General features: G+C 46.4%; 1 protein-coding gene across 1 annotated transcript; it reads right to left on the bottom strand.

Annotated features, from left to right (window-relative positions):
* Positions 1–5,444: 5,444 nt before the first annotated feature.
* reln (reelin) lies at positions 5,445–115,452 on the bottom strand (the record flags this gene model as incomplete). Its single annotated transcript, XM_080842738.1, has 64 exons — positions 5,445–5,735; positions 9,828–9,926; positions 10,386–10,583; positions 11,033–11,252; positions 11,647–11,804; positions 12,001–12,162; positions 12,325–12,398; positions 12,502–12,677; positions 13,418–13,660; positions 13,775–13,881; positions 14,081–14,256; positions 14,402–14,579; positions 15,021–15,235; positions 15,386–15,540; positions 15,871–16,118; positions 17,500–17,693; positions 17,871–18,048; positions 18,202–18,342; positions 18,849–19,017; positions 19,254–19,503; positions 19,980–20,238; positions 21,009–21,159; positions 21,934–22,157; positions 22,657–22,883; positions 23,006–23,108; positions 23,208–23,376; positions 23,775–23,957; positions 24,139–24,223; positions 24,507–24,684; positions 24,868–25,008; positions 25,130–25,403; positions 26,317–26,511; positions 26,837–26,995; positions 27,606–27,682; positions 27,978–28,185; positions 28,385–28,542; positions 28,855–29,090; positions 29,401–29,607; positions 29,879–30,050; positions 30,344–30,549; positions 30,957–31,143; positions 31,417–31,554; positions 32,316–32,428; positions 33,501–33,693; positions 34,058–34,294; positions 34,603–34,764; positions 36,696–36,929; positions 37,167–37,233; positions 37,426–37,535; positions 37,730–37,858; positions 40,148–40,356; positions 40,694–40,809; positions 40,986–41,137; positions 42,802–42,941; positions 43,440–43,680; positions 44,412–44,508; positions 46,483–46,534; positions 47,541–47,637; positions 47,755–47,833; positions 47,979–48,011; positions 57,443–57,513; positions 68,650–68,785; positions 91,186–91,293; positions 115,209–115,452. 64 exons carry the CDS (start codon positions 115,450–115,452, stop codon positions 5,639–5,641), a joined length of 10,395 nt encoding a protein of 3,464 aa, XP_080698864.1. The 3' UTR covers positions 5,445–5,638.
* Positions 115,453–119,095: the final 3,643 nt, after the last annotated feature.

Below are 119,095 nucleotides of genomic sequence, written 5' to 3'. Positions count from 1 at the left end.
TGTGTTAAAGTGACCTCAAGCCAAACACAACTGATATGTGGCAATGGCCTTTTGAGTTCGAGTCCAGGTGTATTTTCAATACACTATTGTTCACTACATGTGAACAATACATCAGGTTAAAACACATGCTTTTTAAACAACACTGCAGACATCAAGCTTATTTTCTTACATTTTCTTTTCTTTTTATTTCCCTGTAGGCTTGTCGCATGAGAAGGAAAAGGAGGTAAGAATAATAACATTCACAAAGTCTCTTCTCGCTAGAGATTAAATCAGCACCTGCTTAACAGGTTAACATATTAACATATAAATATTTCTGTCAAAGGTAGAATAACAGAGCACAGAGCCATGTCTATGTTACTAACATCATTGTGTAAAATGAAATGTGGATAAATCTCTTATCACCTTTGTACGTTGCACAGCTGGTGATATTATAGAGCAGATGTATTTCAGCGGGTTAACAGAATCTGTTTTTTTTAGGCTTGATGAACTGAGACATGAACTTGTCCCCGTGTATGAGTATGACCCAGGGGAACAGGAAAGAATTGAGGAGGAGGAGTGGGATGATGATATGGATGAGGAAGAACAGCTAACAGTGAGTACAAAGACTAAATGCCTTTTAATTAACTGACTATAAGGATCAAAAGGCTTTAGGGAATGTTAGAACAAACCCAATGTAATGAATTACATCTTTTTGTCAACTTAATGTGAACAGCTCTGTTGGTTTGCCGTTGTGTTGCAGGAGCCACTCTGTAAGAACAGCGTTGGCCTAAGAGGAAAACTGTCCTTCAAACAGGAGTGATGGCAAACTGCAGAGCACAGGTAGAGGGCTGCTGCTGTAGTGGCCTCACCTCACCTGCTCAGCAGAAACAGACTGGGGGAGAAGAGCAGTGAAAGTGAATCTATTTGTGTCGTGTTCATCTAGAGTCACTAGAGGGCGCTCTGGTTGTTATCATCAAATTTTCTTTTTGGGAAACCGCATCGTAGAGAAAACATCACAATGCTTTACATTTGCTGCACTATTTGTTGTTTACTTAATTTGCGTAAATACAGTATAAATGCATTTTTACACGTTTTTGTCTCATGTTCTTTTTCTACAGCAGACCCAGTGGGGTGTCAAAGTAGCTCTCAATCTTAACAGAGATTTAGATATTAAAACTGATTACAGCTGCCATTTAAACACATAGTAGAGATTAATCTTTGGCTACAGGAACAGCTTGAATATTACATCAATATTACATACTAGTCTCCATAACAAAACCATGATGTTATCAGACCAAATAAACATGAAGGTATTTTTGGTCTTAACTACGGTAACAGCTTCCAAAGGCTTAAAAAGCAGAAAAAGCAGAACAAAGTCGTGCAGCTGAGAATCATTATACTGCCTCTGACTTGTAATTTGCATTCATCCAATCAAATAAGGGAATCAGTCCTGTGTGCATTTATTTCATTAGAACAACAACACCAATGTGGTTCTTATTTATGTGAGGTTAGACCAACACCACAGCAAGCCATGACGACGCAAAGGTGAGCAACTCTGGACTGACTTTGTATTCAGTGGAAACCTTCAGTTCTTGAAACTAAATCGAAAACCTTAGCAGTCACACCCCAAGACTTTTTGAATATCAGCTCAGTGGCCCCTGAAACTTGAACAGCTCAGTTTAATTTCTTCAAATCGGTCATACACATCATACACCTGTTTTGTTTATCTGTCTAGGTCCATCCCCAAGCTCCTTCACAGGGCAGCACTGTGCCTCTTTTGGTCTGTTACGTTCTCCTGGTTGGCTTCTGGGGTCCTGGTGTGTAACTACAGCCCTCTGATGTACAAACGAACGGCCTCAATCAACATCACCACCGAGTGCCTTTCTACCCAGCGCTGCTTCTCAGGCAAGGGGTATTATGGCCCTCTCCATATGTTCTCCTCGCAGGGCTGTGTGGCAGCGCACCTCTGCGGCTCGTTCGAAATTCGACAGCACCGTCTTATTATCAGTGTTAACCTCACCTACACCTGTTGCTGTCGAGACCGCTGCAATGAGCCCCCTATGCCTGAGAGTGCACTCGGGAGGCTGCTGGGCCTGGGCCCAGAGGCAACCACCAACATCACCACCCCAGACCCTCTGGATCTCTGTCCTGAAAACTCCACCTCTCTGGCTTTAGATGGTGTTTAAGATGGTGGTCTGGACGGTTTTATACATGTGGCATTGTATGGGAAAGTGGGCATTTACCACTGTCATCTTTCCCATGTCCAGAAAAGACTGGAAAAGGATGGAATAATAATCAAGTCAAATGTGTGTGTGAGAAAAAGAGTAATTGTAAGTGGGGAATACAATACAGGTATGTGATTCTCTGCATCATGGGAACTGGAGAGAGCATCAGGCATGCGACTCTCTTAGGCTCTCCCAACATGTTTAGCAGCCCGCAACTATTAATCCTGCTAATAAAAATAATGATTGAATCTAATTGTGCTCTAAGTGGCTTTCTTCAAAGGAAGTGAGTGTGTAATGAATCCTCTGGTGCAGTTCTTTGATATTGGTCTTTGGCAGCTGAACACACCTCCAAATCAATTGCAAGTTACCTGCAGCTGCACCCAATTAGAGCCTAATCTCAGCACCTGTGTAATTAATAGGTGGTCTTGGGCAGAGGTTCATTGCTCATAAAGTGGTGACCTCAGATACCCTCTGTTGTGGATTGGACTATGTTCAGGTAAGAACGTCGCTGCTATTTTGTTGTCATTTGAATGGTTTCAGCATCTGACTATTAGACACTCCGTCTTCTTCAGTGGTCAAGGTTAAATTCAACAGACGGTTTTACAAAAGTATTTTTTATTTTTATTTACGTTTGTGGAAAAAATGAGTGCCCACATCCAAACAGGTGTGAGCATCTCTGTGTTTGGATCTAAATTTCATTTAGCCTTTCTGGGTGTTCTGCTGCTTTTGCCCATCCCACTGCAATGTGCAAATGTGGTGTGCTTTTACTGCCCAATGATGCCCACCGTAAGCAAGTGCCAGCCTGTCCTGTCTATATGCCCTCTGGGGAAGATCTGCACCAAAGGAAATGGCCGATATGGGGACGACTTTGCCTACTTCAACAAAGGCTGCGTCTGGGAAAAAGACTGCCACCTGACGCAGTACCGAACCTTCCTCTACCATAATGTGAGCATCACCAACTCATGCTGTGACTGGAACTTTTGCAATGCTGGCTGGTGTCCCACAGCCTCCTGGCACCTCCTGGGGTTGATGGTGGGTGTTGTGGCATTACTGAGCAACTGGTGGCTCTAACAAAGGCCATGGCAAAGGTTGTTGCATGCAAAGTGATCTCTTTGAACAGTGATGATGTATTGTTACTTTGGATTATCTGGACTACAGTTTAAAGGGGGGCGACACAAATGGACAGAATGCTTGCAGGACAAGTTTAAACTGCATGCTCTTATATAAACAGATGTGATATATTTAGCCTGATCCAAGTCTAAAAACACAGTATGGGGCTAAGCAGGCCAGCCAACTAACTGTGCCTCATCAGCAAACACACATGTTGTTTTTATGGTGTTTATTTCTATTGTTAAGATATTTTTTATTCGATTACACACAGTATTGTGTGCATGGATTAATTAAAGGTGTCATCTGCTCAGTTTAACCCTCCTATTATATTTGGGGTCAATTTTTCAATGTTTAATGTCTCTAAATGAATGATTGACATAATTAGTTTTGCTTCATTTAATGACTTCCTTATTTGAATGGGGACAACTGGGTAAACACAAAAATGAACATGTGTTCTCAATGTCCTGTACACATGCGGTACGCATAGGTGTTCTTTTAATTGTATACATTTATAAGAAATATCAACTTTTTTCATCACATTGTTCCTATTCCTGATAACAGAAATAGTTTTTTATTCAAAAGGTTATAGATAACAACAATATGTACTTAGAAATAATTTGAAGCCATAAAACACCAGAAGGATATCTTTTTCCATTCCATTAATCAGTGAGCTTTTATGGTATGGCATAGTCGCGTAACATGTATTCTGGATGTATAAGATTATTTTATTTAAAAGGCTATTTAGGTAGTCAACAAACAAACAAACCTAAAGTACCTGACACACAAACTTGAGTACAATATTTTTATGATAATGTTTAGGAGGTTTAAATTGCTGGGTTCAAATTGACCCCAAGGATAAAAGATGTTCGTAAATTTGAAGGTAATAGGAGGGTTAACGTTCATTAACACACTGACTGCCATTTCCTGCTCTGACAGACAGACAAAAAACATCAGGCAGATGTTTGGAGGTTTGGACAGTTCTTTATTTCCCTTTTAATAAGGCGGCTGGGTCTTCCCATGGTGGATATACATATATATACAGGAGATTGCTATACTGGAGCTACACTGGGAGGAGAGGGTCCATGTTACACAGACTTCAAAAAACAACACTGACAGGGCAATCCTCACCTCCAGGTATCAGAACTTAACAGAGAGGGGTGGGGTGGGGTGAAAGGAGAAGGGGAGGAGGGGGAGGGAGAAGGGGAGCGGGGGGGAGGTAACATCACAAGAGAAGAGGAGTGGGGACGGGTGGGGAAGGGCGTGGGGGCTCAATGCAGTCTGAGAGTCTGACTCGACTGCCTAATAACTTAACACTAGAAAAAAACAGACAGATTTCACACACAGTGCATCTTAAATAGGTTACATGGAGAACCATTTACCATAAATATCTGTATTTTGGGAACCAACATATATAAAAATAATAAAAACCAACAAAAAAAAAATCATTGATCAGTCTTTTTATTTTTGAGTTTTTTCTTTTTCTTCTCCCCCCTGTCCCCACCCACCCCCCCCGTATTTCATTCTTTCCCTCTTTCTGCTCCCGAGGTCGTCTTTCCCTCGGCCCTCATTTGTCCATCCCGAATAAACGAGAGAAAGTAAACAAACCCCAAAAGTATCAGAATTAGTATAAAATTAACGAACGAATGAACGCAACACCACAGTCAACTCATCACAAAAAAGAATCCACAGACACACAGAACAGCAAGAACACAGTACTCTTTATAGCATCTTCATCACTGCTATCCTTTTTCAACACTGTCAAAACTCTGCCTTTGTCTTCCGCCTTCACTTCCTCAGGGCACTGGTTCAGACTGGGGGAGACGTCTTCTCCAGCTCAGTCAAAACTCCATGGCCACAGCTCTCACATCTTCTTCGTCATAACTTTAATCATCATCATCATCATCATCATCATCAGTGATTTCATAGAACTTCACAGTGTGTTAGGAGGAAGGGTGAGAGGGGAGAGCCAGGGGATAGGGGGTAGTATCACAACTTGAATAGGGAAAATAAAAATATCAACAGCAACAATCAATAAAAAACAAACTCGAGAGTCCATGAACAAGGTAAACAAAATGGCCACTTCTGTTGTTGCTCTTCTCCTTCCTGTGAGCCTCCTTTAGAAGGCTTTGATTGGCTGCAGCTGAAAACGGATTGGATGGCCCATGTGTCTGTCAAAGAGAGGGTGGGATGGTCTAAGGCTGACTGGAATCCACTGGTGGGTGGGATTCGACAGGGCGTAGTTGCTATGTCAACAGGGAAAGGATGTGGTGTGCAGGTTTATGTGTGATTGGCAGGTCAGAACCTTGCTTTTTGACCTATTCGGTTTAGGCTCGCTGTCTCAGTGCCCGCCTCTTCCTGTTGTAGTAATGACGGAGTCCGGTCTGTCTGGCATAGTTCATCATGTAATTTTGTTTGCGGGTGCTGGCGGGAGAGAGAAAGAGGGTGAGAGGGAGAGAGGAGGAGAGGAAATGAGACATGGTTACCAATCTGGATTAACACACACTCTCTCGTTCACTCACAGACATCCACTCTACTCTACACACAAAGCTAACTAGTAATCTAAGACACCCATGCTAGCAGCCATAAGGCCATTTTTAACCCAAACCTCAAACACTCACATCATCTGATTATATTGGAATCTGACTTCAATTCAATCTGTTGACATAGTTCCAAACAGGTAGATCATGTTGTACATTTGCCTTTTATGACTTGAGCTGTTAGGAAATGGCTCATCTTCTTATATCTGTTATTAAAGTGCCCCTGTGTGTCAATAGAGCTCATTTTGTGTGCTACATGTTGAAGCAAACAGCAAGCAAGCAGAACGACACACATAACACAAAACACAAAGACACTGGACAGCCTTGTGATCTCAGAGGCTTTTTCTTTTGTTTTATCCTGAACTCTGATTTTGGTCTCTGAGTGTTTGAGGTCAGAGTTCACCGAAAAGCCATCACTCAGGGGTAAGAATAGGGGACAAATACAAATAAAACAGAACAGACTAAAAATAAAGAAGACGTTGCGCTTGTAACAGAAAAGACACCAGGAGCAAAAAGGGTAACGAAACAGTAGAACAAGACAAAAAATGGTGAGATTCGCTCTTGCTTAGCCTGTCATTGCCTCTTCCATCCAACAGGGCGGAGCCAGTGAGCCAGGTGTGCAGCCAGGGCAGGCACGTGGGCCTCTGCAAAGCGGGTGGGAAGGGTGGGGTGGGGGTTGGGGTGGAGGACACAAATGGCGGGGACATGGAGGTGTTTTGGGGGAGGGGGGGGGGGGAGGGGAGCTGGTGGGGGAAGGACTGGCCAAGTTGGGTGTTTCTGCCCATTTTAGTTGTTGTCTTCTCCCCTTGGAAGGAGAGGACAATGGCAAACTCTCCGCCCAAACTCCACCATGACGCTCAAAGAGGCCATGGATCTCATTGGGCGATAGTGTTGGCTAGGGAGGTGAACATCAGCGGGGAGACTGAAGCCATGCATGGGTTCCTGGGGATGTTGGATGCTTGCGCTCTACAGATGACTGATGGGGCACTAAAGTGAACGGATGGTGGGTAACACAGCTTTCAGTCACATGGCCACCATGTTTTACAGGCCAGTGGACGCTCTTCAGGAAGTTGGACAAAGATCTGTGTTCTCTCACTATGGTGATGTGACGGCTAGACATGGGGAAATGGGCATGGACCCACACATTCAGAGACATCTAGCCATGACTGAGCTTAGTCTTTGGTGTGTAAGTGTCTGAACAGCAGCTTTTCCTTGCCTTGCTACAAAAGCTGTCTCTGTCAAGGATCTCAATGCATTAAGAAGATGATTGGCAATTACGATACTATTACATCCTTAGCTATTACTGTTATCTGCTTTTCTTCACAAACAAATCAGTTAATAATTACAATGACAAAAGACTTTCTACACCAACCAAGTCAACACATAAATAATCACAACCACAGTGACATAAAACTGAAAGCAAACACTGATAGGAAACTCCACATAAATAAAGCACAAACAGAGACCAGGGTGCCATTGAAACATGTATGAATCTTGTGCTGTACGGACATCCTCTCGATACTGTGAGCAGAACTTAACCTTTAGTGTGTTATGTTGAGGTTAAGTCTGTCCACTGGGTATTCCAACAAAGCAATCATAAAAAAACAACTTATCTATTGCAAGACTGTAGTCTTAATGCTAGATTTACAGAGAGGTTCACTTGACACTGTATAATTAATTCCGCTGCATTTTGCAGCAATTCTTGCTGAGGAAGTCATAGAATAGACTCTATTTGTCATTGTGCATTAGATACACAACGAAATTGGTTTATATTGTCTCTTCAGATTCTTTCCGAAGCAGCAACAACAACAAAAGCTGCTCGCCTTAGTCATCTTTTTTTGAGATTAGAAAAACGTACTTGTACAGATTACTGGAGGCTAACAAAAATGAATCAAAATGACATAAACTCTGGACATATTTCACCCCCTGCCCCACCCCACCCCCCGGCACTCACTTATAGCTTTTTTTAGTTGCAAGGAGTGAACACTTGACATATTTTCTTATGAATCATCTCTGGCGCAGTGCGACACCCCTAGCCACACTGGACACCATGGACTTCCCTTGAGTCTACCCTGGCCCTACAAGCTGCTATGCCATCTGGAGACTCTAGACTCTGCGTAGGGGTGCAAGAGAGGTGGGTCTGGAGGGGCAGATGATGATGATGATGTGGTGGTGGTGATGAAGGAGGTGGAGGACTGGTCTGGGACAGGTGTGGAGGAGGAGGAGGGGGGTTGGGAGGGGAGGGGGCTGCATTCCGGGATGAGGCGGAGCACTTACCTGACTCTACAGCCATGCCAGAGGGAGCAGAATACAGAAGAGAGCAAAGGTTAGAGCGCGAGAGGGGAGGGGCAGGAGGGGACTGCTGGCTCGCAGAAAGGTCTGGGGGGGCAAGAACCCCGGCCTGGGGAGGCTGGGGTGCGAAGGGAGGAGAGCAGAAGAAGTAAAGTCAGAGAGAAAGAAAGAAAGAGAGAAGAAGAAAAAAGGATAAAGAGGTATAAAGAGAGAAGGAGAAGAAACAGAGCAACAGAGAGAAAGAAATGGGGAGCAGGAGATGGTATTTGGAAGACATGTAAAGCGAGAGGTTGAGTGGACGAAAGAGAGGAGAGAAATGGGAGAACATTGGTGGCAGAGTGAAAATGAAAGTGACCATTAAACAAACAGACAGACAGATGGTGAGAAACAAACACATTTGCGACAGAAAGAGTGAATAGAGCCAAAGGATCCATTTGCAGAGAGAGAGAGAGAGAGAGAGAGAGAGAGAGAGAGAGAGAGAGATGAGACAAAGAGACACAACATGAGATCAGAGGAGAGAGGACCATTTCAGCAGGGACAGACAGAGGATGTAGGACAAGAGAAGTGCAGGGTGATGAATAACAGGAAGGATATTAATGAGGAGCCATGAGAGTTGGCCAAAGAGCATGAGGGCGAAGGGCAGAGGCGCATGAGGAGAAGCAGGAGGAGGAGGAGGAGGAAGACGGGGTGCCATTCGGGCAGACAGGTTAGTGTGTTAGCGTTATGTGGGCAGGGCCAGGCAAGTGAAACCAAAACAAGAAGGTTGAAGAGGAGAGGAGAGGAGAGGAGAGGAGAGGAGTGAGAGGGAGAGAGGAGGAGTGATGGACAGAACACAGATCAAAGAGAGCAGAGTGAGGATCTGGAACATGGTTGGTGTCTAGCTGACACTGTTAGAACAACGGGAGGAGAGGGGGGAGAGTGGGAAGGGAAGTGTGTGTGTGTGGTGGGGGAGGAGGCAGGACAGGGACTGTGCTCTTTTTGTTTGTGTGTGGGTTTGTGAAACATGGTCAAAAGGGTTACTGTGTGCAGATAACATAAAGGAGCTTGCAGTTCTTGAGACTCCAAGTTTAGCAAAACCCTTAAATACTGTCCATGAAAACATCAAAAACCTGAAAACCTGACTAGAAGTGATGCACTAATTAATAACTCTGAAATGACAATGCAATTCATCGCAGCTGTATATTTTTGAAGAGCGTTAGCAGCATTTCATAGAGGCAAAAGCTTACTCTCCTATTCCAAGTATCTGAATGCTCTAATTTGCACTACTTTGAACACCGTAGTCTCCTAATACTTCTCACACACAGTTATTCTTCCTGTTAGTGAAGAGTAACACTTAACATAGATGAACTGAGGACAATCACACAAAACATACAATTGAGCGTTGAATTGATTTGACTTTGATTGATGATTTTGAATGCGAATGTAACTATCTGTAGATAGATGTTGAAGACCTGAAGAACTGTGAGCATGTCTGTGTAAAAGTGTTTTGTGTGAGGAGGTGTTCATAGATAAGTATACACTTCATGTTCTGTCCTGTATGTTTATTGTTTGTATGTATTTTGGACAGACATTTCTTGGAGTAATGGGGAACCCTGATGAGCAGTCAGACCAGTCGTACTGTACTGTACTGTGCTGTAGGCTGGTCATTTGGTTGGTCATTGGTTGTGCTGGGGAAGGTACTCACAGGACGACTTCCACATGGTCCAGCGCCCACTGGTCATGCTCTGCTCCGTCGTGTCGGGGCTGCCACCACCGCAGCTGCACCCCTTTCACACGCGCCTCTCTGCAGCACAGACAGACAGACAGACAGGGAGACAGACAGGGGGACAGACAGACAGGCAGAGAGAGAGAGAGAGAGAGAGAGAGAGATAGGATGAAAGAAAGAGACAGGATGATATAAAGGAGTGTGAATCACAGTGAATGTGTCAGTAAGAGGATTGAGAATGAAAGAGAGAAAGACAGACAGCCAGACCAAGGAGTAAACGACTGTAGACCATGTTATGGCAAAACGTTTAAATTGTATCTCTTGGTTCAAAAGTAGCTGATCCATTTACTAGACATCCTCCTTTACATGACCCACAATATGGGGTACTGTGTGTACATTTCCTGAACATAAACAGGTCTTTTAAACCTGTAGTTATCAGTCTGAGTGTGGCATTATAAAGGCAACCTTCTGGGGAAAAAATATTAAACACAGAGCCGTAGTTATAGTTATAGTGTCTGTGTCTGTGTCGTCACTCACAGAGGGATGTTGTAGGACACTCTCTGGGCCTTGATGAAGTCTTTGGGCTGGTGCTGGGCGATGACGTGCCAGCTGACCCCATTGTTGACGCTGTACTGCAGAAGCACGGCCCGGTCCACCGTGTCCTCCTGCTCCAGCGCCGTGTTGCAGCTATCCGTCTGAGACACGCTGCCAATCTGCAGCACGAACATGATCTTACTGCAGGACGGGCACACAGGGGGAAGGATACAGAGAGAGAGAGAGAGAATGAGAGAAGAAAGGAAGGAGGGAGAGAGCAGAGAGGAGAAATGGAGGAGGGGAGAGAGATGTAGGAAGGGGGAAAGAGAGACCAGGACAGGAAGAAGAAATGAGTTGGTGAAACATGGGGAGAAGGAAATGAATTAGTTTATAGATTTACACCATTTACTCCAAAGTTTGACAAATCTGAATTGAACTGCATCTCATTCACAGCTACTTTGAGCTCATTTCCCCAAACGGAGTCGATGCGCTTAACAAACCTAATCAGTGGGTGACACCACAAAGCATTTGACCCATCACAAAAAGCCACTCCCTCAGTGCACTAAAAACAGATCTACGACAGGAAACACTGTCCCAAATGAACCATCTTCTCCTCTCTAGTCTCGCCCTCTGCTGGTGGCACGTGGTACCTGGCTCTGGTGAGATCCAGGGGCTTGGTGACGGCCTGCCTCATCTTGCAGCCGTTGAAGTAGAGGGAGTCCCCGTGGGCGTGAGGGGAGAGCTGGCCGCAGCCGCTGCCCACACCCCCGCCCTGGATGCGGCTCCAGCTCTCCTGGGACACCGTACCCGACTCGAAGTTGTCCTTCACCGAGCTGGGCAGGTCAGTGCTGGAGAGGGAGCAGTCGTCACCTGAGGAGGGTGCAGAGAGAGAGAGAGACAGAGAGAGAGAGAGAGAGAGAGAGAGAGAGAGAGACAGAGAGAGCGCGAGGGAGAAAGAGAGAGAGGAACAGAAGTGAATGATGTTTTTTATCGAAATAGGAGGGATGGGAGGGAATATTAAAGGGATTATATGAGCTCAGACAGCCAAAAATGGCTGTTGTCATCTTTTTATGTCATTCAGATGCTGTAATTCGTTTACATCAGCTAGCATCAACACAGAAATACCAAGCATTTCACATGGTTAACATTGATGGTAGATGAGTGTGAAACTGTCACTTCAGTAACGTTAGCGTAGCATGTGGACATGTGCTGTAGCCTATGGGTGATCCTCAGTTGGGCAAACAGTGCAGGGTGAGCTGCCCACCATGATGGTCTTCGTCACAGATGCACACAGCTCCAGTGGTGCAGTACCCATGCCCGCTGCAGAGGCTCGGGCACGCCTCGCCAATGTAGACGTGGTCCACACCCCAGCCATGCCTCTCGCCGGCGCCCTCCTTCTGGATCCAACGGAACTCCGTGGCTCTGTGAGGGGAAGAACCAGGAAGCAGCTCATATGGTTGGCATCATGGGAAAACAAATGACACTGGCAACATATTATGTCAACACATTATGTCACGAAGAGAGCAAGACACTGAAACTGAGAGATAGAGAGAGAGAAAGAAAGAGAGAGAGAGAAAGAAAGAGAAAGAGAGAGAGATGAAGTAAAGTGAGACATTACCCAGAGGATACATGGTCAGGGAGCTGGACAGTGACTCTGGTCCATACAGAGCTGTTGACTGGGCTGTAGATGGTGGCCTCATGGAACTGGAAGGGGGAGCAGCCCACGTTGTTAACAGAGGAGGGGAGGCATGCGGATTGTACCAACTGCCATGAGTCAGACCTGGGTCCACAGAGAGAGAGGGAATAGGCCAAACACACTGAGTGAGGCAAGGTATAACAGGGTACAATATATTTTCAGTTTGATTTCATTTCCCACACAAAAACACACATGAACACAACACAGCACAACACAACACGCGCATGCATTCACATGCACACCAACCTGGCATCCTTTCTGTATTGTAAAAGAACTGAATGGTGGTCTTCACATGTGTCTGCTTCACAGCCCACCACAATCTACAAAAAGGCAAAGACAAGTTTAAAATAGACTGTTACTACTGGTTTCTTACAGCCTTAAACAAATGGATTTCTTCAAACAACAAGCCAACTGGTAAAAGACCTTGAACTGCAGAATGTAGCCTGGCTGGACGATGAGCTCCCGAGTGGCCAGGATGTTGTGGGTTCCATCCTGGTTTTTGTTGGGCCAGTACAGATGGAAGGAGGGGTTGCCGCAGAAACCGGCAGTACGGACGGCATTGGGATAGAAACTCCAGCTCTCCTCATGAGAAATTCCCTCTGAAGGGAGGAACAACAGACAGAGAGAGATGCTCAGAGAGATTATATATAGAGAGAGAGATGTTCACAGAGATTATGGAGTGAGAGAGATGGAGAGAGACATACAATTGAAGAACATTTTTACATCGTACATTTAGAGGGAACCTCCACATCATCTGGTCACTTGTGCAGTGCACTTGTTTTGCACATTTTGAAAATGCTTTTGCTCTACAAAACATCTAGGTATCTATTCAGTGTGTAAGTCATGACCTGTAAATGGTTTAAACCAGTTATCATTATGTGTCATCAGTTTCAGTGATATTGTGTTTTTGGTATGGTACAGGTTGGCATTTTTTAAATGTTTGCTAAATTAAGTGATTTTCTTTTCTCCCTCAGGTTTACCTAAAGAGAGGCACACCTAGGAAACCTGGCAAACAAAGCAGCACAACAACCAAAGAACCTGAGCAGCCAACACAAAGCAGATCAGGACATGTTCCCCACTTCACCCTGCTCTTCCCCCTCACCATGGCTCCCATGAAGTATCCCTGCCAGTGATGTAATTATTTACACATTTACTACAAACATGTCCATGTCCTCCCTAAACTGAAATGTAAAGGAAGGGATCATTGGCACAGAAGTACTCTTCTTTTTCCTGGACCAGGAATTACCATGCAAAACCATTACCATGCAAAACTATGTTTTAATATCAAAAAAGTTCTGGTGCAAATGACATCATATAAAGGACATATATAGAACATTACCATCATCAAATGTGTCCAACAGAGTGCTGGGATTGATGTCAGAGCCTCCCACCAGGATGTTGTCCAAGGCCCATTGGGCGCGTTCCAGACTGGGCGTGGCCAGGCCTGAGGAGACGGTGAAGGGTTGCCACCAGCGCAAGCGAGTAGCGTTGGTAAGCGCCCCCTCTGGCAGCACGATGTAATCCCTCCGCACTGACACGTACTTCAGATAGTCCATCTCATGCAACAGGGTCCAGGACACGCCTGGCGAGCAGAAGGAGAGAAAAATGATAGATAGAAACAATTGTCAACTGTTTACTGGCGTCTCTTAAAAGGTATTAATGTGTTTTTAATGTAAACGTTTTAAGAGGGGCCCACCTCCGTCAATGGAGTAGTCCAGCAGCACCCCTTCTCTGCGACAGGTGGGCCGGTGACACATGGTCATGTTGTCCTCACTGCCAATCCTGGCCCAGTATTCCACAAACCTGCCAAGCACCAACATGACATCATGCTCAACCACATGGCATCTGAGATGCTGGTTACTACACAGAGAAGTAAACAACGTGACAAAAGACTACAATATCTGTAAACCAATCCTTCTGGCAGACTTCATTATAGTAATGTGGTGTGTTAAATAAAACAAAATAATTTGAACCAAATTGCATTTAGAGGAGGGTGACTGACTTGGATCCACGGAGATCCAGGTCCGCTGTGACAGCCTGCCTGGCATCAGCTCCACTGAAGTATAGCGCCGTGCCCTCTACCAGCACCCCACAGTCTGTGCAAGGCCGCCCGCCCTCAAGGACCTGCCACTGGGACCCGTGGGTCCCCTCCCAGTCAAAGCGCTCTTTCAGAGAGGCCTAGATAGAAGAAGAGTAGAGTAGAGAAAAACAGAAGAAGATAAGAGAAGAAGAGAAAAGGATGACAGAAGATAAGACAGACTGTTGCTGATCACTGAAGATGACCGATGATCTCTGCGACTGGTGCATGGTGAGTGCTGGGTACCTTGAGGGGTGCGCTGGCATAGCAGTTGGGCCCAGTGAAGCCGGGATCACACAGGCAGCGCTGGTCCAAGCAGTCCCCGTGACCCCCACAGTGGCTCTCACACGCTGGCCCGATGTAGAAGTTCTCCAGGGCCCACTGCATGTCTGAGTGCTGCTGGAAGAAGCGGAAACGCACCGACCTGTACACACACACACACACACACACACACACTTTATCATCATCATCATCATCATCATCATCAAAACAACATACATTTACAGGACCATTTCCCAAACATTTTATGCTTAAATTACATTTTGTCTACTGTGGGCTGTTTGCCTTGATTGTTTTCTTTCTGACAGTACTTTTGTTCTTCAGGTTTTCGCCATAGCACTATGTGCTCAATACTGTATATCCCGAGTGAATCACACCTTGCAACACGAGTCCAGAGCAATAACACACTAGTGCTTGTCTTCATGGGTGTCAACACTGTTCTGGTAAATACACTTGGTGGCTTCACTAGCTTCAAACATAAGAGCTCTGTGCTTGTGTTCAGCTGCTCCACTGGGCCACTCCACATGTACTGCTCATGCAGTGTCAGTGTGATCCCGTCACAACCCATCTCAGAGGGGCCACTCACGTGTCGGCCAGGTTGTCGGGTAGATGGTACACGGCCCGCTTCCAGCCGTCGGCAGGAAAGAAGACGGAGGGCTGGGACACCTGGCCACCGCACCGAGGGTCGGCTGGCAGGCACTGAGGCACCAGGTACTTCCAGGTGACGCCGAAGTCTACCGAGTACTGGACGTGGACCTGCCTCTCGGCGTGTCTCTCGGGCAGCGAGCAGCCGACGGCAATCTGCAGACACACATACACATACACAAACTGTTGGCATAGGCTGGGAGGACTTTCAACTAGTAAAGCATAAAGACAATCTGACACGGTTTATTTGTCTCCATACAGCATACAGAGCAGAGCTGCATGGAGGTGATAAGGATGGAAAGTAACCTTGAACTGCATGACCCAGCCTCTCTCAGGCATGATGTCGTGTGTGATGGCGTACACCTCTCTGCCGTCCACATTACCACACGCCATGACCCCATCAGGAGAGTTGCAGAAGCGCTCCACTGCACAGTCCTCTGAGAAGAGCCAATGATCACCCACTGTGTGACAGCAAGAGAGAGAGGGAGAGAGGGAAGGGAGATGAGCTGTGTCACGTGTTTCAGACTAAAGACACTGTACTTACCCTGCCTGATAGTTTGCTAATAAAGATAATTTGTCATTTAAATAGACAGGAGCCTTCAGGCAAGCTTAAGAGCGGTTTCGTGAAGTGAGCACCATAGCAGCTCATGGCTTAAGGCTGTACCAGTTCTTTAAATGGCAGGTTTGGCCACAAAATAATGTTGTATACAAACTACTCTTTATCTACCTAATCATTTTTGAAATAATGTTTGTATAATAAAGAGGAGGAGAAAGATAGGGCATGGACTTACCTATGCTGGCTTCGATCTCTTCTGTGGGACTTCGGCTGGATGGCGTCCCATCGGCTGGTGCCCTCTCGTGGTTGGGCAGGGCCACGCCGCCGAAGGTGTCTGAGATGTGGGCACGGGAGTCGGAGCCGGAGATCAGCACATTGTCCAGGGCCCAGTCCCCGTGGTCGGCACCGTCATGCTGCGGCTGCCACCAGCGCACGCGCACACCCTCCTGCCGTGCAGCAGGGGGCAGCAGCACGTTCACAAAGCTGCCAGTGGAGAGGAGATACACACCGTCAGCAGCTAAACAGTACAACAACATTAGAAGTGTTGATACTGTGAGTATTTCCTAGGGGTGGGAATCTCTTGGCACCTAACAATTCGATTCGAAATCGATTCAGAGGTCAACCATTCGATTTTAAATCGATTATCGATTATCGATTTTAAATCGATTCTGTAAATAAAAATAAAAACTTTTTTTTTTTTTTTTTTTAACACCACCATTTTATGTTGAAATGCTGCTGCATCGACTATTGCATTGCTCATAGAAAATCTAAATTGTGACCATTACATTTTTTTTCTCTAATAAAGCAAATAGAGAAGGTAATTCATCTGTTGATTTTCTTTAATTATCAAACACAAAGTAGGAAGTGATTTTAGACTCTGAGTTGCAAACTCAAATAATTCAATAGTCGAAATGTATCGATAATCGTTTTATCGGTTTCAAATTGATAATCGATAATCAATCGATAATTGCATTTCAACATAAAATGGATGTGTAAAAAAAACGATTATCAATTCTAAACCGATAAAACGATTATCAATCCATTTCGACTTTTAAAACATTCGAGTTTGCTACTCAGAGTCTTTGCTACACTTCCTACTTTGTGTTTGATAATTAAAGAAAATCAACAGATGAATTACCTTCTCTATTTTTTATTAGAGAAAAAGCTTTTCCTTGTCACAATTTTGGCTTTCTATGAACAATCCAATAATCGATGCAGCTTGCATTTCAACATAAAATGGATGTGTAAAAAAAAATCGATTATGAACTCCTCTGAATCGAGAGAGAATGGTTTTAGAGAGAATCGATTAAAATCGAATAATCGTTTTTTTCCCCCACCCCTAGTATTTCCCAAACTGATCTTGGTGTAGTGACCATATATAGCTAAGAAATCAGAGGATGGAGATGCTGGTTACTGACATGACAATTAAAGGGGATACTTTTGCCGCTGATACATTTATAATGGCCTGGATGATTCATTCCTTCTTTACTTAAGCAGTGCACTGTGCGGATTGCAAAATGGAGAAATGCATGACTGATAAATCCATACATGAATATATAAATATATTAATTTAACCTTTGCTTCAGTTAGCATATTATTCATAATTTAATGTTGAACATATGTGTGATCTAAATTCCCCTCATAATCCCACAAGATGTGCAGCAAGAGAATTTCATGCTCATCCATATCCACGCCTTCTATGGGCAGGTTTACCTGGAAGGTGTATGAGCTAATCCGACCAATTTAAGGTGTGTCTTAAGCCATATAAAGAGAATTGTGGGAGTGGACATTAAGGGTGTTCATGTGCACAAATGTATAAACAAAATGGGTTTCTTGTCTTAGAGGTGATCTGATTGGTCCTTACCCAGGCTTGCTGTAATGGTCATAGAAGATCTCCACCAGCAGGCTCCAGGTGATGCCTGCGTTCAAGCTGAACTCCAGCAGCACGCCATGGTTACGGTTGCTAGGCGGGATCATGCACCCGTACATGAAGTAGAACTGGATGAACTCAGCGTTCGTCAGGTTCAGATCCACCGTCACCAGCTGCCGTGTGCAGCTCTGTACACACACAAAAAAAGATTACCTGAGAGATCAAAGCCAAGGTTTGGCAAAGGTTACGACACATTTTGTCTCCATAGACGACACAAACATGTTGCAGAAGCCAAGCAGCCATTACTAAATAATACTCCACATTCTGAGTGACTACAGAAGACAAAGAGAGCTGCCGCTTATTACCCCGCTGAAGTGCAGCGCAGCTCCTGATGCCACGGCTCCACACACGCTGCTCAGCTTGCCCCCCGTCACCAGGTGCCAGTGGGTGAGGGCGGGGGCACGACTGAAGCTGTCCTTCAGCTGTGTGGGCAGCTGCACCAGAGATTCATCACAGTACTCACCCGCCCACTCTGGGTCACACCTGCAGGGGGGGCAAACGGAGATGAATCAGGTCATTAACACTTAAATATGTTATCGACACGTCCAAAGTAATAGTGTAACAACCACAGTTTGGATATCATAACTGTCTCTTAAAACATGTGAGAGGGCGGACAGGACAGAAGGGGTCCCTCACACGCAGGAGCTCTGTTTGCAGCGTCCGTGGCCAGAGCACATGTCGGGGCAGCCGTCTCCGATGTAGAGGTTGTCCAGGGCCCAGGTCTGCTGCTTGTCGAAAGGAGCCTCCTGGAACCAGCGGAAGCGTGTGGCTGGGGACCTGAACCAGACAGAAAGGTCACATGCAAAAGGCTGTCTTACGGTATGAAGTATGAGTGTGTAAATATATAAAAAAATATACATTCAAAAGGCCCATTTGTGATGTCAAAGACCCAGTCATGGTCAATATCTTCAATCCAATATCATGGTCCATTACTATCCAAGTATTTAAATCAAGTTTAATTCTATCAAATCTTGAAAGCAAATAAAGAGCGCTTAATGAAGAGCTCCAGCTAATGAGTGTGCAGTGTGAATGGCAGTATTCACTGGCATGAATGAATATTTGTATCTGAGAGACTGTAGAGACTGGAGTTGTACAGATGCTTGATTGTGAGGGAGTCTGTGTGTGTTTCTGTGCCCATGCCTTTGTATGTATGTGTGTGTGTGTGTGTGTGTGTGTGTGTGTGTGTGTGTGTGTGTGTGTGTGTGTGTGTGTGTGTGTGTGTGTGGCTGTGTGTGTGTGTGTGTGTGTGTGTGTGTGTGTGTGTGTGTGTGTATGTCTTGTACCTGGCATAGGAGGGGATGGGGATAGTCACTCTGCCCCACTTGTTGTAGGTGTCTGACACCAGCACTCTCTGCAGGGTGTAGGAGGAGCAGTCTGGACTGGTGGGCAGGCAGTCACGCACCAGAGGCTGCCATGACAGACCCAGGTCCAGGGAGTACTCCAGCTCAATTGCTACAAAGACACACACACACACATAAATACATCAACAGTCATTAAATTCCTTCTTTGTCTTGACTTAAAAAAAACTAAATTATTGTCAGTAATGTAAACAATTTCAATCTAAATGAAAATAATTTCATTCTATTCTATTATATGCTCCTCATGAATGTGCATTCTGATGCTAAAGAACAAAGCTGAGTGTGATATGATGTTGTGGTGGGCTGTTAGAATGAGACTGAGATGCTCACAGTAGCAGGAGTTGGTGACTGAGCAGGATGCGGAGAAGTCGAACTGGATGAAGGCGTCCTGGCCCACGCTGATGTCTGTGGTGACGCCGTAGCGCGTGTTGGACTTCTCGATGAAGGCGAAGGCCTCGCCGTCCGAGCCACACACGGGCATACGGGTGCCACCGGGGTGCAGCAACCATGAGCGCCCATCTGTGGAGGAGAAGTCATCCTCCAGAGGTCCCCAGCCACTGGCACTGCCACCCACCACCACCTAGACACACACACACACACACACACACACACACACACACACACACACACACACAACACAGGTTTAATATAATGCCTCACATCATGTAAATATTGAACCAACCTTTGTCTGACCTTGAGCTAATCTGTGGGGATTACTTCAAATAATGCCCTATTGCTAGATACACAAGTATGTGTTTACTGTTTACCTAATGCTCTGGGGATTATATGAAAGCAAACAAACATACACAAACACAACTGGCAAATAACACAAGTAACCCGCTGTCTGGCTAAAAATATGCCAGCGCATATGAATCCCTCACAGGGAATGAGATACATTATACGTCCTCAAAGACTGGGAGTTAAGCAAAAACACTAGTGGATTAGGCAGATATAATGGATTTTGGTCGCATACAATAAAGGAGACGAAAAATAACCCTTCGAGAACAAAATCATACAATCCAAATTAGCCAGTAGCAGGCAGGGCTGTCGTCTTACCTTGTCGATGACCCAGGGGCTGTGGAAGTGACCATTCTCAGACGGCTGCCACCAGCGCAGGCGTGTGGCCTGAGTGCGGGACCTGAGTGGGATCTCCAGGGCCACCAGGTGCGCCTGGTTGCTGCTGTTGCTGTAGAGGAACTCCTGCATCAGGGTCCAGATCATGCCGCCGTCCACGGAGAACTGCAGCAGCACGGGCTGAGAGCGCGGGTCTGGGGACGTCTTTCCACAGCCCAGCCTCAGGAAGAACTGCACAAACCTGCACAGCAGAGGGAGGGAGGGGGATTCATCAGAAAACAACATGCTGCTGAGTGCACATGTCAAGTCAAGTCTTTTATTGTCAGGTACACAGAACAACAGAGTTGGACTGGGCACTGAAATTCTTAGGACAGGACACCATACCACACTACCATAACATGACAAGACATAACATATAACATATAAACATATAAGTACTCCAACATGATATAACATAACTTAACAATAAGTACTGAATATTAGATAAAAAATATGAAAAGACATAGTAGTGACCTACTAGATAAACAATAAATATACAATATAGATACACATACTAAACATAAATACACATACTAAACAGATACTAAACAGATAAACATACCTACATGATATTTTTAGCTATACTGAACATATTTAAACATAATAACCTGGACACAGAGACAAAGACACTTCAAGTGTGTGGGTGGTGCAATATTGCAAATGTAGTGCAAACAGCAGTGAAGGAGTAAAGTGGCATGTGGGAGTGAAAGATGGTGTACATGTGTGTGTTTATGTTAAAGCAGCCCATATATATATATTTGAATGAGTGTGTATGTGGAAAAGAATCAGGAAATATGCCTATGAGAGAGAGGGGGTGTATTGTGTATAGATGACAGGATGGGTGCGGAAGTGATTGAATTGAGTCTATAAGTGATAACCCCACGAGGGCATCAATGTGTGTGTGTGTGTGTGTGTGTGTGTGTGTGTGTGTCTGTCTGTGTGTGTGTCTGTGTGCGTGTGTGTATTGAGCACCTTGCGTTGGACAGGTCCAGGTCTGACGTGACCAGCATGCGCAGGCCGTCCTCACTGAAGAAGAGGTGGTTTCCACTGGTCATGATGCCACACTTCCTAGAGGGCTTCCCTCCACTCAGCAATGAGAAGCGCTCGGCAGGCAAAACTCCTCCTGTTGATGCACATGCACACACACACGCACACGCACACGCACACGCACACGCACACGCACACAAAAGCACCAAAGGTAAATCAAACTAAAATAAACTCCTGTAACACCTACAATTAAGTGTAATATTTGAAGTATGTGTACCAGTAAAAACTACAACAAAGTTATGTATGCATAGGGAAACTTTGATAGATTTTAATATGAACAAAAGAGACCGAGTGATTACGTAATAACTAAGCCATCGAACAGCATAGGGCAGCAATCGCATTGCACACACTCCACAGGCCTGGGACATGAAGTAGTCAGGCATGTCTTTGCTGCATCCATTCACTGTGTCTGAAGTGTGTCAGGGCTATGTCTCAGGAGGCACAGTGGCTTTGCAAGCAGCAAAAGCAAAGGGTGCTGCTATTTCAGCCCAGGCCTGCATCACAAACACCACAGCACCACTGGTTCATGCCTCCTTTCACCACAGCACCACTGGTTCATGCCCACTCTCACCACAGCACCACTGGTTCATGCCCACTCTCACCACAGCACCACTGGTTCATGCCTCCTTTCACCACAGCACCACTGGTTCATGCCCACTCTCACCACAGCACCACTGGTTCATGCCTCCTTTCACCACAGCACCACTGGTTCATGCCCACTCTCACCACAGCACCACTGGTTCATGCCCACTCTCACCACAGCACCACTGGTTCATGCCCACTCTCACCACAGCACCACTCAGTAAACACATACTCCCGTGGCGTTTTTGTGAGCAGCTGCGCGTTGTACCTTCGAAGTCCTCCTTCAGGAAGTCGGGGTTGGGCGTCTCGGGCTCGGAGCAGTCGGCCCCGGAGTAGCCCGGGTCGCACTCACAGTGGGTTCCCCCGATGCACGCCCCGTGCTTGTTGCACATGTCCTGGCACTGCGGCCCAATGTACACGTTGTCAAGTGCCCAAGTTGGAGGGGTCATGCCACTCGAGTAGAAGCCCTGGTACCAGCGGAACCGCACTGACCTGGGGAACAGAGTGGGGCGAGATGAAACATGGACTGCAATCAGACGTGTGGGCCGCATTTCACAGACTTAGTGCACTTGGAGTAGAGAACAAATTAGTATATGTACTCAAAAGATACAAAAGTAAACCTGCATCTAATATAGAAATATGGCCAAAAAGGTTTCCTTATTTGAGATCACCATTATCTAAAGTGACTTATAGGACTACATATGCATACATATGCGTATGCATATATTATATATGCATATATTACATATGTATTTAACCCGTGTGGGGCCTCTATTACAATTATTAGGCTAACAATATAATTATCCTGTGTTCCTTATTTGATATCACCCTTATCAAAAGTGACTTATAAAACATATCACATATATGCATATACAACCCGTGTGTGGGGCCTCTATTCCAATTATTAAGGGAAATGTTTGATGGGCAAGGAATGGTTTGAAAATGCTTCTTGAAAAATCCTGTTTCACCCGACAGATATGGCATTACTCACCCACAGAGGCGCAGTTTGCCAAAGTGGATGACCTCCCTCCTCCAGCCCTGCGTGGTGCCAGGGTAGTAGACGCTGGCGGGGTGCAGCTCGGTGGAGCAGAGGGAGCTGGGGTGGGGGCCGCCCGCACACAGGGGCACCAGCAGGTGCCAGGTGGCACCAAAGTCCCGGGAGAACTCCAGATGCACCGGGTTGGAGGAGGAGCTGTCCGCCGTGCAGCCCACGTTAATCTGAGAGAGAGGGAGGGAGAGAGAGAGAGGGAGGGGGTGAGAGATGAATCTCATTTTATTATGTGAGATGGGAGAAAATGTTGCAATAAACTTCAGGACTGAAGCATGTGTGTCTATGGTACCTCAAACTGTATGATTGTGTTCTCGTTGACATCTATGTCCCTGGTGGTGATGGAGTGCTCGCCAAGCTCACTGGACAAAAACACCATGACCGAGTCGTCCTGCCTGTACATACAAACATACACAAACACACGGAAAACATAAGAATACTACTACCAATTACTAGCAGCAGTCCCTCTCCCTCAAACCTGAAAGTGCACTCACAAGCTCCCCTTCTGGTAGGGGCAGTAGAGTCCAGTGTTGCCCCCTGGGTAGAAGAGCCAGTTGTACTCCTGAGGCCCGCCCTCAAAGCTCTCCGATAGGACAGGTGGGTTATTGAGGGAGCTGCCATCAATGATGAGATCATCGATCACCCACACCTCTTCCTTTTTACCTGCCGAAGACAAAACACACACAGGGATAACATAGTACTTAAGATAGAAACTTCTAGAACATAAGGGACTGTAAGAGCCTGTGACAAACCCAGGGTTATGAGCTTCACTGGATGAACCTGTAAGATTGGGTGAAATGTATCTTATATTTTGATCTTTTTACAATTTGCATTGACAGAAACCTGTACTTCCCCAGACAATTCAATGACAAATGAGATGATCTTTTAAAAATAACCTGAAATAAATAACAAACTCCAAATAAACTCTACACAATTTTCAAGCACATCATGTACATCATATTGTAGGTACAATCCCTCTGAGAATAGATGACTTGCCTGTATTAGAGTAATCCCAACCCATAGCTGTGTGCCATATGGACGTGCTGTGTGTGTGAACTCACCACTGTTGTAGGGCTGCCAGAAGCGGAAGCGTGTGGCGTTGGTCTGGGCACTGGCAGGCAGGGGCAGGTGCAGGAAGAGTGTGTCCGTGGAGGTGGGGAAGAAGAACTCATCCAGCAGTAGCCAGCTGATGCCCCCGTTCACAGAGTACTGCAGCAGGACAGAGTGGGAGCGCTCCGGCACGCCTGGACACACACACACACACACACACACACACACACACACACACACACACACACACACACACGTAAACACACACACATGCATGGAAACACACAAGGGAAAACACAAATATTTGTGCCATTTGTGACAAATTATTTCACCCAATTTAGTGTTCCATTGGCGCTAAGAATGAGATGTAGTTACCCTTGGTGATGAACTTGAACGAGAACTGGATATAGAGTGTACTGGTGCAGTCCAGATCTCGTGACACCAGCATCCGTAGACCATCCTGTGACCCAGGAAAGAATCACACCAGGAACAGGATGAACATTATTTTAGTAGAAATACAGGAGCACACTTCATAAAGTATCAACATGTCCAAACAATATGAAAAGCTCTTCAGCCAGAAACAATAGGCAGTGTAGGTCACTATAGACCTTTTAAAAAGACCATACTACAAATAATAAGTGATAATAATTAGTTTAATTTGTTGCGTTTCTGCCTCCTCACGTTCATTCACACAGTAATTCTCCCAGGTGGATTATGGGATGTGTGATGTAGTGGGCGCTCACCCCTTTGAAGATGAGGGCGGTGCCAGACTTGAGTGGCTCCCCGCTCAGCGTGCCCCTCTCTGCCCCGTACACCTCGGGCCACTGCTCCGGCTGCAGGTTCTCATTGAAGTCGTCCTTCAGCAGCGAGGGCAGTGGAGCCAGGGGCACGCAGTGGGCACCGCCATAACCCCTGTCACAGCTGAGAAAGACAGAAAGATGGAGAGATAAAGAAAGAAAGGCAGAGAGAGACAGACAAAGAGGGAGGGAGGGAGGAAGGAAGGGAAGAAGAAGGTGAGGTCATCTCCGGTTTCATGATCATACGCCTGTAAGTGTGCCCCTCGGCACATGTAGTGTCATAGAGAGCAGAGAGGGCGGCACTCACACACAGTGTCCGTTATCACACAGGCCGTGTCCGGAGCACATCCAGGGGCAACCGGGCGCCAGCAGCACGTTATCCAGAGCCCAGCCATCCGCCCCAGGGGTGAAGTGGGGCTGGATCCAACGGAACCTCGTCCTCGGAGAGCTGGAGTGGCAGACACACAGTTAAATTACACTGGCTGAGGAGGAAACACCAAAGCCTGACGCAAACAAATGCCACACACACACACACACACACACACACACACACACACACAGAAACGTACTTGGCAGCGCTGGGTAGGTAGACAGTGACCCTCCGCCAGCGGGCGTACTGAGGGGCGCTGTACACAGAGCTCTGGGTGTAGCTGGAGCAGCCGATGGCGGGCGGCACACACTCCGGCGTCAGCAGGGTCCAGTGGCGGCCGCAGTCGGTGGAGAACTCCAGACGCACGCCGTGGGCTGGGCTCACCGCCTTGCTGCAGCCCATGCTCAGGTCAAACTGCAGGAAGGACGAGCCGGATACCTCATAGTCCCAGCTCTCCGCATAACGGGGTTTCTCTGAGGAGAAGAGACAGCATCATCACCATCATCATCATCATCATCATCGTGATCTTCATCACCTTGACATTAGCAGCAGCATCACTGATTTATTATTTATGACTTCTCTTTAAAGTGCTGATAAATACTGAAAGAGCGTGAACATTAATTCATCATAAGCCAAATACCATACTGTAATGAGAGGTATGCAGCAAGATGGGCCTAATGATGTGAAAACAGTTTACTTCAAACGACTAGGAAAGAAAATCTTGCCACTTGCCACAATTTTTAATACAGTTTAATTACTCAAGATTAAACATTTCTCTCCGGTCCTTGGCATATCACAAGAAACTCTAAAAAAAGCAAATATTAAATCCGATATCTTGCTGATAAATCCAATCCAAAATGAAGGTGGTGTTAAAATGTTAGAGGGGGCTCCTTCTGATTGATGTGACTTCAGTAAACATCAGAAGATCCACTGCTTAGCGGCCTCACCCCCTGTCTGGGAACTGGGGGGGGGTTATGTATTTATGGATGCTGTCCCAAATTGCACTCGCTGGGCCAGAGTAATTGATGATCCCTAATATAATGTAATATTTGCACAAAATAAAACTCCACACAGCTTGATCCTAAAATGAATAACAACGCAGGCGCTAAATTAAATTTGCACCCATTAATTATTCACAACCTGCAGCCATGGATGCCAAAGGAGAAGATTAAATTGGGTCTCCATCTTTCTCGTCCAGGCCATTAATTGTAATAAAATATAAAACATTTAAGCCATTCCAGTCCCACAGCTATATTAGATCAGTGTAATGCAGTGGGAACAAGGTGTGAGAGTGTGAGTGTTTATGTATGTGTGTGTGTGGGGGGGGGCATCAGGCCATACCGGGTGACTGTGAGAGGGAGATATGAAGAGGTGATGTGGGCTTACTGTCGCTGGTCTCAGAGTTGAAGGAGAGGGCCGTATCCAGGGACAGGCAGTCCATGGCCACCTCGCCCCCTTGCACGCGGTACCAGTTGTGTCTGAGGGGCGACGTGCCGTCAAACTTGTCGTGGAAGCCCGTCCTGCTGCTGTCGTTCATCCCGATCAGGACGTCGTCCAGAGCCCACTGGGCTGAGTGCTTTCCTGGAGGGAGAGATGGAGGCTAAAATGTCATGGACTCCAGGGTGGATTCAAATGAATCTCATAATCTCTGACCAGATCACAAAATAGCAGATATAAAGAACTCATTATCCATTATCTTATAAACTGAAACAGGAGTTTGAGAAACAGCCGAAGTGCAGAATCAAAGTGCCCATGAAGATTAAAAACAACAAATTAGGGTTTGATCCCCTGGACTGAAATTGCACTAATAATTTCCATCCGTGGCACAAAACTTAGGATGTGTTCCACAGGAGTTTTCCCCCATAGTACATGAGGCACAGCCATGGTAGTCTAAATCAAATCTCACCCTGCTGAGGTTGCCACCAGCGGAAGGCGGTGTAGGGGGTCTTGGCGGCGGGGGGCAGCTCGATGGTCACCACCTGGGGCTCCAGGAAGGAGCTGAAGTCCAGCTCCCGCAGGGATTGCCACTGAATGCCGTTATTGGTGGAGAACTGGACGATCACCCCTGCAGAGCAAAAACAACCAAAGCATGACATCAACCTAGCGCCTCAAAAACGGTCACAAAATGCTTGCAACAAGGAAGAAGAAAGTAATTAAGTAGTTAACACAACATGGCACAGAAAAGACAGAGGATGTCCTTGCAGTGGTGGCCATTACACTGCTGGCATTTGAGGATCTGAGTTTCAAAAATAAATCCTCATCTCTCCCAGAGTCTCTGGTGCTACTGATAAGACTCTCTGTCTCAGACTGGTTGATCAGGGACGCACTGTCAGAGCAAAACAGGCATGAGAGAAAAAGAAGCCCAGGTCTTTTTCATGTCTGACTTCAATAGAACATGCAAAGAGTTGGCCCTGTTACACAGCCTTGAGGGCCGATCAAACAACACACCACAGGATGAATGGAGAGAGGAGACCAGCGGTGAGCTCCATTACCCAGTTCTGCTGTTGTCTTGAAAACTGCAGTAGCCTCAGAGCGCCACTAGGAGGCAGAAGAGGACCCTAGTATGGAGTCTGGACCTTGACGTCCATTAACAAGTGCATTTATAAAAAGTGGGCTTTTTGAAATCAACTGGTGTGGAATTTCAGCTGGACCAACAACATGATGAAACAAAGTACCTTCATTACGAGAGCGAGGGCGAGTGCAGGTGGCTCCGAGGCTCTTTGACCCGATGCGGATGTAGAACTGAACCAGCCTAAAACGTGGGGGAAAACAACACAAGGTTATAGAAATCTGCCGCATCTAAGACTAGATCAACTACTTCAGGGTAAGAGCCTCCAACAAAACAAAAGGCACCATGAGTTGTGTCTTGACAGAATAGTCTGAGAACTACCTTCACTGGCATTTCTGAGGAGCTAAACTAATTTCTTTATTATGAACACACTGCAACTTCCATTGTTTTCAGGCATACTAGCTTAGACCTGTGATACCAGTCTGGTCATGGGCGCTGATGAGCCAGAGTGCTGTTGCAGGCCGGTGTGGGCACTGACCGTGTGTTGGTGGTGTCCAGGGGGGCGGTGCGGGCCTCCCTCCTTCCGGAGCTGCTGAAGTAGAGTCCCTTGCCCTCGCCGATGGAGCCACAGCCGCTGCCAACCTGCCCTCCGCTCAGGCTCTGCCACAGCGGACTCAGCTTCTCCTCGAAGCCCTCTGCCAGCTCCGTCGGGCTGGGCACGGCTGGGACACAGCTGTCCTGCTCCACTGTAGAACACACACACACACACACACACCACACACACAGACACACACACACAAACACACACACACACACACACAATTAAATGTTCAGCAAGCTTGACAAAACATGACCTGCACCTCTCTGTCTTTGAATCCATGTTTCAGCCATCTACATCGTTGTTCTTGTGGCTCTTCTATTAGTTTGGTCGTTTTGTTCTCTTACCTGTGTATCCCATGTCACAGAAGCAGACCCCAGAGATGCAGTCTCCATGGCCCCCACAGTGGTTGGGGCAGGGCTCAGAGATGTACACGCCATCCAGAGCAAAGGCTGGGGCGTCACGATGCACACTGCTCTCTTGGAACCAGCGGAACCGTGTTTTACTGAGGGGCAGAGAGAAAGAGGATGATAGACAGATGTCTTAGCAAAGGTGGTGTTGCTAACTTTGAAATCAACTACATGTTATTAGCTTACTGTTGGCATTCATACAATTTTTGTCATAATTTGAGATGGCACTCAAACGTTCTGTTAGAACTTTATTATTAGTATATTAATCATTTTTATATATATTATACATTATATTTATCTAAGTTTAAGAATGAGACACAAATCTGGGGGCATCAGATTTTGAACATGTACTCGTGATCATGTCACTCTTATTCATGTGTGCATTCCTACATGGGATTGGGTGTTACCTGGCGGCCACGTTGCGGGGGATGACCACAGTGACTCTGTTCCAGCGCTCGTAGTCCCCGGTGTTGTAGATGGTGGGCTCCCGGAGCTCCCGTGAGCTCCCCTCGCAGCCCCCCACCCCAGGGGAGCCTGGGTAACAGCCCTCGCGCACCAGGGCCCAGGTGCGCCCGGCATCATGGGAGTACTGCAGCAACACGGGGGCCGAGGTGCTGAACTGGGCCTCACAGCCAATGTTCAACTGTGAGAGAGAGATAGAGGAGAGACAAAGAGAGAGAGAGAGAGAGAGAGAGAAAGAAAGTGGGAGACAGTGAGAATTGACTTGTGAGCAGACATGGTGAGAGATAACGGTAATTACTAGTATCTGGTTTGTTTTATTGTTTTATTGTTCATCCCAGAAATGTGCACTTTAAAGACAATACAAAAGGCCGACAACATCATCTATCAAATTGAAATAAATAAAGATAAATACAGTTACTATGGTGGAGACTTCATAGTAACTCATTGCCATTGCCACATCCGAGAGACCGTGAGCTCTATTTTCTAGGCACCTTAAACTGTAGGGTGTATCCAGGACGCAGGGCCAGGTCTCGGGTCACAGCCACCCTGTCTCCGTCCGAGCGGCCGAACACCATGGCGGAGGGTGTGGGCGCGCAGAAGCTGCCGTTGTGGTCCTTCTCCATGCCCTCGTTGCCCAGCATCAGCCACACGCTCATCTGGTTGAGTGGGTAGTCAAACGCCGGCTTCTCATAGAAGTTCTGGAGAGGAGGAAGAGGAGATCAAGGGGAGATTAGGCCTCCTCTGAGGTCAAAGGTCACTGCTGTCAATACATGACACTAGATAGAGTTCAGGCCAAAATCACTTTTGTCGATACATGATATGGCTCAGTCCAAAGAGCACTCCTGTTTAAGCGTTGAAGGTTTCAACATCATGTATGGACAGAGGAGACCCTCTGGAGTTTCGAGTCTGTCGGTGATAACTGCATCACGGTTGCTCCTAGTGATGATCAGCTGACTGGTGGGCTCTCACCTGAGGGAGGGTGGGGTTGGCCATGGGGATGATGTGCTTCTCTCTCTCAGACAGGATGATGATGTCGTCGATGGACCACTGGTCGTAGCCATCGCCTGAGTGGAGCGGTTGCCACCAGCGGAAGCGTGTGCAGGGGGTCTTGGCAGCCAGGGGCAGCTCATAGTGGACAAACCTGCGGTGAGTGAAAGACAATAAAACCCAATAAAAACCTAGTTGTTGATGACACTGATTCAAATGAAACCTGCTTCCAACCTCCTTAACAGCAGCAATATTGGTGTGGTTATATTTCTAATAAAAGCACTTTGCCTTTGCGAATCACCTAAACCACTCCCACAGCTCACAGGCAGGGAGGAAACATTTGTCTAATCAGCTTCTCTATGCCAGGCCACTGTGATAAGACTTCTACATGCGACATTCCTCTTTTGTTGTGTTGTGTTCATAAAGTGGACATAGCTCTCTTCTAACCTGGGCTTGGTGAAGTCGGTGAAGTACATCTCAGCTATGAGGCCCCAGCTGATGCCGCCATCATTGCTGTACTGCAGTAGGACTCCTTCCTCACGGCTGTCCGCCTGGTTGCACTCCATCCAGTCCCCGCCCACACGCAGGTAGAACTGCACAAACTCCGCCCACTCTGTGTCCAAATCCCAGCTCACCAGCTGTCTCAATCCAGCCTGTGGCAGAAAACAAGGGGAAGACATGGGTATGTGTGGAGGAATGCACACACTCTCAAACACACACACACACACACACACACACACACACACACACACACACACACACACACACACACACACACACACACACACACACACACACACACACACACACACACACACACACACACACACACACACACACACACACAAACAGAAGAATTCCACAGTAGAAATCCCTAACTCAATCTCTCGCTTTCCAAACTATGCTTTTTTGTTATATTAATCTTTCATGAGTACACAACAAATTTCAGTTTTAAAGCTTTCAACAAACTTGGTTATCCAACTCAAAATAAACTCTGTTCGGACACTTATAAAACACGTGGCTTCTAAAACCCCCATCTACGGAAAGAGAGTGGCTGTACCTTGCTGAAGTACAGAGAGGAGCCGGAGGACACCACTCCGCACCCCTCGTCTGGGGTCACCACCTCTCCACCAATCACCTCCTGCCATGTGGAGAGTGTGGTGTCCTGGGACTCGAAGTCTGAGAGGACGCTGGAGGAGAGCTGGGTGGCAGGCTGGCAGTCGGCACCAGAGAAGCCCTCATCACACCTAAAAAAAAGAGAAGAGGGGTTGGATGTTTATTATTTTTATAATATTTTTATGTTTATGGAATGAATAAACACATTTAAGTCCAACTGCAGGGGCTTACAGTGGGTTTCAAAATCTTCATTTCATATGGCAGTCTTGTGTAAACCCAGTACAACCTTTTCTAGAGCAGTATTGTTTTGTAAGGTAAGTGTGTGTGTGTGTGTGTGTGTGTGTGTGTGTGTGTGTGTGTGTGTGTGTGTGAATGAGGGCCGCTGCCCATGTGTTTGCCCTCACCGGCAGTGTCCGTGGTCGCACCAGCCGTGCCCGTGGCACATCTGTGGGCACTGCTGCCCGATGTAGATGTCATCCAGCGCCCACTCGTCCTGCTCACTGTAGTAGTTCTGAATCCAACGGAACCGCGTGGCACTGGACCTGGAAAAAACCCAGTCAAAACAGGGCATCATCAGACAACAGGCAGACACCAGCTCAGAGATCAATGAGGAGATTACAGGGAGAGACTGATCATCGCTGGCATTTCAGTAACTGGGAACCAAATCAGTGAGAATGTTATTCCCAATGCAGACAGGAATATGAGGAAGAATAAAAATGCACTGAGGAGCGAATGGTAGCCACAATGTCAGCCTACGCCTGCTCCTAAACCAAGCTCTGACCTATGTTCCTGTTGAGATCAGGTACTGCCATATGAATCAGAGTAATAGTAAAGGCTAAATATCTCTCTGCTGATGGAATATGACACTCTTTTCACCCCCTCCCCCCATCTCAATATTTTGGTACATGCCTGTGCATCTGTGAGAGTGATAAATGGGAGAGATATGGCACGCGCCACCACGTTTATGAGGGGTGTTAGGGAGGTCAGTTTGACGACGTGGTGACCTGCAGCGTGATTGCGTGATGACCTCCACCCCCTTTCTTTAATCAGAGAGGTGTGGAGAGGCATCTTTAGTACTGATTTACAAGGCTGACCCCGTGACCTTTTATCAAGGAAGAGAATTATGTTAGGACACCTTTATTTACAAAGTGGAGATGTACAGCGAGGGGTTATTGGGGGCAATATTTGCTACTGGTCTTGAGAAGAAACCATGTGTGTGTGTGTGTGTGTGTGTGTGTGTGTGTGTGTGTGTGTGTGTGTGTGTGTGTGTGTGTGTGTGTGTGTGTGTGTGTCTCTCACTCACCATGTTTTGTGGGGCAGAGGCAGGGTGATTCTCCTCCAGTTGCTGAACTCAGAGGGATGGTAGATGCTGGGCGCCGTGTACTCTGAGCAGCTGGGCATCCCTGGCAGACAGGCCTGCACCACAATCACCAACCACCACCACCACACAGTTAACACTCCACAACCACAACCACAGCCACTACCCAGAGAGCAGTGCCGAATCCACCACAACAGAAGCAGTCACAGCCAGTTGGTACAGTCAAATTGGTACAGTCAAGACAAGCTTTAAGAGTAAACCCATTTTTGGGGGCTTCCAGCAGAGACGCTGACATTTCCTGATGAATTAAATCAGGACAGAAAGCCATGTACGGCGGCCGACACCAGAGAGGCTGGCTGAGTAATTTCCCGTTGAATGGAAATGAAGCCGAGGCAGCTGAATGAATAATCAGAGAAAAAGCTGTCAGCAGCCCAGCAGCTTAGTCAACACAATTTCTGACACGGCTATCTGCTAACACGCTAATTCCTCTAACTGTCGCATATTAAGGGCAGGCTGTGCGCGAGGGATTATGAATGGAATGAAATGATCAATATTTATGATTAGGAATAAATCACACCCTCTTGCTACAATTAGCATATGATTTAATATAGATTCTCATCAAAATAGCAGAATAGTACAAAGACAGGGGGGGATAATGTTTGTCATTAAACATTATACAATTCAATATGACAAGCGTGAAGAAATTAACCTGCATTAAATATCAGTAAAAGTATGGTGTAAATATCATGCTATAATTGTATAAATGAAAAAAAGCTTTGAAAGGCTGAGGATTTTACAAGATTGAAACTAATTTCTGAAGGCTTGCATGTTTTGATAGGCTGGAAAAAAATGATAATCTCTGTAAACATTATTTTGTATTTGACATTTCCTTCTTCAGAACTGCAGCACCCATTTTCAGACTTTCAAATGTGTCACTGTTCTCCTGGTGTATTTAATTTGTGTCCCAGGTTTGAAACCTTGTAAATGGTGATCTGAAAACGGTTTTACATAACTGAACAAAGCTTTGAAACAGTTGCCATAACACAAGCGAGCCATGTAATATGAATAAAAAAAAAAACAGCAGTATCAGCATAAAAGTACATAACCTCATGCAGATTTTCTAATGCAATTAAACAAGGAACTGAAAACAAAGGTAGGTTGCAATCTTACCTCTTTGACCAGGTGCCATGTGAGGCCGTGGTTGGTGGAGAACTCCAGGCGCACCTGCGTGTCGATGTGGGGCGAGGGCTCTCGGCCGCAGCCCATGACCAGGGAGAACTGCAGCGTGTAGGACGCCCCGATCTGCATGGACTGGGTCTCCACGTAGCGGATGCTGGAGCCGGGGCTGGGCTCTCCAGAGAAACTGCAGAGGATTACAATGCTAATGATACTATGCTAATCATGCCACTCTAACCACACCGTGGCCGAGTCCAACTGATTTTGCCAGAAATAACCATCAGACTGCTTCTGTTTCGTGAAATTACGATTGTGTGAAAATAAGAAAGGGATTTTTCATAAAAGAATAGGTGACTATGTGGTCCAGCCATCAGTTAAGAGTACTATTGGTCGGTGTTATATGCCTATGTTCAAAACATAAATCGGTCCTTCCTTAAAATATGTAATGTTTGGTGGAACCGTTGGTAGAACAATACAGGTGTTTTTACATCCTGAGTGTTTTTCCTTGGATTTTCAGGTTGTTTACGCTATCAAAGTAGTCTGAACCATACCTGAGGGTCCAGTCGTGCTCGCAGTAGGGCTGCACGTGGCCCAGGAAGAAGCCCAGGCTCTGGGTGACATCCAGCACGTTACTGAAGTCCAGGCTGATGGTGTTGAAAAGCACAGAGGTCATCGTGATCTCGTCCAATGCCCACACATCCTGCCCGCGCCCCGAGTGGTACGGCTGCCACCAGCGGAACTGCACACCGAACTTACGGGCGCCAGGGGGAAGCTCCACAGAGACGATCCTGAGAGACAAACCATGAGACCTGAAGTGCCTAAAATACTCCGAGTTCGTTAGGTCAATTGAAGAAACTCGCACAGAACTATTTCTAAGACCATAGCTACTTATTAGTAAAGGACAGCTCTACATTAGCATGTACATGTCTTTACTGGAGCTTTTATCCTCAAAGAGTCACCTTCTTCTTCTCCCCCTGGTTCACTAACCTACTGACCTAAAAAGCTCCACTGCTCTTCAGCTTCTTTATGGTCAGACAGACAGACAGCTAGAGTGTTGGATGAGAGCTGTGTATTAGATGAGTGTGGGAGTCAGTACCTGGGCTCGTGAAAGCCCTGGTAGGCGTAGTGCTGCAGTAAGGTCCAGGTGATGCCGTTGTCGGAGGAGAAATGGAGCAACACGCCCTCACCAGGCTTGTCTGGAGCAGGACAGGAGCTCAGTGTGCTGCGACTGCCCAGCCTCAATGTGAACTGGAGATACCTGCGGCATGGGGAGGGGAAGAGAAAGAGAGAGAGAGAGAGAGGGAGGAGAGAAGAGAGGGAGAGAAAGTGGAAGGAGGGAGTGAGGGATGGGAGAGTGACACAAAGAGTTTGGGAAGGAAGAGAAGAGATGATGAATGGTTAGTCAATTTAAACAGAGAACATTCACGGATATACGGAGAATAGAGAGGAAAAAATAACCTATAGTATCCAATAGAACTGAGTGCACCCCTGTGAAAAATCACTTAAATGTCCAATGTATATGTGTATAATGTATATAATATGAGAAATGGTCACACACTTCGATACTGTCAAAGTGTGATTAAAATGTGTATGTACTGTAATTCAATGTGTGCATGTGTGTGTGTTTTCTTGTGTATGTGTGTTTGTGTGAGTATGTGCTTGCATGTCTGTCTGTATATGTGCTGTGCCATGGCCGTCTCATATATGACTCGTGATTGGTGACGATAAAAGGAGATGGAAGGACATCATAGACACGCCGTTATCCTCCCTCTGCCCTCTGCCTGGGCTCACCTCCCTCAGGTTCACTGCCCTTGACAGCATGGCTTAATTAGTCTCTCTCTCTCTCTCCATCTCTCCTGCTCAGTTTGTCTCTCCCTCTCCATCTCTCTCTCTCTCTCTCTCTCCACCAGGTGTTCATTCAATCAGGAGAGGACGCTCACTTAAAATATGGCCATCAGATGGCACACAGGGTGCAGCAACAGGCATCATCGGTCAATCAACAGAGAAGCCATCTCATCACACCTCTCTTTCTCTTCCATCTCTCTCTCTCTCTCTTTGTACATCCATCATCTCTTCATCTCTCCTCTCATCAGCAGCCCTCCCCACCATCAACATCCATCAGCCCCCTCCGGGATGGAGGGACAGAGAGAGAGAGAGAGAGGGAGAGAGAATGATAGAGAGAAGGACAGCGAGATGACAAAAAGGAGATGAGTGTCTGCAGCACGACTGGATGCAGTCAGCACTAGAGCCTCCTACTGAGCTCAGAGAGTTCTGGTGACGGCTGAGATTCACTGTGGCTTCCCACACACACACACACACACACACACACACACACACACACACACACACACACACACACACACACACACACACACACACACACACACACACAGCCATACACTAAGTGAACTACTGACTAATGTGCATGCAAAAAAAAAAAGATCTTAATAATATAAATCAAAATATAATATCTTAATAATATACTAAAGTTTATGTACTGTCTATAAATAATTATATTAATAAATATAATTATACTTTTATATTTCATTATATTAGCTCCAAACTATTGCCTTTCCCCCTGATACATCCTGAGTCACACCGATTAGGGGGCCCTTATGGACCAGCCCTCTATGTTGTATGCTACGTTGTTATGGGATCGTCAGGATACGCAGGGCCCTAGGCTGAAGCCTGCTCTGTCTCTATGGTCTATCCAGCCTGGGCCGAGGATGTTAGAGAGTTCTCTGGTTACTCTCTTCGCTGTGTCTGCCAACAGATGCCAAGAGAGGTTTTGGGGGTGTGGGAGAGTGACTGAAACATCATAATTCAGTTTTATAGTCAGACTTATATGGAGTCTTATTTTACCAGCAACATGAAAATGCCTCCCACGCACCGCACTCTCTATTGCTAGAGTGGAGTGCTTCACCAAGGCCAGTTCGTCTTTTCTTTCTCTCCATGTTTCTCTTCTCTCTTCACATCTGTTTATGTCTCCATGTCTCCTTTTCTGGCGGCATCTACCCAATTCTTCTATTTCACTCCCACTTTTTCACTCGCTCTCCATGTTTACCCCAATCTCTGCCTTATCTAATCTCCCCTTAATGCATTTTGTTTTGTTTTAACATCTACCACCGCACTCTCATCACCCCTCTCTGTCTCTCTCTCTGGCTCTCATCACTTTAAGCGTGTCTTCACCTGGCCTGAGAGCTGTCCAGAGGGGTCGTGACCAGGTGTCTCCTGCTGTCACGGTTGAAAACCAGGGCCTTGCCACTGGCCAGCACGCCGCAGCCAAAGCTGACCTCGGCCCCGCGCAGCGATGAGAAGCTGTGGTAGGAGGAGAGGCGCGGGCTGGAGAAACCCTCCGACAGGAACGCCGGGAACGTCTGAGACGCCAGCTCACACGCCGGCCCACTGAAACCAGGATCACACCTATGGGTGGAGGAAAAGTGGGAAGGGAGAAAGAGAAAAGAGGTGATGAGGGAGAGGGTTAGAGACAGAATGAAAAACATTTGGAGAGAGCAGATGGTGAGAGTGGGTTAGGCCTTTGATTAATGTCCATTATAGTGGTAGAATCAAAATGTGAAAAGATGGATGTTTTGTGCTTCTGTATTGAAGACAGTGAGCATTAGAGAGGTGGCAGGGAGAGTGAGGTTGTTTTGTACTCACTTGCAGCCGGTGCGAGAGCAGTGTCCTCTCCCAGAGCAGAACCGCAGACAGGTTGGTCCAATGTATACTGGAACACAGACAAACAGCAGGTGAGAACATTCATTCAGTTTGCTAGTTCGGTAACGCTTCAGGACGACGTGGCTAAGATACTTCAGAGGATTTCAGACGAGGAAGGTAAAATGGGCACGTTGGTGTGTAAACGTATTGCTTTGAATCACGAGTCACATGAAGAGCACTGAGAAGGTCTCTCGCTGCTCACCGTTGTCTATGGCCCACATGTTGGCAGGTCCAGTGCCCGTCTGGCGCCAGCGGAAGCGAGTGCTCTCAGTCAGAGCCGCATTGGGCAGAGGGATGGAGATCCTCGTCCACCTATACGAACACACATAGCAATGAGGCAAGGCAGAGAAGCACAGGCGAACACTTGACTCTGTGAGGTATATGGTGTTGGTGAAAATTAAACAAACACACACACACACACACAATCACACACACCACATGCACACATACAGTATGTTCAACACACACACACACAAACATACACACACAGACACCCACACACTGACCCGCTGTAGTTCTCAGAGGAGTAGGTTGTGCTGTGGGGAAGGTGAGGCCCAGCACACAGCTCAGGCAGGCACTCAGTGTGGAGGAGGGACCAGGAACGCCCGTGATTGGTGGAGAACTCCAGATTGACACTGCCACACAGAAGTACACACGACGATCACTGGGCCAGCTAAGACAATAAACACTACAGGGCTAGTCTATGGACATTTCTAAGTACAGAGAGCAGACACATCCTCTGTCATTGGTGCTCATAACTCTCCCTGTTGCACAGACTTAGAGGATGTTGCATCAGGCAGCAGGGCAGTGCTTGAGAATGCCAATCTTCGGGGGATTTTTCTGTTTTATGTATGGGCAACCCGGAGGGCTCCACCAATCAAAACACTTGAGACGAGACGGTTGGAGGAGACGCAACTCCAGCGCCGCTAAAGGCACGTAGACCTTTAAAGAAGTCTTGTGCTCTTGGCAATAAAGATGAGGCACTCCCTTCAAAAAACGGAAAAAAGAAACTGTAGAAAGAAACACTCCCATTTTATTCCCAGACTGAACCCAATATTTCAATATAGTGTTAACAATTCTCATGATTATCGTTATAGTTACTACAGTTACGAGTCACACCCTAGTGGAAAGGGGAGAACTTGAAATGGTGCCTTAGCATTAAGCTCTCAGCAACAGGGAAGATCACACATATGCTTTAAGTGGTATATTCATTTAATGAGTATGAGCATGCTCTTTCCCCAAACCCTTCATCACTTCTCTACTTAAATAGTGCCACAGTAATAGCTAAACTTGGCACAGGATTAGGAGAGTGAGCTCAAATGGTGTGCTAAACAGTGACAGAGAGAGAGAGAGAGAGAGAGAGAGAGAGAGAGAGAGAGAGAGAGAAGCAGAGAGCATTCTCAGCAAATACAAAATATTCTGCTGTACAATGTTGCCTGACTTGATGTTGTGCAGTGACAGAGACAGAGGGCCTGATTTACTAACAGGATTGCGCCCATTTTCTGGCGTAAAATAGCGGTCGTAACGAAAAACGGTATTTACTAAGCTGGCGCAGCGCATATTAACGCCTGTGGGTGTGAACAGGGGAGGTAACTTGGAGGTGGGTGGTAACGTAGGCGTGAGGCGCAATTTACATGGGTGGAGACAAGGTAAGTGCGCCTAATGATGTCATGCGTGGTATTTACTAAACTGCCTGTGGAGCGCACGTCTCCAATTTGCAGGCTAATTCTCCGCCTCATGAAAGCACGTCTTAACCAAGCGCAATTTCATTGAGTCTGAAAACGTTGATATGGCAGCAGTGATAAGAGAAAGGCGAAGAAAGAAGACAGAGACAGCGCACAGAAATAATTTTTTCAACTCGCATAACACATTTTCAGTTAAATGAACCACAAATCATTAGACGGTACAGGTTAACCAGCCACGCAATACTTAAATTACTGAACCAGATCAGAAATGACATCTAACCCTCCAACCGGAGATCACATTCCATTCAATCAGTTGGTAAACATTGCAAATATTGGCACCGAATCATTTCAAACAGTTATAGTATCAGCAGTTGATGTATCTCAGCCTTCACAAATATTCACGCAGGTACTATGGCGCACTGGTCAATACATTTCCCCACTGCCTCAGCCGAAATTTTAGACATCAAACAGGACTTTTTTTGAAATCGCAAACTTTCCGAACATAATATGAACCATTGATTGCACCCACGTCCATATATATTGTAGTGAACCCATGTCCCTTGTAGAAATTATTAATCTCGCCATGTACACATCTATATTCATTATAATAGACAGTTTATGCATTAATGCCACCAATAGCATATTCTTTATAATCGTGTTCTTTTTAACATCTTGCTGTAGGTGATGGCGGGCAGAACAACATTATAGCAGCGCACACATTGAATCAGGTTCAGTGATTGAGCGAACGTGAACCAATATATCAATCTCCACTTGCTGTAGCTTCATTTTCTCTTCCTAAATAAATACCACGGAAAATGCGGAAAAACACCGTGCGTTAATGTGCGAACGCAGTTTAAGCAGCGGTCGCAATGTTAGTAAATCAGGCCCTATATAGGGCGGAGTAAACACAGATTGCCCAGCGCGATCTGGTTTGATAAATACCAACTAAAATGCGCTAAAACACCGTGCGTTAATTTGCGAACGCAGATTAAGAAGCGCTCGCATATTAGTAAATCAGGCCCAGAGAGTGTGAGAGAGAGAGAGAGAGAGAGAGAGAGAGAGAGAGAGGGAGAAAGAGAGGCATGGAGAGAGAGGCAGAGAGAGAGAGGCAGAGAGAGAGGCAGAGAGAGGCAGAGAGAGAGCATTTCCAGGCTAAGTAAATATTGAACTTGACAGGTCGAATAAGAGCCGAGTCAAGTTTGAGGAAGAGAAACAGTTAGAGAGAGGGGAACTGGGCACCTGTTGGCAGGCTGGTATGAGCCGCAGCCGAGGTTGATGGAGAACTGGGCCACATGTGTGTGGGCACCGGGGAGGACGGGCAGCAGTTGTAGGAAGTCTATTGCCCAGACGTGGCGCCCGGCTCCACCGTGAGAGCGTTGCTCCATACAGAACTGAGTCACAGGAGTCTGGAGCTCAGTCGGCAACGCCACCGACACCACGGCCGGAGACTGGGAGAGAGGAGAGAATGGAATAGAGAGAAAAACAGGAAAGAGAGGAAAGAGGAATGTATAGATTGGTTAACATTACTTTTATAGTCACACTGTGTTGATCAAGTTATCTAGCAAAATATGGTTTATCTAGATTCAGATACACTGATGCTTGAAAATTGTCTTGATAAGTTCTAACTTTGCAAATATAATTTGGCAATTACATTTATTTAGCTATTGTCCATATTTGACATTGTACTGTAATTCTGTATCAAACATTTGTGGAGGTCTGAGCTGTGTAGTGATTAGCTGATGAGACGTGCTGTGTGTGGAGAAGCATGTGGACCAAGGGCCCTACCCTGTAGGCTGAGTAAGGCAGCGTGTCCAGGAGCACGTGGTCCCTGCGCCCTTCAGAGCGTCCAAACAGGATGACGTTATTCTCATGGGACTCTCCTGGGTCACACTCCCCACCTCCTGAGAAAGACACACACACACACACACACACACACACACACACACACACACACACACACACACACACACACACACACACACAATCAGCCAGCTGGGAGCACTGTCATCACAGTACTGAATGAAAAAAAGAGCCTTGTGAAGCCGTTAGTCTTGTAATGGACTCTGCGGTGTGTTACCCATGGTGAAGTGGAAGCGCAGGTTGCCGTAGGAGGTGGTGTCCAGGTAGGGGGTGCACACCTTCCTCAGGCCCTCCTTCTGGAACACCAGGGCCGAGCCGGACTCTACCTCCCCACACTGGGTCCCGTACATGGCCCCCTCAATGTCCCACCTGAGGCAGGGGGAGGGGTGGGGGACAAAGTAAGCTTCAGCAGCAACTTACTGTATGGACAATCCCACAGACCACATTATTCAGTGTTCACTGTTTTGCGTTGTGTAAAGGTAATTACTTCCTGCAGTAATGATGAAGTCATAAACAAGACAGTAATTGCATGGGTTACATAGAACTATCAACGAGTCACTCTGCTGGTTTTGCAGTAATGAGGATGGGAAACGGGGAAATGTTTCTGTACATTCAGTAATCATTAAACCTTATACCTGTCAAAAGAAGCTCACACTTGCAAAATATCTCTCCCTCTCGCTCTCTCTCTCTCTTTCCCTCTGCACACACTTTCCAGAGCAAAAACATTTCACACTGGGGAGAGTGTGAAGTCTCCATCTAGCAGGTACACAGGCTGTTGGGGAGGCAGAGCCAGGCAGCGGAGAGAGACAGAGAGAGAGAGAGAGAGAGAGAGAGAGAGAGAGAGAGAGAGAGAGAGAGAGAGAGAGAGAGAGAGAGAGAGAGAGAGAAGTGAGAGCGAGAGAGAGAGAGGCTGGGTGGCCCTCCTGCTGCCGGCACATGACAGATGTAATACTCCCCCTCAGCGCAGCACATGCTAAACACACTCCCACACTGTGGCCTCATTAAACACACACCACTACCCCCTCTGACTCTCTCCCTCGCTCACTTGCTCTCTTTTTCTCTCTCCATGAATTTCACCTGAGAGCTGAACAGTTCGCCAGTGGACACACTAACCAGTGCTAATAAGCTGAAGCTGTCTAAAGGTTTATATGCAATTACACTTTAGCACAATGTCCGGGAAAGTGAGTTGACTTTCTGTGGAAAGAGACTTTTAAATGTGAAAATGTGTGTGTCTGTGTGTTTGTATGAGAGAGAGAGAGAGAGAGAGAGAGAGAGAGAGAGAGAGAGACAGAGAGAGAGAGAGGAGGAAGAGGAGGAACAGCAACACCAGCTTGTCCAGGGCTCCATTCATTATCCCATATACTGACACATAATGATCTGATTGGCCACTAATGGCCTTTTCATCTGTCCCATGTCTTCATGCACCTCCCTCTCTCTCTCTCTCTCTCTCTTGCTCTCTGACTGACTGTCTGGTGATAATGACTACTGGCAGCGCAGCACAATGTATACTTTAAAAATACTAAAATATGGAAAGGAGGTGGGAAAAAAATGTAAATGTGTCATTATTCAGATGGAGGCAAATTTCAAAATAATATAACTCTAAGCTGTCTTCCCATCTCTCAAACCCTCGCCCCTCTCTCTCTCTCTCTCCCTCTCCTCTCTCTCTTCCTCTCTGACGTGTCCCAGCCTCTTCTGCTGTTGTTCCCTCTGCGCAGCAGATGGTGTCACCTCTTTAGACAGGTAGGAGCTCTGTCAGTCCTCCACAGGAGGAGTCACACTCAATCGCGTGCGCACCACCTGACATATGACACATCACCCCTGACCGTGGCGTCTTCTGCTCCCAGTCTCCCCACACACACGCTCTCGTCCAATCAGCTCTCTCTGCGTCCAGCCCAGCTCTTCAGGACATGGGTATGGCTTGCACAACCACTCACCCATGAACAGACGTGCACACACACACCTCTCCCCCTCTAAACGCAAACACACACACACACACACACACACAAACACACATTTTTCATCTCTTCACTCACCCACTGGGTGGGTTCTCAAAGTCCTCCTCCCAGTAGCTGCGTCCCTCCTCCCGGTGCAGGTCGATGTCCCGCGTGGAGGCGAAGCTGTGGCCCTCGCCCCCATGGAAGTACATGGCGTTCTTCTCTGACTGGCAGGCATGCTAACCAACAAGCAAAGAGAAAAAGACTGGTTAAGGATGTGTTAATGGGATTTCAATTATTTTAAAAAATCAATGTTTTTAAGCACGTGTTTGTGAGTTCTAATATGGGCCATAGTATAATAACAGTTATAGAATTGTTGAATTTGCGACATTTTGAGGTATGCTTTTATAGGCAACTACTTTTGGTATCATATTCAAACTAATTTTGATGGCTCATGGTCATGTGAAGGTCGGATTAATACACCTGTCATTCCCACCAGCCTTCCAGGCTTTGCAGTACGTAGTTTTGTGGGCCGGGATGAAACGGAACACCCAGCGAAAGCGTCAGGAAAGCTTTCACAGACTGCTTCAACGGTGGAGATTTGTTATTTAAATTTGTGATTAAAAGAAGAATATGGCATATGGTTGCGACCTCTTACGTAACGTTCTGTTCACTTTCCTTGCTCAAAGTCTACATTAAATATCAAAGTAAAACACAGTTTTCATTTGTCAGCATACCTTCACAGTGGCACCAGGGAAGAAGAGCCAGTTGGCGGTGTCAGGGGGATCCAGTGCATCCTCCAGCAGGTTGGGCCTCTGGGCGGCGTTGATCAGCAGCACGTTGTCCAGTCCCCAGCAGGACTCATAGCCATCGGGGCTGCTGCTCGGCTCCTGGGCCCAGCGCACGCGCACCCCCTCTCCTTTGGAGCCCAGCGGCATAGGCAGCAGGTGCACCACCGTGCTGCTGTTAGACGGGGCCCTGAGGGATGGAGGAAGAGAGAGAGAGAGAGAGAAAGAGAGAGAGAGAGAGAGAGAAAGTAAATTAGTGAGTGAGTGAGTGTGTGGATGAGTTAATGAATGAGGGCGTTCTAAGCTGAATGAATCTGGAAGGTCTTATCTTCTTCCATTAAGAGAATGGGAAAATAACGGAAGAGAAATGAGCCAAAGAAAGCGTGAATGCAAACAAAGGTTTAACAATAGCAATTCTTAAAAAAATGAAATAGGAGATTTTGATAGAGGCTTGTGTGGAAAATAGAAAGCGAGGGAGCATGCTCTTGGTAGTAAGCATACTTTATACAATGGGTAGCTGCAGATGGGAAAGATAACCAATAGCCCCATAGTACCAGGAGACTGAGGTATCAGGGTACATTAAGTGTGGAGGAACTAGGTGTGTTTTTGCTATCCAAGGTAGAAAAAAATCAGTGTAATCCTCAGACTGCAAACCTAGGCTTACACAAAAGCTAAACACAACGCTTACGCCACGTTATGAAATTAGGCCTCGTCTAGCATGTAAACAGACAAACTAAAGGAGCTCTTGAGCAACAGAGACGGAAATGAGAAATCAGGGGGAGGCGGTTTGTTACTGACAGATGGGGGGATTAGGAATGGAAGTCTGTGTGAGGAGGATAAGAGATGGAAGGAGAGAGAGGGAAAGGGAGAGAGAGAAAGAGAGAGAGAGAAAGAGAGGAGAGAGAGAGAGAAGAGAAGGACCTGATCTTCTCCAGAGTGATCCAGTCATCTGAGCTGTTCAGGCTGTAGGAGACGATGATGCTGGGGTCAGAGTAGCTGAAGCGACAGGAGCCGGAGCCTAAATAAAGAGATAAACACACATACACACACACACGCACACACACACGCACACAAAGACAGAGAATTGGTGGAACAGATTAATATGCTTACATATTTGTATGAGCGTATCTGTGTTTGCACGCTTACATAAGCAACTGCGTACATGTTCTCTGTATTTTGGGTGTGCATGGGTGTGGGTTTGTGTGCTCGCATGCAAGTCGGCCGGACACGGAGCAGACTTAACACACTCATTCCTCATGACTCGACAGCTCTGAGTATTAGCGTCAGCGCGCTAAGCCCCGCGGAGAGGAGGCAGCAGAGAAGAAAACGTAGCCGCCGCCGATGCAAAACAACGTGTCAGCTTTTTCAGCATCAATTCAATTTCCTCACTTGAGGCTGCCAGTGATCCACGGCTGCCCCCGGGGCCTCCCGACACTGAGCCCAGCTCGCGCCAGGCCCACATAAATGATGTCTAAACAGTGTCATGAAGGAGCCGGGCGAAGAGAAATATCTGTGTGTGTGTGTGTGTGTGTGTGTGTGTGTGTGTGTGTGCGCGTGTGTGCATGTGTGTGAGAGAGAGAGATCGGCTTATGGTCTGTATAGAGCTAAAGCAAGGAAAAAGGATGAGCAAAATGCTGATCCATGCTTTAACAGGGACCACCCCTACTTTAGATCTGCTGCAAGGCCAGAGAGAGGTGGAGAGAGGTGGAAAGAGAGAGACAGAGAGATAGGTGAAGAGAGAGACAGAGAGGTGGAGATAGGAGATGTGCCCTCCAGCAGAGATGAGTCGAGAGGTGGGAGGTCAGAGGGGACTAATGCAGACGTGTGCTATCGTGCTCCAACAGGGCTACGCTGTGGCAGCTCCAGATAACCTCTCTCTGCTCTCATGCAGTATGTATGAGGCAGATGCGCCTCCTCATCTCTGCATGGTGTCTCAAGAGGGCAGACTGAGAGAGAATCCTGCTGGGTCTGATGACCACACACAAGCATTTACAACAGTGGTCACTGTGAATGTACGCGCAAACAGAATTCAGTGCTAAAAATGCCTTTTTGCTGAGAGTATATGCCTATGTGTGCACTTGTGTGGGAGTTTGTATGTGTTGGTGCATATGTGTGTGTGCGAGTATGTGTGTGTGTGTGTGTGTGTGTGTGTGTGTGTGTGTGTGTGTGTGTGTGTGTTGCTGTTGCATGCAAGTATGTAGGTATGAGGAGACCACAGCAGAAAAAAAGAGGGAGGAACTGTACAGTGCACATAATGGACATGAAATATAAATTACTTATAAAACCTTGCTTGGTTCTCCTGGGTGGCTTTCCAGGGTCTCTTTAAATCATGCATTAGAAGAGAGAGACAGAGCGGAGTATCTGTCTCAGCAGCACCTGCTACTGACACTTTACTGAGCTAACATAACTTTACTGTGATGAGCCACTCAGATATTACACTGTAAGTAGAAGTGTAGTGTAACTCGTTAAGAAAGATCTCGTTAAGAGAGTCTTCACCTAGATCATGTCCATTAAACACACAGCATGAAATGACATGGTGTCTAACTGGCGTTTGGCATTTACTTAAGTTGTGAGTTGAGTCCTCGCTCAGAGAACAATTTTGTAATCTCTGTAACAAATCAGTTGTACTGTAAAGGCCAACGCGTCATGGAATGCACCTAATGTTCTGAAACACCCGTTAACGGTGCTACCGTCAAAACGGTGAAAACAAGTCAGTATTTATATAGTTTGAAGCATTGCAATAGAATAAGCGATCACAGGTGCATCAGGGCATGTGATACCTTAACTGCTAGAATGCAAAGATGATTAGCTAAACATTCCAAAACTGTGTAATTAGCTTTAACCATTGTAATTTCACCAACATGTTTCAGCAACACCTGTGATTATCAACTCTATGTGGTGTCCACAGGAACAAAGGGGCTGTGCTAAGTAGTCTAAACCTTGACGTTACGTCAGCCGTTGAGGCTGTTATGCTCGTTGTGCTGCTACTCACCAAGCGCAAACTGCAGGACTGAGGCCGTGCTGGTGTTGAGAGGCACGCTGGTCTGGAGAGGGAGACAGAGAAGAGTGAGGTAACAGAGCCGGTGTGTGTGTGTGTGTGTGTGTGTGTGTGTGTGTGTGTGTTAGGGTGTGTGACTTAGCGCTTAATGTGGGGGTAGACTGCTGTTTGCGCCTCGCGTGTGCTAATGTGGTAAACTGAGATAATGCCAAACAGCTGCATCAAAAGGTTGGCATCAGAGCAAAGACTCACGAGAGTAAACACAATTTTGTGTTTCATCGCATGGATATGTTGTATGCGCGCGCGCGGGCGTGTGTGTGTGTGTGTGTGTGTGTGTGTGTGTGTGTGTGTGTGTGTGTGTGAGAGAGAGCGCATGTGTTGTTGGCAATTCTCTTAGGGATCAGAGTAATGGATAAATTCCATTATGATTAAGTGTGCAGAGTGTGTTTTAAGCATGATTTTCCTCAAAAGCAGATTTCCATCAGCAAGAATAACTACCAGGACCTACACTGACTTAACTCCATATAAAAATCCAAATCTGGTCATTTACAGAGAGCTACAAGTATAACATTGCCACCTTAAATACTGATTTAAATGTGACATTGTAGCTGGTCCAAACATTGGTTTAAATGTAACCATTACAAGTGGTTAGGATTCCTAATGTTTGCCCTCAGTTGTCTAAATGCATTTAAAATTCTGCATGTTCCACTTAACGCTGTAAATGTTCTGTGAGACCATGTAAATAATTGCTAGGCAAATGCCAGGGCTGGATAAGCCAGGCTGGTCTTGCAGGCAGAGGCTGTGGTGAGTCTGTGGTTTTGGGGAGTGGTGTGAGATGCTGCCGCTGTGAGTCACTGAAGTCTCTCTGTTTGTGGTGCGTCTGTGGTTACACTGCGTTACAGCTGACATCTACTGGGACTATGATTTGCAGTGCAGTTAAAACAGGACTGTGTGTGTGTGTGTGTGTGTGTGTGTGTGTGTGTGTGTGTGTGTGTGTGTGTCTGTGGCTGTGTCTGTGTGTGTGTGTGAGTGTGCGCGTTTGTGTGTTTTACCAGATCTCTCTGTCCGAATGGTTCACAGAAGGTGACCATTCTTCCATGCATGAGAACGCCACACTGCTCGCCAACCTCACAGTTACTGCACTCAGACCTGAGGGAGAAAGCGGCAGAGAAACACATTTAGAATGCTTTTTCATGTATTTTTTCGTCTTTCATGTCTGTGTGCCTGTCTTTCCCTGCAGGTGTTCAACATAATAAGTCTACCTACCAGATGCTGAAGTCGAGCTCTGCCTGCAAGTTGGAGTCAAAATCATCACGGAGCACAGCATGGCTTCCATGGACCTCAGCTACATGGTCCCCAATGAGAACAGTATACAAGGTATTTGTTAAGGTATCAGTGTCAAGGTATTTGACATGCATGCATACGCGTGTAGCCCATGCAACATTTAAGACATTTCTGAACAAGAGAAGTGTTCTCAGATCAGTACTCACCTAAACTAGGTCTCACAGGAGTTTCTGTGGGAGCTGAAACACATATGGGAAAACCATTACTATTTTGTGCGTTGGAGGGGTTAATATACTATAGTTTAAACAGAGCAATATGGTGACCCCTTACAACCTTTCTAAAATTAGGATGGAGACAGACTGTGCTGGACAATGTGACGTGTGAATATATCAGCTGCTTCAAGGGCAGAGAGTTTTTTTTTATTTTTTCCTTTGGCCATCTCGGGTCAGAGGACTGAACTTATTTCCCAGAAGCTTGGGCCTCCCACGGCCATCCTGTAGATAGTGGAGCGGCGTGATGTGGGTGTCTGGTATTAATTCCTCTCTCCAAAAGCGGGGCCGTGATTAATGTCTCCCTGCCAATTAACCGCTGTCCTCCCCAACGGCTTACACAACCCAAAACACTCTGTCGTACACACACACACACACACACACACACACACACACACACACACACACACACACAGGCCCTGGCTCTTCTCTGCACACACAACCTACCCCCCCTCATCCCTCCAGCCCACCACTGATCTACCCAGAGGAGAGGAGGATGCAGAGAGATGAGACTAGAGCAGCTTAGACACTCTGTGAACATTAACGTTACTTCCCTAGTGGCTGCTTCTTTCAAAGTATTAACTGCAGGGTTCCCACGGGTCATGGAATTTCTGGAATATCATGGAATTTCATAAAAGTTTTTCCAGACCTGGAAAGTCATGGAATTTTACCATTTTGCATGCACAGTCCTGGAATATCATGGAATTTTCGTAAGAGTTGTGTAGAAGCAAAACTCGTGTGCATTTTGTTGCTTTACTTTTTAGTTTTTGTGTACAATTTTGTTTCATACGTGATCCTACAACACTTCACCAGGGACGGTTTGGTTTTGCGCTATAAAATGTGCAACATTCTAGAATGCAAGGTCTTCGTTCAAGCCCAGTGAAGTCTGGCAGGCAGTGGCACTGGCTCGTCGCCAGCGTCAGCGTCAAAAATGCCTGGCAAATGCAGGTTCCAAGAAAGTTGGCTGGAAAATGAAGAATTCAACGGCTGGCTATCGCGAATTGACGACCACAGAGCTAAATGTAGCGTTTGTAAAACAGTCATATTTCTGTCAAATATGGGAGAACACGCGTTGCGAAGCCATGCGACTAGCAAAAAACATGCCTCACGGTTGCGGACGGTGAGATCGACCTTGTCACAGCCTAGCATAACAGCGATGCTAGTTCAACCATCCACAAGAAGCGAGCCTCAGCCTGATGCTGCTCCCACCCCCTGCTCCAGCGATATTGGCACCACCATACGACCCGAAATGGTTTTAATTGTTTTTATTTACCTTGCGCTTACAGGGCTTTCAGCCAAGAAGGGTGGTTGTTTTTGACATTTACAGTTAAGTTTGACAGATCTGGTTGTGTAAAGCTTCGTATAGACAAAGAACAGCTCTAGGGGTGAATATAATCTTCAGTTTTAACACTTTTAAAAACTTTTTAACATTTCTTTTTACGGAAGTGGTCATGGAAATTCAGTTTTTTGGGTCTGGAAAGTCATGGAAAATCATGGAATTTTATATTTGACTTTTTTGTGGGAACCCTGTTACTGTCACAACAGCATGGTCTAGTGATGTGGGAAATAGTCTTGACACCCTATCAGACTGAATGAAGAACTTTTACTGCTTTGCTACCTAACCCCTTTTCTCATTGTCTTCTGATCGCTAATAAGCTTTGAGCTAACAGGTGAATTTTATCTGGGGCACATATTGGTTATCTACACATGAATGAGGTCGTCTTCTTTCCTCTATATGTGGTTTGACTTCTGGTACTGGGATTGGGAGGCTTCGCAAAAGTGGGTGAATATTTCCATAAAAAAGAAAGGGGATAATCTCTCGGTGTAATCTATATTCTTAATCAAAAGTGCACTCACCAACTCTGATTAGGTGAATCTCATATAAAGAATCACCTAATTCTCAACTTTGGACTGAGAGAGGGAAGCTGAAAGGAGGGGGAAAGACAGAACCTTCAGGTGCTTCACGAAAGCTGCAGTGCTCAGACACTGTACTCAGCCCAGAGTGAGAGGATTTGCAGAAATGGGCTCAGTCCATCGTAACATTGTCTCTTCTTTCATTGAACTCCAGCTCGCCTCCTTCCTCTGCCATTTTCTCAGCAATGAGTGTCTTTTAGGTGAAAATTACCATTTAGTCAGTGACAGATTTTTTAAAACGCTGACGGTAAAAGTTTGAGGTTTAACACAGCATTTGGACAAAACAGGGGAATTGGGGTAGTATTGGATGACCAGTCACGCGAAGAGGAGGGAGTATCGAGAGCAAATACAAACACAAAACACACAGCGAGCTCTTCGGGGAAGTAATTTGGAGCTTCGGCAGAGCCCATTAAAGGCAGATCAAAGGACTTCTCTCCACCGTAATCCACACTCGGCCGACGATGCAGAGCTTGTTTGAGGGGTCCGTCAATCAGGCCTGACTCTCATTGCTACCCATTACAGCCTGTTAGAAAGCACCCGCTGTGATGAAGCACTATACCACGCCAGTGTGTATGGATACAGCGCGCCTTGAAAACAGCAATAACTGCTACAGATACTGAGAATGCTGAGTGCATACTAATCTTGCTCTCTCTCTCTCTCTCCCTCTTTATCTCTCTCTTTCCTTCTCTTTCTCTCACTTGTCTACACTTGGACTCCCAGTTTACAAACAAGTCAGCCTTCATTACAGCCTATCCAGCTAGCTATCCTTCCACTGTCCAAATCTCTGCTCCACTCGCTCCCAGAAGATCGGCCCGTTCTCTAGACAGCGCACGCAAGCCAGAAAGTTCACTAATCCTCCCCCCCCCCCTCCAAAAATCCCCCACTACTACTTCTCGTCACCAAGTCTTCATTTCCCCTCTCCCCTTCTCTCCCCTTTCTTGTATTTCTCAAGCTCCCTCACTGCCTGCCCCCCCAAACCCAATTGCATGTAGAGAGCAGACAGTAGCCCTCATTTCGGGGCTGGCTTAATCCCCTCTCACTTTCCTAAAGACTTCAATTACGGCCTCCTCTATTAGCGGCTCATCTGCGCTAATGCCTGTATCTCCCAGGCCAGGGCTTACACCGGCTGCGCCGCTTTCTCCTTCTCTCCCTCTTAAACACCCCCATCAGCACCACCTCAACTCTCCCTTCTCCCCTGCTACAAGACAGTGTAGTGTGGTGGCAGTCTGCACCAATCAGACCCATGGGGGGGGGGGGGTGTTTGTAAAAGCTTTGACAGACTCACCAACATCCCAGCACAAAGAAGCCAGGGCACACAAGTCTGCCCTCCTATTCCCCTCCACCCCGTCCGATCTTCCCTTCTAATCTCAGTATGCGACCGCAATTTGGCAGCTTTGTATGAGCTCTCCCTCTTCCTCTTGGTGTTCTCTTCTTTCAAGGCCTTCCTCTCATCCCTTGCTTCCGCATATTTAGCCCTGAAGCCTGTGTTTGTGTGAGGACTGAAGTAAAGCCGCAGAGTGTAACTGAGTGGAGTCATTGTTGAGTCGGTGAGTACATTTTGTGTTGTTTTCCTCATGCTGTCCTTTTGCTTGAGGACTAAGAGGCTCGTCAAAGTAACAGAATTTGAGACCAGAACTGGAATGCCGAAGCAGCTACAGTTAGATTTCAGCCTGGTGGAGATTAGGATCATTGTGAGGAAAAAATCTGAATGGGTGGGACTCTCACTGGCATCACCCAACTGTCTCCTAAAGTGTTTCCTGGGCTGTTGTCAGTGCCAAGTGAGTCTAGTCTGAACAACTAGAGCAACACCCTATCAGGAGGAGGTATGCTCTCTGTGGCCCAGGGGTATCCATCCCTGCAGGCACCAGTCTGGTGCAGGTGCTCAAGCCCATATCAGAGACCAACCTAGCCCCGCTAAGAGAGACTTCAAGGTTCCCTCAGTGATGAGGGACGAGTGGGCTGTCAAAATGCCCTTTCCCCACCCTCCCTCCTCCTCCTTCTCTACTTCCTCCTGATCATCCTCCTCTCCTTCCTTCAGCGCTCGTCCCTCGGGAAGCATGGCCTCCAGTGAGTTATATGTGACTTTTAATAATCCATCTGTGCGGAGAGGGGGGTCCGGGCGGCCCATAAAGGTCTGATTTATGGAGTGGCTGGAAATTACAGGCTCTGGCGGAGCCACCACTCTGCCCCGCCTGTCACCAGGGGGCCCGACGGGTCGTGATGGACTGCCCGAGCCCTTGGACACCGCCACCACTGCCACTGCTGCTGCCAACCAGCTACTATCTCCACCTCCTCAACCCCTGACCGTGCCTATTTGGCTAATACATGCCCAGCCGCTGTTAGCTTCTTAGGCTGGCAGTGCAACTCTCTCCCCCCTTGAGAGTGTTTTTCCTCCCCATTTCCCATGCCAAGATGCCCAAGGATTAATCTGGACTGTTACTGAAAGTGAAAATGAAGTAGAAGCTGCCTGGGCTTCGTTTATCATTCCATACCATCAGTGGCGTCGTAGGGGGGGGATAAAGGGGACTGAGTTACCAGGGCCCAATGTGGGGGAGGGCCCTTGAGGAGTGTGGAATTTTATTTTTCCTTTAAATATTAATATCATTTAAAGGTCCAAATTTTCTTGCTAACTAATATAATTTTAATGTTTTGGGTAAATAAATTGGTTGAATGATGGATTGAATTGTGTGTCCTAGTCTACATATAATGTCTGGAGACCCTCACCCCCCCCGGCTCACGCACAAAATGGTTTAGTCCGCCTTCAGTGGGCTTTTTACCTATAGGCGCATTTGACGAATGTTAACGTTCATTCGGCTGAGGCGACGGTGCGCATTGAAGATGTCCAAGAACGTTAAATCCGGGTTTCAGAAAAGAAAAGAAAGGCAGGCAAGAGAGAGAAAAAGAGACGCGGGAAAGCAACTACTAACAGACTTCTTTCCTAAGAAAGGTGAGCCCGAATGTGAAAGCAAACACCCTACATTAAATGAACTCATGATGTGGTAATAAAACGAATCAATACCACCGCGATTGTCATTGCTAAAAACGGCATAACACAAAATTAGAAATAACATGCCCTATCTGTAATCTGAGGTAAACTCTAAATACATGTTTGTTTGCATAGCCTACCACAGTTGCAGAGTGTGTTGCACGCACATCCAATCCAGGTGCAGGGTAAAAAGAGATCCGTAAAAATGAAAGAATACCCACACTGTTGCTTCTGACACCTGACGAACATCTGACGAAGACCAACAATGGTCGAAACGTTGTGCCAATAAAATACACGGGAGCTGCAGCAACAGTGTGCGGGTATTCTTTCATATTTGGCTAAATTAATATTTGTTAGGCCATAACATAATTAGGCTAATAGCCTTATTAAGTAGGGCTAGTCTAGGCTCAATAAGTTCATAAGGTTAGGCTGTCAAATTAGTTGGCTAGCAAATTAACTTGTGAAACATGGCACTCAGTTTCAGAAGCAGCTAGTGATGCAGACCCCTCATCCTCTGACACTGTGGTCTTGAGGCAAGGTGAGCAGTTTAAAATGAAAGTACATAATTTTAGCTATTTATACTGTAGGCTTAATGTGTTTAGCAAATAGCAACACAGGCTGTTCCATCTAAAGGTGACTTTTTTTTTGTTGCAATCAGGGTGTGATTTTAAGCAATATAGTAAAAAGTGTTCCAGGAAAACATCCCATACTCTACCTTTAAACATGTTCAGTCACACAAATTAGGCTACATTGGAATTGCCTGTTACAGTAATATCTATCAGATGCTTCATGCTTGTAGAGGGTTCTGTCCAGGAAGATGGATAAAATGTGGTAGAGGATGACACAAGTGAAGGAAGTGATAGCAGAGAAGATTCTGAGAAAAGTGAAAGGGATGAAGAGAGGTCAGAAAGTAGTCAGAGCAGCGCCAGGGAGTGTATGCCAGAAGATCCAGCACTATGGACAGAGAAATTAACTAATGAAGAGAGAGACACAATTGTTCACAGACTGAAAAGCAACATACAAATAAAACAAATAAAATTACAGCAAAAGACAAGGAAGGGAAGCCATTTCCTAACTACCTTCAATTTGCAAAGTTTCACCGTCAGGGGGGAGGGGGCGTGGCACTCTTTTTTTTGGGGGGGGGGGGCCTATGAACCTACTGTGCATAGGGCCCAGAATCTGGTGCTACGCCCCTGCATACCATTATTCTTGTCTCCTCTGTGCATAAATATAGGGCAGGAAACACCCATCACCCATGTTGCTAAGTAATGGGACTAACTGGGTATACGGGTAATCAAGGCTTAACTGGAGGGGGGGGGGGGGGGGAGTGAGGTAGATCTGTTGCCGCAGAAACACTCCACCTGACAGAGGAGGAGTCATGTCTATGAAGCACGGTTTCCCCACATGAAAGCGATGGGAGCAGAAATGTGCTCATATGTCTAAGAAGGCTGCCATTTTAGCTCATTAGTTGTGATGTCTGGAGTAGTTGAGGTCTTGATTCAATTTGACAAACAAAACTTTTAATACATTTCATTTGACAGGCGTTTTTTAAAGGTCTCCCCTGGTCGACACATAAAAGAGCTCTTGAAGTCTGTTCCTTGTTCTCTGCCGCTTCATAGGTACCAAATCCTTTTCTCTTCACACACGTTTCTTTTTGTGTAGCTCTATACTTTGTTAGATTTTTTTTCCTTCTTCCTGTCCTTAACCCGGCCCCTGTCCATTCAGCTGCTCCTGCGACCTGCCACCCCCTCCGTTGCCCCACATCCATATCCTGACTGTAGATTTGGCGGCTCTTGCTCTTCAGCCCTCAGCTAATCTGCTCATTTGTTCCTCTCTGATTATGTCTCTGATTCACCAAGTCTCTTCCTCTCTCTTCCTCTCTCTCTCACACACACACAGACATACACACGCATAAACTCGCGCACACACACACACACACACATACACACACACTGACATGCTCACACACGGATCATAACCCTGCCATGATATTTATAATTTCTTTAGCTGCTCTAAGTCTCCTCTTAGTGCTTGAACTTTGAAGTGGCTTGAGCCCCTCATATCTATTTTGCCTCTTAAAAATGCTAATGCTGTATTTAGGTGGATTCTTCTCACACTTAACTTTCAGGGCTGCTCTCACTTAAAATTTGGGGAAGTCCTTTGAACGATATAAAGTACTTTGCAAGTTTATTCAACGATTCTCCTACATTTGGTCAATGTACTTCTGATCTGCGGAGCATGGCTTCGAAATTCAAGGTTTTTTAGGACAAGACAGATAGAGTAATCCTCCAAACTCTTCAACAATGTCTGTCATCCCCTGTCTTAAGATCTCCATCAGGCTGCTGCCTGCCTTGAGTTGTTCATTTAGTTCAAAGAGTCAAGTGGGGCAGCAGCCATCACCCCTCTTTTTATCCTTCATCTTTTGAAGTTTGGAGAGCAGAGGAATGTCAAACAACCAGAGCAGTGTGTATTCAGCAGAATGACAGTGGAAGGATAGGGGGGGGACTCTGTGACACAGAACGCCCCAAAACACCTCTGTGTGCTCACGCATCCCTGGAGACCACAACAATCCCACTTTTCTCCATCTCTCACTCTCTTTCTCTGTCTCTTCTCTCTATCCGTCTTGCCTCTGGCATATTCCCATCTCATTTGTAATTCAAATTCCCTGACAGTGTTCTGCCATGAAGCAAAGAATAAAAAGAAAAAAACAAGAAAAAAAAGAAAAAGCAACGAAAGAAAGGAAAGTGACATATTATTTGCCGTTCAAGAATTACCCAGTAACAAGGTCAAGCACCCGCTCTCATCTGCTTCTCACTATGTTTCTTTTTTTCTCCTTTTTATGGCGTTTGATCTCTCCGCTGCTGGCAGCCCACCGTCAGTGTATGACCTTCAACTTTCTCATTAACGCTTGCCCTCCATATTCAATCCACTCATCGCCTCAACTCAGGAGAGCAGGAATGGGGATGGGAGAGTGAGGGAGAATGTGTGCCCATTACTGACACAAGCAATTTATGGAAAATGTCCCACTGCTTCGTTTCCTCCCCTTCATTCTTTGTCTCCGTTCTGACGTTCTCTATCTCTATCTAAACCTGCGCTCTGTCCCAATCTGTCTCTGTCTCTCTCTCTCTCTCTCTCTCTCCTTGCCGTCAGCTGTTCTATCTCTCCATCTCATCTCTTCACCTCTTTGTCGGCTTGCCTTGGGTCCTCTCTAGAGCAGTGTGTCACTCACTCAAGATCAGCGTGTATTTGCCAAGCGGCACGGCACACTTGCCAAACACACATCCACATTGCAGGGCAAGTGTCTTTGTGGTGATGCCAACGTTGGTAACGGGGGCAGTGTGACAGTGTGGAGTTGAGGCCGGAAAGGGTACCCGGGCGAGATGACATGTGCTGGGCAAGAAGACACATGTTGTCAGCCTAATGGTGCTCCACTGAACACTCGCTCACTCACTCACTCACTCACTCTGCCTCTTTCGCTGGCTGGATGGGTCCATGTCCTGGAGGGACTAGTGCCATGGTGTTGTGCCAGCACTTCTCTCACACCCCCTTGCTTTTCTCTGTTTCTCTGGTTTGGCCAGTGGCGCTTCTAGCTTGTATGGTGAATACCCCCTTCAACACTCCCATACATGTAATCACACATCTGTATGAAACTATATATTCATAGTATTATGAACGAATTAGGGTTAATTTGGTATAATTTGGTAGTGTGACTGATTTGACTAGTTGCATTAGACTGTACAAAGGTAGAGGTGCTCGATTTGAAAGATTCTCCTGCTCCCCCTACTTCGGCTTCCAGTGGGGAGACCTGAGGTCAACCTACCCCCGCCCCCCTCCCTATCTTGTACCTCTTAGTGGGAGACCTTACCAGGCAGTAGCCTAGCTCACAAACTACAATTAGTGTACCCACTCCGACAAGGTTAATTGACCCATAGTTGACATGTTATCATTGATGTAAAATATTGGGCAGCTAGGTCCCTCACGTTGGCCATTGCCAAGCGGTGCTACATTAACTTTTATCTGACTCTTTCCTTTTCCGTATTTCACTGTGAAGTAGTATGCATACGTATGCATCTGCTGCTGAACAATGAGTTTTTAAGAGGATTTAAAGCTCTCAATGCTCTTGCTTTGGAGAGGTGATATTGAAGTGTAAATATAGCTATTACATAAGCTGCTATGAAAGACAACTCAGCTCCTAAATCTCAAAAGTTGAAATCAACTCCTCTTAAATCCAGAAAGTCCTCCCAATGTCAAATTATGGGCAACATAACATCAGCACTTACACTAACCGTCTGCATCCCGGACAACTCCATGGTTTGCTTTGTAAGTCCCTCCAGTTGAATCACAGTGGTATACACAGATCTAGATGAATACTCCTTTTTTACTGAGGAATACTCCTGTCTTTACATGTTCCCTCCTTACCTGTCTTTCCCCAAAACAACCCACCCCACCCCTCAGGCCATTCCCCTAAACGGCAGAGGAAAATTAGAGCTCCCAGTCTCACCTCCCTGCTCACACAGCTGCTGGGCCAGAGCGTCCTTGAAGATGATCTGTCCTCGATGTGTGGCAGTGGCCCTAGAGAGAAAAAGAGAGAGAGAGAGAGAGATGGTTCACCAATGATTCTAGCCAAATAGAGGACACGGTTGGGGGTATGGGTGGCAGGGGAGGGTGGTTGGATATAACAAGGCCATTACCTAAATGAAGATGAACATACCACAGATGGTCTAATACCAGTGAATATTAGTGTGTAAGTGTGTGTGTGTGTGTGTGTGTCCTTGCACGGATGGACGAGACCACACTTGCTCTCTGACTGCATAGCCATAGCTTTGGACTCTAGCTCTGGGGGACGGGAAAATGAAAGGTCAGGGGGTCAGCGCAGAATAATAAGACAGAGAGATGAACCTAAAAAGGTCCACTGCAAGTGTAGCTGAAGATAAGCCTTCAAAGTCCCTCAAAGTTAAACAAGAAGAATTCCACAAAACAGCCAAAGGCCGACTGTGCACACACAGAATTGCTGGAGCATGTCTCGTTGGATATTTTGGCACCATAATAAAAGTTTTGAAATAAAACTTGATTATAGCCATATATCTGAGGTTTGCGATTGTTTTGCAGATGTTTTAGGAAAGAACATTTTTGGTTTGAACTCACATGGATGCAATTCTGAAATGGCTACAGGGCTGAAAAATACTTTCACATTCAACATACTGTGTACATTAGCATGCTCTGTTATGGCAATCTCCATCCCAGGCTGAGCTAACAAGCTCAGGATGGACCGCATATCTGAAGGAGATACAGCGAATGCAAATAATGATAATGACTTTAAAATTACTGTGAGCATGAGCCATTTCTTTAAATATTTAGCTGTCTGTAAATCAGGGGAGATTGCTGTGCTTGAAGTGGTGTTATATCAGCTCTGAATCATCCAGTTTAAAAACCCTGCTTAAAAATTAGGCCACATTTGCATTTTGATTTGCGGCTAAGTACATGAGTATAGCTGCAAACAGATGAGTGTCACTGGGACTGTAACAAATGACTGAATCTGTCACAATGCCTGACACATGGTGCAGCTTCCTACCCTGTCTACTGTGTGAACACCATACACTAACTATGACCTTGCAGTTGATGATCAATGCATGTCTGGCTCAGTATGTTTCTATCTCTGGCATGTGAACCTATTGCCCCTTGCCCCACCTTGCTCATCCACAATGCCACATTTTGTATCTGAAGTGAATGAGGATTGAATGGATTTTGTGAAACATATGATGCGTGTGTGTGTGTGTGTGTGTGTGTGTGTGTGTGTTAGGGTGTGCCCTTGTATGTGTGGCACACACACACATTTAAAGTACATGCATTTCCATTATCAAGATACCACACACTGAACCTGATTTTAAATAGAGTATTTAACTTTCTGTCATTAGGAGAAACCACCAGCGGGGCAGTCAGCCCAAGTTCAAGTTCGACTGCTGCTATTTGGGAAGAGACATGGTACCCTGGCACCAAGGGCCAGCCAAAAAATCTCATAAGTGAACATTGCTCTGTAATTACAGCATAATGAACTTAAGCCTTAATGAGGACGGGCATCTGTGTAAATGATTCAACTGTGTTGCCAAGTCTAATGAATTAACTTCATCGGCTCCGCCAACCCTTTTTTACCTAGACCACACAGCGTAAATCTATAGAATCTATAATAAAGTCTACCACTCCTGCTGAAACAAAGTTACCCCTGAGCAAGACCAGGAAGGCCTCTCTCACTTGAGTCTTAGCTTTTGCCAACTTGCATGGAAAAAAAGTGCTGTGTCACTTGTGTCAGTGACAGTGCAGTTTGTCATGGTGGCCCATGATTTAAAGGAGCCACTGCTCAAAGGAGCGGTCTGATTTAAGGCGTAATTTAATCAAGGCACGGCATCAAATCTTCTGAACTGAACCGAATAAGTCCCACGCACACCCCACCAGCCCCTCCGGACAGAGCTTGATCAGAGGGTGGACAGATCTTTGAAGCCGACAGGCTGAAGAGAATTGCCCAGATGCATCTCTGCTAACGAACACAAAAAAAAAGATGTGAGCTGTTTGGACGGATAGCACTGCAGAGAGAGAGAGAGAGAGAGAGAAAGAAAGAAAGAAAGAAAGAAAGCAAGTAAAAAGAAGAAAATCCAGAGAAATAAGAGACAGAGGAAGGGAAATAGAAGTCTTAAATCACTTGAACATAACGAGGCGCACATTACTGCCTTTAGAAGCGGGGTGGTTTGAGTGAGAGAAAAAAAAAGAACGAAAAATCAATTGTAGACCCATTAATGTCAAAGAAATAAAGCTGTAAATATCCCACTGGTGGTCCTTTTTTCCCTATCTGCCATTTCGCTGCCTCGTTAAGTGTCATATGTTTTGAGTTAATGGCCTTCATGTGATGTCATGGTCAATGATAATGTCTCGCCCAGCTTGGAATGGAACACACAGAGAATCAGTGCAGTCGGTCCTCAGAGTGTGTTTCTGAACTTGATGGTTTTGGTCTGGCATCACCACCCCTCTGGTTTGTCCAGTGGGTTTTGGTGAGCTGATGAAGAGGCACTCAGTGTATGCATGTGCAACCAGGTTCTCCCAGAACGCATCACTTTCTCTCCTGCTGAGATGGAACCTTCTCTCTGCTTTCTAAATCGAGTAAGTGTTCAGGGGCTTGGTGCAGAGACAGTGGTTGTCGGAGCAACACTCAATCAAACCTCCCAGCAGCCGTAAGGACAGGAGCCCCTTCCCCTTCAGACGCTGCTCTGGCAGCACACACGTGCCCACACAAGTGGAAGGAGCAGGCCAAGCAAGACTTCCCACGCTGAGCCCAAAGTTGCAGGGTAGGTGCTCTCTTTAACAGAAGTGTTTACAAATCTGTTGTCCATTTGATCTCGTAAGAAAGCGGAGTCATAAAAGGACAAAGGTCTGTTTTCAAAGAACATTTTAAGAAGGAGTGAGCATTCTATGTATGTTCTTCTGGATCAGATACTACCATCACAGTCCTTAACTAAACTGTTGAATCTCCCTTTGGAGAGGATGCCATCTGACTGAGTTACTGACCCGCAATGAACCCAAAGTGGGTAAAACTTCAGAACGCGGGGGCCACTGCTTCCTCTCAGAGCCCGTCTAAGGTCGCCCTGTCGCCAGTGGTGGGTGTTGTTTCGTTTACATATTCATGACGGCTCATGAATAACTAAAAAATGACTTATTAATAAAAAACAAAAGCATGCACAGGGCAAAGAGGAGAATCTGGAGCAAAACAGCACCTGATTACATTCATATTTCACAACTGAGAAAAGACTCATTCGGCTTTGGTGTTTATGAATAAAAGATGGTAAGTAATGAACAGCAGGAGGCATTGTAGGAACAAGACGCTGAAATATTTACTAAACACACTATTGGTCACTGTGTTCACTAGCAAAACGGCGACATTTAAGGCCATGCAGAAGATGAGAAAGCGAGAGAGAGAGAGAAAGACAAAGTGATTTTTCACCAACATATGACACCAGGCATTCATCACATGGAGGATGCTGCTGTAATGAGAGTGTAAGATGTGTGTCACTGTCACACCTAACATGCACACACACACACACACACACACATGTATTTAGATAACCACCCAGCATGCATGCACAGACACACTTTTGATTAAATAAAAAAAAAATAGTTTTATTTGGATCACAGGAACACAGAGTAAGAATGACGGCTGCAAACATTAATGGATGCATGTTGCAGCTTTGTACAGATACGGATCAGACACATCATTCTTGCGCTTCTACATTATCAGTCTGACTCAAGAGATTATGGCCTGACATGACCTGACGTCAGATGGACAAACTACCTAGTATGGCAGAAATCGAGTACAGTACTTGGCTAGTTTTTGTTTCGCATTTGAACATCGAAATATTAATTTCCCTTTCCACGTAGAGGGAGGGAGGGGAGGATGAGGGGAAAAAGCAATTAAACCCCCTCAGATGGCCCATGCGTCTCTCCCACTCTGACTCACACAGAACCCCCTCCATCACTCAACTCCCCAAACCGAGTGCCATCCCCTTCCTCTACCATTAATCTGCCCACACAACCTACCGCAGAACCAAAGATAAGGGGATGCAGCAGGGATGGCGTTGGTGATTGGGAAGAAAAAATATTGGCATGTAAAAAAGATTAAAGGACAAGCACAGAGACAAGGAGTTGGCTAAGATTTTATCAACACACAGAGATTTCTCTCCCTCTCTCAACATCACACATTACCATCCATTCCCCTACTTAGCCAGTAACATACATGCACATGGACAGGCTGTCAGAGGAGAAGTCCCCGGGAGCGAGTTGTGCTGGGTAATTATGGGGAGAGGCTCCAGTGTTTGATTACATGCTCCTGTCCTCGGCCAACATCCCCACTGGTGTGGCGCTGACAGCTCCCGCTAACCACAGAGCTCCCCACACCAACCACCCGTCACACACCCCCAACCCCCCCAATCCCCACACATGTCACACTGCCACACTGACTGACACTGCCCCACAGCCTGAGAATTAACAAGTAAACACACACACACACACACACACACATTGTAGACACACATTGTATACACACACACACACAGTGTGCACACAAACACACAAAAATAAGCACACACACAACTGTGCAGATGTACAGTGCACACACATACAGAATTATACATGGACACACAGGACCACACAGAAATATGCAGACATAGTGCTTATCTCATGGATATGGTCATAAACATGCTTGTTTTCATATATACTGCATGTGTTTACATATGGATATATCTATACTGTATACATATATGTATGTATATATGTGAACATAATGTCTATAAACACACATGCAGCTAGACATCCACAGCAACACACCCCAGAGAAGATGAGCACTCTTGGGGCCTGGATCCATAGACACTCAACCACCAACTTCCCCATAGCTTCAAATCCCCAATTAAAAGCTCATTTTCTCTTCTTGCTTTCTCCGGGTGGGTAATCATGATTAATACCAGGCATTACAGCGAGTGCTGGTGCCAGTCGCTCACATTCATTTCATGAATTTGGACCTTGCCTTTCAAATAATTCAGACTAATTGCTTGATTTATCTTCCATGTTGAGTACCAGCTGTGATAGCAGAAGCGATAATCAGAGTGAGAGGGAAAACAATGTTTATCTTCCTCTCCCCCCCCCCCAAAAAAAAAAAATCTCGTACTTTTTTATCTAATCATCTCTTTTCTTCTCCTCAGTTCATGTTGTCAGTCATGTTTTTTTTTTTCAATTCTCCAGATGGACAACATTTCTGTCTCTCTGCTTCTGGAGGTCTCCAGTTGGTAGGCTCTCTCTATGGTCCATTTGGTTCGATTCAATTACTCATCTTCATTCCAAAGGAATTAAAAGCACTGAGCTTTTTATTGTGGCCAGGAGTGCTTTCCAAGTACATGCAAATTTAATGAACGCACAGTCAGGGGATTTGGGACTCGTTGGCAAAGTACCTGCTCGTTATTGGAGGGTCAGGGGAAGTCTTGTTTAAGAGACGCTGACAAAACGAGGTGACCTTGACAACAATTATGCGCTAATTAGGAAATTAGGAGATACAAGCCTGGGAGTCAAAACAAGCAGTGAGACGAGGAAAGAGAGGCAAGGGAATAAAGAGTAAGACGGAAGATAGAGACAGAGAAATCGTATACTATTTCAAAGATTTTTGGATTTGCATTATAAAAGAGGCCAACATGAGACGTCTCTGTGCGTGATTATGGGCCTCTTCTCGAACCATTCTAAAGACTACTGAGGGAACTCTGGTGGAGGAGCATTACATAAACCGATGAAAGACTAGGCCGTTTTAGAAGCCGTGCTGATGTAGACCGGAGGACAGCTTCTGAATGCAGCCATCAGAAGCCAGTTGAAAAATACAGACAGGCTGCTATTAGTGCGTCACATGCTGATGCATTAGCAGGGAACAGACAGCGGCACACACTCCTACTCAAAAAAACACTGAGCGACACTCGTCTTTAATCTGACCACAATAAACACACTCCACCCCAGGCACACAAATAGAATCTGCACACACCACAAACATCACACACACACACACACACACACACACACACACACAGCCAAAGGGATCATTAGAGAAGACCTCTTGTGTGGGGGTTCTGCCTTTCTATTCAGTTAAAATAGCTCCCCTGGCTACATGTTCCTTTACTTGACCCTGCCCTTTTTGATGAAATTACATCTCCTTGCTGCTGTGATGAAACGTGAAATTTGGCCACATTTCCCCCAGACAGAGTGTGTTTGTTGGGGTAATTCTGTGGGAATCCAATAAACAGTCTGAGGGATAACTGACTGCACAACTGCCTCGTTTTCACCCCGTCTATTGGATTTGAATGGCCAGTCCTGTTCAGAGGCAAAACAATGCCCTTGAATGGTGGCTCTGTATCACAGAGAGTTTGGGAGGCTTTTATTTAGTGGGGAAGATCTTTTGCACTTCTCTGAGCAGCTTGAATAGCTTGCTTGGTTTTAGTTTTTTGAAAGGGGAGTTGTTGTTGTTGTTGTTGTGGAGCTGTGGGCAGGGGTTCAAAGGGCAGATGGGTAAAATGGCAGCTCTCGTGCGTGAGGGAGGGATGCAGGCAAGTGTGTGAAGGAAAGAGTGGAGCAGATGAGAGGCAGAGTAGAAAGAGAGAGAGAGAGAGAGAGCAAGAGCATGGTAGCAGTGGGAGGTCAGGGTCTGTGTGTTTGAGAAGATCAGGGGATGACGAGAGGCCATAAAAACCGAACTGCAGGAGCTGAATAAATCCCACTGCAGAGTAACAGCCAGAGGGGAGATGGATGATCACCAGAGAGAGAGAGAGAAAGAGGGGATGAGAGACAGAGAAAGAGAGGTGAAATAGAGGAGGATAGATGAATAGTTACAGTATGGCAATGGGAAAGGAAAGGCAAAATGAGAGGAAACAAGGAATCTGCATTGTTGCACCTCTCTTTGCTTGTGGCAAGAGTGGCAGAGCAATCAAGTTTCTGGAGATGGATCAAATGAAAAATTAATAATTACTCAAGCTGTGTTAATCATCACTCAGTTCATTACACACATTTTTTGTATGGTCTCTCGGGCAGCTATTGATTTTTGTCTCTCTCTCTCTCTCTGCTGGCAGCTCTTTGTCCTAAGTAATCTGCAGCTCTGCTAAAGGCAGGGGTCCCTATCAGTCGGACCTGAGCCGAAACGGCTGCTTCACCCTGCAACAGGAGACCTCATTAAATGGTGATTTGATGTGAAATTAGAAAGCTCCAGGCAATGAGAAACTGTCCATTAACCAGCAGCGAATCAATAATAAGGGCTGCCGTCCCACAGGTCAACCCGGCAGCCTTTGATAAGTCATGCGGGGGCTGTAAAAGGTCACTTGTCAGCCTGCCACCGTGACCTCTGACCTCTGAGACATTTGATGAAGTGACCACAAGTAGGGCAAGTTCACACATGTGAGAGTTCTTTCGAGTAGAGAGAATTGGACTTTCGGTGTTTTGAGACCCATCTAAGGCCAAGATTAAACACGGAGGAGCCCAAAATCTATGGCCTTTTAGAATCAGGAGTTCAGCTTTGCCCTTCAGCCTGGGTCCAGAGCTCTCTGAAGGCTGTAGCATCCATGCTGACGACGGAACAAGAAGACAGAACAACAAGCGCTCTTGAGCATGGCACCAGCGTGTACGTCCACGGCCACTTCAGAGGTGGGAACAGATGGCGCCGGAGACGGCCGGTTGGCAGTAATCACAGGCACGGCTCTGTTCCTTTTCAATTAGTGCTAATGAGAGCAATGCCCGCACACGGCTCTCCCTTTAATTCAATTTCTCTCCCAGTACCCTCACACAAGTACACCAAGGGCTAACCTACACATGTACGGAGACTGACTACACACAAAGACACGAACACGCACAGAGGGGCACACACACACACATTCACACCCAGAAGCACACACACACACACACACACACACATGGCTCCACTCCTGTGGGAGCACTTTAGGATAGAGGCACGCACGTCATAATTAAAGCAATCTCCTCAGCAGATGCTTCGGCTCCGTGGGGGGAGACACGACACATAACAGAACACCAAAAAAGGGTAAATAACATGGGGTGTGCAAATGAGCTTTTTGTTGCCTTTCTTATTCTTCTGAAAAGAGGAGACAGATACGACCAACTACCACAGCATCCCTATAGACCTACCCCTCTTCAGGCAAAACACACAGACAGACAGACAGACAGACAGACAGACAGACAGACAGACAGACAGACAGACAGAGACACGCACACACACACCCACACTTGCATGCACACACACACACACACACACACAATAACAGCTATCCTGAGGCTGTGAGATTGGATAAAAGCAGAGACACAGCAAGGCGTCTTTGTATGAAGCTGGGAAGGTGCTGTTAAGCAGTTTCACCTCTGCAGGCACAAGAATGCATTAATTGGAGCCCTGAATGGCAGTGAAAGCTGCCATGGCCCTGGGCCTCCTCAGGCTGTTAAGTTGTGCATGGGGGTGTTCAGGATTGTCTATGTCTGTCTGCAGGGCAATAGGACATGGCGATTTCCTGCGATTTAAGTGTAACAGTGTTCCCTGCTGCCTGAGGTTATGGATTTACTGTGCAACAATTCCATAACATGCCAGTCCTGCATGCCTTGTACAACCTGTATTAGAAGACAAAACCCCTTCAAGCTTTATGCAAATCATGTACATACCTAATTGAACCAACATACATTGAACCTGAATTTGGATTGTTATTTTTAACATTCCTTTCATATTTGTATCAATCCGCTTTATTTATCAAAGACACAAATATTTCATCTTGGAACTACCCTACCAGACCCTGCCGTAATTGCTTGAGTCTTCCACTATCTCAACAATTTCTCAATTTCACACTCTGGATAAAAACTTGCTGTTGTAGTAATTCTGCACCGCACTTTGGCAGGAGTCGCTGAAAAGGAAGTTCTGGACTGACTCTACGCACAAGGGAGGGGCAAAGTGAGGCAGAGAATGTCTCTTTCACTGTCAACACAGCCTAGAGTTGGCTTAGCACTGTGTGATCTATCACCCAGGCCTTGGATGCCCAGACACCAACCTCTGTCTTCTTAAAGCCTGGACTAGACAAACTACTTACACACATTTATACACACTGATGAATGGTGCTGTCAAACACAAAGACAGACAAACACACCCACACACACACACACACACACACACACACACACAAGCCATGCTGGGCCTACTGCCAGAGCTTCTCTCCACACTGTAGACTAACAAGGTTGACATGTGAGGGCTGGAGGACCAGCATTTTGGGCTCTGTGCCCCAATCCTCCAGCAGGCCTGTCAAGCCTGGACCTCGCCTGCTGTCTCCCTCCCAGTCCTGCTCACCCCAGCCTGGGCCCTTCTCTTGCTCACTAGATCACAGGGTCGAGGGGGTTCCTTTAGCTCCAGCCAGAAGCTGTGAACTGTATCAGGAAACTGAACTTCCGACCATCCACAACCAGGGCCAAGGATGTTAAGGGTCCCCAGAGGCTCTCTCTCTCTTTCTCTTTCGCTCTCTCTCTCTCTCTCTGTCTCTCTCTCTCTCTTTCTCTGTCTCCCTATTCAGTCTGTGCTCTGCTGGAGCGTGACTGGTTGAGACTGATAAGGTCACCGCGCCTCCTCTCTTCCATTGTCACAGCAAGAGGCAGAACTGCCAGGAGGGCTGTCATCCGGCACACTGGCATGCTTCCTCCTCTTCTCCTCTCAGCTCCTCAACAAGCCACTAGACAAGAATACGACTCTGAGTTACGTCCTCTCATAGACGTGACATGCTAATCCCTGGGTGGCGTCTGGGGCTTTCTGTCTGTGAATGGGAAATGTTATTTTCGAGGGGTGCCGTATCTGTTGCTGGAGACGAGCTCGGGAGCACGGGCCAGGTCTCTCTATCTGCCTGCCTGCCTGCCTGAGTGACTTTGTGGTCCGCCTCTTTGACTTTGGTTGGTGTGAGGGGTTGCGCTGATGGGCCGACCCCCCCCCCCCCCCCCCTCCCTCATACCCCCCTCCAACTGCCGGTAGACTTTTAGCATGGCCCCATGGCAGCAACCGTTCATCACAGCCGGGAGAGGGAGGGATGGAGAGGCAAAATGGCAATGAACAGGGGCAAATAACGACAGATAAGTGAGTTTGGAAAGAAAGAAAGATCAACAAAGAGTGGAATGAAGATTGGTGGCCACCAAAATGACCATTAGGCCCTGATTTGTTGCTGCTTAATCCCTGCAGACTTCAAGAAGACATAAACCAGAAGAGAACATGTTGCAGAACAACTGATCTCAGCTTGGTTGTCTTCCAGAACAAAACGGTTTTAAAAGACTTCAGCCATGACAGCTATTTTTAACATAGGTTGTCAAAACCTGACTATCTTATCTATCCAGAGCTGACACCCAGAATGCTAAGAATCAGAATGCTAATGTATTGAACCTACACATATATGCAGAAAAATCAATAAACCTACACACGCCAACACACATATAGAAAGAAGGTCAAATGAAATATTAAAATAGATCTATGTCACCCTTGGTAAATCAATTACTAAATTGTGTGTCCTGAGATTTAAATAAATAACTGTCTTAATAATGAGGGTGTCCACCTATTTTACCTGCCTACCAAGTGCATGCCATGTCCTGAGATGGTAAACCAATTACATGGCATGCGCTGGTAGACTTTTCTAATGCTTTTAGCCGTAACAGTAAACAATGACACATGTTCGAAATCTCCTCAGTGAGGTAAACAATGGCCATGTGAGAACTCTTCCCGTGTCACACTGAGAACAATCCTGAATTCTTGCTTTGGGGCAGAGGAAGGACACCACCTCACCCAGCTCACCTCCACAACCCCTCCGCCCAGGTCTCAGCACCTCTCCCTTCCCCTCTGTGTCCTTCCTGTCCCCACAATAACGCCTGCCCCCCCCACACACACACACGCAGGCCCAGAGGTGACGGCCATGGCAAGGGAGAATGGACAGTAAAATAAACAACAACAGATACAGGAGAGTGACCCCAGCCAGAACTGTGCTTAAAGGAACACAGGCAGATTGGGAAGAGCGTAAGGTCATGGACTAGTGTAATTACTGGCTGTCGTTCAATTCCCTAAGTCCCTGAGAATCTCAGTGGTGCAACAACAACAATAATAACACACACACACATACGCATAAAGCCACTCACAGGAAGTTGACGCAGCCAGTGCCAGCCGGAGGGGCGATCCAGACGAAGCTGAGGCTGGTGGTGGGCAGGTGGCTGACATGGGATGCCACCACACTGCACACAAACTGAGTCCCAAACTGGCGCTCTGACATCACACCTAGGAGAGAGATGAGGGCGAGAGAGAAGGGGAGAGAGAGAGTTAGACAGATACACACAGTGTTGTACCTGAACGCGTTCATTGAACGAAAGTTCATGAACTCGTTCATAATTTTGGTGAACGTGAACTGAACGTTCTGTATTATTGCCTTATGAACGATACTGTGAACTAGGGATGCACCGATACCGATACCAGTATCGGGTATCGGGTCGATACTTCGTTAAAATACTCGTACTCGTACTCGTTTTAAATTACCGATACCAAAAACGGATACCCAGTGTTGCGTCTTAACGCGTGTGTTTTCTTCTCCTCTACTGTCTATGCCTGCCAGGTGTGAGAGCGGCGAGTTGCATAGAGGCCGAGAGCGGTATTGGAGACAGATAAGTTGAGGTTGAACTTGCAGTTTAAATTAATTCAATAACAGCTTGGATACGATGTTTGGAGGTGGCTTGCGTAAGCTAACGGTTTCGCTAGAGATTTTAAACTTAACACGTACGACCTCCAGTAAAGGTAAGTGCTATCTCACTTCGGCTATTTTATGTTTTGCAGTTAACTTAGAACTGCTGTTACATAGGCAAAGTGTAGGGGCTAGCCTACTGTCTTTAGCGACGCTGCGCCTATAACATATTATTGCCATTTGCTACGGTTGATTGACGGGGACGGGAATGTATTTGTTTTCTCCTCTTTTACCCGGACGCATTTAGGTCTGGAAAGGAGGACATGTGAGGGTTAAAGAGAACGTCTGTCTTGTCTTGTGTTTCAGGAATCTTGTTGACTTTGTCATAAACACCCGCTAGCAAGTAGCCGCTAGCAAGACATCCCGTTAGCGATGTTAGCAAGGTTGTTTTAACACTCTTGGACATTGATGCTAGTATTTCGTTTTTTTTTTCGTTTTTCCGCCTGATGCTAATATTAAGTGCTTTTGCGTTAACTTCTTTGCAATGTTATTGTGATAGCTATGTTGGCTAGGTTGCAAACAACTTCCCTAACACAGTCAAACTTCAGGCAAGTGTCAATTTGGCTGCAAGAACGTAGCCCAGTTCATTGTCAACATTAAACTCTAGTAAGAAATCGCTATACCGTTGTGCTGCCTTAACGGCGATTTGGACTCATTTTAAGATAAATGATGACAGGAGTTAGGCACAGTGTAAGATCTGCACTGTTACAGTGTCGAGGGGCGGAAAGAAAAGTACTTCGTTTGACACAAGCAATTTGATTAAACATCTGAAGACGCACCATAGTGATGAGCACACAAAGCTCACTCATGCCAGTGGCTTAAGAGACCAAGCAACCAATCTTTACTGACGTCTTTCAAAAGAAAAAAACACGCACGCACATAGACAGAGAGAGAGAGAGAGAGAGAGAGAGAGAGAGAAGGGGAGGAAGAGAGTTGTTGATCCTTTTGTAACTGAACTGTGCTCATGTTCTTATCATCCAGGATATTTCTGTTCACTTTTTGTTAAGCAGACTGTGTTGTTAACTATGCAGCAAATTAAATTGCCATCTGTCTATATTAAAATTTTGTCTAATTTGATGATATTGACTTTTTTTTTTTTTTTTTTTTAAACCAGAAAGCTCTGTTTATTTTTGGCTTGGGATAGCCTTCTGTTAATGTTGTACTATAGGCTTGACATAACCTGCAGAGGATAAAATAAAATCTTTCATGGAAACCAAATCTTGGAAGTATCGGTATCGGTACTCGGTATCGGCAAGTACACAAATAAAAATACTCGTATCGGTTTGTAAAAAAGTGGTATCGGTGCATCCCTACTGTGAACGCGTTCATTCTGGTGTCTGTGAACGGCACGTTCACTCTTTTTAATTTCGTTCAATAAGGTGCCAGATTTCTAGAGACTTCCAGGCGAAAAACACACATTTAACAGTCATTTAACAGTTTCAAATCGCTGCGTGTGCTTTATTTTACTGTCAATGCCTGGCAAGTGTGAGAGCGACAAAGTTGCATAGAGGCCGAAAGCGGTATTGCAGACATATAGAGATTTCGATTTTTTTTTTTTAGCTCGCAACATATTGAAAAAAAGAACTGAACTAGTTCATTTTTTGGAGCTGTGAACTTAGTTCAAATTTTTGAATTATGAACTATGAACTGAACTAGTTCATTTTAAAATGTGTGAACTATGAACTGAACTAGTTCATGTAGAAAGTCCCAACACTGGACACACACATGATTGAACTGATCTTGTTTTACATGGACTGACAAAATGGAAGTGCAAGTTGAGAAGGAAATATTGCCTCCTCTGACTGCTGGACAAACTTTTATTCTGGTGTTGACCTGTTTCTATTTATGGGACTCTCACTTGTTCACTTAATGTCTATTTGATTGGGTCTACACTCGGTTATTGTTTTCATGATGTCTTTCTTCACACTATGTGTCATTATCTTGTTTTAATCTCTCATAATCTCAGTTTGCCAACAGTATATTGGCACAGTTGTACCATCATTTTAGGTTATTCTTGCACTTTTATCATTTTGAAATGCTAATCCTTTGTCGTTTTCGTTCTCTCTCATCAACTCCAGTGAGCGTTTTAATTATTTTGTGTCACAACTGCTTGTGTGTTATTTTACGATGTAGGAAAGCACCTTGGGCCAGATGCATTAACATAATACATAATACATCATAACAACAACAACAACAAAACAAAATAATATTGACAAAAAGGCACAGTTGGATAAATTATGTTTTTCAAAAGCAGCTTTCAGTGACGTGATTGATCTGAAATTCCATGAGCACAGACGAGTCTCTGGTGGGTGGGGGGAACTCACCCATCAGAGGACGAGTGTGATTTAGACTGGCCTCTGCTGGGCAGGGCAGGGCAGCATTACAGACAGACAGGCCAGACACAGTGATGTATGGGGACAAGTTTAGCCCACTGTAATCAGCCTTGGTTCTGTCCTTCATTACATCAAACACACACACACACACACACTTATAAATGCGCGCACACACACACACACACACACACACACACACACACACACACACACACACATACTCGGGTACAAACAGCCAGTGCTGAGTGAAATAACATTGTGTAATGGCAGTGCTGTTATTAATGGCGGAGCATGTGGCGAGATGATTCCATGGCAGAGATTACATCCTGGCTCACGGCTGGCCTCGTCACACAATCATTTTTTCATTAGGAGCCAATGAGGGGAATAATAATGTCACAGGGGGCAGAGGGAACACAAGTCAAACACGGACACACGCAGACACACAAGATGCACACACACACACACACCACACACATGCGCACACACACGTGCACACACACACACACACATGCGCAAATACACACTTTCAATCAAATGACTGAAAACAAATACATTAAGCACATTTCACTTCGCAAAATGCAAATTTGCTCTGTCTCATCCAGCTTCCACACCACATCTCGTGTCCCCACAGACTGTGCAGAGCATCTCTAACAGCACACAGGCCCAACAGAGACTGTATTGCCTGATGGCAGGTCTGTGTTTATCTACTTGATAAACAATCCCCTCAGCCCCGTAGTGGCCCCTTGATGGGGGTGTTTTTGTTGTGGATGGAGTGGGGGCGGGGGGGAGGCCGAGGCTCAGAGCCCTCTGGAGGACTTGAAAAACCAAACGAGGCGTAATTATATGTTTGTCCAAATCCATTAATTGACCGTGAGTAGGTAATGTGCAGTCTGCGCTGTGGCATGATGGGGTGCTCTTTCAATGGGGAGAGAGGGAAGCGTGTGATGGCTGCACGCTGTTTGCCCTGGTGCCTCTCTTTCTCTCCCCTCTCTTCTCTCTTTCTCTCAAATTCATTCTCTCTTTCTGCTTTTGTCTGTACTTGGATGTTTTGTGCTCAGTGTTAGCTAAGATACTCTACACTGAATAACCCCCTGAAGGGAAAGAGAAAATATAGCCAAAAAGTTTGGTATAAATAAATAAATAAAGGACCTAAGGGCTAACTCTGTGCGTGTGTGTGTCTGTCTGTGTGTGTTTGTGTGTGTATGAGAGACAGAGAGAGAGAGAGAGAGAAAGATAGTGAATGTGTGTGAGAAAGAGAAATAGTGACAGAGCATGGATGTATACTGTAAATGTATGTGCCCATTGTATGTAACTATCACCCTCATTCTCTCTCTCTCTCTCTGTCTCTCTCTCTGTCTCGCTCTCTCTCTCTGTGTCTCTCTGTATGTGTGTGTGTGTCTGTTTGTGTGTCACTGTGGAGATAAGAACGGTATTAAATGCGCAACTGTAAGTCAGTGGGTGCTCTCCTGTGTAACAATGACTTAGAGATAATTAGACCATAAAGCAAGAACACTAGCACCCCTGCTTCACCTTACACTTCAATTACACTTTAACCCCTCTCTGTATCTATTTCTTTCTCTCTCGCTGTCTTTCACACACAAACGCATGTCGAGAAATACAATAAGCTCCTTCTCAGTCATTTTATTTGATCTGTAACTGTCAGTAAAACGTAAAAAGGCATTTTTTAAAGGCCGTTTTCTGCTTTATTGAATATGTGATATGAATTGTATCACAAATGTTGCAAATGCTACACTTGTCCAACATAAAAGGATTGGTTTTAAACATTAATTTGATCAAATTGTGTTTTTGAATCAATGCCTGGATCTGAATGAACGTATGGTACACCCCCCCCCCCCCCCCCCCCCCCACACAGTCTTCTCCTTTTTATCTTGTTCTTCTCTTAGTTTTTGAGAATACCTAAGACTAGTCTCTGTCATCATACGCCAAGCAGTTGAAAGCCTGTTCACATGCTCATTGTCCTAATATGCTATTTGCTCTCCCAGTTCTTCCCTCTCCCTGTCTGTGCTCTACCCTCTCTAAGCCACTGCAGCAGGGGGCTTTTTAAGGCTTCCTGCTGACGGCCGTAATATAGGCTTAGGCTTGGCATCGCTACGGAAACCCAATCTGCCACCCAGCCAGACGAGGTGACAAGTGGGACTGCAAAGACCCCCCCCCCACACACACACACACACACACTATTTCACCCCCACACCTTGTCAGCTCCGTCATAGTGTGATGATACCCAGGTGGTGTGACCATCAGGCACTTCCTACACTGATACATATGGCTGGGATGTGGAACAGAGTAGCATGTATGTATGCATGTGCACAGGAGGACACATTTGCATTACAAAACATAGTGAGGTCAGGTACAGTTGAGTCAGTAAAGAGAGGGAAACTAAGAGAAGGAAAGAGTGAAAGAAAGAAAGCGAGTGAGAGAGAGAGAGAGAGAGAGATGAAGTGAGAGAAAAGAACATTTAATTGTAAATGATTATCAGATGTCTATACATTTATTCAAAATACTACTAAGGAAGTGTTGCTTTCAAGTCAACAACAGAGGAAAAATAAATGAACGTTATTTCACGTGATCATAATCTGCAAACTTCCCTTTGGGCTGTGGGCTGTGAGCGAGGGAATGAGGACGAAAGGCTTGGCAGCGCCGGGTGTCTGCGTCCCTGTGGACTTTGAAAGAAGGGAGGGGAAGGGAAGGGAAGCACAAGGCAAACCCATGCTGCCTTTGATCAATCAGTGCTGTAAATCAACCAGGAATGCCTTCATTCATCTGCCTGTGTGATCATTTTCCCTCTTCTTCGACATTGACACAAGTTTGTTGCGCTGTCATTTCTTTTCATTTCGGAGGCATCTTCTAGTCTTTGTCACTAATCTGACTCATTTGTTCTAATTGTTTGTCAGGGGCCCTCTAACCTCGTTCCCTCCTTCTTTTTGACGTCCTCTTTCTGTGTCGGCTAAAGCAATCTAACACTGTTCAGCTCCTCACTGGGTCAAAATCAGCCATTAACAGTAGCTGAAATCCAACCTGCGGCTCGTGAGCGTTTATCGCAGGTGGAGTGACCAAGGTTAAATGGCGCTGGTATCTGTCAGTGGAACACAAGGCCTGGAGGCGTGGAGGCGTCTCTAATTACAACAACGTGTCTTCCACATCCCTCATCCCTCTCCGCCACTGCTCCTCCTTTCACATGCAGATCCAGCACTTCAGAGCTGTCGGCCGTGATTAATGACGGCCAAAAGTGACCCGCCAACTCCCACGCCAGCGAGCTAGCGCCGCTCTCCTCTCTCTCTCTCTCTCTCTCTCTCTCTCTCTCTCTCTGTGAGGCTGCGCCACTCCTTGTCAGTGCGCTGGCGTCAATACTCTCACCCCTCTCACCCGTCCTCTCACCCGTCCACCCCCAATCCCAAACACCCAACCAACATCCCCCACTACCATAGTCCCATCAGAGAGGGCGGTGGTGGTGGTAGGGGTGGAGAGACTGGTGAGCGGCGTGCTAACAAGGAGAAGGGTGGGCAGGATGTGGGAAGGCTGAGAGGAGGTGCTAGCATTAACATAAAAAGACCTCCATGCCGCCTCTACTGACAGCTCTCCATTAGAGACCAGGTTTGAGAGTAGGGCCTGTCTGTTTTGGAGACACTGTGTGTGTGTGGGTTTTAATAAATGGCCTCGTTGATGAATGGTGTGTGTGTGTGCGTGTGTGTGAGTGTGTGTGTGTGTGTGTGTGTGTGTGTGTGTGTGTGTGTGAGTGAGGGACAGAGAGAGAGAGAGAGAGAGAGAAAGAGAGTGAATGTGTGTGAAAGAGAGAAATAGTGTGTGTGTGTGTTTGAGAGACACAGAGAATGTGTGTGTGTGTTGGGGGTGGGTTTTGGTTGAAAGAAGGGGTTGGAATTCAGATCATTGGGGCTCATAATTTATTCATCTATACGCTATTAATCTGACACTGGTGCTAAAATGGCCTTGCCTCTACGCTCTGGATTTACAGTTTGTCTCTTTCATTCACCCCCAGTCTCTTCCCTTGATTTCTTCTCATCCTTTGGGGCGTATGGCTTCACTCGTTTCCACAAGTCTCACTTTTGTCATCTCTCCTTTTATCTCTCTTTCATCTACTCTCCATGTATCTTTATCCATTCTTCTGTTTCTTTTGCTAAAAAATGAATAAATAAAAAATCCTCTTTGAGGGACCCAACGAGTGCCTGTGTGAGAAAAGAAAGGAGGAGTGAGGAAGACAGTGAGAGAGTGGGAGAGATGAACCGATTCGCCTCTCACAGGAGCAGATGGATGGTCTGTGGCACAGGCTGGCATGGGCGAAGCACCAGCTCTTGCCCGTGTCTCTGACTGACTCTCATTAACACGAGTGCCAAATGGCATTACGCACTTTATAGCCCATCTACTTTAGGACATACACACAGACACAAATCACAGGACTTTTATGTGGCCAATAACAATTTAACGAAAAAGAAAACACTAAACGTGTTTCACTTATTTGATCATTAGGCTAGTAGGTGTTATATAAAGCAAATATAATTATGAAATTAACTATGACCTGGTCCCCATAATTCAAGGTAAAAATCATAATGTAGATATAAAGGAGTATAGAAGTTCTCCATGTTGGACCCAAGAATGGGCATCATTGAAATTCAGTACAGAGAGGAAGTCCATTTATGGCTTTTCATCATATGACAGATTCAAAGTGAATTCCATATATACTGACATAAATACATACTCACATAAATATATATGGTATTATAGGGCATTATGGGCTCTTTGAATTTCTCGTGAACCATGCCGCTGTGCATTTCATTGAGTTCCAGGCAGAAACACATTTGCTGTAAAATGGCCGGGCCTGGCTGACAGGCATGGTGTTTACCGCCTCTTGAAGGGTGGCCCTAATAGTCTGTCAGCGAGCCTTGGAGCCCACGCGGCGACCCAGAGATATTGGGCTTTCTTGGCCCCCCCGGGGCGTGCTTGCCTTGTTTCACCCTGTCATTTCAAGCCTAACTACCGTTTTGAGCACACACGAACGCCTGCGTGCACTTTCAAATGGGCTTTGACCAGCAGCTCTTAACCATGTTGAACCATATCTTTCTTTCTCACACACCCACACACAGATGCACACACGCGCACACACACATTAAAATGCATGTATGCACATATGTGGAGTGATTTGCTGGTAGTGTTTAATGAGAACCCTGTGAGGGAGTGTGTGCTGATGCCTTTGGAGAGGGGGGTTGGGGGGTTGGGGGGCTCTTATTTGATTTAGTCTGCAGGGAGCCTTACTTCACATCTGAATTCATATTCATCTCCGCAGACGACGGCCTGTTTCATTAAAGTCATTGGGGAAACATGGAGCTGTGCGGGTTCAGAGGGAGAGATGTTGGGCAGGGTTTCAGTTTTCTCCCCATCTCCCTCTCTCACCCTTGTGTTTACACGGGCAGTGTGCATACTGTAATCCTGAGTCTAGATCTGGCGTTTTAGGGTTGTAGATTTTTTGGGCTCTCTGCAGATAATCTGAGTATATATGCAAATAGCAGGATTATAAATGTTTATCAGTAAACACACGATATATATAAATACATATTATAAGGGCAGTGTTGATGGGAAACATGCTTGGGCCAACATCATGGCAGAGTAACAGTGCACCACTTGTAAACAGACCAGAAAAAAAGAATGGGGCGGGGGGTTGATGCGAGAGAGATAGAGAGTAAGAAAGTGAGAGAGACTGAAAGAAAGACATAGAGAGAGAGAGAGAGTTTGAAACCCTCAGTGTCCCTGCAGCCATGCATTCCTGCTTTTTCCAACCATGGGAAACAGTGTGCGAACAGCATGAATGAATAAAAACTGAACTTTGTAGTGGAGCACAGCTCTTGCAAGAAGGGAAGACAATCCCGCGGGTCTGCAGGCTGGACAGCAGGAGCTCCAGAATGTTCTAAGGAAAGCGCCCGCTACACCCCCCACCCCCCAACTCTCCATTGGTCCATCCCGAAGTCTGCCAATCACTCCGCCATGGCGACGGACTGTCATTGCTATGGTGACAGCAGGGGTCGGCATGGCGTTGCCAGGAGGAAGCTGTGAGGTAATATCCATGGTGGAGGATGCCAGTGGCTGAGGAACGGGGGAGGGGTAGTGGGGAGTAAAAGGGGGAAACTGCCACTGTGGGAAACTGAAATGGAGAATTTGCCACTTGAATGAAGGGCAGTTCAGCTGGCACTAAACTGCACCTGGAGGAGCCGTGTGAGCGCGTGTGTGTGTGTGTGTGTGTACATGTGCGTGTGCGCAGGCGTGTGTGTCTGTGCACACTGTACATCAGCTGGGAGATCTGTTTGCGGTCACATCCTCTGTCCTCCCAATGAGAGTATACGTTCTTGTCTGTCCCCTTTGACATTTGCCCATGCCAGGGCGGAGACGACGGCAGACACCACCCGTGTATCGGTGTCAGTCAGCGTGTCAGTAAAGGCCTGTGTGAGTTCCGCCGCAGACCACCTTCATCTCCATCCATAAATCATCCACTCGCTGGAGCCCTCATTGTTCCTCTCGTCCAGCCGTCATCCATCATGCAGGAGCTCGACTGGGGCCGGGCCGAGGCCTCTTGTAACGGGACACGGGTGCAGATGCCAGCAAGGAGACAGCCACCCACCCACCCACACAGACACACACACACACACACAAACCAGCGCACCAACCCACCCCCATCAGCCACTGCATACCAGCCTCCACCAAACTGCACCCTACCGCTAGAGATGACAGGCCATTGCTCATGCTGCCATCAACCTAAACCAGCGCAAACTAAATGTTTTTAGGCATTTGCTGCTTTAGGCATTCATTTGGTGCTTTAGGCATTCATTTAGTGCTTGAAGCATTAATTTAGTGCTTGTTTGTTTGTCGTGCATTGTTTAATCTGTTATCGTAACTTGATTGCATTGTCTGTCAGTGTGTGACTGTGTGTCCAGTGTTTGGCTATTGCAAATCGTTTTGCACAACCACTCTACCACAACCATCGCCTGGCTAGAGAATGTATGGAAGGCATTTTAGCAAATGAAGTTTTATGCTGGTGTTGAGTAAAGTGGTTGAGTAAATGAAGAAGTATGGGCAGTTGGTTAGAGTGAGCCAATGAGCAAGACTGAGCAAGGCTGCAGATATAATATAGCTTTAATAAAATAGAGGGTGAGAAAAGGCATATGAGACATCGACGCATCTGTCGCGAGTAACTGGTTGCAGGTGGAAGGGCCCTTCTTCATCTACAAGCTATTCCCAGACTCCACTCCCGTTAACTACCAAGAGTCAAGGCCGAGGACAGCCGCGGGCGGAAGACCCACTTTTTCTGACTTGCAAACAAATGCGGTTCCGCGGGGGGACCTTGAGGCGCCGAGGCCGCCTTCTCAGCTTTGATAAGTAATTACAGCACAGTTTACCGTCCCTGACCCTCCGTCACAAACCAATCTCGTGCCATCCGCCAACAGGACACGACATCTGTCACAAGCGTTTAAAACTTGCAAAACTTGGCTGCGTTTTTTTACAACGGGCTCTCATCATTGTGCACAGGCTGATTTTTGTCTGTGCAATTAACCCACATTGGAGATGTACATGTGTCTCAACAGCCTCAAGCCACCTGTTCCCACTCACCTGTCGAGAAGCGTGTGGGAATTTGAGTGGAAGACAACTTATTTTAACCCGGAGAGCAGGGATTGATGAATATTGCATGGCTGATGGACGGGTGGCAAGGGTGAGCAAGGTCAGAGAGCGCCCCCCTGCGCTCTGCCACTCGCTGTGGATTCTCCAGCTCCCAGGCCAAGAATCCACACAACCTATAATCATGCACACACACACACGCACGCACAGCCACACATACACATTGATGTTCACACACACAAACATAGACACACATACACACACATACACATATGTACACGCACACACCCTTCCGCCACCAAACCACCCTGGGAGGCATCACTTGGCACTAATTTGATTTTTAATTTGACGCGACTCCTCGGCTAATCGCCTGAGCTCTCGATTAATTAATCGGATCTGACTTGTGCTAATTTCTTACGCCCACAGAACCCCCTTCTCCATTCCCCTCACTACAGGGGAAACAAACAAAACCACAAAAACAGGGGGTTGCAGGGTGGTGGTGGTGTGTGTGTGTGTCTGTGTGTTTCTGTGTGTGTGTGGTTGCAGTAGTGGGGGTGACATGCTTGTGGACACAATCCAGCGGTGTGACACACTTGTCCCGGGCTGATTTGGCCCTGAAGGGGACCAGACGGAGACAGGCTCCGACAGGTGGGAGAGGCTCCCTCTCGGGGGGAGGGCAGAGCTGCCACCACGGCCCTCATCCACACAGCCACACAGCCACAATGAAAAGGCTGCGGGGTTTTAAGATGGGAGTTTCAGACCTCAGCCGAGGCCTACTTTTGCCCCCGCTCCGCACAGCGCCACACGGCAACGGGGCATGGCACCAGTGCCCTGCCAACGGGCACCAAAAAGAATTACTGCCACAGCTTGCCGAGCCGAGAGGAAGAGGACGAGTTGGCCGCTGCAGTGAAGGAGGTCACACAAGTCTCTTCTATCCGGCAGCAGCGGCAGCAGCGGCAGCAGCGGCAGCCGTAGCAGCGGTGGCTGTTGTGCTGGATTTGGGTCAGCTTGCCATTTCTGCAATGCACTGGCACATGGACGGCTTCCTTAAACGCTCCGCTGTGAGTGGGGTGACGGCCACAGCTTCCCGGGCCAAGAGGAGGAATGGAAAGAATGCGGTGAAAGAGACAGAAAGAGAGATGGAGGCAGAGAGAAAAAGTGCGAAAGCCTAAATGGAGAGTTGGAAAGAGGGTGTTTCAGGTCGTCTTTCTGCGCGGGCTTTCAATGCACCCGCACTCTCGCTGTTTGCTGAACTCTATGTTTCGTTTTTTCAAACCTAATAACTTCAAAAATGAATAGGCTTCCGAGTGCGTCTTGGAAACCGAGCACTTTACCACACAGTATTTTGTGGAAGGTTTCTAGGGGGCCAAGAGAACAAGGAGAGAATGATGGTTTCCTTCCACTCTGAGAGCAAACCACTGTGGCAAATATTTTAAGACGGCAATAGACAGAGATAAAGCGAATCAGCAACAGCGGAGATAGAGCCAGGGAGAGTGCAAGCGTTTCATCTCATCTCTTTGTGGTGACACGGAGATAGAGAGAGAGAGAGAGCAAGGGAACGAACGAAAGAAAAAGAGAGCGGGTGTTGTTGAGAGGTTTCGGCGCTTCGCTGACGGCCCACACACTTCTCTGAGTGACACGCGCTGCCCTCTGCTCAGCTCCAGTGCTCAGACACACAGCCTACGCACGCACACACACACACACACACACACACACACACACACACACACACACACACACACACACACACACACACACACACACACACACACACACACACACACACACACACACACAGCTCTGCCTGGCCTCACCATCTCTTTCAGATCAGCCACTGGCTATAAACAAGGAGAAGTGCCCTCACGTGTAAGCAGGCAGGCTGACAGGCTCACAAACATGAGGAGAGACATAGAGATGTCGTTGGGCAGGAAAAAGCAAATCTACACAGATGCACAACAAGGCAGACCTACAGAGACACGCAAAGGCTGGACATACAGAACATGTTTTTAAGTATGTACACAAAAACACATCCATGCATATGCAAACATACAGAAATATGCACACAAACACACACACACACACACACACACACTCCTGAACACACTCCTTGAACTTACACAAATGCATTCTCACCTGCATTGCCACTCTCATCTACACTATACGCACAGACCATTTGCACATTCACTCTTTTCAAAACAACACCCAAGCATGGGTGAGTGTGCTCCATGAGTGTCATCTCTGCTTGACCCACATGACCCTCCTTTTCCCATAATTCCTCTGAGCATCTCTCCAGCATCAGCATCAGCACCGCTGCGGGGCAGAGCGGGCGAAGGCTCCCAGCTCAAGGTTGTTGGGAGCTGCATGAATGAGAACACAAAAGATGGATGGCTAGAGAGCGGAGGCTAGAGAAGAGAGGAGGAACATCAGTGTGCAAGTGGGAGGAGAGAAAGAAAGAAAGAAACAAAGAGTGGAAAGGAGGAGTACTGAGTTTGTGCCAGTAATATGTTTATGTGAGGATGATAATGAGAATGCATATCTGGGATTGACATGTTGGTGCCGATGCACAGGGGCGCATACATAAACAGCAGGTTTACGTAATGTATGCATGTGTATGTTTTATATGCATACAGATGGGAACACCATACATGCTCATATATGCATATTTGTGAGTGCGTCTGTGTATGTCAATGTGCTTGTGTGCTTGTGCTTGTGCGTGTGAGTGAATGTGTGAGTGCATTACTCAGGCACTCCATTACACTTTGAGCACACACAAATGTTTGGCCACCTGTTAGCCTCCCGCGGCATTGTGGGTATGTGGGGGAGCGCCGCAGAGACAGAAGCTCAATCTGGGCCCAGCGCTCTCTGCCAGAGAGACTGTGAGATTTACAGCCCACCAGAGATGGTGTGAGAAGAGGAGAGAGGGAAAGAGAGAGAGAGAGAGAGAAACAGAGAAAAGGAAAGAGAGAGAGAGAGACTGAGGGAAATATAGAAGGAGATCAAAGAGGAAGAGCTAGAGAGAATGTTGAGATGTAAAGAGAAAGTGAGAGAGAAAGGAGAGAAATGGAAGAAAATGTGAGTGATGGATAAAGAGAGAGAGAGAGCGAGAGAGAAAGCACAATGCCACAGAGAGCCTCCATTTCCTCCGATGAATAGTTAGCTCCCAACAACAAATTTCATCTGGCACCACTAATGAATGTGTCACACACACACTCGTCCCGCAGGCCAGGGGAATGTGAAGCGTTTGGGAGAAAAGGGATAGAACTGCTGGATGCTTTGGAAGATGTTTTCCATGTGTGCCTGTGTGCGTATATTGGTCACATTTTATTTTGCTACAAGAGTTCTTACTTGGAGTGAACAATCGTGGTATGGCATGCTATTCAATATAAGACTGAGATGTGGATAGGTTTATACCTATGTGTATGAACAGTATTGAATACATGTGTGTGTGCAAAAGCGTAAATATGAGAGAATGTGCGTGAGAGTAAGTGCACACGTATTAATGTGCAAGTGTAAGCATCTGTGTGTGAACACAGTGCATGAGCGTGAGTGGATTTCATGGATCCACTATGGATGTGTGTGTGCCAGTGTGTGCTTGTGCATTTGTATGTTAGTAGTGAGCATATGAGTGTGAGTGTGAGAGGGAGCATGTGCTTGTGAGTGCGAGTGTGTGTATGAGTGTAAGACTATGTCTGTGCACATGCATGTGTTTCTGTGTGTTGGATGCGTGCATGTGTGTGTGAGTGTGTGTGTGTGTGTGTGTGTGTGTGTGTGTGTGTGTGTGTGTGTGTGTGTGTGTGTGTGTGTGTGTGTGTGTGTGTGTGTGTGTGTGTGTGCGTGCGTGCGCGCGATGCAGTCAGGCGCCTGTCAGCGTGGAGTCAGGGAGCAGGCTGATCACAGGGCTGCTGTGCGTTTGAAGTCTCTGTGGGACTGACAGCTCTGCTCTCCCCATGGGAAACACATCCTCTCCTCTCCTCTCCTCTCCTCTCCTCTCACTCACTTGCTCCCTCACTCCCTCTCCTCCACTCGCTGTGTTTTCATCATTCACCTCTCCCCTCTCTCTCTCTCCATCTCTTTCCCTGTCTCTCTATTTCTCAGCTCAACGCTTCAATCTCTCTCCTTTCTCTTGCAGCATATACAGCGGGTGAAATAAGTATTGAACACGTCACCATTTTTCTCAGTAAATATATTTCCAAAGGTGGTATTGACATGAAATTTTCACCAGATGTTTGTAACAACCCAGGTAATCCAAACATACAAAGAAACCAAAACAAATTAGTTCAGAAATTAAGTTATGTCTAATAATATGAAATGACACAGGAAAAAAGTATTGAACACGCTTACTGATATTTATTGAATACTTTGTACAAAAGCCTTTGACAGCTTCAAGACGCTTCCTGTATGGAGAAACTACTTGTATGCATTGCTCAGATGTGAGTTTGACCCATTCTTCAACACAAAAAGGCTTCAATTCTTGAAAGTTCCCTGGGCCTCTTCTATGAACTCTGATCTTCAGTTCTTTCCATAGATTTTCGATTGGATTCAAGTCAGGTGATTGGTTTGGCCATTCTAGCAGCTTTATTTTCTTTCTCTGAAACCAATTGAGAGTTTCCTTGGCTGTTCATTGTCTTGCTGAAATGTCCACCCTCGTTACCTCTTCATCATCCTGGTAGATGGCAGCAGATTTTAATTAAGAATGTCTTGATACATTTTTTCCATTCATCCTTGCTTCAATTGTGTGACATTTGCCAGTACCATATGCTGAAAAGCAGTCCCACACTATGATGTTCCCACCTTCAAACTTCACTGTTGGGATGATGTGCAGTGCCATGTCTCCTACAAACATGGTGTGCATTATGTCATCCAAAGAGTTCCATTTTGCTCTCATCTGACCAGACCATATTCTCCCAGTATTTCACAGGCTTGTCCAAATTTAGTGCTGCGAACTTTAAACGAGCTTCAACATGCTTTTTCTTTAGCAATGGAGTCTTATGTGGAGAGCGTGCATACAGGCCATGGGGGTTGAGTGCATTACTTATTGTTTTCTTTTAAACAACTGTACCTGCAAATTCCAGGTCTTACTGAAGCTCTCCACGAGTGGTCCTTGGCTCTTTGACAACTCTTCTGATAATTCTTTTCACTCCTCTGTCAGAAATCTTGCGAGGAGCACCTGGTCGTGGCCAGTTTATGGTGAAATGATGATCTTTCCACTTCCAGATTATGGCCCGAAACAGTGCTCACTGGAATATTCAGAAGTTTAGAAATGCATCTGTAACCAATGCCATGAGTATGTCTTGCAACAATAAGGTTGCAAAGGTCTTGAGAGAGCTCTTTGCTTTTACAAATTATGAGTTGCTTCTTGTGTGACACCTTGGTAATGAGACACCTTTTTATAGGCCATCAGTTGGGATATTAATTTGCACTGACTAGGGGCCAGATTGCCTTCTAATTACTGAAAGATTCCAGCAGTTTTTTTGGCTTTCCATGCCTTTTTGCACCTCCCTTTCTTCATGTGTTCAATACTTTTTTCCTGTGTTATTTCACATTAATACACATTACTTAATTTCTGAATGTATTTGTTTTTTTTTCTTTGTATGTATGAATTACTTGGGTTGTTACCAACATGTGGTGACAATTTCATAACAATAGCACCTTTGGAAATATATTAACTGAGAAAAATGGCGACGTGTTCAATACTTATTTCACCCGCTGTATGTGTGTGTGTGTGTGTGTGTGTGTGTGTGTGTGTGTGTGTGTGTGTGTGTGTGTGTGTGTGTGTGTGTGTGTGTGTGTGTGTGTGTGTTGAGAGAGAGAGTGTAAGGGGGAGAGGGACTGACGAGAGCGTTGGCTCTCCTGAGACTATTAGTGGAGTTTGGGGGAGAGGCAGACACTGGGGTACTGTGAGAAACTCCAGTGAAGAGGGGTGATGATGTCAGTGAGACACGGCGCTGTGTGTCACCCCTTGGCAGCTGTCCATGGTTCTACTCAACACTGACAGAATCTTGACATGGAATCTAGAACAATGTACAATACTGTGGATGATGGTGGTGTGTGGGTGTGTGTATGTGTGTGTATATGTGGGATAGTTCATATTTGTGTGTTGATTTATATTTGTGTGTGTGTGTGTGTGTGTGTGTGTGCGTGTGTGTGTGTGTGTGTGTGTGTGCAGTTCTCTAAGGTCAAAGGCCGCATAGATTTGAATGTTTAATTTTGCAGGCCTGTGAGCAGAGAGTAATCTGTCACTGGGCTGCTGATGGAGCTCAGGTGGCTGTCAAAAAACTGTCCACACGGTTACCAGACCAGATCTGTCACCGCCTCTCCTCCTCTCCTACCCTCTCTCTCTCCCTCTCTCTCTCTTTCTCTCTTTTTCTCTTCATCGCTCTCTCTCTTGCTCATTAATACATAATACACACCGGAAATGAATACATGTATGCAAATCTCAGGCCAAATCATCAGCCACAAACAAACGAGTCATCCATCACTGACTGCAAGTTCCCTGCATCAGCAGGCAACCCAACCACAAACAATAGTCACACAGCCCGTCATTTGGAATCACAGTGTGCCGTTCCCTCCCCCTCTCTCCTTCTCTCTCTCACCCTTGCTCTCCTATCCTTGTCTATCCTTTCCTTCCCTTGCTCTCTTCTCCAGCACACTTGTTTACTTGCTGCTTTGTTTACTTGTTTTATTGAACTTTCCACATGCTTACTGTTTTTCTGTCTTCTTCACCCTTCACCCTCCTCTATTTTCTCTCTCTCTCTCTCTCTCTCTCTCTCTCTCTCTCTCTCTCTCTCTCTCTCTCTCTCTCTCTTCACCTGACTGCTTTGCGATTGTTTGTGAGTCTTTGAGAACCTACAAACGCCTGAACCGATAAACATGTTTTTCTATTCAGGAGCATCGCGGTGCTCAAAGGGCAGAGCACAGCGCTGACAATGCCAAGGACATGAATTCAGCTTTTTGGGAGCACCAATGCTGCTGACAAGTAAACTTTACAGGAATATCAACCTACTAATCCAAATCTGTTTCATTGTGATTACATGCTGGTATGCTGTCTTCACAATTCCCTGCCGCTTTTGAAAGCAACTAAAAAGGAGAGATATTGCGAAGAGACGCATAAAGCCGGACTCCAAATTAAAGGTGACGCCAGTTTAAGCTGGGCAAATCTAAACTATGTGAGAGCTCCTTTTTAAGAGACAAATTCCTGGAATGGAAAGAAAGGCGTTCTAATAGATTAAAACCCAGGAGGAGGAGGGAAAAAGCTACGGCACAAAGCAGCTGAAATTCCCCTGAAGCTGAGTCAGGCTCCTCTCATGTTGCTTTTCTGGCAGAGAGGATGCTACAACTCCCCACCCCCACCTCACACACACACACACACACACACACACACACACACACCGGACACACATGCACATTACAGAAACATACATATACTGTATACTCATATACTGTTCATATGTAAAACACACCCAAACACATTCACAGAGAGACACACCCAGGATGACAACAAACACACACACACACACACACACACACAGACACACTCCTAACTAACTTAGCTACTCCAAGCTCCACGTGTCTCAAATGAGAGTAATGCTGATGCCAAGGACTGTCTGCCTGACTTAAGTGGACTTGGCTCGGTGTGTGTCTCACCAGCCCTGCGGTGTGTGAGGGCTGTGTGTGTGTGTTGTGTCTTCGTGATCTGGGGACCACGTTCGCCCTTCTCCGTCTGCCAGCCAGGCCCCTGCTGAGCCAGTCTGTGGCAGGGCTCCTCATGTGTGTGTTTACAAAAGCCCACAGTCAATGGGCGCTCCTCTCCTCTGCCCTCCTCTACTATCCACTCCTCTCCTCTTCTCTCCTCCTCTCTCCTCTCCTCCTCTCTCTTCTCCTCCTCTGCTCTCCTCTACTATCCACTCCTCTCCTCTGCTCTCTTCTCCTCCTCTTTCGTCTCCTCCTCTCTCCTCTCCTCCTCGCTCTGCTCTCCACTACTCTCCTCTGATTGGAGTGTGGCTTGCAATGTGACGGAACTTTGTTTTGGTACATGTCTTGTCCGTACCATACGAAATCGCTGTCGACTACCATTCTAATAACAGTGCCATAAATGTTTGTGGTGAGCCACCCAACACACCAGCTACTTGCCTGCCAGCGTTCCTCTCTTTACCCTATCCCTCTCTTCCGGGGGAGGATGGGCAAGTAGTTTGTACGATATGAAGTTAGGGTCTGGAGAATGGGCTGTCTTACTGCTTTTAACCTGAGGATGTAATTCTTGTGGATCTCATAGGGTTGCAGTAATGTAAAGATTTGAATAGTGGTTTAATAAAGGCGTATTTAACCTCTTTTCCTGCCTCTCTCTCTCTCTCTCTTTCTCTCTCTCTCTTTCTAGTTCTCCCTACCTCGCTCCATCTCTCTAACTTTTCTCCTGATTGTCCGAATAGCTTGGAACCTTTTAAGTGTGCACTTCCTTGGTCCCAGATGAGTGGGTGTAAGAAGTGGGTCCTCAGCACCATGAACACACATCAAAAAAAGAACTATTTGGGTCCTGGGCTTTCTGTCTGTTTTATTGGGAGTGTACTGCGCCATGATATTGTTTTTTTCGGATGACTAGGTGCCAATAAAACAGCGATGAAGGCGTCTGGGTTTCCCTGTTTGTGTGTGTCTCTCTCTCCCTTCACTGTCTCTCTATTTAATGAGTTTTCCGAGGCGAGTGCAACAGCAGCGCTGTCCTGACGGGAGGCCTGTGGGGCGTGTTCCCCCTGAGACCGGCGTGCAGTCGGCCTGTCTGCATCCAACCACAAGCCTGACCACATCAACCACCAGACCGACTCACACATTCTCTCTCTCTCCCTCTCTCCCTCTCTCTCTCTCTCTCTCTCTCTCTCTCTCTCTCTATCCCTCTCTCTGTGTAAGAGTGTCTCTTGTAGATGCTTGTGCAGACATAGGTACTCAACACGTATTGCAGTAAATACTTCTCGAGTGAGACATGCTTACATTGGATCCTGGCAGCCGAGACCTGATTTCCACAGTTACGGTAGTTTTGGATGCCTCTGGAGGGCACTGCTCAGTGAGCAGATCGAACATAAAGGGCCTTTCTGCTGCTCCTGTCACCAAGGCCATGTCAGAGCGCAGATGCACACCACATGTCTCTCACACTGGCTGAGATAGAGCAGCAGCACACATCTGCAGCATGACATTCTCTCTGCCTTTCTCTGTCTCTGTCTTTCACTCTCTCTTTTTTTGTCTGGTTTCTGAACAGAGGATGGCTTGCAATGAAAGAGGGCTCTGAGGCTGGTTGGTTGTGCAGACCAGATCCAGCCCCATCCAAGGAACAAGCTGAGACGTGGCCATGGGCAGCTTTCAGTGGAGCGTCTGCCCGGGCAGACGGAGCCCCTCTGGCACTCGCCTGTGAACGGACTCTGAACAGAACCAGCTCAGAGAGAGAGAGAGAGAGAGAGAGGAGGCACCAGCCCCCGGCAAACACGCTCAGTTCTGCCCCTCAGTAAGACCTGGACTCAGACAAGCTTTGGCGCTGATTGACAGCTCCTCCAGGGATAGGCTTGTAAAACAAGAACTCATAGGCTTCTTTTCTCGACCTGTGATGACTTCCAGGAGCGTTTCATCAAAGCACGACAAAAGCAGACACTGTGGCCATTACCCCGAGTACACCTCCTGTGGGAGATGTCTGTGTTTTTCCAGAGGGATCGATGGTGTAACGCAACTACAGAGCTCTGGAGCTGACTCATGTGTTTTGGTTGCATAACCTTCCTCTCTGTGCCATGGAGGCAGATCCTTCCAAAGAAACACGCAGCTCCACAGCATGGCCATTGTCTCAGACTGACTTTCCATCAAATCATAGAGTTATGTTGTTTTTGTTTTCTCTCTGTCTCTGTCTACAGCTAGGGTCTCTCTCTCTCTCTCTCTCTCTCTCTCTCTTTTTCACACACATACACACACACACACACACACACACACACACACACACACATACACACACAAACACACACCCATCAACCTGTATCTCTCTTTTTCTTACCCTCCAAAGCCCAGAGCCACCTCTGACTCTCCCCACAGCTCCACTCTCAGCCCGCGCAGTCAGTCACGGCCTGGAGGGACCCCCGCCCACCCCCATAACCTTCCTCTCTGTCACTGCCTCCTACCCTCCTTTAGCGGGAGAAGCGCCTGCGTATGGTGGCAATATAAAACACATACACTCAAATGTGAATGGAACCCTATGGGGAAATAAAAGTGGAGACAGGGGTGCGACCCGCCCAGTTCGACTTGCAGTTAATTCTCTTGAAGCGCCGCTGGTTCAGCGTTCAGCACCAGAGATTCCTTAAGGAGGCCGCCGACTGGAAAGAGGCCTGGCGGTAGTCAGAGCGGAGCTGTTGACAATGCGGAGCCCTTCAGCCAATCCGCAGGAGGCTGCTCACCACAGCGGAACCCTCCTGTCAAGTCTTGCGAGTCCTTGGGGCAGGGGGGACCAGTGTGAGTGGTCTGCGAACCTCAGGACTCTTGTGTGCAACCAAACTTCGCTTTTGTACAAACTACAATGGATAAGGATGTGGGCGACTCTCCGTGGATCTGAATAATGTGGATAGAGTTTTTGTGGTGTCTTGTCACTGAATAAACTCAGGGGAAGGAACAACAAGGATTGTTAATACAGATGCTCTGCTAACTAGCAACACATGTGCAGCTAAAATGGCAGCCTACCAGAATGCTTGTGTTGTGTCAGTAAAAGATCCAAAAGAAACAACTGAGGTAACTGACCTATGACCTCTACAACAACCTGCTGCAGTGAGGGCATCTGAACCACGCCTTCTCTAACAACACATTCTAGAAGGACCACCTAATATAAAGCTGATGAGCGCATGATGATAGAGCATGAGATGCTAATTAGCTAGGGGTCTGTCAAGTTCAACCAATGAGAACACACCAATCTTCCCATGATGTTTACGATTGCTGGATATGGATAAGCAGCAGTACCACGTACAAACTCAGATGTAGAAGTGCATTTGGAATTTCAGAAAGTTTGCTTTTGAAAGGAGAGAGTCACTCTTACATGACTGCATACACACTTAGTCAAGGGCACACACAAAAAGACACACAGATAGTAGCAGTTTTAGGACTTGTAAGGGAATGTAAGGGTGTGTGAGGATATCTCTCTTGGTGGTGTTAATAAAAAGAGGTTAAAAAATGTATCTGTCAGAGAGCAGAGGGCATTCAAATACTAATTGTAGTAATGATTTAATTTAACTACTGATTCATTTAAAAAAGGAAAGATGTTCAAATTCAAGAGAGGGAAAAGAGTCCAAATGAAACCTAGAGTCACAACACAGTAATACTGTTCTTTCGAAGTAGCTGGAAACTGTCTGGAAACCAGCTGAAGTCTTGAGTAAATATAGGTGCGGCCTACAAATCAGCCCAAGATCTCCTCCAAGATCGCCACTTATAATGGCCTCTTGGCTAAACACTTTTTTCTAAGCTTAACTGATGGGTGTTCCTCTTTGGTCTGTAATGTAGCTTACAACCATCAGGGATTTAACTTCTTCGTATCACCTTCCCCTTCCGAAGAGTAACACTAGACCCAAAGCCACAGTATCCTTCTCATCCATCATGTCCTGTCAAACAATGGTCACTGTTTGGTTTGGTTCTAGAATCATCTTTGGCTGGACCGATATCTCTCTCACTCTCACAGTTCTGCTCAGGGCTGAACCAATTTCCCTGAACCTGACCTTTAAGTGTGAGATCCTGAGGTCCCCAGCCACCCATCGGGACCAGTACAACCACATCATCCCTCATATTCAAACACAGCACGCTTTTTTTGATCTGCTTGGTTTGGAATGCTGAAGGTCGGGCTGGAGTTTGACTGGTGTGGCCAGATTTGCTTGTCATTTAGTTTTTTGTGAGATATCCGCTGGGACTCGGCACTGAAGTTGCGGTCGGGCTCGTTGGCGGGCTACAGAGAATGAGGTAATTGTGGGACTTACCGAAGCCGAAGGCGCCCGGGGCGGGGATGGGAGCCGACTGGACAGTGGTTGAGGTGTAGAGACCGGTCACCAGCAGGCCGTCAAAGTAGGTGCTGGTCGAGACGGTCACTGGAAAAAGAGAGATTAAAGAGATTGAGTTGAGTTGAAATGAGTTGAGTGAAATGCTGTGACATGCTGGAAGCATCATAGTAGTTCATCTCAGTGAAAGTATGCCAGGCAATTACTTCAGAATCACACAACTGGATTTCATTAGCTGCATGGGATGCATGCGCACAACCCCTTAACATTGATAACACATTGGCAAAGTACAACTCATACACTTGCACGCACACACACAGGCACACACACACACACAAACATGCGCACATACAAAAAACATACCCGCCGAGACATACACACACTGACACACAAACTACAGCTGAGTGCTTTTTCTCCAAAAACCCTTAATCAAATGCAAATGTACTTTGACAAAATGCCCTTTATTTTATATTACAATCATATTAGCACATCCATCACTGTCTACCTAGCAGGCAGACGCAGAGGTTGTTATTCTCAACTCTGGCTCATGTTATGAATCATTGATTAGAAGGCATTTAAAGGGTGGGGGTGTGATAATGTCACTTCATGGAACAATCCAAAAAGGACTCTGGGATGCGGTCGGCCATCAGACACGCTTACAAGTGAAAGTGGCCGTGGCAATAACGCAGGTTGTGACTGAGTGACCTACATTTCATCAGACTCTCTGATAGGCCAACTGGCCAAGGCGCTAGCAACACGCTACTGCTGCTAACAAGCTCACAGGACAGGTGCTAATGAAACAGCCCCCATCCCTATTAAGGGCTGTTAGTCAGCACCTCATTACCCCACTCCCTCCTGGGGGCAGATACGGCACCTCCTGGTGCCACCCTCACCACAGATGGCAGTTGTCAGGGAGAGGTGTGCTCGCGGCCACAGGGCAGCCACTGACTGCAGATGACGTCCAGAACCCACCACAGAGAACAGGTCACCAGGGGAAGAATACTGAAGCAGAATAGGGTTTCAAGCATAATAGGAATAGAATGATGTGCTGAACATTGATAATTTACTTGAAAATAGCACAGCAAGAGCTGCTCTATGTATTGTATGTGCTATGTATCCTGAATTTATACATCATGCACCATCCACCATAATACAATGAGTAATGATGCATTATTCTGCTCCAGGAATAATACTGTCTTTAAGCAGGCTAATGCAAAAACGACAGCTTGCTGATCAATGTTTCAGGCTGAAATGTCCTCTGATGTATTCATTACAGGTGACTGTATTCCCGGCTCGGGGAGACCAAGCAGGTCCATCATTTAAGGTATTGATTTTCCTGTAAACAAGGCCTCCGACAACCCGCTAACAAGGTGCAGGACGGCAGACAGCAAGAGCCAGCGCTGCACTTGCTGGCGAGGCCAAGGAGGCACCGTTTGGCCCCGACCCAGGCAGACAGATCATGACGCAGAGGGGAAAACCAGTTCAAAGGAGATCCACTCCCAAAGCCTAGCAAGGATAATGCCTCATAAAAAGCCTTAAAAAGCCAAACGAACTGCAGCTATTATCTGCCCTGTGCACTGACTCCACACGCGTCTCCACAGGATAAAGCGCTGGGGCTGGAACGTGTGTTTGTGTGTCTGTTTCTGTTTGTGAGTTACTCTTTGTGAGTGTGTGTGGTGAGCGGGGGTGTATAATGGAGGCAGACTGTATTTGTGGGTCTTATTTGTGTATAATGGGGCAGACTGTCCTTATGCATTGTGTGTGTGTGTGTGTGTGTGTGTATAACGGGGACGGACTGTATTTGAGGGTCTTGTGTGTGTGTGTGTGTGTGTGTGTGTGTGTGTGTGTGTGTGTGTGTGTGTGCGTGTGTATGCTTTGGGGTGTGCTGTATTGAAGGGTGTGGGGTGGGTGTAGACGACTAGATGGTTGTGCATGTTGAACACAGCCTCTTGCTCCACACGCCTGCCTGCTTGTCTGCAGAGGCTGTCTGGAGCGCTGCGCTGGTCAGCCATGTGTCTCGGCCTCCTTCCTGTGGGCTTGTGTACGTCTTTGTTCTGTTGTTTCAAAAACACTCCGTCTCGTGTCTCCTAAATGGATGCAGTTTGTGTTTTTGTGTGCGTCTATGTGTGTGGGTGCAGACGCTACTCTAAGAATTCTAACCACAGCCCTGTAATCATTTGCCTCTGCCTCTCCTTTATCGCCTTTCGCTCCCTCTCTTTGTTTCCCTCTGTGTCTCCTCTCGCTTCAGGCCTTTAATAATTCATTCCACCTTTCCCAGTGTACATCTCAAACCTCTAAGCTTCGCCTCCTCATGTTTTAACCCAAAATAAGTCTGACTCACCTACACACAAATGTAATCCTCTATCCGGACAACGGCAGAAATATTCACTTATGAATATAAAAAGGTGAGACACACATGATTTTGTTTAGGCTTAGTTGTGTTTTCTGCTCAGCAGCAGAAATAATTGCCAGCCTTGTAGAACCTGATAATGTAATAATTTCCTGATAACGTAATAACCCTGATAATGTAATAAAAAATCCCTCATAAGTCCCTAAAAGATGTAATAAAACCTGATAATGTAATAATATCCCAATAATGTAATAAAGTGCATTTCCCAATAATGTAACAATCGCCATACCAATAATGTAATAAAATGTTACATTAATTGGAAGTTATTACATTATCAGGTTAGCCTCAATTTTGCAGAACCTGATAATGTAATACATTCCTGATATTGTAAAAACTTTGGTCAGTGCTGAAATGTTGGGACACCAGTTATTCAGACCAAGTGAGTCTTGATGTCTTTAGCCATTGTGTTTTCCACTGAAAGGACAAGCCAGCAGAGGATCCATTCAAACTGCCTTGTCATGTGCAAAGTCAAGGGAAAGTAGAGGAAATGCATGTTGCATGATGTTTTGCAGTATATTGAGTAATTTTTAAGGGACATTGCCACACAAAATCAAAAGAGAATTTGATATAAATCAAATAGCGAAATGGCAGCTATTGATGATCAATGAGGACTTAGAAACTCAATGTTCTATGTGCGCATTAGCCGCCGGTCTATAACATACCAAAATGTTCTTATTTTTTCTCTATTAGTTGATTACCACTGAATATCCCTTTCATCATTGTAAAAATTGTGCATTCGCAATCATAAAAAATATATACTGTATCTGCTTATAGTGAAGCAGCAGGTCTCTGGACAGCTTCACTGTTTGGACCTCTGAAACTGGAGACCTGATGCTACAGCACCAACCAAAGTTATTACAATATCAGGTAATTATTACATTATCAGGTTCTGCAAAATTGAGGCTAACCTGCACTTTATTACATTATCGGGGTATTATTACATTATCAGGTTTTATTACATGTTTTAGGGACTTATGAAGGAATTTGTATTACATTATCGGGAGTTATTACATTACCGGGAAATTATTACATTATCAGGTTTTATTACATGTTTTAGGGACTTATGAAGGAATTTGTATTACATTATCGGGAGTTATTACATTACCGGGAAATTATTACATTATCAGGTTCTACAAGCCTTATACCCAAGTAAAGAGCATCTTTGTCATAGGACCTCAGTTTGGTTAGTATGCACGGTGTGTATAGTTAGTATGCGTTAGAAGTAAACCAACACACACTGAATATTCTAACTGCTTCCAGACTGTGTGGAAGATTTTTCATCTACACATAAAACCAACAGAATAAAAACATAGACGTTCAACACACATTCACGTTGTTTATCCTAGATGAGTAATACTCAATACTCTAAATAGGAAAGCAGTGCTCTCTTTTGGCTAACATACACTGTTTGATTTGCACATGCATACATAGAAATACTCACACACATATACAGGTACTTATTTTGGGTGAATTGACTGCAGTTATTGTGGGTGGTTCGGACAGGGGGTGTAACAGTAGTGTAACATGCCCTTGGGCTCAAGCTGTGAACCTGTATGTGAGCTGGGTGGAATTGGCTACATCAAATGGCAAGAGAGAGAAGTCAAGGAAAACACTTTGTGCCTTTTTTGATTGTGTTTATCTTTAAACTACTCACTTGAAAGATATGATAATGTTTGCATACCAATATCTCCCCAGATTTCCTCTACACGACAAGTTACAATTGACCAAGTTACAACATGATCCACAGCTTAAGATTGACAAATTAGTCAGAGTGACCAGTTAAGACAGATGCTGTTCTCTTTTTCATGATTTCTCACACGTACACACAAACACATACTAGTGGTATGTCCATCCTTGGTGCCATCCGTCTCTCTGGTCTGACTACAGCAGAGAGACACAGCCAGTCTGCCATGAAGCCCAGCCACACAAAACTCTTCCCTTCCAGTCACTGTATAATCTCTCCCTCATGTCTTCCTTTGTCTCCTTTCATCTCCCCATGTTTCTCTATGTCTTCTTCTGTCACTCAATCTTCCCATGTCAACAGGAGAATATGTCAGTGGTGAAGAAGAAAAACAGAAGGGAAGATTGGGACATGGGAATATGTTGGAGAATAAAAACAGGGGCCAATAGAGAGAGAAAGAGAGATAAATACAGAGAGAGCCAAAGAGAATGTGAAGTAGATTTGGGTAGGTTACAGTGGGATACCAAGAGCTTGGGAGACCTTGGATCGATGAAAATGCACAATCTAAATTATTTAGACCTGTTTCTGAGAGGATGAGAATGGGAGATGGAATGAGAAAAAAGAGAGAGTGGGGGGATCGACAGCGTATCAGATCAGATCCATTCACCTGCAGGGGGTTTACACACGCAGTTAAACCTCAGGAACATGCAGGCCTTTGAAGATGCCTTTTAATATTCCCCTCCACACACACACGCACACACACACTATACATGGGTTTTGTGTCTGGTTGTGTGTGTGTGTGTGTGTGTGTGTGTGTGTGTGTGTGTGTGTGTGTGTGTGTGTGTGTGTGTGTGCGTGCGTGCGTGCGTGTGTGGGTGTGTGTGTGTGTGTGTGTGTGTGTGTGTGTGTGTGTGTGTCTATGTGTGTATCTTAAATAAGAGCAAAGGAGACCATAATGTGAAAGTCATACAGAGGCGGGGTGCAAAGTCTCCATACATCATTTGGTGAGTGAGTTTGTGTGTAGGCATGCATGTGAATCAAACATATGGGACAAGAGAATTCTATGGGGTGTGAGTTTGTGTGTGAGGGATTTCAGTCTGTTTATGCTGCTGTGCTAAATTGTAACTGGTATGAAATAACAAATATGTTTCATTTGATGCACCTAGATTTGGAAATATTTTTTACAATTTTCAGATGTGTTATGTCTAGCTGGCTCAGTCAAATAAATAGTCTTTTACTGGCAGTGTGAACCTGTTAAAACACTGGCACAGTACTGACAACCAGGTAACTGTAAGTGGAGAATGAGAGAGAGAGAGGGAGAGAGAGAGTGAGTGAGAGAGCGAGAGAGAGAGCAAGAGAAAGACAGTGATCATCTTCTCAGAGCAGGGAGGATTTTCTCCTCTTTGGCTAATGCATGCTGGAGAGCCCTTGTCTCCCCTCTTTCCTCTCTCTCTCTCCCATTTTCTCCTCCTCATTCATCCTCCCATCCTCCCACTCTCCCCCTTCAAAGTGATCCTGGTCTATGCTTCATCCCTCTTGTGACTTCTGGTACTGTAAGACCTCTACATCCCCTCATTAGCTGACCTCTTCACTCTGCACCACCTGCACTCCGCAATTTCTCTACCTCCCTCACCCTCTCTGTTACACTCTCTCTCTCACCCAGACTCCCTCTCAACTTCTCCCTTTGTCAACACCTCTCCCTCCTCTGTGTTCTGTCCATCCTTGCGCTCTCTTTCCCTCCACCTCTCCCCCTCCCCACCTCCTGTCTTTTCTCTCAGGCAGTGCAACACTGGGTCTCCTCTGGTCCCTCTACTCTGCCATGCAATATTGATGGTGCGATGTGGTACGGCTCATTACCGCTGCACAACGCTGTGCGCCTACTCAACTATTGATGGGCCCCGGAGCCCTCTGCAGCCACACAGCGCACCGGATGGGTCAGGAGAGAAAGGAGAAGGGAAGAAGAAGGGAAGGGTGCACTCCAAAAATTCACACAGAAGATGGAGAGAGAGCGAGAGGGAGGGAGAGAGAGGGAGAGAGAAACACAGCTCCTAGAACAACACACAAAGGAACTGAGGCAGCGGCCAGACGAGAACAGCAAGCGTCTGAGGTGCTTCCAACTAAAGCGCTAGAGCCCAATGTATCTGCCTGCACACAGAGAAGAGAAATGGATGCAGGACAAAGAGCATTTGAAAATGTATAAAAAGAAGCAGAAACACACACACGCACGCACACACACAAGCCGCTTTTAGGGTTTCTTGGTGTTGGTTGGTGTTGAGGGTTCACTCATGGAAAAATAAATCTTTTCTGCCCCATCCATTTCATCCCAGCCTTTCTGTTTTTGTTTTTGAATAGTAAAGTTCCTCTGAGCTTTTTCACTTATTTGTAAAAGCGGCAGACTAAAAACATGAACCTCCACTATGCTGAGGAAGGCCCATGGCACTGGATTGACCGTGAAATGACAGAGCTTTGTCTTTAAACTTTCATACATACAACGGTATTGTTCATGTATGGACCCAGGTGGCATTCAGAAAACATGCTACTCACTCACTCTCTGTCTTTGGTCCATTTTTCTCTCTCTCTATTTCTCCATTGTGTACTACCTCTCTCTTTTTTTCTCCTTTTTCTTTGAAATAAAGGCATCAGGACATGTAGAGGAACATGGGGGGTTTGGGTCGGTGTGGTGAGCTACATGGCACACTGGTGACCCGGTCTGATGAATTATTCAGGCCGCTACAGACCCCGACCCAACAGCGTCTCAGAGGGTCCAGCATGATGCCACAGACGGCATGACTGATAATTCAGTTGCCTGCTCCAGAAAAGAGACATGGAGGATCACTTGTCAACAGGAGGGTCGTTTGCGTGAACGCCGCCCGACTTCGTCAATGCCCAGTTACCCAACTGCTCCCCTACCACGCATAACACTCTCACACTCGCTGTGTTCTTCTACTATCTACGCTTTACACTTTAGGATTGACTACAATGACTTTACACTTCGGTCTTCCTCTCATGAGATCTCCTAGCTTGCTGCTAACAGCGCGTGCTAAATTAATAGATGTAAATGTACATGTAGTGCTACAGGATTCAGGGATCAAGATTAACTGCAGTGTTATTGTGTTTGTAGTGCAGGCAACAGTCTTGGCAGAAGGAGAGACTGCGTGCTTGCTAATCTGCCCAAGAATCAGTATAGCATATCCCCGATATATTTGTGGTGGAAAAGAGGAATTTATCCTTTAATGCTAATGAGAAGAGGCAACCACAGAAACCTCAGCTGAAGGGGTGACTGAGAGAGGTTTTGAGAGGGTAGACAGAACAGCTGTCTGGACAGCTGAAGCACATGTTTGAATGGTGGTCCCATGTCAGATGTTGATTTAAACAGCGTGTAAGTGCATCAGCCCCTAAAGGAGATCACTTAATGTCCACCAGGAGAAGAGTTTCGGTTCAGATGATGCACTAAAACGTCCTTGACTTTGGTGTCCAAAATGCGTGCGTCGGGAAATGGCAACGCTTCCTTGAAACCAACGTTTCATGAATAAAAAAGAAGAAGAAGAAGAAATGGAACGAATGAGAAACAGACAGCAAATCTCCCCTGTGCGTGAGGAAATCAGAACTGACGGAGGAAGAGCGCGTGCGGTGGAAAAGGCGAGCCAGTGGAGCACACCAGGGCCTCTTTTGACCGTTATTGTTTACATCCCACAGAAGAGGGACAGGACGACAGGGAGGAGAGGTGGGGTGCATCAGAGAAATACAAGAGGAAAGGGAGTGAGTGAGAAATAGTCAGAGAGAAAGATGAGAGAGTGAAGAGGTTGCAGAGAGCCAGAGAGTGGGAGAAAGAGCGAGTCCAATGCCAGGGAAGGATGGAAACTCTGTCTGTGAGCAGTTCCACCCATGTGGCAGACATAAAGGCCCTCAGTGTGTGCTGGTCATGGGCCACAGTGCCAGCATGTGGGGAACCCTTAGGCTAACGGGGCCCAGTGGCACCCTAAAAGCGCCCCTGTAAAGGGTAAGGGTCCCTAAGGGGTAGAGGAGGGGAGATGTAGAGGGAAAGAGGGGGGTGGGGGGGTAGCGAGGAGACCGTTGGTTGGCACACTGACGGCACATTACCTCACTCTTAGGTAACAGCATGGCACAGGATTAGAGTGAGGTGGTCAGGAAGACGATGTAATCTCTGGGCGTAACCCAGCCAGCGTGCCAGAGTGTGTGTGTTATGACTATGTTATGAGTGAGTGTGTAGGGCGATGGTTCTCTTCTTTCAAATGCTCAACAGTGTCTCCTCTTTCACAAAGCCACACATGTAGCATTCCACACCTTTACACACACACACACACACACAGATTATTTTAGGGCGATGTGGTTATTATATAAAAGAAGCTACGAGATCCCAGCATGGATTTCCTAGAGACAGATTTATTGCTGTGAGAAGTGGAAAATTATTTTATGGCAGGTCCATGTAAGGGGCTATTATGAGCGTAAGTGAAAAGCAATGGTGGATTAAGAACACATTATCCTTGGCTGTTCTTCTCCAAAAGGCCAAGTGAGGCTTCGGCTCCATCACCTCCTCTTCAGTGCTTCTGTAGAGAGCCGTCCGAAAGCCATTCATTTGTGGATACGAAACAGATGTGATGTGAGGAAACACGTGTAACCACTGCTATCACCTCCATCTGCCTGCTGAAGACTTGGCTCAAAGCGGTTTCATTGCACCGGCGCGTGAGTCTCGTCAGTGAGTCGGCATCAACACATGCGTCCACCACCCAGTGTTGGTGTCTCGTGTTCTTTGCATAAACCCAACGGCACTTGGACGCCTCTAAATGCGGCGAGAGAGAGAACAATTGTTTTCTTCAGAGTGGCTAATAGGTTAGTGGGTTTGGTTGCTTTCCAGGGAAGCGCAAGGTTGGGGGATAAAGATAGCAGGCCATCTGACCCACATCCCACAAGCCCCCGCTGTCCGAGCGGCAGAGTAGCCCGTGCAGTGCAGGAAATGGAGGCCGGCTGCCACGGGGGCCGGTACGTGCCCATCTGTTTCCGCGGCCAGAGCCGGTGTCGGGGGGCGCCACTTCCCCTCTGTGCCAGCCTGCCCACCCTCGCCCCGAGACCGCTCCTGAACTCCACAGGTCGGCACCTGCCCAAAGGCATCCTGGCAAACCGGCTGTTCCATTTCCTCCTCCCAATCAGAGGTAAATGGAAATGAGAATCGGTAAAAAGAGTCAGAATAATAAAAAAAAAAGATGGAGCTGTCATTGCATTCCATGTTATACATGAATGTTGGGTTTATGCTCTAAAGACTGGGCACATAGTATATCTCTGCGCCTGCCCGCCACATATTTCATCTCCGACACCCTTCATTCCATCGCATACCCTTCTGGCATCTCCCTGCCCTGCTGGCAAGGCCATCTGCTGCTGTGAGGAACCCGCTTGTGTCCACTCTCCCACCCCCACAAACATACAAGACACACACAACATACATGTACTCACACAGGACATGCCTCCATATGGACAACAAACCCAAGGGACCGCCTTGCTTAAGCTTCAATAATGACAAAGATGTCTTTTCCACAAAAGGGATTTTTTTCAAGGGTCTTAAAGGCCCTTACTGAACACTTGAGTGATGGCTAGGGCTGAGATGTGGTCAGGATTCGGGGTCAGTGTTTGTTTTCAGTGCGTTGCCCACACGTTGGGACTCTGAGCCGGGCTGTTTGCTGTTGTGAAACACAAACGAGCGTCAGACATGCGGGAGTGTTTGGTGGTCTGTGTATTTCTTAACAGCGGAGATTCTCTTCGCTCCCAGTGGTTGTGATTTGCACAATAATGAGAGAAGATGCCTGTGGGGTGAAATGGGCTTCAATTTTCTCTCCTTCTACTTTGTCTCTTTCTCTCTTTCTCTCTTTCTCTCTTTCTCTCTTTCTCTCGTTCCTGAAATCAGCAGCTCACAGCCATACTTGTCTTATCATGCGAGCCATCCTATTTGTATGTGTGTGTAGGGGGTGAGTGTGTGCATGGGGTGAGTGTGTGTGGGGAGGGATGTTTGTGTGTGTATCGGGTGTGTGTATGTGTATCGGGTGTGTGTGTGTGTGTGTGTGTGTGTATGGGGTGTGTGTGTGAGGGGAGGGATGTATGTGTGTGTATCGGGTGTGTGTATGTGAATCGGGTGTGTGTGTGTGTGTGTGTGTGTGTGTATGGGGTGTTGGTGTGTGGGGAGGGGTGTCTGGTGCATGTGTGTCTTTTCATTATCAAATATCTATAGGTGTTTATAAATGTCATCAGATGCCATAGTTGTTCACACAAAACAGGCTTCACTCCCGCAGGAGGTGTGTGTGTGTGTGTGTGTGTGTGTGTGTGTGTGTGTATGTGAGCCCCCACAGACCTGCAGAGAGCCTAAATCAGCTCTGAAGGACTCTGTGGCCGCGGATGACCTCCATGTTTTCAACAGCTAGCTGCCGCTGGCTCCTGACGAATCAAAGGCCATTCTCTTTATCCGTACAAGAAATGTCTTTGATTCAAAACCACCTGGCAGGCTTTTATCATTATTCATCACTTCGTTGGGACTGAAGCTTTCATCGAACCCAGTACGCGGGCGCACATGTGCAGACTCCATCTTTATTGTGCAATCTACACACGCTTCGCCCGGGCACAATGGAGAAGAAATCAAAGGGCAGTCACGCATTCTCTAAGACAATTTCACACAGGTAAGAAAAAAACACTGTTATATGACTGAATAGAAGAGTGATCCTGAGGAAACAAAAAGAAATGGTGTGTGTGTGTGTGTGTGTGTGTGTGTGTGTGTGTGTGTGTGCATGCGTGCGTGCATGCGTGTGTGTGTGTGTGTGTGCGTGCACATCCACAGGTCCCTCGCTGTGCTGGAGATGAGCTATTCTGATGCATCAACCCTGCTTGGAATCTCTCAACAGGCAGACCTCACCATCAGAAAGAAAAAGAGAAAAAAAACTCATCCTAGCTCACCGCCGAGCAATTCTCCTCTCCTCCTGAGCTCTAAACGACAGCAAGGAACGCAAAAACAATAAAAGAAAAGAAGAGGGAGAGAGAGAGAGAGAAAAGAAAGCAAGAAAAGCAGATGAGTGCATTCTGGGTGATTCTATCTGCCAGCTCAGTGCCTGTTGCCAGAGGAGTGTGAGTGCTTAACGTGATCAACCCCATGTGTCTAACAGCTTTGCTGCACAGTCACAAAGCTCTCAACATAGAGCGTCTTTGTTGAAGCTGGACGACCCATTAAGGCTTCAAGGTGGGTAAATTAAGGCGCTGTGGTTGTCTTTTTCTCCTCACACTCTCTCTCTCTCTCTCTCTCTCTATCTCTTTCAGACAGACACACAGAACTTTGTTGTGATTGACGATGTCAGTAAGAATAGCAATTCATTAGTTATTTCAGATCTGGCATTGATATGGATTTTGTATGCGAAAGAGGCTTTACACACACACACACATAGAGAATAGATGCCACTGATGACAGGAGAGCTTTTTTCCACATACAAATTTTAGGAATGCAATGAAAACCACGGTAAACTCAATCAGCCTCTACTGGAGGAATGGGGCTGAAGACAGTGGGAGAATCCCAGCCCTAAACACACACACACACACACACTCAGAGAGAGCTAGAGATATCTCAGGAGTAAACACTTGTGAGACAGATCAACAATCCAGGAAATCTCACACGAACTTACACAGCACACTTTGAAAGATATCCAATAAATCACACATTGCACAAATACAGACTATCCCACATCCCCAAAGAATGACTGGCACACACAGTAAAGCACTAACAAAGAATCTTCCGTATACACACACACATTCCTCTACAGCAAATAGGCGAACAAACACACAATGGAAAACAATAACACACACAAACACCAAAATCAACAGACACAAGCAAATATTCAAGCCTCCCACCACAAGCTGAGCAAGGATAACATTACATCTGTAGCTAAGATGGACTGTTGCATAATTTCTGTCTCTTGTGAGCACCTGTTTCCAGAGGGGCTGGATCTAGCAGGAAACAGGACATGACTAATGTCCACTGACCTACCCTGTGCGGCCTCCTCTCTGCAGGCCTGACCCTACCCTGGGACATGGGACGGCGGCCTCTCATACCTCTGACCTCCACAAAACCCACACACCCACGCACACACACACACACAAACACAGAAATACACAGCTGGGGGCCATTTCCTCCAGCCTTGTCCTTTTCGACCCCCCGCTGGACGAGCCAATCATGTAAAATGACCAGGGAAATCCCCCCCCCCCCCCCTCCCCACACTCTTTGGCCAAGTCTCTCCACACCCATCCTCCCTGATTCCCTGCTTCATAGCCACGCAAGCCACGGGACAGTGAGGAGTAACGACACGCAAACTTCGTGCAGTATTCTGGGGGTTTATGCTAGGTAGCTCCTCATTTGGGGGGGAGGAATGTTGTCAATACAGATGCCATAGACAGATGATGTAGACATCCACTTCAACCACCCACAAGAGTTCAACTTTCACCCTCCCCATATTTTGTGTAAACATGTGTAATGCTTATGGATGATAACATGTGGACATGTGTTTTTATGCTGGAGTTTTAGTCTGCAGGCATACAATAATTCAAAGGTTCACTCTAAGGACATCAAATAGAAACATAAAGTGGGCTTTGAAGCTGTCATGAGCGCCAAGTTCAACCCATAAACCACCAATTCCCTCATAGACCTCATGCCCATTTTCTTTGTGTGGAGCTCAAGAATTGGTCAGGAAAACAACTCAACAAGTGCTGCCTTACTTCAATATCCCCACGAGAGACAGATAGACAGACATAGGGGGAGCGAGGGAGTGCGAGTGGGAGTGGTGTGAGAAAGGTAATAAAAAAGCACGGTGTGAGATGAAAGAGAATAATGTTTGTTATTTTGCTGCACCTGCCCAACTCCTGGCTTCTCTCCTGGGTTTGGCACTTCAAACTGCAGTTTATATGAGCTCCAAGGCCAGCCGCATTTGCGCCAACTCTCACTCTGAGATGAAAAATCCACTATCACCTATCATTTCACTCTGCCTACGAGAGAAGTCGAGCGTCAACTTTGCTCACGACAACCCAACCCGTGTTTCCAAAACAGGGCATGTCGCAGAAGCGCGTTATGGGTTTATGACTGTGCTAAAGAAACGATGAAATTTGACTGCCACCATTTGGTTTTGATAGTGCTGCCTTTTCTCCATGCTAAAGAAGAGCGTACGGCAGCACGCGGAGGGTAAAAGACCCGTGACCGCCTCTTCCGATCTCCATGTCGGGCCCAGACAACAGGCTCCATTACCCCCGGGGTGTTGTCTTGTAACCAGAGTCCCCCGCGCCTCGCGCAGGCTGGATATAATAGCTCCAGTATGAATAATAGAGCCGCCGTGTCGGAAGAGGGTTTTTTACCGTGCAAAGTGAATCTGCCATTTCCCTTTTTCCTCTCCTTTCCACTCCTCTCCGCTCCTTCGTTCTGACGCCTGGTCGCACTTTTGTCTCTCTTCGTTTGCGTCTTCCTCTTTCTCAGCTGCATGTTGGGCCCCCGTTGGGAGATCGTCGCCCATTATATGATATTTTCTTTAAAAGACGACATGCCCTGTCTCCTGTGATGCGCTCGCAAAACGTTGCTCCTAAAAATACACATCTGGGACGTGGGAAACATCTGCGATTACAGGCATCCACAATTTTCACCACTTCTTGCAGTAAAAATGTCAACGCTGTCATGCCACTGCATGGGCTCGGTCCAGTAGAGCTGACACCAAGAAAGTTCTCAGCTGAGATTGGTTCTCTGTTTATTTTATTTACCAGTGTGGCAAAAGAAATGCCAACAGTGGACAAGCAGTTCTTTGGTATTCAAACCTGCCTCCATCATTCTGTTTGAGGGGCACCTAATGGTAAGGGAAGTGGCCCAGAAGTGAGCTAGGGTGTGTTCACATGAGCGCGGGGGATTGATTTCTAATTAAGAGGTTGGTCTCGGGTAATGAGGGGGAGCCGAGAGCCTCGACTGGCACCTGATCAATGGGGAACGGCTCCCAGGATGCGCCACTCTTATTCACCCGAGCGGGCTTAACAAGACTGTGTTCATCGCTGTAATTAATGCCGATGTGTCCTCCTCCCCCCTCGCCTCCTCCCCCTCCCCAACTTACCCCCACTCTTCTCTTAACCCCCAACCCTGCTGCTTAACACAGAATAATGTAATCGATGGCTCAGAGAGACACAGTGCCCCAGATTTCTCTGCCGTGGTGAAAATGGATACCCTAACACTCAGCAGCGTCTATTGACAATGGATGCTGCTATACTGCCATTTAATAGTCACACTAAATCAGCACATCAAACAACACATTAACACATGGTTGTGAAAATGCTAATTATGGGTCATATAAGCCATATCTACTCTTCACAGCAGGATGAGGCAAAAACTACTGGCAGGCAGAGAGATTTTACTGGCGATGGTGGCGGTGGTGGGGTTGGTAATTGCAGTGGGGCTGAGGTGAGAGCCACTTTAATTTCCCACCTTCTTTTGCCCAGGAGAAAAGCTGAGGAAAGCTAACTTTCAGGATAGCTGCCCTTGCCGGGCTCAGCAGGTGATGCCAAACTCAACAGCCCTGTGTAAGATTCCAGAAGCTTTTTCCAGAATAATCAAAAACAAAGGTAATGTTTCACATATTTTCTCCTTCTGATAATGTAAACTCCCCGTGATTCTATTTATTTAACTGCAGGCACTGTAACCATGTAAATAAGGAACATAGGGATCATCCAAAGTAGCAATGCATCCATTACATTTCACAAAATCCATCCGTTGACCAGCCAACCCTGCCTTCCAGAAAATGGATCTGATTTGCAGGCCATTTTAGACGATTAACGTATTTAAGAGAATGAAGGCATCCGGGTCCTCCTATGCCAGGGTCACCCTGCTCATGACCCCTGGCACATTTCCACGACACTTCAGTCTCCACTTCACGTGCACACAGGTTAACAGCTCTTAGCCTGAAGAATGTTTACCAGCACTCCAGGATTTTATAAGAGGACTGTCCAGTCAGGGGACTAATTTTAGTCCACTCTTACATGTTTGATGACTCTTATGTACCGAGATGGACTTCTGGGAACATGCTGAACAGCTTTGATTCTGGATCTATCTTTCCAAAACCAGAAGTTCCATAGTCAAGACACTATACATTAGCTCTGAGGGGTTATCCAGCTATGGATATGGCACAGAGGAGTCAGGTGGGGGAGGACTAGCATTGTCTGGTTGGTCGTTGGGTTGTGATTGGTAGATGATGATGAGGGTTGGTGGGAAAAGAATCTTGGTACCGGAGAAGGGTGGGGGTTTGGGAAGGGCTCTCGGTTCACATCAGACAAGATGGGCTTTCGCAGACGGTTGTAATCTCCCCTCACCAGGCTTCCATTTCGAGCTACGGCTTGGTGCGGTGTGCAGGGCTGGGGCATTTGATGGGGGCCAGGGTGAGAGACAGAGAGAGAGTGAGAGAGAGAGAGAGAGAGAGAGTGAGAGAAAGAGCGGGAGAGAGAGAGAGAGAGAGGGCTAATCCGCTCGGTGATGCACACTCCGGGCTGCCTGCCTCTGTTGTGGGAGTGCGTGCTGCTGAATGCCGTTCGCCAGGGCTGAATGCTATCAGCACAGACGACACGCTGCCCCAGGGCAGGGATTACACGGGGCTGAATGGAAATGCCGGGAGGGGCATCCACCACCACGACTGTGGCAGCAGAAGGAGCGAGAGGAGTAAGTGGAGGAGGAGGAGGAGGAGGAGGAGGAGAGACTGGTGTAGCTGCCTCTCCATTCTTAACGAGGGCTGGGCCGTCGGCTGAGCTGACACAACCTATCCTATGGGGGCTGATGCAAATAGGGCTCGTAGCCCCTCACCGACTGCCTCATGAGGGCGGGGTGAAAAGAGAGGGGGACGGGGTGGGTAGCAGGGGGAGAGGGGGCAGGTCACCGGTGCTAAAAGGATCCATCATCTCTCAAAGAGGACTTAATTAGACACGCTACTTTGCAGAAAAAAATGAACGTCATCCATTAGCAGGCACCGGCCTATTGTCTATGTGCGAGCGTGCTCCGTGTGCGCGTTATTTGCTGTGAAGAATGCAACCAATCACAATTTCAGATGCATTGTTGTTCTCAGCTTGATTCGCAACACACACACACACACACACACACACACACACACACCCCACACACACACACAGAAAAAAACACTTCATAGAGGAAGCTCGCAACGACTGGTGCATGGCATTCCTGGGCCACAAGCTGATTAGAGAGCTAAAAATTTATATTCATTTGGTGCCATCAGAGTGGTTAATGGGGACAGATGTTGCAGTGGGCTGCTCTCTGAAGAGAATGCTGGCGGGGTAGCTGTAAAAACCCTGTCTGGCTGGATGGATGGCTCTTGGGCTGATGTTTCAGCAGCAGCACTAACTCCATGGCCTCGGAGGGGAGGTTTGGCAGCGTTGATATCAGGCTGGTTGAACAGTTATCTGAATGGGCAGTAGATCACAGCAGCAGCGTTAATCATCTCCCCACAGCATGTTAGAAAAGTGTGTTAGCTTAGCTGTAGCTTGGGATAGTTTATCAACAGATAGGGACGGAGAGATATCATTCTTTGACATGTATGTGCATATGTGTACTACATACGACCCAGGATTCAATATTGAAGTGATGTACAGAAAACACCAACCTGAAACACACACATTTGCACCTATGTATGTGCGTGCAAACCCATTCACACACTCTCACACACACACACACACACACACACACACTCAAATACATAATTTTCTCGTTAAAAGCCATTTGGTCCTGGCCGCAAAATGAAAAGGGAGTAGGAAATTGAAAATGAAAAATGTCCCAAATCCAGTGGCGGCTGCCCAGATAAGACTGGCACAAACGCATGCAGATGCCTGGCAGGACCTTTTCACACTGGCGCTTCGGGTGGCCATGCTTTACACTTACTGACGACACCTGGCGCCACACTGGCAGGGAGCAGCGCCATCACTGCTATCCGAGACGATGCCCATGCCCAGATGTGATGGATTCATTTGGAGTGGAGTTGCCACGCCAACCTAAGCACCAACTACATTTGTGTTCTGACTCAGACTCAGGCTGTTCCGTAATGCATTTGGTGCATCATGTTGTATTTAACCTAAATGTCTGTTACTTTATGTGGCTATGGTTGCTGGAAGGTGATCAGCTGGTGTGTATCCCAATATTTTAATCTGGGCATCCTACAAATAAAGCCAGTCAAAGAAGGCACCAACCTCAATCACCAAAAAATGAAAGTCAAGAGTTTGATCATAAATCTATATACTGAGGATACTACACATGAGTCTATAAACAAGCATACCTAGAAACAACTTGATACAAACACAACACTAACAATTCATTTAGAGTCCACATGACTTTGTAGAAAGTGTACCACCATACAACAACATTTGTCAGTGGACGAAACTCATCTCATCTAATCGCAGTGTCCTCTGCTTTCCCATCACACGTTATTTTCGCATATCAGGACAGCCCTGTGGTCCGTCTCCCTTTACATTGCAATCTGATCCCAAAGAATGAACAATGGTGTAGAAACATGACCCACTTCCATGTGCATGTTGTGTCCGGGGGCTTCCCTCTTGGGCCCATAAGGCGTGACTGACAGCCCGGCCAGCTCCCCACGGACCGGTTCAGAGTCTGGTGATCAGTCGGCGGATCTGTAGTGGGTGGAACATTTGGCCTGTCTAGTGACCTCTTTGGCAAATGTGATTGATTGCGCAACCAAATGAGGTGAAGGTGTGTCTGTATCTGTCTCTGTTGACAGAGAGCTTGAGTCGTGTCTATGAACAAACAATAAAACACTCCAGATGAATTTTAAATTCTCTGTCTTATCCATCTGGTACTGCAAAAGGACAAGGACAGAGGAGGCTGAGGACAGATGGAAATATTTGTTTGGAGATTTATCTATCTCTCTTTCTCTCTCCCTCTCCCTCTCTTACTCTTTATTGTACTGGCAATGTGTGCCACTATGCTCAAATTCCCGACACTAAAACATCTCTGTGCGCCACACGAGCAAACTGATGGGGAGAAACGAAGAGCTTTAATTCTTGTGAGACGTTAGTTGGGTAAAACACACGCCCAGAGTCATAGAGTCCCAAACAAAACTGAAGGAAGCAAACACTCATGTCTCTCCTTCTGGGGTCTGACCTACTCTCACTGAGCAGCTGGAAGCTGAGTGGATTTAAAAATAAATAAATAAATAAATAACCAACTCCCGATGGATGGTGAACTTGCGGGGTTCAAACCTCTTGAAAACGGCTGAAGCTATTAGGGGGACTCATTCTCCTTCGCGCTGAGGAGAGCACTATCAAACCATTAAAAATCCTCCCTCTCTCTTGCCCTTCACAATTTCTCTGTCTGTCTGTCTTTCTTTCTCTGTCTTTCTTTCTAAAAGTAGGCCAGTGACCCGCCCTTGTATGTTGTGTGACTGAGAGAGGCCCAGCAGTCTGTCTATCATTTAGAAACTAGTTGCATTTTTCATTTAATATCACAGTCCTCTCAGACCACAAATAACAGAGTGTGTTTTCTGTCAATGTGAAGAAGTGTAGCAAGGGAGTTATGGCTATTGTTCTATCAACAATACCCTGGTTTGTATGGTTTCATCCATTACTCCTTTTGTGTATTAAGGTCACTTAGATGGTTCTAGACTGTTTTGACAGGCTGTGAGGTTTTGGTATGAAATTGAAAATACTCACGCATTGTGTGGGTGTGTGTGTGTGTGTGGGTATATATATATATATGTGTGTGTCTGTGTGTGTGTGTGTGTGTGTGTGTGTGTGTGTGTGTGTGTGTGTGTGTGTGTGTGTGTGTGTGTGTGTGTGTGTGTGTGTGTGTGTGTGTGTGTGTGTATGTGTGTGTGTCTAAGGTTTTCCACTATGCACGAATCCAAACAATTTGCCATCCTTTCAGGAAACACCACCCTCAAAGCCACCGCGAAACGTTTAGGGGTCAGAGGGCAACCACAGCGGCAACCCCTTCAAGGTCAAATGAGCGTCACAGCCAGAGCCCATAGCAGAGCGCTGAATAGCAATCATTTTGGACACAAAAGACAAGGCATGCAATTTGGCCCACTTTTGAAAATCTCACCACATTCACAACAACCATCTTTAGCTCTCTTGCCAAACATCCATACAAACACAGCATTGAGGGGTATCAAAGGGGCAATTTTCACACTATATATCGGATCTCATCCGAAAAATGTGTGTCAGAGAGCTTTTTGAGTGGCAATATCCACATATGTAATACACCAGTAAACAGCATGTTTTACATATCCAACTGCATTGCCCTCAGTGGCCAAATGTATTTCATACTGTTGCACGGACCGTAACCATGTTGGGTGCACTAGGGACTTCGGGGTGGGAGGGAATTTGTCTGTTCTAATAAAAGACTTTATCATATGTCTTATCCTTACGCAATACACATCTGGGGGCTGTTTGGCACCTCAGATAAAGAGAGTTTATTTTGAGATGCCATTAAAGCTGTTGTTTTGCCCCAGTGTCCACATGGAAAAGAAATCCTCTTTGTGCCTCTGCAGGCGATGGCCATTTGAAGTGAGACGTCGAGACTCAGTGCTATTGCTGCTTTTGTCTAAAGATAAGCGCTGGTCATTAGGTCTAGTGGTCTTACTAAAAACGCTTTCCATGCCCCTTTCTCCCGCCCCCTCCTCTCCTGACTCGCCCGTACTCTGTCATTCTTTTGCTCCAGCATTGTTAATGCCCCTTCAGTGCAATTAGCGCTGTTGGGGTGCGAGCAGCATGTGGGAACAATGGGATGGCTGGCGGACCAGTTGGCCCTACCTGAGATCCCTACAGCCAGGGGCTGGACAGAGCGACACTCCAGCAGCAGGAAAAACACACATGTGCACACACACACACACACACACACACACACACACACACACACACACACACACACGCATACACACACACACACACACACACACACACACACACACACAAACACACAAACATAGATCCATACAAATATTCATGGATACAAATTCACTAACATCACCGCAAACTTCTGTCTTTTGTATGTACTTTCACACCTTATGCACATGTAAATTAACTGTTACTGAATAAAGTCTAAGCAAACCTTGCACACTGATTCTCTCTGACAAGTTCATGGTTATATGTGAATTTAATTTGGTAATTGAGCATTTCAGTCCATTATCAGTCAAAAAGGGTAATTCTCCTCTCTTACTTTTCCATCTCCCTGCTATCCTCTTTCTATTCCAGCTTTTATTTAAGTCAAACTGCCAAGGACATCTCTGTGCCATTCCATTCCCTCAACCAACCTTTTCCATTGTGTCTCCAAAATATTTGGTCTGCTGCTCCTATTTTCTTCCTCCTCTTTCTCTCCCTCTTCTGTACCATTCTCTCTATCCTCTCCTTCCCTCTCTTTATATATTGCACTCCGTCTCAACTGACAAGGTTTATTCCCTCCTCTCCTCTCTGACAAACTTGTTCTTTCACTTTCACGTCTGCACATTCACGAGAGTGGCATTGCAGGTCAAGGGATTTTCAAGTATTTTCAGTGAATGCCCTGAGTTGGCTCAGAGTCTGGCTCTAGTTCCCACTTTCCTCCTGGTTTTCATGTGTAAAGAAGCAGCAGTAGGCTTTCTAAAAACAGCAGTGGAATTAAAGCTTTTAGAAAGATCAGGAGAGCGTGCTGTTTTCTAGATACAGTGTGGGAGTATACTCAACATCTCTTTGTTGTTTTTTTTTCTTCTCCACAGCAACAGGCATTACCACACACACACACACACACACAAAAATCCACCTCCTTGTAAAATGGCATACAACACAGCCGGCAAGAGCACTCACATACAGCACGAATCATATCATTCATTTCAAACAGAGAGGAGGGGGATGGGGGGACTGAGAGAGAGAGAGAGAAAGAGAGAGAGAGAGATCATGGGCCCAGTTAATTACAACCACACTGTGTGCCATGGTAAAGAGCTATCACAGTTACTGTAAAGCTTTTATACAATTGCAGCCTGGCGGGTCCACAGAACTTGAGAGAAGAGCAGCCATTTGAGGTGGATCATCTTTCCTGAGGGAAAACAATGAAGTGGCTATTCTGGCTCCTCTCTTTCCATACAAGATGCAACTGCTCTGCACACATTCAATCAGGGGTTAAAAAAAAACTGGAAGCGGGATAAAAGATGTGGAGTAAATGAAAAAATTGAGAACTAATGCCAACCAAACAAAATGCAGACAGGGAAAAGCCCTGGCTTTAGAAAGGCCAAGTGGAAACTCAGCATGAGATGGATAAACAGCTTCCTCACTCTCCCTCTTTCTTTCTCTCTCTCTCTTTCTCTCTCTGCCAGCTGGCTCCCTTGCTCTCCAGGGCAGTACCAGTGCCACAATCATTTTGCCCTCTGTCACCATCGGACCTGCCCTGCCTTGCCCTGGCCAAGCCAAAAGAGCCTCCAGGACCCAAGCACCCCCTGGGCACTCCAGCACTCTCAGCCCAGGAGAGGAACACTGCACTTGGGGCATGGCAGCTGCGTGATGGGGGGATGGGGTGGGGTCGGAAGGGAGGGCTGGATGGATGGATAGCAAGGTAGTCACACAATGGCTGCCTGTGGTTTTGGCTACAACATGCAGAGCTGGTGATTGGAGTGTGTGTATATACATGCGCTTGCACGCATGCATGTGTCTGTCTGTCTGTCTGTCTGTGTTTGATTGAGAGAATACTATACAATTGTTTATTAAACCAAGTGACGTGACTTTCCTTAAAAGCACAATGTAAAACTTGACTGTGAACACTTCATATTTTCATACAGTTCAAAGCAGTACGATACATATTTCAGTTTACGGGCTCAATGCAGACAGAAAACAGTATGCCATCTAGCCATTGATTTTAAGCAGAGCCATATCCTCTACCCTCCTCTCCTCTCCTCTCCTCTCCCCTCCTCTCCTCTCCTCTCCCATCCTCTCCTCTCCCCTCCCCTCCTCTCCTATTCCCCACCACTCAGTCCTCTAGTTAGTCATTTAAATCCCCCCTCCTACTAGTCCTAATGCCTGTTATTTAAATCCATGCCCCTCCCTTCTCCCAGAGCAGCGCACACACCCCTGCATCTCTAATGCTAATGATGTAAACCTGACTCTGCTCGCTAAAGCTGGATATTCAAATCTCCTCGCTGTCCAGATCCTAACAAGCTCACCACTTCTGACAGGCTGATTCACTCACTCACTCACAGGGCTGAGCTTGAGTGCTGTTTTTATGTTTTCTATCTATCTCTATCTAGCTCTCTCTTTCACTCTATCTATCTCTCTCTCTTGTTTTCAAACATTCCCTTTTTTTTTCCACCTCCTTCTCGACAGGCTTTGTTGACATTAGAAGGTCGTACAAGTATGTCCAAAATAGTCACAAGTGGAGCAAAGCTGGGCAACACTGTGTAGCGCAGAGTGGCCAGTCCTGAATGACACCCTCGTGAGAAACACAAACCCCTCTCTGCTCCAAGACACAGACACGCACGACACACACATATGAGAGCCCGTGGCTTAATGTAAAGGACAGTGAACTGATCAAATATGGTACACTATGGGAATATGTTTCCACCACCGTCTCTCTCTCTCTATATTGCTCTCTCTCTCTCTCTCTATCTCTCTCTCTCTCTCTCTCTTTTTCAGTCTTCCTTCAGTTCACCCTCCTCCCTCTGGTTCACTGACCTCTGTGTCAGTGGGCTGGGGACATGTACTGACAGAAGGGACTGGACCGCAAGTTCACAGTGTTGCGTTTAAGCGTGGGAAAGGTTCCATCACCTTTGCTTTATTTTCTCTTCTCTCTCGAGTTACTCACTCTCCCTTTCCCTCTGCTGCTGTTGATGTTATTTACTGATTGCTTGATCTTATTTCTGTCGGCTGCACTCATCCTGCCCTCGTTTGCTTTCGCTCTCCCTCGCTCTCTTGTTCTCTTTCGCTCTCCTCTCACTCGCACTCCCGCGCTTGTTCAGCAAGTGTGTGATCTCTCCGATTGTCCCGCGGATAAACCACCTACACACCGAGCAGTGGGATCACAGCGATGGGTCCCGCTCCTCATCAATACTTTTTCACAGTTACATAAACACACAGGCGCACACACACAAACACACACACATGCACACACACACACACACACACACACACACACACACAGACACACTCTCACAGAAACACACCAGCACACATACACAGCAGGCTCACACAAAAACACAGCCTCTGCGGCTTGCATGTCAAACAGCACCCCGGCAGGACATCATCTACTCAGATGGAAATTGGTGCGAAATGGAAATGACTAGAACAAGTACACTAAGTGTGATTTTCTTTTCCCGTTTGTTGTTCCGAGCAGAATGACTTTCCATTTCTATATAACTCCACTGCACGGGATCAGAGATACTCAACAGTTTGGCAACCACTTCAAAAGTCAGACAATCACTCCACGCTGGTATTGCTAATCTATTAGACAATACTGCAGGTTTTTTTTTTTTTACTTTTGTTTTGCATGAGCTAAGTTTTTTTTTATCTTGACAATTGCTTGAGGGAGAAACAAACATTTATTCTTTTCAATTCATCTCCATCAATTTGCACACTGGACTCAACAGAGACTAATCTTCCATTTCCACACCATATGGGACACATCTCCATTGTTTCATCATCACAGACAAACCTGAATCATCTCAATCAACTGAACACCAATTAATCAGCACGCACATTCTTGGCAAAAGAATACATGCACACATGAACAACATGAACACATTTTACACACTCTCTCTCTCTCACACACACACACACACTTTCTCTCACACACACACACACACACACACACACACACACATTCTCTCTCTCACACACACACACTCCGTCTCTCTCACTCCTCCTCTGTCTTGGACTCACCCTGGTACTCCTGTCCTGGGATGTAGGCGGTGGGGTTGCCGGCGATCTGCAGGGTGAGCAGCACCTCTCCTGTCCCCTCAGCCACGCTGCCCCCCTCCAGCTCACCGTGGTGGGTGCACAGGAAGAAGAAGGGGTTGAAGCGGGGGTAGAAGCCAGCCGGGGGACTTCCCAAATCCACGCTGCCCCCCAGCACTGCGGCCAAGAGGGCACAGCCCAGGGCGAGGATGGAGGAGGCCCGTGCCATCCCCCCTTTTCTCGAAAGCAGAGTGAATGAGAAGAAAGAGGTGTTGGGTGGGGGGGGGGGGGGTGCTTGGGGTGAGGGGTGAGGGGTGAGTGAAAGGTGTAAGGGGATGGGGCAGAAGAAGTCACAGGTCAGGTAGAGTTCCTCGAGCGGAGCTGCTGGGAATCCGGAGGTCAAGTTGTGGAGGAAGTCCTGCAGGTGGGTGAGTGAGTGTGTGCGAGTGTGTACGTCTTGCGCGTGTGAGTGTGAGTGTGTGTGGGTGTGCCTGTGGCCGCCTGTGCCTGGCCGGTTCACACTGCTCTGTTTCTTGTCTTCTCCTCTCCTCTCTTCTCTCCTCTCTCTTCTCCCGTCACACTCTAGGAGTTCAGAGCTTGCCTGCGCTGTCCTGCTCCAGCGCTTAAATACCTCACCCCCTCCCTCTCTCCCTCCCTCTCCCTCACTCTCTCTTGTCCCTCCCTCCTCCCTTTCTCTCTCTCTCTCTCTCTCAGCACCAGCCCCACACGTGCTGTACACTCAGAAACGGCCTCCCCTCTCTCTCTCTCTCTCTCTCTCTCTCTGTCTCTCGCTCACTCTCTCATTCCCTTCTCTCCTCCCTCTTTTCTGTCAGTCTATCACTCTTCCCTTCCTCTCTCTCTCTCTACAATGTATTTATCCCTTGTTTGAAATCTCACAAGCCCTCCTCATCCCTCCCCTCTCTCCTGACACCTCTCTCTCTCTCTCTCTCTATCCCTCTGTCTCTCTCTCAATCCCTCTTCTTACTTATTGCTCCCCATCACACATCTCTCGCACAACTCTAAGTCATTCTCTCCGTCTTTGTCTTTTTTCTCAATCCTTCTTTTCCTCCCTCCCCCCTTCTCCCACCCAGGATCACACCTCCCTCCCTCCCTCCCTCCCTCCAATTCTTTTTCTCTTTTTTATTCTCTGCCCCCTCCTTCCTTCTCTCCTCCGTCTGCTCGTCTTGATAGGACTCTTTGCTCTTCACCACACTCTGCTCACTCTGCTCATTCAAAGTCTTTGTGCCCAAATGGCAGGACTGAATTTTCCCCCCTTCTCTCCATTCCTCTCCTCACACTTCTTTATGGTTTTTCCATCAGAAGCGCCTTTTCCATGGCATTCTCCAACCTTTCTCCTTTTCCTCCCCTTCATTTCAAGTCACTCTGTTTAGTCTTTGCTTCTCTCTCTCTCTCTCTCTCTCTCTCTCTCTCTCTCTCTCTCTCTCATACGTGCTCAGCTCAGAGTAAACTGGTTGCTACGGCTGAAACAGGATAGTGGTGATAATGCTGTTTCCTGCCTTCACTCACTCCTTCTCTACATACCTCCCCAAAATCCCTATTCACAATAATATACTCTCTTTCCCTCTCTGTCATTCTCTGGAATAAACACAAACAGCATGCAGTGTCACCCCTCCCTCTTCTGCTTCACACTTCCTCCATCTGTCTTTTCCTCTGTCATTCCCTGTCTCTCTCTCTCTCTCTCTCTCTCTCTCTCTCTCTCTCTCTCTCTCCCTCCCTCTTTTTCTCTCTATGTGGACAGAAGGCAAATTGGGATTTTTGAGATAATACTAGTCTGACCAAATGTCCATTATGTTCTCTGTCTATAGCACTCAGACCCCCCCAAACCCCCCCCCCCCCCCCCCCCCCCCCCCCACACACACACACACACACACACTCACCTAAAAAAAGAATGCTATTGTTTCAAATGTTCTGTCTCAGTTCACAGGTCAGGTGCAACAGACCTGCAGTATTAAAAATATCATTGAGGTCAAAGGGTAGAGGTCGAGTCTGCTCCCATGCAATTCTTCATGGCTCAAGGCAAATTGGACATCCTGATTTGTAAACCACTCCCTTCTCTAGGTTTAAAGCGATTATCTAGGCAAATGAACAGAGTGACACAGTTTAATTGCCCGTTAATTTTCAATGGCAGTCAGCAGGGACACATTAGTGGCTTTTAAAGTGGCAAAGAAAGGGGCCATCACCACAGAAACCTGTGTACAGTCTTCAGCCCTTGAGACGAAGCATTTAGAGGTAAATTAGAGGTAGTTAGGCTACTTGGAATTAAATCAGCCACCAATAAAGGCTGTCCAGCTCATCAGTAATATTTTTACACTTTGGGAACAGCTATTGTCTGAGCCAATGCTATCTACTTCACTGCACATGATTTGAAATGATATCATTACAACAATGGTGTCACCCTTGTCAAAGCAGTCTGCTCTCTGAAACCTTGTTGACTCACCAAGAAAGGTTCTATGAAACATTCACACAGACTCCCCTCAGCCAAGGTTGGCTCAACAGTGTTGGGTGTTTACTCAGAATCCAGTGACATCAGCCCCACCCCCCCCCCCCCCCCCCAAAAAAGCTAAACAGCTGAAGTCAGCTAATTTGTTCCTAAGAAAGCATCTACTCTACACTACATCCAGTCTGAAGGGCTAGCTGTTGACCTGAGGAAAGGGCTGGGTCTACAAGTATAAATAGAGTGTGAGGTTCCTCCTCTGTGTACATTACCAGTGTGCTAACTTCAACTGATGGAGTCAATGTAAAGTCAGACACTGGCATTTGACCCCTGTACACACACTGGACTGACAGCTAAGTGCAAACACTTTGTTTAACTTCTTCAAGTGCTTCTTTGGGCTACTGGCCTGTCAAATACTCTCCGGAAGTCACACTCATACAGTGCAAATTATACAGATAAACGCACACATTTTTTCCCTCAAACATCTCCCAAGCCAATTTCGGATAGAAGTAAAACACATTAGCTTCTAATTAAAGACTTTCGCCTCATGAAAGTGAATTCCCCTACTCTGAGTTGGTCGAGGTGTCATTCTTCAAACAGAATGGATTTTCTCAAGCACCGCTGTGTGGAGTTCTGGTGACAGAAATGCAGAGTAGTCAAGTCTAAGGGTGTCTGACTTAGCTCATAATTAATCGAGAAAATGTATTAAATAAGGAAGGACCCTTCAGACCAATTCATCTAAATGACAAATCGGGATGTAACGCTTGCTCAGCTGGGGATAAAACCCAAGCTGTGGGTTCCTCCTGTCATTAGACTGGAAAGAGACCATATTTGGAGAAAGAAGTAACTTAGGCCATTGATGAATTTGTCGCGAAATTAAAATGCTGTATTCTCTTGGAGGCAAAAAAAAAAACGCTTTTGTTAGAGGCCTGGTGAACAATGTGAACAACAGTGAAGGGATGGCTGAAATTTCAGCCTCATTGCACGCATTCTTTATTGAGACACAGCACTAAAGAAGAAGTATTCTGCTCAGTCAATCTATTCATAAAACCACGGAAACTTTAGGATGTTATTCCCTTGTATAGTTCTTCACCAAGTCAGACATCTTGAATAACAAAGGATAACAAAAACTGCCGAAAAACAGCAAATGGACACAAATACGAATGTTGTGATATATTGCTGAAATGGGATATATTATCAATGTGTTACATGCATGGAGTAGCAACTTTTGCATGAACTAGGGATATAACCTACACACTCACATACACACATACACAGTGCATGGGTTGTTTCCACTCACATGCCTTTGAAAACTTACTGTAAGTCTAAGCACCTGGGGGATTAATACAAAGTTCCCATCAAACTTTTCTCTCTCTTCATCTCTCATCTTTTCATCCGCTCAAACTGTGTGTGTGTG

The sequence above is a fragment of the Sprattus sprattus genome (genome assembly GCF_963457725.1).
Source record: "Sprattus sprattus genome assembly, chromosome: 7".
In the NCBI taxonomy this organism is placed as follows: Eukaryota; Metazoa; Chordata; class Actinopteri; order Clupeiformes; family Clupeidae; genus Sprattus; species Sprattus sprattus.
Note: the sequence above shows the minus strand (reverse complement) of the source record. Positions and strands in the feature narration are given on the sequence as shown.